The following is a 121,896-nucleotide window of genomic DNA, read 5'->3' as shown; positions in this document are numbered from 1 at the left end:
TGCCACTCCATGGACTGTAGCACGCCAGGCTTCCCCATCAATCACCAATTCCCGAGCTTGTTCAAACTCATATCCGTGGAGTTGGTGATGCTATCCAAACACCTCGCCTTCTGTCCGCTCCTCCTCCTGCCTTCAATCTTTCCCAGCATCAGGGTGTTTTCCAATGAGTCAGGTGGCTTTCTTTTAATTAACACCAAAAGGTTTCCCCCATTATGGTCCGAAATCCTAAGTACTTAAGAACTAAGCCATTACTTTCAGTAAAATCAGGAAAAAAACAAAAGGATGCATTCATAGTTCTGAGATAAGGAGATCCAAACAGACAGTCCTTAAGCCAATCAGGAGTCTCTGTGTATGCAAAACTGATTATCAATGCGGGCGGGGGAGGAAGGAGAGGAGACGTGGCTACCTAGCTACCTACAAATTGGCTTTAAGTTCACCTCTAAATCCTTAAGAGACCAATTTAAAGAGCTCTTAACTTGCAACTTGGAAGGTGTCCAAAACTTAGGGAAGCAATGAAACTTGGTGGAATATGTAGGTCGTCGTGATGGGCATGTTTTAACTTTCAAACTACCAAAACTGGGGACTTCAAGACCACCTGTAAAGACTCCCGGACTAAAAATTACTACCACTAATAATAGTCCGCCATTATTTAAAAAATAGCTTTTTAAAAAAGATGGTAGACGGCAACTTTGACTGACTTTATTAATAAATACCTTGGTGGCATGTTTCACTTATGGGTGTTTTGGTTCCTAGTATTTAAAATGCAGTCACAAATCTACTCTTGGGGGGGGGGGGGGGGGCGGGGCGGGAATGCAATAAACGGGGCGACAGCGAAAACGTATATGTATGAAGTATCAGTTAAAAGCATTTATTACCGTCAGTGTATTGGGTGGCGACGACCAAAGTGCAGCTGTGGTTAACGTAGGTCGCGGGACCCTGAGCGGTTGGAGTCTCACTACACCCAGACTCGTCAGTCAGATCACTGAGCGCCACACGCTCTCAAAATGGCGCCGGCTCTCAAAATCTCTCTATCAGGCTGAGCGCTCTACTCTCCGGAGGAACGTCGCGTCACCAGGGCAACGACGCTCTTGCGTAGAGGCGCGACGCGGGTGAAAGTTCAGGGCTAGAGCGCCGATCCGCTACCGCCGCTTCTGGGCCTTAGGTGAGGCCCGAGCCCACGCAAGTCCCACGGTCCCAGGTCATGCGAGCGTTGGCCCAGACCTGGAGCGATCCGAGCGCGCCTCTCCCCGCACTCGGCCTTGCCTGGTCAGGCTGAGGTCCAGACGTAACCTCAGGGCGAGGGGCGGGACGAGCCTAGCGCGCGGCCCGCCCCTGAGGTCGGTTCCGCGCCCTGGGGCGCCTGCTGGAGTTGACGTTAGCCATGGAAACGAGGTGCCGGTCGAGACGCCACCGCGGTGAGCTGGTTGCCGTGGCCGCCACAGTTCCTCTGCCTCGGCGTTCGGACCGCAGGCAGCCTTTCGGCGGGAGCGCGCACCCCGAGTATACCTGCAAAAGTGCCGTCACCGGGATGCTTTCGCTTCGCCTCTTCCCTCAGGTGACTCCAGGTACGTTAGATCCCTGATACCCACCTGGGCACTTCTTGGCCGCCTTAATTCCCAAGCCTGTGCAGAGTGATGATTGCATTTTTTAAGACATGCGATGAGCTCTGTCTCAATCTTAAGAGTTCATCAGTCTGGTGTGCTTTTAACTTTATTTCGTAAGGCTTCTTTAGACTGTTGAATTTTAGTTATTTTATTTCTAAGAGACACTTGCGAAAGGGAAAATGGCCCTTTCAGTCTTGGTTTAGGAATGGGCTTGTTATCCAAACAAAGGTTATGAACTATGGCGCTTAGTACTGTATCAGTTTTCTCCTTTCCTCCACTTTTGCTCTAAATCAGTCAAATCATGGACTCCTGAACAGGAACAACTCTTTCCCCACCGATCTGCACTGTCTCTCCACAATCCCGTGTTTATTAAGGACCAAGATTTACTTCAGTGAAGTCTACTTCACCAGAAGTTGCCTATCAGGCTTCTGAATTGCTTTTTTCTCTTATTCAGCTGTATAATCTTAGATGGATTTTTTTCTCATTCCCGCCATTAGGGCAGAGCCCATCCTTTATATTATTGGATGTCTACCATCACCCATGCCAAATCTCCACATCTTTATCATAGCATCCAAAGCCAGTTCAGATGTTGCCATTTTAGTCGTTTGTTTGGACACCTGACCATCACTTTATTTAATTTCCGAATTAAAGAACTGCCTACTAGTTATTAGCTGCCACAGAAAGTACCAGGTGGGGGACCTTTTCTGTTTCTTTTTCTTTTGTAAGAACTTTATTGAGATTAAAATTCACATTCCATACAATTCAAATTTAAAACATTTTCATCATGCCCCCAAAAGCTCTGTATCCTTTAGCAGCCATTCTCCCTGCCCGCCAATCTTCACTGTCCCCACCAGCCCTAGGCAAACCCTGATCTGTTTTCTCTCCTTATAGATTTGATCATCCTGGACGTTTCATATAAATGGAATTGTACAGTGTGTGGCCTTTTGTGATTGTCTTCTTCCACTTAGCATTCTGTTTTCAGGGTTCATTCATGTTGTATTAATAGCGTGCATCAGTATTTCACTGTTGTTTGTAGTCTATTCATATTCCAGTGTATGGATATATCTGGAGAAGGAAATGGCAACCCACTCCAGTGTTCTTGCCTGGAGAATCCCATGGGCAGAGGAGCCTGGCAGCCTGCAGTCCATGGGGTCTCAGGGAGTTGGACACGACTGAAGCGACTGGGCATGCAGCTATGGATATATCACGTTTTATTTCATCTGTTGATGGCCATTTATGTTGTTTCCATTTGGGGTAATTAATAATATTTCTTCTATGAATGTTCATGTACAAATACTTGTGTAGACTAATGTTTTCGTTTTTCATGGGTAAGTACCTAGGAATGAAACTGCTAGTTCATATGTTGTGTGTGGGTGTGTTAGTCACTCAGTTGTGTCCAACTCATTGAGACCTCATGGACTGTGACCTGCCAGGCTTCTCTGTCCATGGAATTCTCCAGGCAAGAATACTGGAGTGGAATATGATAACTCTATGTTTAGCCTTTTAAGGAACTACCAGACTGTTTCCAAAGCAGCTGCACCATTTTACATTATCACTTGAGGGTTCTGATTTCTCTATAACTTTGGCAGTACTTGTTATTGTCTGTCTTTTAGTTAGTCAGTCATGTGGATTTGAATGTTTAGCCTTTTAAGGAACTACCAGACTGTTTCCAAAGCAGCTGCACCATTTTACATTATCACTTGAGGGTTCTGATTTCTCTATAACTTTGGCAGTACTTGTTGTTGTCTGTCTTTTAGTTAGTCAGTCAAGTGGATTTGAAGATATCCCATTGTGGTTTTGGTTTGCACTTCCCCAATGAGTAATGTTGTTGAACATCATTTCATGTGCTTATGTTGGCCATTTGTATATTATCTTTGGAGAAATGTCTATTCAGATCTTTTGCCCAGTTTTAAATTATTTGTATTTTTATTAAGTTGTAAGACATTTTTCTATATTGTCATTACAAGTCCCATAACGAATATATAATTTGCAGAAATTTTCTCCCATTCTGTGAATGGTTTTTGCATTTTTTCCATTACCTTTTACTTTTTATTTTACTTTTTTCTTATAGGGTTATAGTTGGTTTATACTGCTGTGTCAATTTCTGCTGTATAGCAAAGTGCATCTTCCATACATATACATATGCCTCCTCTTTTTTGGATTTCCTTCCCATTTAGGTCACCACAGAGCACAGAGCAGAGTTCCCTGTGTCATACAGAGGGTTCTCATTTGTTACCTACTTTATATATAGTAGTGTATATATATATGCATCACAGTCTCCCAATTCATCCTACCCCTACCCCTGCCTTCTTTTCACTTTCTTGATGGTGAGAACCATTTCTTTTAGACACCTTCCCCTCTTGTGTGTGTTTGTCTTAGCAAGTAGTCCTACCTGCCATTGCCATGCTGGCTTAGGTAACAAAAGCTTCCTATTTTGACATTTGTTGACTTCTCTCAGGCCCACCCTTCTCTGAAAACCCCTTTTCCAAATTTATCCTTCTGTTTCTCAATTCACACACAAAAAAACCCAAAAACTTCCATTTCATATGTCAGTAGCTTGGTGTGATTTAAAAACTCGTAGATATAGGCCATTTTGTTTCTTTTCCTAACATGAAGTGTTTTGTTTTGTTTTGTTTTGCTTTTGAAGGATAATTGCTTTACAGAATTTTGTTGTTTTCTGTCAAACCTCAACATGAATCAGCCATGGGTATACATATATCCCCTCCCTTTTCAACTTCCCTCCCATCTCCCTCCCCATTAAATTCTAAGACATTTTTTTGTCTTACAACTCCCTCCCTCCCCTTCACCAGGTTGATACAGAGCCCCTGAGCCCCTGTTTGAGTTTCCTGAGCCATACAGCAAATTCCCGTTGGCTGTCTATTTTACATATGGTAAAGTAAGTTTCCATGTTACTCTTTCCATACATCTCACCCTCTCCCCATGGCCATAAGTCTATTCTCTATGTCTGTTTCTCCATTGTTGCCTTGTAAATAAATTCTTCAGAACCATTTTTCTAGATTCTGTATACGTGTGTTAGAATACAATATTTATCTTTCTCTTTCTGACTCACTTCACTCTGTATAATAGGTTCTAGGTTCATCCACCTCATCAGAATTGACTCAAATGCGTTCCTTTTTATGGCTGAGTAATATTGCGTTGTGTATATGTACCACAACTTCTTCATCCATTCATCTGTCAATAGGCATCTAGGTTGCTTCCATGTTCTAGCTGTTGTAAATAGTGCTGCAGTGAACAATGGGATACATGTGTCTTTTTCAATTTTGCTTTCCTCAGATTATATGCCAGAAGTGGGATTGCTGGGTCATAAGGTGATTTTATTCCTAGTTTTTAAGGAATCTCCATACTGTCTTCCGTAGTTGCTGTATCAGTTTACATTCCAACCAACAGTGCAAGAGCATTCCCTTTTCTCCACACCCTCTCTAGCATTTATTGTTTGTAGACTTTTTGATGATGGCCATTCTGACTGGTGTGAGATGATATCTCATTGTGGTTTTGATTTGCTTTTCTCTAATAATGAGCGATGCTGAGCATCTTTTCATGTGTCTATTAGCCATCTGTATGTCTTCTTTGGAGAAATGTCTGTTTAGGTCTTTTTCCCACTTATTGATTGGCTTGTTTGCTTTTCTGGTGTTGACTTATGTGAGCTGCTTGTATATTTTGGAAATTAATCCTTTGTCAGTTGTTTCATTTGCTATTATTTTATCCCATTCCAAGGGTTGTCTTTTCACCTTGCTTATAGTTTCCTTTGCTGTGCAAAAGCCTTTTATGTTTAATCAGGTCCCACTTGTTTACTTTTGTTTTTATTTCCATTACTTTAGGAGGTCGGTCATAGAGAATTTTGCTTTGATTTATGTCATCAAGTGTTCTGCTTATGTTTTCCTCTTAAGAGTTTTATAGTTTCTGGCCTTACATTTAGGTCATTAATCCATTTTGAGTTTATCTTTGTGTATGGTGTTAGGAAGTGTTCTAATTTCATTCTTTTACATGTAGCTGTCCAGTTTTTCCAGCACCATTTACTTTAAGAGGCTGTCTTCACCCCATTGTATGTTCTTGTCTCCTTTGTCAAAAACAAGGTACCCATGAGTGCATGTGTTTATTTCTGGGCTTTCTATCTTGTTCCATTGGTCTATATTTCTGTTTTTGTGCCAGTACCATACTGTCTTGATGACTGTAGCTTTGTAGTATAATCTGAAGTCAGGAAGGTGGATTCCTCCAGCTGCATTCTTCTTTCTCAAGACTTCTTTGGCTATTTGGGGTCTTTCATGTTTCCATATGAATTGTGATATTTTTTGTTCTAGTTCTGTGAAAAATACCATTGGTAATTTGATAGGGATCCCATTGACTCTGTAGATTGAGTTTGGTAGTATAGTCGTTTTCATAAAATTGATTTTTTGTACCCAGGAACATGAAATACCTCTCCATCTGCTTATGTTGTCTTTGATTTATTTCATTAGTGTCTTATAATTTTCTATGTACAGTTCTTCCTAACATGAAGTTTTTTGTTTTCCGAATTAGTAAAGGTGATTATGCTTAGAAAAGTAGAACTTCTGTATATTTCCTTTCATATTTTAAAAATAGTTTATTTATTTTGGCTGTGAGGGGTCTTTCTTGCTGCCCAGGATTTTCTCTAGTTGCAGAGAGCTCAGGCAGCTCTCAAGTTGTGCACAGGCTTCTCATTGCAGTGACTTCTCTTGTTGTGGAGCACAAGCACTAGGGTGCCCAGGTTTTAGTAATTGCCACATATGGGCTTAGTAGTTACGGCTTCTGGGCTCTGGAGCACAGACCGAATAGTTGAGGCATACAGGTTTAGTTGCTTCACGGCATATGGGATCTTTCCAGACCAGATTTGAACCTGTGTCTCCTTCATTGGCAGGTGGATTCTTCACCACTGAGTCACTAGGGAAGCCCCTCCTTTCAAATTTCAAAAAAAATACTTTTTTGGAATGTGGATGTGCACATTCTGTTCATTACTGACAAAGTTTGTGTTGGCATTTTTAAATATAGCAGGAATTTCTTCTTCTTGACAAATTTAACTTTGCTTAATAATTTTAACTTGTAAACTAACTTTCTGTTCCTTGCTTACTCTGTGTTCTTGATAATGAAAATTAAAATAATTCCAGAGTTGCTTTTAACAGTAACAATTATTTGGGAGGAAAATTATCTCTCTTCTACTTGGTTGTAAACTCCTTTGAGTCAGAGGCAGTCTTTCTGCCATCACCTAACACATTGTAGATCATCAAAAGTTATTCCAGTATTTACATTTGTGGAAAGTACTAATTTATCATTTAGCTGTTTCTCTGTGAAAGGAAGAATTTAGTCTGTTTTAACAACTATTAAAATGTAATGGTTAATCCTTACAGCATCTTCTAACAGTGCTTCAAGAGCAAGTTAACATAGTGGGGGGAAAGGGTTGTAACATAAGTCACAGTTGATATCCTTCATATATAAAAAGTTTTTTAAAATAAGAAAAGTGAATACTTCAGTAGAAAAGAGGCCAAGGACATGAGGCAATTACAAAAAGTAAATGACATTTATCTACACACACAGCACTTATACATATATGTAATGGGTATTCTCAAAGAGATAGAGCATATTCATAAAATAATGATAGGATTCTATAAAAAGCAACATTTAGGGATGAAAAAGTGCTTTTAGAAGTTAAAAATAGGAGAGCAAAGATTTACTGAAACTTGATGTTCCTCAAAGTACAGCAAAACTTTAGTAGAGGTACAGTGCACAAGTGCTCCTTGGATATCACCTCATACCTGTTAGGATAGCTGTTAAAAAAAAAAAAAAAAGATAGCAAGTGTTGGGGAGGATGTGCAGAAATTGGAACCTTCCCACTGTTAGTGGGAATACAAAATGGCACATTGCACAAAAGTAGTACAGTGCTACTGAAAACATTATGAAGAGTCCTCAAAAAATTAAAAATGGACCTGCCATGTGATTGAGCAATTCCATTTCTGGGTGTGTATCCAAATGAATTGAAAGCAGGGTCTTTCAATGTATTTGCACTTTCATGTTTACTGAAGTATTATTCATAATAGCCAAAAAGTGGAGGCAAACCAAGTGTCCATCATCTGATGAATGGATAAAGAGCATGTGGTATGTACATAAAATGGAGTATTAATAAGCCCTCAAAAAGAAATCCTGCCAGATGTGATAACATGGATGAGCCTTGAAGACACGATAAATTAAATAAGCAAGTCACAGAAAGGCAAATACTACATGATTCCACTTACATAAGGTATCTAAAATCATCAAAGTCCTAGAAACAGGGAGTAGAATGATGTGCCAGGCACTTGGGGGAGAAATAAATGGAAAGTTACTATTTAGCAAGTTTTAGTTACACAAGATGAGTAAGTTCTAGAGACTTACTGTACAGCATTATGTTGCTAGTTAGCAATGCTGCATTGTACACTTAAAAATCTGAGAGGGTAGATCTTATGTTAGTATCTTTTTCATTGAAAAAATTCTAATAGAAAATAAATGTGTGGATTCAGTGAATGAAACCAACAATAAAAACAGTATGCTAGATTTTTTTTTTTTTTAAGTAACCTTTGCTAACCAAAATCAGGCAATTGCTAAAACTTCTATTTCTAGGAGTTCTTTTTGCCAAATATAGAGAACTATAAATTCAAAATAATCCCCCCAAACTGCCACTTTTTGTTATCTCTTTCTTTGTTTTAAGGGATTTTCAGGCTGATATCTTGCATGATTATGGAAGTTAAGATTTTGGAAATTAAGTACTTCCATCTGTATCATTGCCAAATTGATATCTGTTTCCTATTGGATAACAGGTAAAAAATGCAACTCAGATTCCAAATAAAGCAACCTATTTATGGTTGTTTTGTCAGCCTGCTTTCAGAGTAGCATATGAAGAAAGCATACGGCTTAAATCATTGTTGTGGCAACCATCTTTATCCCTTAACTTCTCTTTTCACAGCTTTTACATTTTTTCCCAAAGCCTTAAGCCATTATTCATTTTAACATGTTGTAAGTAGCAGCCATATAAATACATCAGTCTGTCTTTAACAGTCTCTCAGAATGTGCCAGATTTTCATTCAGGGAGTTAGTTTTAATCTGATTTTATTTTTCATGCTAGTAATCCAGATTAGGATTTAGAAAATCTGTCTATATAAATGTAACTGTCGTTTCATACAAAGAAGATGTTTTTAAAGTATGCCAGGATCTGTAATAAAGTAAAAGCCAAACAGTACTAATTTATCATAATTTTTGCCTAAATGAATTTACAGCATTTGTCATGTAATCCTCTTTTTTCCTTACGGTATGAGAAAAAAAACAACCTGATGTACTTGCTGCCTATGAAATTTCTATTTATTTATTTTTTGTGTGTACCTTCATTCATGACATTCTTCTTTAAATGGTATATCTTTTTTAACTCCCCTAGGCTAAATATTTAAGGTTCCAACTGAAGCCCAGGCCAGTATTTATTTCTAAAAGCAATTTCCATAAAACACTGCACACATGATCCGTTATTAGATTTCGAGAGGAAAATAGGTTCCAAGGTCAAATAAGTTTGGAAAACTTAAATGATATATTTTAAGCAGATTTGAAATGGTGTTTTGTTTTGTTTTGTTTTTAACTTGAAGATGTCTCAGAATCTCTGGTCTGCTGATATCCATTGTGACTCTTCAAGATGACAGTCTGGTATATAGTTTCTCAAACTTCTTTAACCGTAGACATCTGTTTAAGAAACATTCTGTAGGGCAAATAGTCCTGTATCTTTCAGCCTTTCTTTTTATTTTTTTGTCTTTTTTTTTTTTTTTTAGTTGGAGGCTAATTACTTCACAACATTTCAGTGGGTTTTGTCATACATTGATATGAATCAGCCATAGATTTACTCGTATTCCCCATCCCGATCCCCCCTCCCACCTCCCTCTCCACCCGATTCCCCTGGGTCTTCCCAGTGCACCAGGTCGGAGCACTTGTCTCATGCATCCCACCTGGGCTGGTGATCTGTTTCACCATAGATAATATACATGCTGTTCTTTTGAAATATCCCACCCTCACATTCTCCCACAGAGTTCAAAAGTCTGTTCTGTATTTCTGTGTCTCTTTTTCTGTTTTGCATATAGGGTTATCGTTACCATCTTTTTAAATTCCATATATATGTGTTAGTATGCTGTAATGTTCTTTATCTTTCTGGCTTACTTCACTCTGTATAATGGGCTCCAGTTTCATCCATCTCATTAGGACTGGTTCAAATGAATTCTTTTTAACGGCTGAGTAATATTCCATGGTGTATATGTACCACAGCTTCCTTATCCATTCATCTGCTGATGGGCATCTAGGTTGCTTCCATGTCCTGGCTATTATAAACAGTGCTGTGATGAACATTGGGGTATACGTGTCTCTTTCAGATCTGGTTTCCTCAGTGTGTATGCCCAGAAGTGGGATTGCTGGGTCATATGGCAAAAAACTGGAAATAGAACTGCCATATGACCCAGCCTTTCTTTTTATATATCCCTTTAAAATAAATCACCATCCCAGTGTCCTCCCCCATGCTTCTAAGGCTTCTTGAGGGAACTTGTACTCTTCATACTTTTTGGTCTGTCCTCACTTCAACATCACTCCTGCCTTATTTTGTCTCTTGTGCCTGCTGTTCTTCCTCCATTTTTCTCTCTCAGTAAGAACTAACTCCTCTTTCCTGATAATGAAGGAGTTTAAGGTATGTTATTAGACATGTAGCGAATTAAAATTGAACTTCTCATATGTTAAAATTCTCTGGCCATTCCCTTCTCCATGGAAGAAACCCAGCCATATTTCTCCTTCAGGCTCATTCTGCTCCAGTATTACTGGGATACTATACTGCTCTAGGCAAGAGCTTCTCTGAGCTGGTAGTACTGTCATTAGATGCCATTCTTTAGTCCATAAGAGAAGTAAATGATGATACTTTGCAAACATTTAAAAACCGGAAATAAAGAGTTTATGGGTTTACTATTTTGAATGGGGCAGGATATGCTGGAAGAAGTTTTCAAAAACAATAAACAACATCCAACTTCCCTTTCAAACAGCACTATTTAATTTTCTTCAACTTTAATCATCTTAGTTAAGCTATGTCATTAATGTAGTACATGCCTTTCTGTGCCAGAGTATTTTACTAAATATTATAGAGAATCAGAAGTATCTCAAGATTTGGCCCTTACCCACAAATAATTTATTAGTAGAGAAAATAAAATTTGAAAAGATAACATGTAAAGAGGTGAATAATACAAGAAATGCCCCCAGTTTATACATGTTACAAGATGAGTATATTATAAATAAGCAATGTTTTGAGTATACAGAGAGGAGAGAGGCACAGTTTGGTCTAAGTGTTCTGCAGAATTTCCGAAAGGATTAGACAGAATCTTGAAAGTTGATTAAGATTACTATGAAAGGTAGGGGAAGATAACCTGCGCAAAGGAGAGGGTATGAGCATGGCCACTTAGAGGCCACAGGATGTGTTTGCAGATCATGGGTTGAGAGTCCTACAGGATATTTGCTAATTTGAAGAGGTGTCAAAATGTTATATGTGAAATACAAATGAAGCCTAGTGTTTGTATACTTACACATGTGGAATAACCCTGTATACCTGAAAGTATGCATACTTTTTTTTCTAATACAAACGGGATCATCAGTATGTTTATTTTACTTTGCAATATATTGTAGGTGTCTTTCCAAGTTTCCAAATCAACAGTATATCTTCTTTAGACTATTCCACTCTTTGGAATATAGTAACAGAATATTCAATCAAATGGGCAAGAACATTTAAACTAAATTTACAGAAGACTCAAAAGTACTAAAAGGTAATTGACTATGGGCAGTAACATGCAGCTAGATAATCTAGTTTATAAGGTATTTTCAATTTCTGGCTTCCTTCCCCAGCAAGTCATCTCACATTGTTCTTGACTTGCCTTAGTGGAGAAGGACGGGTCGGCTTTTAAATGCCCAAGCCAGTCACCCAGGCTCGTTTTCCTATCTGAGAGCATCATCCATAGGTAATTGAAATTAGAATCTTTACCCACCTACCCATGCTTCTACTGAGCAAGCATATCAGAACACAGTACACTGACATCAGTATATAGGAGATACGCTCATTCAGAGGGAAAGGAGGCAATCTTCATTTTCTGAGGTTAAACTATCAACCAGTAAGGTTCCATCTGGCCCTCCGGTTCTGTTATTTTGTGAGTACCTGCAGGGCTATGATGTGATTAAAAGCTATGACTTTCAGTGCAGAACTAAGACCAGTAGCTGGAAGATATAAGACGATAACTGTTTATAGGATAAAGAACTTACCAACTTCCCAAGATGTGCTGTAAGATAGTAATTCTCAATGGTGACCCAAAAGCTTTCTCCAGGGCTGATACTGGTCGGGTAGGAGTAACTTTCAGAAAGACTCTCTTTTAAACTGATGGGAAGAAAAGTTACTTTAAGATGGCTTTAAGTTTTTTGTGTGTGGTAAAATACATAGAACATAAAATTTACCATCTTTACCATTTCTAAGTGTACAGTTCAGTGGTACTCAGTACGTTCACATTGTTGTGCCATGAATTGGGTCATGAAGTGGTTTGCATGTGGTAACCTAGTTAATAATAAGCATATAATCTGACTCTTAGAGTCTTTGGTTTCCAGTTATTCTTCCTACTACATGTTGAGTTGCCAGTGGCTTTTTATTGAAATGCTACTATTTTAGCAGAATTTGAGTTTTTAAATTAACAGAAAACCTAAATTTACTGTAATTGTTAGGAGATGTGACTACTAACACTTAGTATCTCTCTTTTCCACCTCTATTTCCATTTCAGTTCAAGGGAATTACAGAGAATATCCTTATTTTGTAGAGCAGAGGTTGGCAAACTGTGGCCCATAGGCTCATCTGGCCCACAGCCTGTTTGGGTAAAGACTATAAAGTTATATTGAAACATGACTACTAATATCCACTTATGTATATATTATCTATGGTTGCTTTTCTGCAACAACAGCCGGGTTGAGTTGCTGAAACAGAGACCATATGGTCCACAAAGCCTAAAATCTTTACTATTTGACCCTTTATAGAAAAACTTTGCTCACCCTTGTAATAGAAAAGTTGAAAAGAACAAACAACAGAAACACTCAGGGAAATGATCAGTTAAACCACTAGCAGATTTGAGTTGAGAGTACTGGCTTTTTGAACTTTCCTTTGACCTTAGAATCTGAAAATGTGAGTTACTCAAGAAATTCTGAGTATCTAAGTTCTGTTTAAATTAATAGTGAACTTTTTTTTCATATTCACTTAAAAAGCAACTATTTGTTTTGTGCCAAGTATGTGTCAGGCAATGGAAAGGAGCTAAAGTGAAGATACAAATCCTGCCCTAAGGAACTAACTAATGGAAATGTGGATTTTTTTCCCTCATGTTTTAAGTATGACGTTTTCAAATAGTGATTTTTTTTTTCTTTTTCTTAGTGACTGCTGTGTTACAGAAAAGAAAGTGACTTTCAGAATAATCTGAGTGAGAAGGATGAGTCCAGATGTGCCCCTGCTGAATGATTACAAACAGGACTTCTTCCTGAAGCGCTTTCCACAGACTGTTCTCGGAGGCCCTCGACTCAAATTGGGCTATTGTGCCCCTCCTTACATATATGTTAATCAGATTGTCCTTTTTTTGGTGCCATGGGTTTTAGGTGGAATAGGAACACTTTTGTACCAATTAGGCATCTTGGAAGACTATTACACAGCAGCACTTTCAGGTGGACTAATGCTTTTCACCGCATTTGTCATCCAGTTCACAAGTTCATATGCCAGAAACAAATCGGTAACGGTGGAGAGAATGCTGACCACAGACATCTTAGCAGAGGAAGATGAGCATGAGTTTACAGATTGTGCTGGTGCTGAGACCATCAAATTTCTAATTCCTGGCAAAAAACATACAGCCAACATAGTTTTTCATTCTGTTACTGCTGGATTACTGTGTGGTCTTGGAACATGGTATTTGCTCCCGAATAGAATAACCCTGCTATATGGCAATGTAGGAGGCACTGTTGTACTCTTTGTCTTTGGATGGATGACGCTGTGTATAGGAGAATATTCATTAATTGTAAACACACCTACAGAGTCTGCAACTTTCCAAACCCAGGATACTTATGAAATCACTCCTCTTATGAGACCTGTTTATATTTTTTTCTTCATTTCTGTAGATCTTGCACACAGGTAATAAACTGTCAAATACTTTATAACGTTCTTTATTTTTAAGCAATCTCCTTAGTATTAAAAAAAAAAGAATATGAATTAAGTCACCAAACCATTGAGTGATTTTTTTGTTTTGTTTTGTTTTTTGATAAGTTGTTTTGATAATTAATCTCATAGGACTAATCTTTGTTAAACATTCATTCTAAAGCAGTAATTAAATCTTATTGAAGAGTAAGAAGAAAATCCTTTATAAGTAAAATTTCATTCCTGTGTTTTACTTTAAATAAGAAGCCATGAATCTGTAACATAGCCTGGCTAAAACCTGTGAAAAGAGACAGAACTTTCCTGTAAGGGGAAAACAGAAATTTAAAATTGATACTGATAAATATTATACATAGATTGAGTGGATTTAAGGTGGATAGAATAACTTAATTTTGTTGTAGTAACTATAGAAAATAATTGATTGTTTAAAATCAATTTACTGTAGAAGAAAAAGAGAAAATAGCAATTTTAAACACAATTATTTGACCTCTTTTGCTTGCCTTTTCTAAATCTGACATTTCTTTCTATAGTTTGCCGTTTTCTCTTTCACCAGTAGAAATGTAGAGGCACCACTTACGGCATCACTTAATGTTTGTGCCCCTCCATTCATATGTTGGAGAAGGACATGGCAACTGACTCCAGTATTCTTGTCTGGAAAATGCCATGGACAGAGGAGCCTTGTGGGCTACAGTTCATGGGGTCGCAAAGAGTCAGGCATAACTGAGTGACTGAGCACATTCCTGTGTTAAATCCCTAGCCCCCATTGTGGTGGTATTTGGAGATGGAGTCTTTGGGAGCTGATTAGGACAATAAGGGTGGGGGCCTAGTGGGATGGGACTAGTACCCTTATAGGAAGAGACACCAGAGTCTGATTTCTCCCTTTAACACATGAAGATAAAGGGAGAAGGCAGCTGCCTGCAAGCCAGAAAGAGTTTTCACCATACCTTGATCATGGTGGCACTCAGATCTCAGACTTTCAGATCTGTGAGAAATAAATTTCAGTTGTTTAAACCACTCAGACTATAGTATTTCTTAGGAGCTGGCTAAGATTTTGATACCAAGAAGCTGGGGTGAAAGTGAAAGTGTTAGTTGCTCAGTCATGTCCGACTCTTTGTGATCTCATGGACTGTAGCCTGACAGACTCCTCTGTCCGTGGAATTCTCCAGGCAAGAATACTGGAGTGAATTGTCATTTCCTTCTCCAGGGACCTTTCCTACCCAGGGATTGAACCCAGGTTCCCTGCAATGTGGGCAGATTCTTTACCATCTGAGCCACCAGGGATTCTTTTAGAAAATGGGGTACTCCCATAACAAATACCTAAAAGTATAGAAGCAGCTTTGGAACTGGATAATGGGTAGAGGCTAGAAGAGTTTTGAAGTGAGTGCTAGAAATATGGACATTAAAGGCAATTCTGGTGAGCTCTTAAGACAGAAGTGAGAACAGGTTATTGAAAAACTAGAGGAAAGGGCAATCCTTGTTAGAAAGTCGCGAAGAACTTATAAAGTGGTAAATAACTTAACCATTTTCTGAAGTTTTGTGGAAGGTAGAACTTGAGCGTAATAAATTAGGACATATAGCCGAGGAGATTTCTAAGCAAAGTGTTGAATGAACAGCTTGATTTCTTTTGACTGCTTATAGTAAAATATAAAGGAGAGAGATGAATTGAAGTAGGAGTTGCTCAGCAAAATGGAACCAGAGGTTGAAGATTTACGAAATCATCAGTCTATCCATATTGCAAAAAATGAGAAAGCATATTCTGAAGGGAACACCAAAGGTGTGGCCGGACTGTCATTCATTGAATTTAATGAGTTTCTGGGATTATATAAGTAGAAACACTTCTAGTTTGAAATAAAGATGTAATGAACGAAGGCTGTTCAGCTTCTTAAATTTTACAGGACAGGGATATTAGAGTTATTTGGCTGTGAACATGTGTTTTTCTTTAAGAAGAGAGAAAAGTGACCTCAAAAGTGATTCTGAGATTATCAGGCTTCAGCAGGCTAGAAGGTCTCTGCTGAAAGCGTTGGGTCTGGTACTGCTCTGTAGAGCTATGGTGTGTAGGACCCACGCCTAGGTCTCTTTGGGTCACATGCCACTCTGGGGACCTGGAGAGCAGAGTATGAAACCAAGGAGAATTATTCTCCAACCTTTAAATCTAATGAAATTTACCTTGCCAGATGTTGGACTTCTTTGGGACCTAACACCCCTTCTTTCTTTCCTGTTTCTCCCTTATGGAATGGGAATGTCCATCTTTTGCCTGTCCCACCACTCGGTTTTGGAAGCACATGACTTGTCTGGTTTCATAGGTTCACAGCTGGAGAGGATTTTGCCTCAGGATAAGTCATACCTCAAGTCTTACCTGGGTATGATTTAGATGATATTTAGATATAACTTTGGACTTTAGAGTTGATGCTGGAATGAGTTAAGAATTTTGTGGCTGTCGGGAAGGAATGAATGTATTTTTCAGATGAGAAGAACATGAATTTGGGAGTCTATGGTGGAATGTTATGGACTGAATGTATATGTCTCTTCAAAACTCAAATGTTGAAGCCCTAACCCCCCCCAGTGTAGTGATTTTTTTTGTGAGGGTCTTTGGGAGGTAATTAGGTCGTTGGGGTAGCCCTAGTCCCTAATGGAATTGGTGCCCCTGTGGAGACACTAGAGAGTTTCATCTCTCTCCACCATGTGAAGATGCAGTGAGAAATTGGCTTCCTGCAAGTCAGAAAGAGAGTTCCCATTAGTACTCAATCATAATGGCATTCTGATCTCAGACTGTGATAAATAAATTTCTATTGTTTGAGCTACCTTGTCTTAGGATACTTTGTTATGTACCAGAACTGTGAGAAATAAGTTTCTATTGTTTGAGCCATCTAGTCTATCCTACTTTGTTATGGTAGTCTAAAAGAAAACAAGGCATTTAAAAATGTGTAGCCCCTTTGTGTACGGAGACTGACTGATTCTTAGATGTCTGATGTTCCTTAGCTCTTAATCTTTCCTAATTGTGCTACATTTATGGGCCAGAGGACACTATAACACCTTTGTAGTTATTCAGCTAATTCAGATATGTAAAGAGAGAATCTATGGAAATTCTGTTATAATTGATTTCTTAGTACCACTAGAATTTCTAACTATAAACATATTATGTTAAATGCTTGATTTTGAGAAGTTAACAAAATCGAGTTTAAATGTATGTTTATACATTTGACCCTTTTTGAAAGATTTAAGTTTATAAGATTATTATTTTCAGAATGTAAATTATTGAGTTACTATCTCACTGTAGGTCAGATAACTGCAGATAAATATGAAATGTGTATTCAAATTTGGAGAGTTGTCAGATATGTCAAGTTGTATCTTAATATCCTTTCAGAGAATATTAAAGCTTGAGAGATAAGCCATACAGTGTAGTAAATTTCTCTTTCTTCATCCTTTATTCTACCTAGTATAGTTGTATATTAATAATTTTTAAATGATTTTTTGTGTACATTTTTATTAAAGACAAGTGTTAAACCTATAATTCTTAATTCATAGACTCAGGAAATGTATGAATGAATGATGCATATTTATATCATCTTATTTACTATGTATTAAGAACATCTTTTTCTAGGTATGTGGATTGTGAGTGAGTGTACAGAACTTGAAATATTTTTATGGTTGTTAGAAAAACAGGTTTTTTTCTTGCGGGCTTGGATTTCTTTCTTTCTTTTTTTTTACGTTATCAGAAACTTTAAGATTTAAACATTTTTCTGTATAAAAGAACCACAGTAATCATCTGTTTGACTATCCTGAATCATACACATAGGAAAGTAATCACAATGTTTGGTTACTTCAATTATGTGTTCTTATTTATTTGTGATATATTTATACTTTTCTGTACTATTGCTTGTTGTTTACTTTAAAGACAAAAACAGATTGGAGGAGCAGGAATAGAACTTAGGTAAATATTTCCTGAGTATACATTATTTTTACACAAATTACCCTTTCTTTGAATATGTTAGCAAGGGAACTGTTGTATTTTTAAAAAAAGAACAAAAATAGCTGTACAAATCTACACATTTTCCTTGACCTTCTACGGCATATTGTGTGTGGTTTGATTTTCTTTTTAGTTACTGGAGTGTTTTCTTCTCAGAATGAAATGAATTTTATTTTAAAACTACACTACAGCAAGTATTATCCTCTAATGTAGCATCACATTGTTAATTAATTGTGTTCATTAATTCTCTCTGCTTATGAAAATTTGAAGGACGTACATTATGAAGCAGAGTACATTAGCTTGCATCATCCTGCTATCTGTGTGAGGAAGCACATTTATACCATTATTATATTCGTAGTTGCTATGCATTTGCTTCTGGGCTGTTAATTTACACTAAAGTGGATAATTACTGAAGTTGCCTTTCTGCTTGACTTTGATTCCTAGCAGCTCAGATATTCAAGTATGATTACTGTGCTATAAGTTTTGAGATTTAGTTTTCTTTTCTGAAAATTGTCTTTGAAGCTCTGTAAGTACTACAGCATTGTTGGTTTCCAGGCAAGGTGTTTGGTTAACCTTATTCCAAAAACTTAGCAAAATATAGAAAATGTTTATTCTTCTGTGCTTTAAAGCTTTTATCAAATTATTTGAAACAATTTGATGATGTTTAACTGGTAAGTGCTGTACCAAAAACCAGTTTCTCCACTTGAGATAGAAGACTCCACTCATTAATGAGATTGTGCTGTACAAGTTTCTGTTCCCAAATCTGTACCACTGTTTATTCAAAATAGAAATAGTATATGCTGGTTAAGTTCCCAGGCTAAACCACAGAGATGTGTTCATAACCTCAGGTTGCCGACCTCTGATATTGAATGTACTGACTTGAAATTCTAGGACCTGGGAGCAATACAGTACAGGAGAGAGTAGGAGGAAAAAAAGAGCTTTCTCTCTTTGCTAGCTGCTAATTTATGAACCCTAGGAAGTCTTTGCCTTTTCTAGAGTTGCCTGCAATTTTAAATTTAAAAATTTTAAACTTTATAAAACTGGAATTAGTGGAATTGTAGCCAATGTAATTGGAGCCATGTTTAAACATTTAAGGGAGAGGTATTTTTGCCATGGGCTCAGTTTCGTTTTACAAATCCCTAAACTTAGTATTATTTAGATAATTACTTAGTCCTTCTTTTCACACTTGAATACATATATCTTCTAAGTACTACACTTGTATACAGTTGACTACTTGCTGGTATAGGAGAAGGACAGTGATCACAGTTTTGTGTTTTTGATCTTTTGCAGTTTGGGACTAGGACCTTTTTGTAAATGTATTTCTTGTTTCAGGGTGGAGGTGGGGTGTACAGGAAAATGTATATATTTTGTTTTTCCTGGAAAGATCTTCTATTTATTGTTTTGTATGATTTAAATACTTTCTTTTTATTGTAGGTTTATGGTAAATATACCAGCTCTAGAACAGATGAATCAGATTTTACACATCTTGTTTATATTTTTACCCTTTTTCTGGGCACTCGGGACCCTACCCCCACCTGATGCACTTTTCTTATGGGCAGTGGAGCAGGTTTTAGAGTTCGGCCTTGGAGGCTCATCTATGTCAACTCACCTACGGTAATTATTTTCAGTATTAAAGTGATAGTGTAATTTATTCTCAAGGAACATTTTTTTTCTTTTCAAGCAGATCTTTTTTTTTTTCCCCCCTCTGCAGGTTGTTAATAATGTTCATCATTTCTGCTGGAACAGCTGTAGCATCTTATTTCATTCCCAGCACTGTTGGTGTGGTTCTTTTCATGACTGGACTTGGGTTCTTACTGAGTCTTAACCTAAGTGAGATGGTTCTTGTCTTCAAACACAGTGTGACCAGACACAGAGTTGGAACCAAATCTAATGCTTTATCCAGTGGTTCAGAAATCCGGTTCACTTGGAGGGAATACCTTTTCTACAGCATTGTATTAGTCTTGGCCCTCTTAGAAACTGGTTTGTTGCATCACTTTGCTAGTTTCTCACAGATTTCCAAAAACAGTCCTCAGGCTGTTGTTGGCTATACTTTGATGATATTATTTATAATACTGTGGATACTTAAAGAAATTCAAAGTGTCTATATCTTTGGAATTTTCCGGAACCCTTTCTATCCAAAGGATGTGCAAACTGTGACTTTATTCCTAGAGAAGCAGACAAAGCTTATGAAGATTGGTGTTGTCAGACGGATTTTAATAAATCTAGGTAGGCAGATAAAACGTAATAAACTTGCATTATATCTAGGAAGTATACAAAAATATTACAAAATTCCTGTCATTTGTATAATGTTATATTGCTATAGATATTCTTTTATGTTTTGGTTTGTTTGCTTATTCTTTCTTAATTAATTGCTTGAATGTGCTCATAAAAATACAGGCCAAAATTAAATATGGTAAAAGATTATTTTGCCTTCATTAAATTTGTCTCTTTTTTGTCTTAGTGTCACCTTTTGCTATGATAGCATTTCTTTCATTGGACAGTTCCTTACAAAGGCTTCATTCTGTATCTGTCTCCATTGGATTCACAAGAGCTTTTAGAATGGTAATACTAATATGCACTTAATAGTATGTTCCTGTTCCCAAATTATGATTTTGTTTAGCAGCTTACTTAAATGATCAGATTCTGCCTAGTTATGGTTCATTTGTGCGCTGCAGGTGTGGCAGAATACAGAGACTGCTTTATTGGAGACAGTCATTGTAGCGGCAGTGCACTTGCTGAGCTCCAGTGCAGACATGTGGTGGAGCAGAAGCCTGGACACAGGGATCAAACTCTTACTGGTGAATATGTTTTTTAATATCTTGAATGAGATGTATTTCATATACCATAAAATCATTCACTTAAAGTCTGAAGTTCTGTGGTATATATTCAGAACTTTGCAGCCATCACCACAATCTAATTTTAGATCATTTTCAACATCCCAGAAAGAAACCTCATACACATTAATAGTCATTTCCATTCCACTCTCCATCCATTCTACTACTCCAGCCCCAGCAACTATTAATCTACTTTCTGTCTCCAAGGACTTTCCAGTTCTGGACATTTCACATGATCAAAATTATCTAGTATGTTGTCTTTTGCATTTGGCAAAAGACACAGTTGTCTTACTTTTTCAATATAGGATTTTCATGAATGTGAACTCTCTTTTTGTGATTTTAATAGTGCATTTCTCTGAATGCTAATGGTTCGTCTTTATGTATATTTATTGGCCATTTTTATATGTTTTTGAAGGAAATGTCTGCTCAAATTCTTTGCCCATTTTTACCCAGGTTATTTGCCTTTTTACTGTTAAGTTTTGGTTTTTTTTTTTTGTTAAGTTTAATAAGAGTTCTTCATATATTCTGCATAAGTTCCTTGACAGATATATGATCAGAAAAAATTTTCTCCCATCCTATAGGTTTTCTTAAGCTTACTTGATAATGTCCTTTGAAGCAAAAAAGTTAATTTTTATGAAGTTCTGTTTATTTCTTTTGTTGCTTGTATTCTCTGGTGTCATATCTAATAAACACTGCTTTCAAGATCACTTGAAGATTTACTGTGTCTTCTAGTTCTTAACACTTGATTCTGTGATCTACTTGGAATTAATTTTTGCATATGTTATGAGGTAAATTTCCAAATCCATTCTTTTGTATATGGATGTATGGTGGTTTCAGTATCATTTATTCAAAAAACTATTTTTCCCTTTTCTTGACACCTTGTCAAAAGTCAAGCAACAAATATAAGGGTTCATTTCTGGACACTCATTCTCTTTTCCATTCGTCTATATATCTGTCCTTATGCCAGTACAACACTGTCCTGATTACAATACTAGCTTTGTAGTAGTTTTAAAATTGGGAACTGTGAATCTTATGATTTTGTTGTTTTTTTTTCAAGATTGTTTGACTATATTAATAATTCTTAAATGTTTATAGTATTCATTATGTATCTTAATATATTTTGTTCTATGTAGTATTTTGTAGTATTGAAGCTATCAGCTTTTCTCTTTGGGAAGCTTTTAAATTACTAATTCAGTTTCTCTACTTGTTATATGTGAATTCAGATTTTCTGTGTCTTCTTGAATCAGTTTTGGTAATTCATGTCTTTTTCTTAGAAGTTGTCAGTTTCATCTAAGTGACCTAATTTGTTGGTGTACAGTTTTTCATAATATTCTTTTATAATTCTTTGTGTCTTTTTCTGTAAGGTTGCTGGTAATGTTATCTGTTTCATTCCTGATTTTAGTAATTTACATCTTCTATGTATTTTTCTTGGTTAGTCTGGCTAAAGGTTTGTCAGTTTTGTTGATCTCAAAAAAAAAAAAAAATCAGCTTTTGGTTTCATTGATTTTATCTATTATTTTTCTATCCTCTGTTTTATTAATTTCTACTCTAATCTTTATTATTTCTTTACCTCTGCTTACTTGAGATTTAGTTGCTCTTCTCTAGTTTCCTAAAATGGAAGATTAGGTTACTGGTTTAAGATACTTCTGTTCTTTTGCTATATACAGTTGTAACTATAAATTTCTCTCTGAGGATTGTTTTTGCTGTGTCACAAGTTTTGATTTGTGTTTCATTCATCTGAAAATGTTTTCTTATTTATCTTGTGATTTCTCCTTTGACCTGTTGGTTATTTAGGAATATGTCTTTTAATTTCCACATTTCATTCTGTTGTTGATTTAATTCACTTTTGATTGAAGAACATACTTTTCATGATTGTATAAATATATTTAGAATGATTTCAGTCAGTTGAGATTTATCTTATGGCATGATGTATAATTAAGATTAAGATTTCTTAATCTGTAAAGTATTCTCTAAAATAAGGATAAATTAAGTATAGTTGCTTAGCTGTTACTTCTAGTTCTTAACAAGCATGTAAGGCAGAGCTTTATCAACCATAAGATATAGCACTCTGTCATTTCTCTTTAGTACTGCTTGTTTTTAAGAGAGCCTAAACTTTTAAAAGTATAGTCTCATTTGCTAATTGTGGGAATCAAGAAAATTAGAGAATCTTACATAAGGGCAATTTCCTCAAAAATCTTGGGGCAATGATAAAATTACATTGTTTTTCTTTTTTGATCTTGAAAATTCATGAAAAGTATTTAAGAATAAAAAAGTCATTTTTATGTCTCTCCAGGTTGGTATCATGCGTGATCGTCTGATTCAGTTCATCGCTAAATTGAAGTTTGCCGTGACTGTGCTTGTGGCATCATGGACAGAGAAAAAACGTAGAAAATCAACCACCACTTTGGGTGTACTCAACATCGTCTTCTCTCCATTCGTGTTGGTCGTCATAGTTTTTTCTACACTACTCTCTTCTCCCTTACTCCCCCTCTTTACCCTTCCTTTGTTCTTGGTGGGGTTTCCTCGGCCTGTTCAGAGTTGGCCAGGAGTGGTGGGCACCACAGCCTGTGTGTGTGCGGATACAGTGTACTATTGCCAGATGGTCCCGGGTTTAATCACTGCGCTGCAGTCTGCAGTGGCAGCTGGGAGTTTAGGTAAGTGAATGGGTTGTGTTTACAACATCCTCACTAATATATTTGAAGTATAGGAAAATGAACACACAGAAAAACAGTGTTTTGATCCAGCTATTATACAGATTCTAATACTTTGATGTGCAGGCAGACAGACTAAATATGAAGAAGTATATCTTCTTGTTTTGAGGTAAATAAAGTCATAAAAATACTGAGTGAAAATTTCATTAACACCTTAATTTTGACAATTTTTAAGAAACATTTTCTTGACTCAAATTGGGTTATAGTCCCACCATGAAGCATGATAACACCTTATTTTCCAAAATTTTTATGAATTTATGATGAGTTCATGTCAGGTAGAAGTAACAGCTTAAGCCCATAGAGTGAAAACCAGTATTATATATCAAATTGAAGAACTTAAAGAAGTGTGCTTGTGTCTTACTAGTTATTATCTACCAACTTCAGCAATCTGACAAGGCTAGAGGCAAGGTAACATAAAAGCTTTGGCTGTGATCCATAGCCTTCCAAAATGAAGTGCTGTATGAATATTAGCAAGATTTTTTATGAGAATGGACTAATATTATAATCATAATTTCGTGATAGCTTTCTAATTTCATCATACACTATGTAAGTTCAACTGTTTTATATTTCTAAAGGTTGGCTTTAGAGAAGGCACAAACTGATGACAATAGTTCGTTGTCTTCTGCTGTATACTTTAGCCCCATATTTGGTTTAGATATGGCCAGTGACTTCCTAGCACACTGACTCCATTGGCAGAGAATAGCAATTGAAAATTGGAACTTTAATGTTTACTTGGATTGAGTTTTTTAAATTCTCTATTAAGTGAGATAACTTAGTAAAAACTTTTTGTAATGCAGATTTTTCATGAGTAATCATTTTCCTTTCTTATAGGAAATATTTTACACTTTTAATACTTTTATCCAGTTCCAATTAATTTTTATTATTTAGTGCAGTGCCACTTTTTAAAATACCTGTAAGGTTAAACTCACATCTGAAATAATAAATAACCTTATTATCAAATCAATTACATTCATCCGGTAAGTGTGTTTTAAGTATTTCCTGGAGAAAAAGCAAACAAACAACAGTGAGGTAACATTTCACACACATCTGATTGGCAAAATGTAAAAAAAAAAAAGTCTGATATTAACAAGTGTTAGCTAGGGAATGGAAATAGGAACTCTCAAACCTTGCTGGAAGGGACTGTGTAAATTCATACAGCTACCTTGAAGAGTAAATTTAATAGTCTGTAGTAATGACGTACATATCTCATGACCTAAGGATTCCAGTTTTAGATTTTATGGTCCAGTGATTCCAGTTGTAGAGAAACTCTTGCAAATGTGTTTTGGGGGTCCCAGGTTTGATGATCTTTTAGGACACATAGGACTCAGCATACAGTTGTGCTCATAGGTAAGATTTAATATAGCAAAAGGATGCTAAACAAATACAGCAAAGGAAAATCACATGGGGTGAAAAGACTTGGTGAAAGCTTCCAGGCATCCTCTCCCAGGGGGGTTACACAAAACGTGTTTAATTTCCCAGCAACTTCTTGTGACAGTATGTGTGGTATATTGACTACTGGGGAAGCTTATTTGAGACTCAGTGCCTAAACCTTATATTGAGGGCTGGTCATGTAGGCCCCTCTGTCTACCACATGCCAAAATTCCAGCCTCCCAAAAGGAAAGCAAGTGTTTAGTATAAACTGTATTCTTTGCACAAACAGTTTAGGCCCAAAGAGAGACTGTTTATCAGTTAGGGTAGTGAAATACAAGTTTCCAGCCAAGGGCCAACTTTGTAAGCAGACATTTTATAGCAGTACAAACAGATTTGTACAAAGTAATTTATGCAGCATTATTTATAATAATGAAAAATTGGGAAACGTGAAGTGTTTATTAACAGGAAAGTGAACATTTAAATTTAGCTACATTCATACAACCAGTCCATCCGAAAGGAGATCAGTCCTGGGTGTTCATTGGAAGGACTGATGCTGAAGCTGAAACTCCAGTACTTTTGCCACCTGATGCGAAGAGTTGACTCATTGGAAAAGACCCTAATGCTGGGAGGGATTGGGGGCAGGAGGAGAAGGGGACGACAGATGATGAGATGGTTGGATGGCATCACCGACTCGATGGACATGGGTTTGAGTAGACTCCGGGAGTTTGTGATGGACAGGGAGGCCTGTCATGCTGCGATTCATGGGGTCACAAAGAGTCGGACACGACTGAGTGAACTGAAGTGAACTGATATAATGAATTCTCAGTGCAGTTACAGTGAATGAGCTTTGTAGTCAATAAAATATCTCAGAGATATAATGTTAAGAGAAAAACTAAGTTTTAAGAGCATTTATATTATAGTCTGGTAGGTAGCATTTTATGTAAGTTTTTAACAGCACAAATCATTTTTATAGGCATGTATATAAAAATGTCCAAAATATATTTGTTTTCCTAATATATTTAGCATGTATTTAGAATTTTATGTAAGAGGTTCTCATTTGTTGTTTTTATGGAAAATATATTCTTAAATTCTTATTATCACCTATAGTTTTCTTTTCCAACTGTTCCTGTAAAAAGCTTAATTTCTCCTGATATGCAATGGATAGTCATTTGTATTTTTGACATAAAAAGAGGGTAGAAAGAGTTATGAATTAGTTCCAAGTGTTTTATTGATTTTTTTAAAATTCACATGGCAAAATAAAACAAGCTTGAACAATTACTTACTTTTTTTTCTAATTTGTTTTAGGTCTCCTCTTACCTGGGTCTCATTACTTGGGCCGTTTTCAGGATCGTTTAATATGGATAATGATTCTAGAATGTGGCTATACTTATTGCTGTGTTAACATTAAGGTCATTGTGCATTTGAAATCTCTCTTGTACAAGTTAAAATTTTGTTAAGCACACATCAGAGACTTAATAGCTCACTTTGAAAGAGTATCTTTTAATTGTGAAAACACCTAGGATTTTAAAAGTATATTTCAATATGCACATATTGATAGACTAGTGTTGACTATATGATAGAGCATAATAACAAAGTACACTTGCCCCCTTTTCATCTTTTTATCCTTATCTGGGTGAGCATCTCAAAAAGGTGACTGAGTAATATTTTCTTTACTCCTATATCATATAAGCATTCTCAACTTAATAAAAACCTTCTTTTGACCCCACTTCCCTTACCTGCTAACACTCTTTGTTTTTCTCCTTTCAGAGCAAAATGCTTTATTAGAATTGCTTATCATCATGTCTCCAATTTTCATTTCTCCCATTTTTTCTTCAACTTACCCTAGTTTTTGACCCTTTCTATTATGCTACTGAAAAACCTAATGTCAAGGTCTCCAGTGACTGACGATTGCTTAATCCAATGATCAGTTCTTACACCTGGTCTTATTTGACCTGTCAGAAGCATTTGACACAGTTGATCTCTTGACTTATTTCACGGATTAATCCTTGAGAGTCTCCTCGGATGGTTCCTTCTCTCTTCCTTAACCTCTTAATATCAGACTGGCCCAGGTCTTGCTGACAACTTCATCCTTCTGGTAGCTCAGCTCAAAAACATTTGGGCTTTAGTCTAGTGATATTTGATTCCTTGTTTACTTCTATACCCCACATCCAATCCAGTAAGAAATCTTATTGGCTCCACCATTGTCATCCTGTATCCCACCACTTCTCACCACCCTGCCCTCAGCCCCTTTCATCCTTTTTATGGGTAACTGCAATTGCTTCCTAATTGGTCTCTGCTTCTACTTCTGATCCCACAACTAGCCTATTACCACCCAGAATGATCTTTAAAATCTAAGTCAGATCATGCCACTTCTCTACTCAAAATTCTACAGAGGATTTCTTCTTTTGTTCAGAGTAAAAGCCAAGGCTGTAAATGGTCAAGCTCCCAGTTTTCTATTTTGTCTCATCTGCTGCTTTAACTGTCTCACTCCACTCCAGCATACTGGGTGTTCCTTCTGCTGGAACACCCTTCTTTTCAGGTAACCACACAGCTAACTCTCTCACCAGCTTTAAGGCTTTGCTCAGATGTCACCTCAGTAAGGTCTACTATGACTATTCTATTTAAAATTGCATACCCACTCCCATCCTGACTGCACTTCCAATCCTCCTGGCTTGCTTTACTTTTTCTCTGTTTTTATAGCTCTATACCTTCTAAAAAACTATGTAACTTACTTATTAATTTTATTGCTGATTACCTGTGTCCCCCCACTTTTCTAACATAAAAGTCACAAGAGCAAGGATCTTTGTTTTTATTTAGAGACTGTATCCTAAGCCCCTGGAACAGTGCCTGGCACATAGTAGGCCCTTAGTAAGTATTTGCTGAATGAATAGTGAATGAATGAATTTTTTTGTCTTAGCATAGATTGGATAAAATTTCTATGATTAGAAACTGTTCCTTTAGTCCAGTGGTTCTCAAAATCCAGTTCTTCAGATTAGTAATTTTAACATCTCCTGGGAACTTATTAGAAATGAAATTTTGAGGCCTCAACCCAGACCTACTGAATCAGAAACTCTGGGGCAAGTGCCCAGCAGTCGGTTTTAACAGGCCTCCCAGTGTTTCTGACTCACCTAAAGTTTGAGAACTAGTGTTCTAGTCTAACATGTACAAGTAGGAGAAGGCAAAAAATCATGCAAAATATGGAGGCTATTTTCATTGCTTAATTTAGTTCTATTTTTAAATGGTATGGTTTTAAAATACCTAATAATGCAGGTCCTTTTATAATCTTTTGTGCTCCATGTAACACTTTAAAAATTTGACAAATCACTTTCATTACTTACTTTAATCTTCACAGTCCTATATGCCAGGGCTATTTTTCTTTGAAAGAGAAGCAAAAGGAATCTCAGAGGGTTAGTGATGTACTCAGGATTGTGTACTAGCATCTGAGCAGAGCCATTATTTAAAAGCAGTTTCTAATGTCACATTCCATGTTCTTTCCCTGGATCACAGTACAACCTAACATCATTGCCTTTTATTAAAAACACTGGTAGTTTTGAGAAAATGTATAAATAAGTAAGCAATAATTACAATAATAATAATAGTAAACAGTGAGCTGATGTATCCTCTTCAGGTGATTCATTTTAGGGAAGTAATCAAAATGTGTTTAAAATTTATATAGGAATATATTGAAAGCATTCTTTCAGTATATATTTGTTGCATACCTACTGTGTGTCAGACACTGCTTTAGGCACTGAGGATATAGGAGTAACTGAAAGAGAGCTGATTGATGGAGTTTATATTGTAGTTGGAGGAGATAGAAAATAATCAAATACATAAACTTTTATTATTATTTTTATGTTATAATTTTTAAAAACTTGAACAGGATACTAGTTAAATAAATTATGACATATCTATACAGTAGAATAATGCTAGTATATAAAGTAGAATGGAAAGGATACAAAATTATGTGCATACTATATATTTCCAATTTTACTCCTTTCCAAATTTTTATAATTTAAAAAAGTTCTTAATAAGTGTGATTTAATCTTGACCTACAGTCTTAAAATTATGGTCATACTCATTAAAATTGTTTTGCCAATTTCTATTGGAATTTCTATAATGTCTTTAAAAATGCAGCATTATTTTTCATTTCCATATCCAACATAAAAATGTATCATTAAGTTTGAATTAAGATTTGCTCTCAGGTTAAATAATTTTTGTTTCATTTTACATATTTTTATTATGAGAATGCAATCCATGAACAGTTACAAAACTGGTTACTTTTCTTTTTGTAATAAGTGATCATAAGCTCAAGTACTTTTAATTTCCTCTTTAGGGGTTAGAATTGCAAGAGACATCCTGTCACACTGCTGAAGCTCGAAGAGTTGATGAAGTTTTTGAAAGTGCCTTTGAACAAGAAGAATATGTAAAATTATGTTCCATTAATGAACACTTTGGAAATGTTTTGACACCCTGTACTGTTTTGCCTGTGAAACTCTATTCTGATGCCAGGAATGTCCTGTCTGGCATAATTGATTCTCATGATAACTTAAAAGAATTTAAAGGTGACCTTGTTAAAGTACTTCTGTGGATACTTGTTCAGTACTGTTCTAGAAGGTCTAGCATGCTGGAGAATGCTCACAAAACTGAAAATAAAGGGAAAGCATCTCTAATAATCCTGCCTGCTTTGAATACTGAACCACAAACTGAATCCCCAGAAGACACAGATAGTTTAAATTCAGAAAATTTGGATGACTGGTCTGATGATGTTTTTGGTGAAGAGCCAACTATCAAAAAAGGAAAAGATGAAAAAGATCAGTTGAAAGTATTGCCAGGTATAAATTTGCCTATTCCCGGTTCAGTAGAATCACAGAACATTGGTAGTCATTCTATAAACACAGTTACTGAAGAGAGTCTTTACCAAGCAGTTGCACTTGGATACCCTGCCATTGACAAAGGAAAACAAGAAGCCATGGCATATATCCCTCTCATGGAGTTCAGTTGTTCTCATTCTCACTTATTAAGCTTACCTGAAGAGTGGATGTCTAACTGTTTACCTAATTCCAAAATGAAGGAGATGAGTTCATTATTTCCAGAAGACTGGTACCAGTTTATTTTAATGCAGTTGGAATGTTTTCCTTCAAAAGAAAATGCCTCAAATGTAGGGGAAGAAATTGCAAAGGACAGAGTTCTAAAAGACTTGTATGTTCGTACAGTAATGACTTGTTACTTTAGTTTGTTTGGGGTAGACAATATGATTCCTAGTCCTGGTCATATATTGAGAGTTTACAGTGGTGTTTTGCCTTGGTCTCTTGCCTTGGATTGGCTCACAGAAAAACCAGACCTGTTCCAACTAGCCCTAAAAGCTTTCAGGTAATTTATTTTTATTACATACAAGTTTTAATATTGGCGGGAAAATGTTGATTTAAAAAAAAAAAAAAACTTAGAAGGAGATGCTCTTCCATTTTTAATTTTAAAAAATGATCACTTTCCTACAGTTGAAAAAAAAAAATGCTTCGTATGTACTATGATTATATCCAGAATACACTTAAATTTGTACTTCTTTTTTTTATGTGGAGTATCTATTTTATATGGCTTTCTGGATTTTTTTTCTTTCAACTCTTATCATTTCTCTTTTTCTCTGAAATATGTATGATTTTAATTTAATGTCTTAAAAATATTGATCAAACTTAAAATTCATTGTTTCTCCATTTTTTAAGGTACACTCTGAAACTAATGATCGATAAAGCAAGTTTAGGTCCAGTAGAAGACTTTAAAGGGTTGATTAACTGCCTTGAAGAATATGAAAGTGACTGGTACATTGGTTTGGTATCTGATGAAAAGTGGAAGGAAGCAGTTTTACAAGAAAAACCATACTTGTTTTCTCTGGGATATGATCCTAATATGGTAAGGTTAAAAATGTGTTCCTAAACATTTTTTTATATAAACCTTAAAGAATAGAAATCAGTTATAAAGTATTTAACCTCAGTAATAGAGATAACATTCTAGGTATAAATATATCAATTATATTGGGACTTCCCTGGTGGTCCAGTGGTTAAACTTGCATGCTTCCAATGCAGGCAGCACAGGTTCGACTCTGGTTGGGGAACTAAAATCCCACATGCCACACAGTACAGCCAAAAATTTAAAAAGTAAATAATGAACAGCCTAGAAGAAAGGGCAGATTCTTAGAAAGGTACAGTCTCCCAAGACTGAACCAGAAATACAAACTGTGAGCTGAGATTGAAACTGTGATTTTAAAATGCCCAAGAAACAAAAGTCCAAGACCGGATAGCTTCACAGGTAAATTCTGTCAAACATGTAGAGAAGAGGTCACACCTCTGCATCTGAAACTCTTCCAGAAAATTGCAGAGGAAGGAGCACTGCTAAGCTCATTCTATGAAACCACCACCTGATACCAAAATCAGACAAAGATACCATAAAAGAAAACAGGCCAGAATAAAAACTCTAGATTCCTGGTTGGTGACCTCATCAATGCACTGGAAGGATAAGGCACCCTGACTCCATAGGGAGAGGGCTCAGAAGTTCTGCAGAACCTCCCAGACCTCACCCAGAGGTACAAGTGTCTTCAACAAGATTCTCCCTCTTCCAGTGATTAATGACTGGGACACCTTAACAGGGAGGAACCTCCACAATAAAGAGGAACCACAAACTTCCAGCATACAGAAAGGCCACCCCAAACACAGCAACCTAAAGATGAAAAGGCAGAGAAATATTCAGCAGGTAAAGGAACATGATAAAATCCCACCAAACCAAACAAAAGAGGCAGAGATAGGGAGTCTAACTGAAAAAAATTTTCAGGATAATGATAGTAAAAATGATCCAAAATTTTGAAAACCAAATGGAGTTACAGACAAATAGTCTGGAGACAAGGATTGAGAAAATGCAAGAAAAGTTTAACGAGAACCTAGAAGAAATAAAAAAATAGTTGATCAATAATGAATAATGCAATAACTGAGATCAAAAGCACTCTGGAGGGAACCAACAGTAGAATAACTGAGGCAGAAGATAGGATAAGTGAGGTGGAAGATAGAATGGTGGAAATAAATGAAGCAGAGAGGAAAAAAGAAATGAGGACAACCTCAAAGACCTCTGGGACAATGTTAAACACCCCAACATTCAAATCATAGGAATCCCAGAAGAAGAAGACAAAAAAGCCATGAGAAAATACTTGAGGAGAGAATAGTTGAAAACGTCCCTAAAATGGGGAAGGAAATAACCACCCAAGTCCAAGAAACCCAGAGAGTCCCAAACAGGATAAACCCAAGGCAGAACACCCCAAGACATATTAATCAAATTAATGAAGATCAAACACAACAAATATTAAAAGCAGCAAGGGAAAAACAACAACCCACAAGGGGACCACCATAAGGATAACAGCTGATCGTTCAATAGAAACTCTTCAAGCCTGAAGGGAATGGCAGGACATACCTAAAGTGATGAAAGAGAAAAACCTACAACCCAGATTACTGTACCCAGCAAGGATATCATTCAAATATGAAGGAGAAATCAAAAGCTTTACAGACAAGCAAAAACTCAGAGAATTCAGCACCACCAAACCAGCTCTTCAACAAATGCTAACAATCTTCTCTAGACAGGAAACACAGAAAAGGTTTATAAACTGGAACCCAAAACAACAAAGTAAATGACAACAGGATCATACTTATCAATAATTACCTCAAATGTAAATGAGTTGAATGCCCCAATTAAAAGACAAAGTCTGGCTGAATGGATACAAAAACAAGACCCCTATATATGCTGTCTACAAGAGACCCACCTCAAACCTAGGGACACATACAGACTGAAAGTGAAGGGCTGGAAAAAGATATTTCATGCAAATGGAGACCAAAAGAAAGCAGGAGTAGCAATACTCATATCAGATAAAATAGACTTTGAAATAAAGGCCATGAAAAGAGGCAAAGAAGGACACTACATAATGATCAAAAGATCAATCCCAGAAGAAGATATAACAATTATATATGCACCCAACATAGAGCACCGCAGTATGTAAGGCAAATGCTAACAAACATGAACGGGAAAATTAACAGTAACACAATAATAGTGGGAGACTTTAACACCCGACTCACACCTATGGATAGATCAACTAAACAGAAAATTAGCAAGGAAACACAAACTTTAAATGATACAATGGACCAGTTAGACCTAATTGATATCTATAGAACATTTCACCCTAAAACAATGAATTTCACCTTTCTTCCCAAGTGCACACAGAACATTCTCCATGATAGATAACATCCGGGCCGTAAATCTAGCCTTGGTAAATTCAAAAAAATTGAAATAATCTCATACATCTTTTCTGATCACAATGCGGTAAGATTAGATGTCAACTACAGGAAGAAAAACTATTAAAAATACAAACATAGAGGCTAAACAACACACTTCTGAATAACCAACAAATCACAGAAGAAATAAAAAAAGAAATCAAAATATGCATAGAAATGAATGAAAATGAAAACACAACAACCCCAAACCTATGGGATTCAGTAAAAGCAGTGCCAGGGGGAAAGTTCATAGCAATACAAGCCCACCTCAAGAAACAGGCAAGCAATCAAATAGATAACCTAACTCTACACCTAAAGCAACTAGAAAAGGAAGAAATGAAGAACCCCAGGTTAGTAGAAGGAAAGAAATCACAAAAATTAGGGCAGAAATAAATGCAAAAGAAACAAAAGAGACCATAGCAAAAATCAGCAAAGCTAAAAGCTGGTTCATCGAGAAGATAAATAGACAGGCCATTAGCCAGACTTGTCAAGAAACAAAGGGAGAAGAATCAAATCAACAAAATTAGAAATGAAAATAGAGAAATCACAACAGACAACACAGAAATACAAAGGATCATAAGAGACTACTATCAGCAACTATGTGCCAATAAAATGGACAACTTGGAAGAAACAGACAAATTCTTGGAAAAGTGTAACTTTCCAAAACTGAACCAGGAAGAAATAGAAAATCTTAACAGATCCATCACAAGCACAGAAATCGAAACAGTAATCAGAAATCTTCCAACAAACAAAAGCCCAGGACCAGATGACTTTACAGCTGAATTTTACCAAAAATTTAGAGAAGAGCTAACACCTACCTTACTCAAACTCTTCCAGAAAATTGCAGAAGAAGGTAAACTTCCAAACTCATTCTATGAGGCCACCATCACCCTAATACCAAAACCAGACAAAGATGCCACAAAGAAAAAACTACAGGCCAATATCACTGATGAACATAGATGCAAAAATCCTTAACAAAATTCTAGCAAACAGAATCCAACAGCATATTAAAAAGATCATACATCATGACCAAGTGGGCTTTATCCCAGGGATGCAAGGATTCTTCAATGTTCACAAATCAATCAATGTGATACACCACATTAACAAAAGGTAAAAACCATATGATTATCTCAATAGATGGAGAAAAAAGCCTTTGACAAAATTCAACATCCATTTATGATTTAAAAAAACCCTCCAGGAAGCAGGCATAGAAGGAACATACCTCAACATAATAAGAGCCATATATGATAAACCCACAGCAAACATTATCCTCAATGGTGAAAAATTGAAAGCATTTCCCCTAAAGTCAGGAGCAAGACAAGGATGCCCACTCTCACCACTGCTATTCAACATAGTTGTGGAAGTTTTGGCCACAGCAATCAGAGCAGAAAAAGAAAAGGAATCCAGATTGGAAAAGAAGAAGAAAGAAGTAAAACTGTCACTGTTTGCAGATGACATGATCCTCTACATAAAAAACCCTAAAGACTCCACCAGAAAATTAACTAGAGCTAATCAATGAATACAGTAAAGTTGCAGGATATAAAATTAACACACAGAAATCCCTTGCATTCCTATACACTAACAATGAGAAAACAGAGAAATTAAGGAAACAATTCCATTCACCATTGCAACAAAAAGAATAAAATACTTAGGAATTAATCTATCTAAAGAAACAAAAGACCTATATATAGAAAACTATAAAACACTGATGAAAGAAATCAAAGATGACACAAATAGATGGAGAAACATACCATGTTCATGAATCAAAAGAATCAATATAATGAAAATGAGTATACTACCCAAAGCAATCTATAGATTCAATGCAATCCCTATCAAGCTGCCAACGGGATTTTTCAGAGAATTAGAACAAATAATTTCACAATTTCTATGGAATTACAAAAAACCTGGAATAGCCAAAGCAATCTTGAGCACAAAGAATGGAACTGGAGGGATCAATCTGCCTGACTTCAGCTATTACTACAAAGCTGCAGTCATCAAGACAGTATGGTAATGGCACAAAGACAGAAACATAGATCAGTGGAACAAAATAGAAAGCCCAGAGATAAATCCATGCACCCATGGACACCTTATCTTTGACAAAGGAGACAAGAAATTACAATGGAGAAAAGACAATCTCTGTAACAAGTGGTGCTGGGAAAACTGGTCAACCACTTGTAAAAGAATGAAACTAGAACACTTTCTAACACCATACACAAAAATAAAATGGATTAAAGATCTAAACGTAAGACCAGAAACTATAAAACTCCTAGAGGAAAACATAGGCAAAACACTCTCTGACATAAATCGTAGCAGGATTCTATATGACCCACCTCCCAGAGTAATGGAAATAAAAGCAAAAATAAGCAAATGGAACCTAGTTAAACTTAAAAACTTTTGCACAACAAGGGAAACTATAAGCAAGGTGAAAAGACAGCCTTCAGAATGGAAGAAAATAATAGCAAATGAAGCAACTGACAAGGAATTAATCTCAAAAATATACAAGCGACTCCTGTGGCTCAATTCCAGAGAAATAAGCGACCCAATCAAAAAATGGGCTGAAGAACTAAACAGACATTTCTCCAAAGAAGACATACAGATGGCTAACAAACACATGAAAACATGCTAAACATCAATCATTATCGGAGAAATGCAAATCAAAACCACAATGAGGTACCATTTCACGCCAGACAAAATGGCTGCTGTCAAAAAGTCTACAAACAATAAATGCTGGAGAGGATGCGGAGAAAAAGAACCCTCTTACACTGTTGGTGGGAATGCAAACTAGTATAGCCACTATGAAGAACAGTGTGGAGATTCCTTTAAAAAATGGAAATAGAACTGCCGTATGACCCAGCAATCCCACTGCTGGGCACACACACCGAGGAAACCAGCATTGAAAGAGACACGTGTACCCCAATGTTCATCACAGCACTGTTTACAATAGCCAGGACATGGAAGCAACCTAGATGTCCATCAGCAGATGAATGGATAAGAAAGTTGTAGTACCAAAAAAGAAAGCTGTGGTACATATACACAATGGAATATTACTCAACTATTAAAAAGAATGCATTTGAATCAGTTCTAATGAGGTGGATGAAACTGGAGCCTATTAAACAGAACAAAGTCAGAAAGAAAAACACCAATACAGTATATTAATGCATATATGTGGAATTTAGAAAGATGGTAACAATGACCCTATATGCGAGATACAGATGTAAAGAACAGACTGTTGGACTCTGTGGGAGAAGGCGAGGGTGGGATGATTTGAGAGACTAGCATTGAAACATGTATATTATCATATGTGAGATAGATCGCCAGTCCAGCTTCGATGCATGAGGCAGGGTGCTCGGGGCTGGTGCATTGGGATGACCCTCAGAAATGGGATGGGGAAGGAGGTGTGAGGGAGGGTCAGGATGGGGAACACATGTACACCCATGGCTGATTCATGTGAATGTATGGCAAAAACCACCATAATATTGTAAAGTAATTAGCCTCCAAATAAATTAATTAAAAACAGGCCAGTATCAATGATGAATATAGATGTAAAATTTTTCATTGAAATATTAGCCCACTTATCCCAACAATACATTTAGAAGATCATATACCATAATCAAGTGGGATTTTTCTGAGGAATGCAAGGATTCTTTAATATCCACAAAAAATAAATGTGATACACCACATTAACAAATTAAAATATATGATCATCTCAATAAATGCAGAAAAGGCTTTTGACAAAATTCACCATCCATTTATGATAGATAAAATACTTTCCAGAAGGTAGGGGTATAGAGGGAACATACCTCAACATAATAAAGGCCACATATTGACACCCACAGCTAACATTATACTCATGGTATCAAGGAACATGAAAAATGTTCAGTATTGCCAGTTATTAGAGAAACACAAATCAAAACTGCAGTGAAATATCACCTCAAACCAGTCAAAATAGCTAATATTAAAAAAAATCCACAAACAATAAATGCTGGAGAGAGTGTGGAGAGTTCAAGGAACCCTCTTATACTGTTGGTGGGGAGGTAAATAGGTACAGCCACTATGGAGAGCAATACAAAAGTTCCCTAAAAAGCTAAAAATAGTTACCATATGATCCAACAATCCCACTCCTGCACATATATCTGAAAGAAGACAAAAACTCTAATCAAGAAGATCCATGCACCCTAGTGTTCATAACAGCACTGTTTACCAATAGCCAAGACATGGAAGCAACCTATATATCCACTGACAGCTGAATGGGTAAAGATGTACACACACACACACACACACACACACACACATGAATACTACTCAGCCATTAGTGGTTCCTTGTGACTGGGGGGATTAGGGATAGGACGGTGATAGCTAAAGAGTACAGAGTTCCTTTTTGAGGTGCTGAAAATACCCAAAAATTGTGGAGATAGTTATACATATCTGAATATACTAAAAAGCCATTAAATTATTTGGAATATGAAATATACCTCAATAATTGGATGATTGTTAATATTTATGACTTACGTTTTGCTGAGGCCAGATGGAGTGAGGGAATAGAGAAGAAAGAAAGAAAGAAGTGAGTACAATGTCAGGAAATTTTTTTATTTCACGCTTAGTCAGAGAGCAACCAAATAGAAGTGATTCTTGATTTTGAAGACAAGCAACTCATGTACATTTTGATATATTACTTTCTGTTTAAGTTTGCTTAACTACAGTGGAGTTTTTCTCTAAGTTTATAAATAAAGGCCTGAATATAATCTCTCTTCTTTTTCTTTCTCTTCAACCTCCTTTCTTCTTTACAGGGAGTTTACACTGGGAGAGTACTTACCCTTCAAGAATTATTGATCCATGTTGGGAAGTTAAATGCTGAAGCTGTTAGAGGTCAGTGGGCCAATCTTTCATGGGAATTGCTTTATGCCACAAATGATGATGAGGAACGTTATAGTATACAAGCTCATCCACTACTTTTAAGAAACCTTACAGTACAAGCAGCTGATCCTCCCCTGGGATATCCAATTTATTCTTCAAAACCTCTCCATATACATTTGGTGTAGACGCCATTTTGACTTGTAACTGTATTGTGAGCAAATGAGATGTGTTTATTTTTTCATTCTAGAAAAGTTAACATTGTGATTCCTTATAACTTCACTGGACTTACCTCTCTCCTCCTACAAGTCAGATGCCTGAGAAAAGCTAAGCTCTATAAAGTTGATTTTCTTAGATATCCTACTGGTATAAAACAACAACTTTATGTATAATATAAAAGTTAGAATTAGTTGGCCAGTATTTGTGCCCTATGGATTGTGGTAGGCTTTGATAAATATAAAACATTTGTATAAGATTATAAAATGAATTTTTTAATGCTTTCTTTAATGTGTGATAAGTGACTTGCCTTAGAGAAGTCAAAAACTATGTATATTTTACATGCTTAAAAGATATGCATATCAGTGTTTTTTAAGTAATAATAATGGATCCTACTGAAGGTTGCAAAATGTACATATATTTATTTGAAATATAATTAAATTTTATAGTATTTTCAAACTTTCTGCTGTTTATTTTAACATTTAACATGCTCTGAATGTTTTCATATAATCTATTCAGTTTCTTTTCATATACTTCAATTCAGAAAGCTTAAAAACTTTTAATAAAATCTCTTCCAAAATAAATTTTTATTTTTTTCCCAGATAGCCTTTTGATATATTTAAAAGGAAAAGGGTTCATCCCATTCATCATGTACTCAGCAGGATTAGCAACATTAAGGTAACCTGATTATGACTGTTAGAGGCCAGTCTGTAGATCTGGCTCATTGTGCATTTCTTTTCCACTGAATATACTGATTCTGAAGAATGACTTGCCCAATAGGACTACCAGTTACTATTGTCTTAAGTTGTTTGAACTCAAACCAAAAAAGATAGGAGACAAATTTTCATAATGTGATCAGGGTTTTATTTTCATTCTTTTGCTGCTTAGGAACTTTTTACAGGAACTTATAAGGAGGTTAAATAATGAATTGTCATCATTTGAGAGGAATTTTCTCTACACCTTACTTTGTTTTCATCTATGTTGTTGTTGTTCAGTCTCTCAGTTGTGTTCAACTCTTTGTGACCCCATGGACTGCAGCATACCAGGCTTCCCTGTCCTTTACAAACTCCCAGAGCTTGCTCAAACTCATGTCCATTGAGTTGGTGATGCCATCCAACCATCTCATTCTGTCATCCCCTCTCCTCCTGCCTTCAGTCTTTCCCAGCATCAGGGTCTTTTCTCATGAGTCGGCTCTTCACATCAGGTGGCCAAAGTATTGGAGCTTCAGCTTCAGCATCAGTCCTTCCAATGAATATTCAGGACTGATTTCCTTTAGAATGGACTGGTTGGATCTCCTTGCAGTCCAAGGGACTCTCAAGACTCTTCTCCAGGTGCTGCAGTGGTGCGACCTGGGCAACGGCCGGTCTAACGATGGCTGGCATGTCGGCTCTGAAGCGACTGTCGCCTTTCACTCACGTTGGAGGCCACCCCTTCAGAGGCCGCTGCACGCGGGCAGCTGGAGCCCATGGGCTGGCAGAGGTGCGCACATCGAGCCCCGGTACAGACAGTTCCCGCAGCTGACCAGATCCCAGGTGATCCAGGGCGAGTTCTTCAGTGCAACCATGTGGTTCTCGATTCTCTGGTGCTTCTGACACGACTCAGATGCTGTGCTGGGTCACTTTCCTTATCCCGACCCTTCCCAGTGGACAGATGAGGAATTGGGTATCCCTCCGGATGATGAAGACTGAAAACAGAGGCTCAGCTCTTGCCAAATGGGTGCACCCCATGTTTCTTGTTATGTTTAACATTTGTCTGTAAACATCTTTTGACTTTGCACATATGATGGTTCTGAAGAAACAGTGCATTTTATAATAGCATAAAGAATAAGTAACACATCAAAAAAAAAAAAAAAAAGAATCTTCTCCAACACCACAGTTCAAAAGCATCAATTCTTTGGCACTCAGCCTTCTTTATGGTCCAACTCTGAAAAAACAATAGCTTTCACTATATGGACCTTTGTTGACAAAGTAATGTCTCTGCTTTTTAATATGCTATCATGTTTTTAATATGATGGTCATAGCTTTTCTTCCAAGGAGCAAGTGTTTTTTAATTTCATGGCTGCAGTCACCATCTGCAGTGATTTTGGAGCCCACAGAAATAAAGTCTGTCACTGTTTCAGTTGTTTCCCCATCTATTTGCCATGAAGTGGTGGGACTGGATGCCATGATCTTAGTTTTCTGAATGTTGAGTTTTAAGCCAACTTTTTCCCTGTCATCTTTCACCTTCATCAAGGGGCTCTTTAGTTCCTTTTCACTTTCTGCCATAAGAGTGGTGTCATCTGTATATCTGAGATTATTGATATTTCTCCTGGCAATCTAGATTCCAGCTGTGCTTCATCCAGCCCAGCATTTTGCATGATGTACTTTGCATGTAAGTTGAATAAGCAGGGTGACAATATATAGTCTTGATGTATTCCTTTCCCAATTTGGAACCAGTCCATTGTTCCATGTCTGGTTCTAGCTCTTGCTTCTTGACCTGCATACAGATTTCTCAGGATGCAAGTAAGGCAGTCTGGTATTCCCATCTCTTTAAGAATTTTCCACAGTTTGTTGAGATCCATACAGTCAAAGGCTTTAGCATAATCAAAGATGCAAATGTTTTTCTGAAATTCTCTTGCTTTTTCTGTAATCCAACGGATGTGGCAGTTTGATCTCTGGTTCCTCTGCCATTTCTAAATCCAGCTTGAACATCAGGAAGTTCTTGGTTCATGTACTGTTGAAGCCTAGCTTGGAGAATTTTGAGCATTACTTTGCTAGTGTGTGAAATGAATGCAGTTGTACAGGAGTTTGAACATTCTTTAGCATTGCCTTTCTTTGAGATTGGAATGAAAACTGACCTTTTCCAGTCCTGTGGCCACTGCTGAGTTTTCCAAATTTGCTGGCACATTCAGTGCAGCACTTTCACAGTATCATCTTTTAGGATTTGAAATAGCTCAGCTGGAATTCCATCATCTCTACTAGCTTTGTAGTGATGCTTCCTAAGGCCCAGTTGACTTTGCATTCCAGAATGTCTGGCTGTAGGTGACTGATAACACTATTGTGGTTATCTGGGTCATTAAGATATCTTTTGCATAGTTCATCTGTGTATTCTTGCCACCTCTTCTTACTATCTTCTGCTTCTATTAGGTCCATACCATTTCTGTCCTTTATTGTGCCTTTATTCTACCTTTATTATTTTCATCTATAGTACCCTTTATTTAGTCTGTAGTAGCCTCCTGGGTTGGTAGTACAATAATACATTCTCTATAGTAATGACTGAAATTACTTGAAATGTACCAATTAGGTTTTTATTACTATTATTCCTTTATTATGTGGAACAGTTCAGTACAGCAATGTTAAAGGATACTTTTTTGGACTAATTTCAGTTAATGAATTCACGAGATTTGTGTGTTAGTCATTTTGGGGGAAACAATATAGTATAGTTATTAAAATGGGATTGGTGTTACATCTGAGTTTGGATCTCAGGCTTATGATTTATGTAATTGAGATGTATTAGCTGGAAATACATATATATATACACACATATAGACAGAGAAGTTTGGTGGGCTACTGTCCATGGAGTCGCAAGAGTTGAACATGACTTAGTAACTAAACAACAACAGTACATACATACATGCACACATATATATTATGTATATATCTTTTTTTGTCACTGACGGAAATTTTCTCATATCATTCAGTTCAGTTCAGTTCAGTCGCTCAGGTGTGTCCGACTCTGCACGCTAATTATCAGTTTTAGTGATTATATAACTTTAATAGATATAAATAACGGAGTATTAGACTATCCCTCAAATAATGGGCATTTTAAGTTGTTTAAAGATTTACACTATTATAATAGTGCCATGCCATGCTTTCTTTTTGCCATGGATTCTTCTCAAACTGCCTCAATGTCTTGCCATTCATTCATGGCCAAGTTTTCTCACCTTTATTCACTTGTCAAAGTGTTCCTGTTTGGATTCCATTTCTACTGTTACCCCAAAATAAAGTTTTTATTAAAGTCATTATTTACTTGCATATTATCAAACCAACTACAGTTGACCCTTGAACAACGTAGGTTTGAACTGTGCAGGTTCACTTGTACATGGATTTTTTTCATTAGTAAATGCTAAGCTACTACGTGGTCTGAAATTGTTTCCATGGAAACCTAGGGCCTACTATAGATTATATACAGATTAAAACCCCAGCACTGTTCAAGGGTCCACTACAGTGACTTTTATATTACTGTCTTATTTGGCAACCCACTTCAGTATTCTTGCCTGGAAAATCCCATGGACGGAGGATCCTGGTAGCCTACAGTCCATGGGGTCGCAAAGAATCAGACACGACTGAGCAACTTCACTTTCTTAAGCAGCACTTGATACTTTTGACAACTGCTTGAGTCACCTTTTTTTTCTTTTGGACTTCCCTGATACCACATGATCTTCATTTTCGTCTTGTCTCCCTGACTACTCCTCAATTGCCTTTACCACTTTTCCTTTTCTGCCTGACCTCTGAATTTTGAAATTTCTTAATCAGTGGTTCAGGCCACCTCTTCTTACTCTACATTTCATCATAGACAATTGCATTCACTCCCAAAACCTTACATATCATCAATAAATTAATGATGTTCAAATACATGTACTTAACCTCTCTTAGCACTGCACCTGTATATGTAACCATTTATCTCCATCTGATACAATCAAAATAGCTTGACCTTATTGAACTTGCCCTAAAACCAGCTTTTCTGACTTCCACTTTTAGTAGTGCACATGTAATTCACATCAAACATCTCACAGAGAACTAGGGAAACTGCAAAAGATTTTAAAATCTGTGTCAAAAGTATCAGTGAATCAAGAAGACAGTGAAGGATTATATCACCAAGACCCAAGGCAGAATGAAACTTCGAGACCTGAGCTCAGCATTTGGGCTGCTTTTCTTCTAGGAACATTGGTCGATTCAGGAGGAGGTGGCTGGGAAGACAACTAACACTTTTGGCAGACTTTCTACTAAGTTAAAGTGTTAAAGATTGAGTCTAGGGCTCTCCAAAGAAGGAGGGTAAAAAAAAATAGATCAATTTTGAATCTTTTCAATCTCTTCAAGGGGCTTCCCTGGTAACTCACCTGTTAAAGAATCTGCCTGCAATGCAGGAGACCCTGGTTCGATTCTGGATCAGGAAGATCTCCTAGAGAAGGAAATGGCAGCCCACTCCAGTATTCTCGCCTGGAAAATCCCAAGGACAGAGGAGCCTGGTGGGCTGCAGTCCATAGGGTCGCAAAGAGTCAGACACAACTGAACAACTAAGCCCAAATCTTTTCAAAACTGGATTAAGATGATCCTAGATTTGTAGTGTACCTAGCTGCTACCCTGAGCAAATATTAATCTTCTCTGGATTTTTAAATTATTTTTATAATTTTTCATATTTATGTTGGAAAATCTAAAACACCTGAGGAGATAAGACAACATGATCAAAATCCAGGAAAAACAAGAAAATAGGAACAAACCCACAGGGATTTATAATTAGAGGTTTGTACCTCTGAATCCCCTTCACCTATTTTGCCCCCACCCACCAATCTCCTGTTTCTTGTCCATGGCTATGTGTCTGTTTTTTTTTTGTTTTGTTTTTTAGATTACACATATAAGTGAGATTATGTGGTATTTTTCTTTGTCTGACACATTTCACTCAGCATAATACCCCTCTAGATCCATCCATGTTGTCTCAAGTGGCTAGATTTTTTTTTAATGGCTGAGTTATTGCATTGTATCAATATCTATATACCACATTTTCTTTATCCATCAATGGACACAGGTTGCTGCTGAAATTCTCCATCTTGTGTTTCAAAATCTTTAAATATACCAAACATAATTTCCCAGCCTGTGTCTAATCCCATTATCTGGGATCCCCTGTGGGCAAAATGAGCACTGTCTTCTATGTACATAAATTTAAGTGTATCCAAACAATTGTGTTATAGTTCATCATTTGCTTTCTTTACTCATCACTATGCTCTAGAATAGGTAGGGAAACAGTGGAAACAGTGTCAGACTTTATTTTTTGGGCTCCAAAATCACTGCAGATGGTGATTGCAGCCATGAAATTAAAAGACGCTTGCTCCTTGGAAGAAAAGCTATGACCAACCTAGTGGTGGTGGTGGTGAAGTTGCTAAGTCGTGTCCGACTCTTGCAAACCCACGGACTGTAGCCTGCCAGGCTTCTCTGTCCTTGGGATTCTCCAGGCAAGGATACTGAAGTGGGCTGCCATTTCCTTCTCCAGGGGATTTTCCCATCCCAGGGATTGGGTCTCCTGCATTGCAGGCAGATTCTTTACCAACCTAGACAGCATATTAAAAAGCAGAGACAATACTTTGCCAACAAAGGTCCAGCTAGTCAAGGCTGTGGTTTTTCCAGTAGTCATGTGTGGATGTGAGAGTTGGACCGTAAGAATTGATGTGCCGAAGAATTGATGCTTTTAAACTGTGGTGTTGGAGAAGATTCTTGAGAGTCCCTTGGACTGCAAGGCAATCCAACCAGCCCATCCTAAAGGAAATCAGTCCTGAGTATTCATTGGAAAGACTGATGGCTCCAATACTTTGGCCACCTGATGAGAAGAACTGACTCATTGGAAAAGACCCTGATGCTAGGAAAGATTGAAGGCAGGAGGAGAAGGCGTGACAGGATGAAATCATTGGATGGCATCACCAACTTGATGGACAGAGTTTGAACAAGCTCTGGTAATTAGTGATGGACAGGAAAGCCTGGCGTGCTGCAGTCTGTGGGGTCGCAAAGAGTCAGACATGACTGAGTGACTGAACTGAACTGAACCTTGTCTTTAACTAAAATGTGAACCACTTATCAATGAGAACCATGTTTTTCTTCCCCTGTTCTCCCTTGGATAGTAAATAGTCAAGGAACATTTGTTGGTTTTCTCTTGTAGCCTATGCATGTTTTCTACTGTAAGACACTAAAGGTTAAAGTAAAATTGACAATAATAACTAAAATAAGAAGTCACCAATGGAATCTTCCTGAGCTGAGTTTAACCCAGGCTTTACCCATTACTAGCTCTGTGACCTTGGGAAAGTAACATCTACTTGCTTTGGGCATTTCTTTCTTCATCTACAAAGGTGGATAATACCACCTACCTTAGAAGGCTGTTATGAGGAATAAGTTAATTAATTAATTACAAACCACCTCAGTACAGCAAATGACATATAACAGGTTTTTAAAAATAACGGCTGCTATGAGTCCTACCTATGGTGTCAAATTCCAGTCATATGTACCTGTGAACTCTTCCAAGAAAGTGTAAGCACCTTGGAGGCAGGACCTTTTCAGACACTTCTTTGTATCTGCCTGCTGTCCAGCACTCTGCTTCATGTAATAGCCCGTGCATTTATGGTAAATGGATTACTATAATTCTTTGGTTAGCATTCTGCTAACCTAAATTTTAAGCATATATACTAGAGTACATTACCCAGGAATGTAATATGTATTATTAACATATTTATGGCAAGACTCCTGTCATTCTTGTTATTTATTACATATTGAAAAGAAAGTTATATCTATTAAGAAATAAAATGACAAATTATTCTTCAATGTGTAAGAAGATCGCCATTTTTTGTGTTTTCCATTTCTCTTTCCAGTGGCTTGAGAAATGCAAGTACTCCTTCAGTCATGTTTTTTCTTCACGCTTCTAAAATAAGAGGAATCTGCATCCTATAACAAAATAACAGAAACATGAATCAGTTTCCTCTATCCCAGTTTTTGACAATTAATTCCTTCTGTTTTGAGAACCTATATCATCATGATTCACTGTTGAGAATCCTTATAAATCCCTGGAAAAATACTTAAATAGGAATAAAAATCAAAGCCAAAATTGTAGAGCTACAAAAAATATCTCTAAGGGGCTTAGCAACATTATTTCCCTGTCATTTGTTAACATATGAGTATGCCATTTCATAAATGCTGAAATTTCTATTACTCTTCTGATCAGCATGTCATACCTACACTGGCTTGCTTTAATACATACAAAGAGTCTTTAGAATTAAAATACTTGAAAGATAACTCCAAAATCATTTGTGAACTTTTAGTATATTGCTTAAAGAATAAAACAAGGCAATTCAGTAATTTCTAAGAAGTGACATTTCTTTGTTAATTTGATTAATATGTGTCTTGGGGTGTTTCGCCTTGGGTTTATCCTGTTTGGGACTCTCTGGGTTTCTTGGACTTGGGTGGCTATTTCCTTCCCCATTTTAGGGAAGTTTTCAGCTATTATCTCCTCGAGTATTTTCTCATGGCATTTCTTTTTGTCTTCTTCTTCTGGAACTCCTATGATTCGAATGTTGGGGCGTTTCACAGTGTCCCAGAGGTCCCTGAGGTTGTCCTCATTTCTTTTGATCCTTTTTTCTTTTTTCCTCTCTGCTTCATTTATTTCCACCATTTTATCTTCTACCTCACTTATCCTATCTTCTGCCTCCGTTATTCTACTCTTGGTTCCCTCCAAAGTGTTTTTGATCTCATTCATTGCATTATTCATTTTTAATTGACTCTTTTTTATTTCTTCTAGGTCTTTATTAAACATTTCTTGCATCTTTTCAATCTTTGTTTCCAGGCTATTTATCTGTAACTCCATTTTGTTTTCAAGATTTTGGATCATTTTTATTATCATTATTCTAAATTCTTTTTCAGGTAGATTCCCTATCTCCTCCTCTTTTGTTTGACTTGGTGGGCATTTTTCATGTTCCTTTACCTGTTGGGTATTTCTTTGCCTTTTCATCTTGTTTAGATTGCTGTATCTGGAGTGGGCTTTCTGTATTCTGGAGGTCTGTGGTTCCTTTTTATTGTGGAGGATTAACCCAGTGGGTGGGGTTAGACGATTGGCTTGTCAAGGTTTCCTGGTTAGGGAAGCTTGCGTCAGTGTTCTGGTGCGTGGAACTTGATTTCTTCTCTTTGGAGAGCAATGGAGTGCCCAGTAATGAGTTTTGAGATGGGTCTATGTGTTAGGTGTGACCTTGGGCAGCCTGTATGTTGATGTTCAGGGCTATGTTCCTGTGTTGCTGGAGAATTTGCGTGGTATGTCTTGCTCTAAAACTTATTGGCTCTTGGGTGGTGGTTGGTTTCAGTGTAGGTATGAAGGCTTTTGGACAGTCACTTATTACTTAAAGTTCCATGTAGTCAGGAGTTTTCTGGTGTTCTCAGATTTTGGGCTTAAGTCTCCTGCCTCTGGATTTCAGTTTTATTCTTCCTGTAGTCTCAGGACTTCTCCAACTATACAGCCCTGATAAGAAAACTTCTAGGTTAATGGCTAAAAGATTCTCCCCCGTTAGGGATACCCAGAGAGGTTCACAGAGTTACATGAAGAAGAGGAGAGGGAGGAGGGAGATAGAGATGAGCAGGAGGAGAAAAAGGGGGACTCAAGAGGAGAGAGACAGATCTACGCAGCTGTCTGTTCCCAGAGTGTTCTCCGTAGCCCAGTCACCTACAAAGATTCACAGAATTTGAATGGGAATAGAAGGGGAAAGGAGGAAATAGAGGTGTTCTGAGGTAGAAAACAGAGAGTCAAGATTGGGAGAGAATAATCTTCGGTTTAAAAATAGGGCTTCTCTTCTTTTTTTTTTTTTTGTAAGGTTATAGTATATTGAAAATGAAAATTAAGGAGTAGTAGAGGAGTACTAGAGGATTTTAAAAGAAATAAGAGAAAAAGAAAAATGGAAAATAGAAGAGAAAAAGGAAAGAAAAATAAAGAAGAAAAAAGAAAGAAAAAGAAAAAAAAAAAAGAAAAAAAAAATTTTTTTTTCCCTAATTAAAGAAATCGTAAAAATCTATGGAAATGAAAGTTAAGGAGTAATGGGGGAGTAATAGGGGATTTTAAAGGAAAATGAAAGAGAAAAAATAAAAAAGAAAAAAAAAAGAGAAAAAGAGAAAAAAGTAAAATTATATCTAGGAGTTTCTCTGGAGCTGTTGCGGTCAGTGTGGGTTCGGCTCAGTTTCAGATAGCTCCTCGTTCCAGCTTACGCTTCTCGATATCTACAGGCCCCTTCCCGTATATTCGGTGTTTTCTAGAGGGATTTTAATCTGTTGCACTAGTCCCTTCTGAAGCGGTTCCCTTTGTTTATTTGGCTTCTGTTTGCCGGTCTCTTCAGAGCCTCATTTCCGCCCTGACACAGGCGGGCGGAAGTGGACTCTTATTTAGGTAGCTAGTTCCGTCGCTCTGCGGGGAGGGGCTGGCGCTGTGGGGACGGGCTTGCGCCGCGGGGACGGACTGGCGCTGCCGGGAGGGGCCGACGCTGCCCTCTCCGTCTGCGCTGCTCAGGCTCCCGGCTGTTCTATATGGAGCGCGCCCCGCGCTGCGCGAAGTTCCAGCCCTCGGGTGTTCCACAAAAGCGCGGAACGAAAAGCTGCGCCTGCTCTCAGTGCCTTCCCCGTCAGAGCGGTCCAGGCAGCCAGGGGCTTGGTGGGCGCACTCTCCCCAGGTGTGGCGCGCCCCCTCCCTTCCACCGACCCAGTCTCAGTTTCCGCTGGCGCCAGTCGGGTGCCTGCGCCTTCTGCCCTCCGCGTCCCCAGCCCCAGTCCCCGCCCGCGCCGGTCGGGTGCCTGCGCCCTGTGTCTCGCCGCGACCTTCCCCTCCCCCCCGCCTCCTGCCTCCGGCGGGGCTGGGCCGGTCCGCAGCCTGCGAGCTCTTCTCTGGATTTTCTCGGTCTCTTTGTTCTGCGAATGGCCGGCAGTGTGTTCGGGCCGGTTAATTTACTCTCTCTCTTTTGGTCTCCCACAGTTCAAGTTGGCAACTCACAGAAGCTCCCTCCGATTGTCCTCAGGGCACTCAGGCCCGGACCCTACCCCAAGCAATGCCGCCTAAGACTTCCCGGGACGGATCTCCATCCTTAGCTCTTTTGTCTCACTTTTTATCTTTTATATTTTGTCCTACCTCCTTTCGAAGACAATGGGCTGCTTTTCTGGGCGCCTGATGACCTCAGCTAGCGATCAGAAGTTGTTTTGTGAAGTTTGCTCTGCGTTCAGTTATTCTTTTGATGAATTTGTAGGAGAGAAAGTGGTCTCCCCGTCCTACTCCTCCGCCATTTTGGCTCCTCCCTCCCAGAAGTGACATTTCATTTGGGGAGATACCCATTTACCACTTTCAAGAATTTACACTAAATAAGACAAAACCAAATTATAACATAAAATTCAATGATGTTATTGTTTTAGATGCCTACAATTAATAACAATACATCAAAACAAGGTTCCAGACATACTGTTCCTAGCCTAAAGAACAGAAACAAATTCTTGCCTAGAGAACCTCATGGACAGTATGAAAAGACAAAAAGACAGGACACCAGAAAATGGGCCCCCTAAGGTCAGAGGGTGTCTAATATGCTACTGAGGAAGAGCAAAGGGCAATTACTACTAGCTCCATAAAGAATTAAGTGGCTGGACTATGGAAAACAGTGTGGAGATTCCTTAAAAAACTGGAAATAGAACTGCCATATGACCCAGCAATCCCACTTATGGGCATACACACCGAGGAAACCAGAACTGAAAGAGACACGTGTACCCCAATGTTCATTGCAGCACTGTTTATAATAGCCAGGACATGGAAGCAACCTAGATGCCCATCAGCAGACAAATGGATAAGAAAGCTATGATACATATACACAGTGGAATATTGCTCAGCTACTAAAAAGAATACATTTGAATCAGTTCTAATGAGATGGATGAAACTGGAACCCATTATACAGATTGAAGTAAGCCAGAAAGATAAATACCAATACAGTATACTAACGCATATATATGGAATTTAGAAAGATGGTAACGATAACCCTATATATAAGACAGAAAAAGACACAAATGTATAGAACAGACTCTATGGGAGAAGGCAAGGGTGGGATGATCTGAGAGAATAGCATTGAAACATGTATTGAAACATGAAAACATCACAATTATCAATTGTGAAACAGATCGCCAGTCCAGATTGGATCCATGAGACAAGTGCTCAGGGTTGGTGCACTGGGATGACCCAGAGGGATGGGATGGGGAGGGAGGTGGGAGGGGGGTTCAGGATGGGGAACACATGTAAATCCATGGCTGATTCATGTCAATGTATGGCAAAAACCACTACAACATTGTAAAGTAATTAGCCTCCAACTAATAAAAGTAAAGGAAAAAAAAAAAAAAAAAGAATTAAGTGGCTGGGCCAAAGCGGAAACAACATTCAGTTGTGAATGTATCTGGTGGTGAAAGTAAAGTCTAATGCTGTAAAGAAGAATATTGCATAGGAACCTGGAATGTTAGATCCATGAACCAAGGTAAATTCAATGTGGTCAAGCAGGAGATGACAAGAAAATGACAGATGATCTTGGTTCATTTGGCGATGCCAAAAACTATTCAAACTACTGTACAACTGTGCTCATTTCATGTGCCAGCAAGGGTATGCTGAAAATCCGTCAAGCTAGGCTTCAGCAGTACACAAACCAAGAACTTCCAGATGTACAAGCTGGGTTTCAAAGAGGCAGAGGAACCAGAGATCAAATTGCCGACATTTGTTGGATCACTGAGAAAGCAAGGGAATTCCAGAAAAACATCTATTTCTGCTTCACTGACTACACTAAAGCCTTTGTGTGGATCATAGCAAACTGCAGAAAATTCTTTAAGAGACCACCTTACCTGTCTCCTAAGAAACCTGAATATGGGTCAAGAAGAAAGAGTTAGAACTAGATGTTGAACAATTGGTTCCAAATTGGGAAAGGAGTGCGACACAGCTGTATATTGTCACCCTGCTTATTTAACATCTATGCAAAGTACATCATGCAAAATGCTGGGCTGGATGAATCACCAGCTGAAATCAAGACTGCTGGGAGAAATATCAACAATCTCAGATATGCCGATCATACCACTCTAGTGGCAGAAAGTAAAAAGGAACTAAAGAGCCTCTTGGTAAAGGTGAAAGAGAAGAGTGAAGAAGCTGGCTTAAAACTCAACATTCAAAGAACTAAGATCATGGGATCTGGTCATCACTTCATGGCAAATAGAAGAGGAAAAAGTGGAAGCACTGACAGAGTTTCTTTTCTTGGGCTCCAAAATCACTGTGGATGGTGACTGCAAGTCATGCAATTAAAAGACTTGCTCCTTGGAAGGAAAGCTATGACGAACCTAAACAATGTATTAAAAAGCAGAGACATCACTTTGCCAACAAAGGTCCGTATAATGAAAGTCATAGTTTTTCCAGTAGTCATGTATGGATTTGAGAGGTGGATCATGAAGAAGGCTGAGCACCAAAGAATTGATGCTTTCAAATCGTGGTGCTGGAGAAGACTTTTGAGAGTCCTGTGGACTGCAAGGAGATCAATCCAATCAATCCTAAAGGAAAGCAACCCTTAATATTCATTGGGAGGACTGATGTTAAGGCTGCAGCTCCAATACTTTGGCCACCTGATGAGAAGAGCTGACTCACTGGGAAAGACCCTGATGCTGGGAAATATTGAAGGCAAAAGGAAAAGGGGGCAACAGAGGATGAGATAGTTAGATAGCACCACAACTCAATGAACATGGATATGAGCAAACTCCAGGAGATAGTGAAGGACAGAAGAGCCTGGGGTGCTATAATCCACGAGATCATAGAGTCAGACACAACTTAGTGACTGAATAACAACAACATTTAGTTTGGGAATAATAGTGGCATTCTCTTAACTGAGATTTTTACAAACAAATTTCAATAAGGAGATGAATATACACAATACAAAATAACAGTAGGGAGGAAAGAGCAATGAGGAGAGAAGTAAAAAAAAAATGAACAACTTCTTAAAGTTTCTAGGGTTTTGTGTAAAGAATAAGATATATCTCAAAATGATTTGGGGAAATGAAAGGATGCCTAGTTTATCATAAAGTGATAAAGCAGTCAGACCACCTAATAAGCAATAATTCAAATATGTTGGTAGGAAGAGAGAAGTCATGATTTTTAGCAAATGTTAGATGTAATGCAATGCCTATATTTACACTGCTGTTGTTTAGTTGCTAAGTTGTATCTGACATTTTTGCTACCCCATGGTGTATAGCACGTCAGGCCCCCCTGTCCCTGGGATTTCCCAGGCAAGAATACTGGAGTGGGTTGCCGTTCCCTTCTCCAGGGGATCTTCCTGACCCAGGTATCGAACTTGCATCTCCCGCATTGGCAGGTGGATTCTTTACTGAGGCACTAGGGAAGCCCAAGATTTACGTTAAGTATTCTGTTGGTATTCTGTATACAAAACAAACTAACCTTCTTATGAACAACTGCTACAATGGGACTGAAACTCTAGCCTCTAGTCCTTCTTTCTCCTCTGAAACAGTGATTTCTATAATGCATTCTCCCTCTGCCATATTATTTAATTCTTTAATCTTTACTGTCTGTTTGCTAAATATCCTCCTGCCATTAAAACAAAAGCAGTAACAGCTAATACTTAATGACTGTAACACACCATGGTAGATTTTAAGAGCTTTCCACATACTAACTCATTTAATCCCCATAACAATCCTATGACTAGGTGCTACTATCAACAGTAATCTTCATTTTGTAAATGGTTCAGTTCAGTTCAGTTCACTCAGTTGTGTCCAACTCTTCGCAACCCCATGGACTGCAGCACACCAGGCCTCCCTGTCCATCACCAATTCCCAGAGCTTGCTCAAACTCAGGTCTATCAAGTCGGTGATGCCATCCAACCATCTCATCCTCTGTCATCCCCTTCTCCTCCTGCCTTCAATCTTTCCCAGCATCAGGGTCTTTTCCAATGAGTCGGTTCTTCTTATCAGGTGGCCAAAGTATTGTAGATGGGGAGATTGAGATATAGAGAAATAACTTGCCTGGGATCGTAGGATGAGTATGGGGTATAGCTAGGATTTCAGCCTAGGTAGTCCAGCACCTTGTTCCATGCTTTTAACCAGAATGTTGGTTCACCTCTTTAGTAAGGTGGCCTTTCCCCCTCAACTCTTATCTATCGCTGGGCACAATGCCACTTTATCTGCTGTCCTCTAAATTTCAGACTCTGATGCAATATTTGATGAAGCTCTACCTTTAGAACCACCCCCACAGTACCAAGTTCCAACATTATGAAATCACTTATAAATGTTTTGACCCAAAACAAACTGGTTAGTATAAAATGAATAGCCCTCTTTGTGATTTTTCAAGTTCTAAACATGTTAGTGCATATTGAAAGTTTTAGAACCTTTAAGTCTCTTTAAGTATTTTGTTTGGGTGTTTGGTTTTTTGTTTCATTTTTCACCAGTTCATTTAACATTCCTCACTTTTCTGGAAAAATGAGTGCTGAAAGAATAAGTTATCAGCAAGTTTTCCTAAACACGGACATAGGCACATTTCAGATGTGCAAACCAACCTTCTAGAACAAAGTCAAAGGAACCAGTACTACAGGTGAGACTACATCTCTTAATAGTGTGGAAGTGCTTTGACAGAGGGCTGACGTGCATCTAGTCCTGGGGAGAAATGGGAGGGGAGGCCAGGTATCAACCCAAGGAGGTGACACTTACAGAATGTAGAGACTCGTAGGATGGGTTGGAGTCTGTGGGGACACATGGTGGAGAAAAAGCATTTTGGCACATACACTGGCCAAAGAGCAACATAGAAGAAAAAAATGGCAATCTTTGATTTGATTTTTACCTTGTAGAAAACTTTCTCCAAGACCAGTAGTAATTTACAGTAAACCTACAGATATGCATTGGGGATGGGAAACTTTTTATATCTTTTGTATTCATTAATATATCATGAGATTGGCAGACAGTTAGTAAGAAAAGTTTTTAAGCATTGGAAAATTTCATGCTTTCCTACAAGACTGATATGAATTCAGAAATGTATAAATTGGACTTACCACACCACTCTTGAAGTTCTCAATCCTTCTCTTTGCTGCTTTGTTGGTTAACCACCAGGCCAAGGTTGGCATATATTGCCACAAATAGAACATTAGCAAAAAAGGGTGATCAGCGATCCAAACTTCCTTCAAATCATTGGCCATGGTGACTAACATCAGCCGCACACAACGACTGGTTGCCATCTTGTAGGACTCATCTGCAGTGCTGCCTGTAGTCTAAGAAAATTTAGAAAAATTCATGAGTGATGACTATATTTCTAGGGTATCTCACAGAACTTTTAGTAGACATCCAGTTGAGTGATTCCTTTACTGTGGCCTCATGCCCCTCAGGAGTCCACATAGGCACTAAGGGGTGCCTGTAAGCTATTTGTGGGCTTCCCAGGAGGCACAGGGCTCTCCTGCCATTGAAAGAGATGCAAGAGATGTGGGTTCGATCCCTAGGTCTGGAAGATGCCCTGAAGGAGGAAATGACAACCCACTTCAGTAATCTTGCCTGGAAAATTCCATGAACAGAGGAGCCTAGTGAGCTGCAGTCCATGGGGTCGCAGAGTCAGACCTGACTAAACATGCACACATAAGCTATATATTTCAGAAAACCTAATAGAATTCATATACTTAACCAGATAAGTGTGCAGGCTAACTAAAAGATAACAGTTATTCACTTTTAGTTAGAATTGTACCATCTTAAAGTACTTAATGGTAAGTCTATGTAATTTTAATAATAATTTTAAACAAATTATTAATACATACATTTAGCAAATGAAGTTCTATAAAACATGGAGTCCATGAGGATGAAATAGAGAAAGAAGATAAAAGTGGTTTCTTGATATTGAAAAAATTTGGAACTGCTACTTTAGTTAACCCATTACCGTTTTACAAATAAACTGAAGCCCAGAAAGGCAGTAACTTTTATCTGTGCTCACACAGACCATTTGGTAGTAACCAGTTCTATATTCCAGGTCCCCTGATTCCTGTAACATTGTGCTTATTCTATTTTACTACAGTGCCACCATAGAAAATGCAAAATATAAATTGTATAGGTAAACATTTACATGGAAACATATAGATTTATATCTCAGTAGAAACATTAGGGGAGAAGAAGGAAAATTTCATGGTCTTTAGAGAGTTTTTTGTATTATGGAGTGATACTGGATTCTTCATGAGACATTTATTGTTCATTTGATAGATTAATTACGTGTAAACTATGAGCTGAGGGAAGCACAAGCCTAGGTGAGGTCAACCTAAAACTACTACATCTCAACAAGGGGGGTTTTGCTAAGTTCCTTCACCATAATCCCTTTTAAAATCCCAGTAAGATTTAATTTACTAAAATTCAGCCACACAGAACTTTCAACATTGCTATGATTTGTGAATTGATTAAAACTGGGTTTTTAAAATATTGATAGCCCACATAATAGTAGATCAGTTATAAGCAGTATCTTAGTAATTTCTTTAGCTGTTACTAAAGCTGGATGCCAAAGCACTATCAGCTAACCGTAACAGTTTTCCTAATGCTGAGTTAAGTTATGTAAATAATTCATAAGGGATTCTAACATGAAAACCCTGAGGCATAATGATGTAAGGCCAGGGTATGACTACTAAAGCATTCAAATTATTCACCAACTAGAAATTTTACCTTTGTGACTTCTTCAGTTAGGGCATTTTTCACAATATTTGATTGCACAGGTCCCGGGCAAATGTTAGAAATTGTTATACCTGGGTAGGTGGCAAGTTCAGTTCGGAGAGTATTAAAAAATCCCTAAAAGACAAAAACAAAAAACAAATAAATACAGACACATATATCATGTTTACTAATAGTACAAAATTACTTTTCTTCAACTTTTTATGAAGGACAATAGCAGCACATTATCAAAATGTGTTCTGAAAAATGCCCGAGTAAAGGACAGGGAATGTAATTACACAAGATGATAACACCGCAGGCAATCTAGAACATACTCTTTTCAGGTATGAGTGGTTCATCCCCCCGATGGCACTGGTTTAGCTTGTGCCATCAGTGATTTTGCACTGGATAAGTGAGAGACTACCCTGTAAGAATCTGATACCCAGTCGCCAGCTCCCCACTCCGAAAGGGTTGCATGTTCACTGAGCATCATTGAGGCTGGACTTCTTTCGATGATCCCTAAAAGTGGCCTAAAGTACAGATGATAGGGCAACAGGAAGCAAGTTGGAATTAGTACTTAAGGGAAACTATCATAGAGGAACAGTTCCATTTTTTCAATTACTATCTGAAGAGACTATTAGTTTCAGCAAAAATTTTTATTTTAGGTGTAGTAAGAGAGTACATGGCTAGTTAAAAATGTAATATGATTGCTTACTCAATGACTTTTGTAAAAACAAGGTAGACCCTCCAGACTTAAAAGATACTGCCCATTTCTAAACCAAATAGGAAGTAAACATCTACTTCTCCTCATCTCTTCACCTAAATCAGGAAATATTCCAAGACTACATTGTGATAAACTGAGTTAACTTTGAAAAGCCTAAGCAGCCAACATAGGTACATTCATTTATGATCCAATAACATTAAACAGTTACCAGCCTTTAATGCTGATGCCTAACAAACACAAGGCCTTTGAAGGTTTGTGCTGTCCAAGACTAATACAGTGCCTGACTCAAATGGACAGGAAAAAAGGCTTTGTAAATGAATGAATGAACTTTAACCTTCTGCCCCTCTATAGCAAAAGAGGGGAGAGGACACCATGAAAGCCAATACTCCAGACACTAAAACTCCTCCTTGCTTGAAATCACATCTAGTATAGTGTGTGAACTTTTCAACAAGTAAGTTCACTCTCTAGCTTGCTGAGTATCAGGGAAGGAAATGTGCCCTTCAAAAAGAGACTCCTGGTTTCAGTGTTCAGCTACTGGTATAACTAGATCTTAACTTGACACATGGTATCAGACAATCAAATCCAGTACAAAACAGTTTGGAGGGCAGGCTAGACAGCTTCTACTGTGTTTGATTGAAAGCATCCTGCATGTCTTCTGGGATACTGGGTACCAAACAGATGGGGTGGCCACCTTCCCTCGTGTGCCTGCCTGAGAGTTGCCCAACTGCCCTGCTGGAAGTAACTGACACCCTATTACCAAATATGAGGAAATCATCAGTGCAGTATTTCATTTCATCACTCTCTGCAATTGTCTGCTCTTCACAGCAGAAAGAGGATCCTATGGAACAAAAGCTTCAAATTTTCATGAAACATGACCATTTAGCTGTTGCATCTTACTGTTCCAACAGTGAAACATTCTACGTAAACTGACCTTCAACGGCATTAATTATATATCACATGTCTCTATTAATCATTTTCCTCCTATTGGCCTTACAATTTAATTTGCTCCATGTTATGGTGTATATAGTTACAGTTTATTCTTATCCATTCTTAAGCCAACATTAAAAATTTATTCATTTCTGGTACTCATATCTCATAAGTTACACAAGCCAAATTAAACTTTCTCCTAGACTCTGCCTCAACTAGATTTTCTTCTTCTAATGAAGTCATAGTAAACAGAGTCAAGGCTAGACACAGTAGGGATTTGACACTCAGGGCTAATCACCCAGTGGGTAGTTTCTATTTCTGACAGGCATGTACATTTAGAAATTCAGGTAAAATAAACACCAACAACAAAGGGGAAGGAAACAAAGTCACAGAAATGAGAAGGACAAGTAAATGCATGTAGAATCCTGAAATGTGTGTAGAAGAAACAGGGGTAGACCCCAAATTTGCCATGAAGATGTGGTAGAAATGAGGACAAGGTAAAGGGTGACGTGTCAACTAGACTATACAGTTTGTAAGGGCAGGGATCATATAATCTTTATATTCCCAGGATATGTTGCAGTGTATGACACAGTGTAGGTACTCATTGGATGTTTGCAGAATTAGAAAGAGGCATGTGAGGCTCAAGTCTTTTTAGCATCTTCTAGGTAAGTCTTCTACCCAAGATCTTCCTGGGTGTCTCTGTCTCCAAACATCACTACCTAGTCCCAGTGATCTCTTACAATAAATGTTCCATACACACGTTCAGGTCAGTTCTATCAGAGGTGAGTTTTAACAGCCTTACCCGAAGAGCATGTTTGCTGGCACAGTATCCAGTAGAAAGGGGTGCAGCTATAATTCCCACAATGCTATTCACAGTAACAATTTTTCCTTGCTTCCTCTCAATCATGTGAGGCAGAACACACTTTGTCAAGGATACCGTCCCTAAGTAGTTAAGCTCTATTAGCTCCTTGAAGACATCCAGGCTGGTGTCCACACACAAAGCACGCTGGGATACTCCACCATTGTTGACCAGAATGTCTATCTAAGTAAAGAAAATCAGAAAGGGGGTACTTTAGGGATGACTTAGATGGATTGTTGGAATTGCTAAGGATGGTTAGTTATATTGTTAACTTGATAAATCAATGGAACAGGACAGTATATTTCCAGAGGTCAGCAACAGAAAAGATAAAAGCAAAATTCACCTATGGAATTAAATTCCCACCTTAAGTGGCTTTTTATGGAAAATAATGTAACAGAAATAATCGGCACAGTGAATCTTTAGCTTCTTTTGTTCTACATGGAGGAGTTAATTTATTAAGGTAGGAAAAGTTCCAATTATTAATACATAAAGCCACAGATTCAGAGATTAAGAGACCCAGCTGGGCCCTTGAGCTGAAGTGAGATGCTTCATGAACCCATTAGCCTACAGCCCTTTGAATGATAGCACCACAGATAGGAATCTCTTTTGCAGCTACTTCAGAGCAAGATTCATGCACTCAAAATGCTACTTACTCTGCCAAACTCCTGGAGAACTGCTTTGGTAGCCATTTCATGGGAACTTCTGTTAGTCAGGTCAAGGGGCAAAATGAGTATATCTTTTTCTTTCAAATTACCATTCTCTAAATAAAGACACTTAAAATTAATATGGCAGTCATGTGCTAATCACATTACATTTAACATTCACCCTACAACCACATTTAGCAATGAACTCATTTCTGGGTGAAGCCCTGTGGATGAGGTTTTCTTTAAGGACCAAGAAGCGGATTGACAGGGATATGGGCAACATCTTATCGAACAAAAAGCTGGCTGGGTACACAGGAAACAAAATTCCTCTCTTCTACTTAAATATATACAGCCTAACATTGGACCAGGCTTCCCTGACAGCTAAGTTGGTATTTCTGTACATCTGTTATAGGATAGGTTCACTGCTTGATTTTTAAACACAATTTTAAAAAATTTATGCTGAAAATCAATGAGAATTTGGGTCTTCCAGTCACGTGACACAGAAAAGCTTCCTTTCAGAGGCTAAGGATTCCAGGAGGTGAATAAGGAAAAGGACACAATCCTGAAATTCCCAACCAAGAAACACGTTGGGCTGTAACGGCCCTCTCTATTTCTGTTATCAAAAGAACAGTTCAAACTAATTTCCTTGAATTCTAGCCCCGAAATACAACAAAGTTGTGTTCTGATAAGAAAAACAAGTAAGTAGAGAAGAGGTGAAATTGCTTTATGGGCACAGGATTAAATTATGAAATATTAACTTTTTAAAAAGCAATAGAAAAGTTTGCACCCATGATATGACAGATAAAAGGAAAATAATCTTACTCAAGCTAAGAAACACTGTTATGGTTCATTTCTTCCCATGCAAGTCTCAACAGCAGAGGAGCAACTGTCAAAAGAAGTGGCCCAGTGCAAAAACACAAGAGGCCTTTAAGAGCAATATCGTGAAAGAGGGCTTGTGGCCTTAGCAGCTAACTACATATCTGGGTGATTAGTTCCATCAGCAAAGTGAAAGAAAGATTTGTAAAGAATGACAAGTAGATGACAAAAAAAAAAAAAACACACAACAACGATCTTCTGGAAAATTCAAAATTATTTCAGTGTAGATATTAAATTTCCTATGAGAAATAATAACTGTATTACTTGAGACTGCTTTTACTGTGAACTACACCAAAACCCAAACAGATAAAGAAAAACACCATTGTCCTGTATATATGAAAAATATTATATCAAGTTGCACTTCTCAAACTTAATTCTACTCTGGGATTTCCCTGGTGGTCCAGGGGTTAAGACTCCACACTTCCACTGCAGAGGCATTGGTTCAATCCCTGGTCAGGGAACTAAGATCCCACATGCTGCACAGCACGGCCGGAAAAAAAATTTAATTCCACTCCTGTTTTTTTGTCCTTTACAACAAAAATCTTATATTATTTCATATGACTTTAAAATCAGACATTTTAACAAAATATCAATTAAATGTCTATGGTAATGTATATGTATGTCATTCATAAGAACCAAATTGTTCCTTGTCTAAGATAAAAATGTAAGACATTTATGTGGTCACTAAAAATCCAAACCAGCATTTGAGAGAACTGATGATCAATCCCTAATGCTAAGAATTAGTGCAAAAAAAAAAAAAAGAAGAAGGTAGAAAGGTGGCAGAAAAAGAAGAAAAAGGTCAGGCCAGCTAACTAAGAAGTGACAAAAGGAAAAGGAGTTGGATCAAAGCACTCAGCATTTGGAACCAGAGTCTACTGCCCATGAAAATCCCCCACTTCCCCCTAAAATTCCCACGTTTTGACTCTGGGCTCTGATTTACTTCTAGGAAGCACTGCTGCGATTTCAGATTTACTCACCAAGGCACTTTCTTTTCACCCTTTCCAACTCATGTACTCTTCTGGCTGACAGCACAAGAGAAACTCCTAGTTTGGACAGCTGGTAAGCCAGTTCCTCTCCAATCCCACTGGACGCTCCAGTCACCCACACCACCATATCAGTCAGCTCCCATTCTATTGAAAAGCGGGTAGGGATTGAGGGGAGAAAATAAGCTATGGGTTACATCCATAAATCAAAGATTGACCAAAGGAAAAAAATAGTTTTAAACAATATCATTGAATATGAAGACATAATGTGTGGAACTTAAAATTTTAAGTATCCTATGTTTACAGCCCTGATTGTGGTGATGATCTCACAGGTGTATACTTAGCCCAGACTCATCCAGTTGTGTACACTAAATATGGACAGTTTCTTATATGACAATCATACCTCAATAAAGTGGTTTAAAATTTTTTTAATTAAATACCTTAAGGAAACACTTCCTACCTAGTGTTAGAAATCATATTAGTAACAGTTTATTACTAACTGTATTATTTTGTGTACTCTAGACTCTTTGAGAGTTTTCCAGACTTTACTTCAAGGTAAGCCTTACAACTCCATGGTCTGACTCTAAGGCTCTATTTATCTGCATATTTGATCATGAAAAGTAAGGATAAGTAGATAGAAGGTACCTGGACTCATTTTCTCACCTTCCTTATTCATAAATGAGGGCTTCAGATAAGATGATCACTAATAGTTCCATCCAGTTTTCTATTCTATTATTCTAATTTCTCACATTGGTGGTATTGATGATAAATCTGAGTATACCAAGTTCTACTCTATGGTATGGTAGAATCACCCTGAATTTTTAAGGTCATGTTTGCCCCACTTGTCAATCATAATCTGATACCTAGCAACTAAAGGTCATTTCATAAAAGAGCTTTCCAAATGCCTGAGCCTTCATCTTAGAAGAATCTAGTAGTTCACCCAAGATGAAATACATATGAGAGCGAGATGAAATGTTATACTCTGCTTGCCAGGTATCACCTTGTTAAATATTGTAAAAATGTAAAATAAAGCACTGACAAGTGGTTTATTCTCCAACGAAAAACTTCCTTGTACTGCAGCACACAATAGCCACTGTCCATCTGAATCCATCAAGTCAGGGTAGTGCAATGCTCCTGTGTACCTTATTAAAATGTGTTATTTGTCAAAAATCAGGAACAAGGTATTATTTAAGATACACATTGCTGATTTTGGATCAGAAAAGTTAAAATCAGGAAGCCAGTTTACTATTTTAGTCAAACAACTCTGAAGTGTAAGTGTTGGTGAATCAGTATGTGCTCTGGTTGCACTTTAACTCCCAGGGTTCAAGTACCAGCTGTGTCACACACAGCTGTGAAATACTCCCACGTGGGAACTCAGTGCCTTCATTTCCCAAAAGTGGAAAATTGAATTAATAATAAAACCTCCTTCATAGAATTGTTGAGAGAGATGAGTTAAAACACGTAAAGCGCTCAGAACAGTGACTGACACATGTGTGGGCGTTGTGAACTAAGTCGCTTCAGTCACGTCCAACTCTGCCATCCATGGACTGTAGCCCGCCAGGCTCCTCTGTCTGTGGGATTTTCAAGATAAGAATACTGGAATGGGTTGCCATGCCCTCCTCCAGGGGACTCAGTGCTTAATAAAATGTCAACTCTAATTGTTGCAAAATTGTTTAACAAATGGATTTTGGCAGCAAAACACTGAATGTTCTAATTTCTCCAGCCAGGGGAAATGGGATTACTAACTTCAACGGCTTAACATTTTTCCATTGCTTCCTATGTGCTTAAACATATTACCTTATTAAAATCTTCACAAGAACTTTATGAAACAGGAATTACCTCAGTTTTACAAGAAAGGAAACTGAGGTTTACAGAGATTAATTTACACCACTAGACTGTAAATTTACTTGGGGCTGGGACCCTGTCTCCTTTATTCATCGCTATGTCCTCAGAGCCTGGCACAGAAACTCGCTTAGAAAAAGGACTCCACAAGTCACTGTTGAATAAACACCCAAGAATCCTGGCAGAGCTAGGATATTTGTCGAGGTATGTCCGACCTCGAGCCTAAGCTGCCACATTTTAATATGATCAATATTGTAGACCCAACTATCTTAGCCATTCGAGCAAATATCTTCAGAAAAGCGATTTCATGTAAATATCTAAACAAAGGACAGAAACATCCCAAGTACTATGCCTGGGTTACAGTGCTTTCCTATCATCTATTGCACTATGTTTTTTGGCTTCCGAGATTTCAGTTCCCTGACCAGAAATTGAACCCAGGTCATGGCAGTCAAAGCTCTGAGTCCTAACCACTAGACCACCAGGGAACTCCTAAATCTAATGCACTTTTATGGAAAGGCTCAACTGAGCAACCTTGCAAATTTTTTGGGAAATTGTTGTTCAGTAGCTAAGTTATCTCTAACTCTTTGCAAGTCCATGGACTGCAGCACACCAAGTGTCCCTGTCCTTCACTATCTCACTGAGTTTGCTCAAACTCATGTCCGTTGAGTCAGTGATTGCATCCAACCATCTCATCCTCTGTCACCCCCTTCTCCTCTTGCCATCAATCTTTCCCAGCATCAGGGTCTTTTTCAATGAGTTGGCTGTTTGCATCAGGTGGCCAAAATATTGGAGCTTCAACATCAGTCTTTCCAGTGACTATTCAGGGTTGATTTTCTTCAGGATTGACTTGTTTGATCTCCTACTCATTGTTCCAAAGTTCTGCAGTATACAAGACTCCAAGGTGAATATAATTTGTTTGTAACTGTTTACTAGCTAGCGTAGCAGTAACAAAGATTTCATTTTTGCATGCACACATACATGCTCAGTCACTTCAGTCATGTCTGACTCTTTGTGACTCTATGGACCATAGCCCACCAGGCTCCTCTGTCTATGGGATTCTCCAGGCAAGAATACTGGAGTGAGTTGCCATGCCCTCCTTCACAGAATCTTCCCGACCGAGGGACTGAACCTGAGTCTACCACACTGCAGGCAGACTCTTTATCCACTGAACCATCTGGGAAGCCCTCTTCATTTCTATACCAGTATGCAAATATTAATACAACAATGAAAACTATCAGGCTTACATTTACCTTAGTACATCTGCAGTTCTGATACCCTTCCTCCCACTCTGGAGAAGAAAACTTTTTAACTTAGCACCAATTATTTAACAATTCTACAGGGACTTCCCTGACAGTCCAGGGGTTCAGACTTCACCTTCCAATGCAGAGGGTGTGGATTTGATCCCTAGTCAGGAAGCAATGTTCCCACATGCCTCGGGGCCAGAAAAAAACAAAAAAATAAAACAAAGCAATATTTGCCACAAAATCGATAAAGACTTTAAAAAATAATAAAATAAATAAATAAAATGTCAAAAAAAAAAAACCAATTCGACAGAATCTGGTATACATAATGGCCTCCCCTAAAGAGTCTCTGAAAGCAGATTCTCAGAGTTGAAAGGAAACTTAGAGTTCAACCCCCAACCCAGGTTAAGAATTCTCCCCTGAAGCTGTTGACCATTTAATTCCCTCACAGGATGAGTAATCTAGTTACCTCTGAGGCACCAGCTCATTTGGGAGGGGGTAAGTCTAATCATTCAAGATGGGTTTCCCGGGTGGCTCAGGGTAAAGAATCCACCTGTGATGCAGAAGACACAGGAGAACCCAGAACACATAGAACCCAGGTTCTATCCCTGGGTTGGGAAGATCCCCTGGAGGAGGGTATGACCGCCCACTCCAGTATTCTTGCCTGGAAAATCCCATGGACAGAGGAGCCTGGCGGGCTACAGTCCATAGGGGCACAGAGTCAGGCATGACTAAAGCGACTGAGCGCTGAGCACAATCATTCAGGGCTTCAGGAATTTTCTCACACAGATAACTTTAACTTCTACAGACCAGCAGCAGCTGGCGGCAGGTCTGCCTTGTGGTGTCAGGAAGGATAAATCAGGCCTGTCTAGCACACGACAGTGTCTCATCTGTCTGAAGACGGCTGCTGTGTCCTCCCTAAGTCCTTTCGTCTCTTGCTTCTCTAAGGCTAAATAAACACACCCAATTTCTGCTACTTGCCCTCAGATGACATGGCATCTGGTTTCCTCACCCTTCTCCTCACACCCTCTGTACAAGCTCCAACTGGCCAATGTTCTATTGAAAGGAGCTGGCCACGGCAGGATACAGGATTCCCAGGGGTCTAAACAGCTCCAAGTAGCATGATTTGACTAAACCACTTCTCTTGTCTTTCAGACGGGACATGCCGTGAAGACCCAGACAGTGGCTGGCTCAGTCACTGCTGCGTCCCCAGTGCCCAGCACAGAGGCCAACACAAGCAGGTATTCAGAAAACATCTTTTGTTGTTTGCAGTCTGTTCCATAAGACATGAAACAGCTCCACAAGGTTGCCTAATCTTTGCTGGCACTGCACAGTTGACCCTCACTGAGGTCACTGTCAAATAAGAGCTGTTTTCCTCACATATGCTCTGCTGTTGAGACTTTTCCTACTCTGGACTGGTGCCATGGATTTTTCTGGATCTATGTGCAGTACCTAAAATTAGTCACTCTGAAATTTTACCATGTGAGATACATGCTTGGAGACACAGAAGGTATCTCTAGACGGATACATAAAATGCAGGAAATGGTGGTTGCCTCCAAAGAAGCACACTGGCAAGACAAGGGTGAGAGACAAGGGTGAGACAGAGCTTTACTTGTCACCATGTATCCTTTTGTATTTTTAAAAGTTGCCTTATGTGAGTATATTGTCAACTTTTTAAAGTGACACTTCATGGCAAATAGATGGGGAAAAAGTGGAAACAGTGACAGATTTTATTTTCTTGGGCACCGAAATCACTGTGGACGGTGACTACAGCCATGAAATTAAGATGTTTGCTCCTTGGAAGAAAAGCTATGACAAACCTAGACAGCATATTAAAAAGCAGAGACATTACTTTGCCAGTAGAGTCAAAGCTATGGTTTTCCCAGTAGTCATGCTTGGCTGTGAGAGTTGGACCATAAAGAAGGCTGAGTGTTAGAGAATTAATGCTTTCGAACTGTGGTGCTGGAGAAGACTCTTGAGAGTCCCTTGGACTGCAAAGAGATCAAACCAGTCAATCCTACAGGATATCAACCCTGAATACCCTGAATATACATTGGAAGAACTGATGCTGAAGCTGAAGCTCCAATACTTTGGCCACCTGATGCGAAGAGCTGATTCATTGGAAAAGACCCTGATGCTGGGAAAGATTGAGGGCAAGAGGAGAAGGGGGTGACAGAAGATGAGATGGAAGGATGGCATCACTGATTCAATGGACATGAATTTAAGCAAACCCAGGGAAATAGTGAAAGGCAGGGAAGACTAGCGTGCTGCAGTCCAGGGGTTATAGAGAGTTGGACATGACTTTGCAGCTGAACAACAACAACATAAAGATGAAAAAAAGGATAATTTTTTTTAAACCTTAATAGAGTCTGCCCATCTTTCCAGTTTGAACTGTTTTTGGAACTTGAATCTATCTTCATGTTCCTTTAAGTCTTTTTCACTATCGCCCTCACCTCCCTTCCAACTCTCTCACTCCCTAATCCTCCCCTGCCAAGTCTTTTTAGTCATTTTTCCTAATAACGTCCCTATTTCACAATTTCACAAATATACTGCATATCTGTTTATATATCTTCATATATCTTTGTGCCAAGTCGTTTCAGTCATGTCCAACTCTGCGACCCTATGGGCCGTAGCCTGCCAGGCTCCTTTGTCCATGGGATTCTCCAGGCAAGAATATTGGAGTGGGTTGCCATACCATCCTCCAACGGATCTTGCCCATCCAGGGATAGAACCTGCATCTCTTGTGTCTCTTGCATTGACAGGCAGGTTCTTTACCACTAGTGCCACCTGGGAAGCCCTTACATATATGTATCTATGCTTTAGATATAAAAGGAGTTCTATAAAGTTTATTCTTCAGTAAGTGCAGGTTTAAGCATGGTGAAATTGAAAAGTTAAAAGTTAAATTAAAATTTAAAAGCTATTAACATTTAACTTTACAACTGTAAATTTACAAAAGTTATTTTGCTGAATAACATGTATTTACATAAATTGCAATGTATCATATATTTGTAAATCAGCAAATTATATAACTACATGATGATAATAATAACAAAGTAATTAAATGTGTTTAAAAATCCTTCAAAACTGATATTTTTCCAGCAAAAGTAAAACACTGAAAAAACCAAATGAATTTCTTAAAAGTTATCTTTAGTCACCTTAACTTTTGCTTGATATGTGAAAATAACTTTTCATTTCACTAGCTGCTAAATATTGTCAACGTTTTTCCTCTTCAGCACTTGACATTATCAGTTGAGTAATTTGTAGAACAGTAAAATATAAAGTATTTTTATGTAATTCTCAAAGTCCAAGTTAACACTAAGCACAAATAGAATCAAACACTAAAGTCCACAAAGCAGCTCATGGGCACATGCATTCCATCTGCTGAGATGGGCCAATGACCAAGAGAAAGTCTGCCAATCACAGCCATCTATTTGCCATAGTTTTGTAACCCTGATCTTGCACATGTTTTACGTAGTTTCCGTGAACTCAATGTAAGTGCTACACATGCTATACCCACCCCCCTCCAAAAAAAGAAACAAGAAAAATGAAATACTAAGGAATAATACTTTGTCAGTTAGGGTTGAGCTTTGGAGGGGCATAAAACATTGTACCATCTAAGATTTTTTTTCAGTCCCCAAGAACCAATTTTCACCCCCATGTAAGTGATAGGGCTCCCCTTCTCTCTCTGGCTCCATTATCCAGGGCTTCTCTGGTGGCTCAGACAGTAAAGAATCTGCCTGCAGTGTAGATCAGGAGTTTGATCCCTGGGTTGGGAAGATACTCTGGAGAAGGGAAGGGCAACCCACTCCAGGATTCTTGCCTGGAGAATTCCATGGGCAGAGGAGCCTGACAGACTATAGTCCATGAGGTCCCAAAGAGTTGGAAGCGACTGAGCAACTAACAATTTCACTTTTTCACTGAATCACTTCCAAGTAAACCTCCTCACATGATTTAGATATTTTCATGCAGGAAACTAGGTCCAGGGAAACCCCACTTCCCGCTGGCCCTTGTAGACATAAAGCCTAGCTCTGGACAGCCCACTGAACTTCTCTGAGCATTATGAAAATAAGACTAATAATGCCTACTTTATAACAGTCATTGTAAAGGTGAACAGTCACAAATGAAAAGGGTCTGGTGCACTGCTTAGCACATAGAATGCGTTTAGTAAACGACCATCAAATATTAAGCTGGGCATAGAAAAAAGATGGGCAGAATGTCTTTTAGTATGCCAATAACGGTCTTCCTTCAGGCAAAACACCCAATCCAGTTCTCTACCTTTATCCCAATGGGTAGGCAGCTTTGTAGGTGGCTGTATTATCATCTCAAATTTTGTTTCATTGCTCTTAAGTAGAGTGAGAGATGGCATATAAACAACTTCAGGACGTAGCTCCAAAAGGACATGCCTTCACAAGCGCACTGTTTCTCCAAGTACTGTCCTCCCACGCTGCTTCAGAATCCCTGGGAGCCAGGCGGAGAACTCAGAGACCTGAAGCCGCCCCGCCGATTCCAAGGCTCTTTTACTTCAGCAAGTAAAAGGCAAAGTCCGTAGGTACCAGGGCAGAAGACAAAAGGCGCCGGCCCCTTCCACCCCGAACCAGAGCCCTTGAAAAAGGCGCAGCCTCGCCGCCCGGAAGCTCCACGCCACCCGGAGGGACGCTGGGGCAGCGGAAATCCGATCGCACCACGGAACCCGGGCTCCCAGTGCAGAGAGGCGGCAGCGCGTCCTCACCTGGGCGTCGCCCCTGCCACTCGGCCCACAGCAGGGTCAGGTCCGCGTCGGCCCGCACGAAGCGCAGCAGCTGCACGGCGAGCGCCAGCAGCGCGCACAGCGCCAGCAACCAGAGGAGCAGCCCCCAGCTCATGGCGCCCTGCTCCGCGGGAGGAAGATGGACTGACCGCCGCCACCTAAACTGCGCCTAGGCCGCCTGGCGGCTATCGCGCTTCCGCGCCGCCGCCCTTCCCCGCTGCCCCGGCCCGCCCAGAGAGCAGGCAGGAGGGAGGAGCCGCAGGGCGCGCCCCAACCCTCCCGCTGGGAGCCCGCCCCGGTTCTGCCCGCGGTGGGCGTGGGGCGCCCAGCCCGGAGATCGCTGCCCAGGTTTTGTCCGCCTGGGCGCCCAGTAAGTTGTTGCAGTGGGAACAAACGGCGTAGGTCACTTAAGCACTTGGAGATATTCCTATTCGTAAGGTAGTCACAGCATTTGTAATCTGAAGACCGATTCTTTTACAGTTGTTTTGAGATGCAAATAGTTTTCGAAGCTCAAGAATCGTACAAATATTCCAGCCTGTGAATTCGGCCTCCTCCTCTCCCTTCTTATCTTTCTTTAACTACATGGACCTAACAGCCCATCCGTTTTGGTTTTGTGTCCACCCGGCGCTAACGCCACGCCCTCACCAAATTAACCCAGTATATGAGTAGGATTGGCCCTGTGTCCACTTACATCTGGAAAGCACCTTGCAAGTGATTCTCGTGTGATTGTTGAATGGCAAAGTGCAGCTTGGGCAAACTTGCCCTTGAGCTTAGTGCCAGGAGCACTTTCTGAGGACTTCAGCCAACTCCAACTCGGCTGGAGTCCAGGTAGCTCAGCCCTCAGTGACCCTAATTTTTTTCCTTATCTGTAACCACGAAGAATATATAATTTAAATGAAAGAAAAAAAAAAAGCCTGTGAAGGGCACAGTGGCTCATACACAGTAATAATATTTGTTCTTTCTCTTGTAGCTGTTAGAATTAGTTTAGTTCATAAACAGACATTTCTCCAAAGAAGACATACAGATGGCTAACAAACACATGAAAAGATGGTCAACATCACTCATTATTAGAGAAATGCAAATTAAAACCACAATGAGGTACCATTTCACGCCAGTCAGAATGGCTGCTATCCAAAAGTCTACAAGCAATAAATGCTGGAGAGGGTGTAGAGAAAAGGGAACCCTCTTACACTGCTGGTGGGAATGCAAACTAGTACAGCTGCTATGGAGAACAGTGTGGAGATTCCTTAAAAAACTGGAACTAGAACTGCCATATGACCCAGCAATCCCACTCTTGGGCATACACACCGAGGAAACCAGATCTGAAAGAGACACGTGCACCCCAATGTTCATCGCAGCACTGTTTATAATAGCCAGGACATGGAAGCAACCTAGATGCCCATCAGCAGATGAATGGATAAGAAAGCTGTGGTACATATACACAATGGAATATTACCCAGCTATTAAAAAGAATATATTTGAATCAGTTCTAATGAGGTGGATGAAACTGGAGCCCATTACACAGAGTGAAGTGAGCCAGAAAGAAAAACACCAGCACAGTATACTAACCCATATATATGGAATTTAGAAGGATGGTAATGATAACCCTATATGCAAGACAGAAAAAGAGTCACAGATGTACAGAACAGACTTTTGGACTCAGTGGGAGAAGGCGAGGGTGGGATGATCTGAGAGAATAGCATTGAAATATGTATACTATCAATTGTGAAACAGATCGCCAGTCCAGGTTTGACGCATGAGACAAGTGCTCAGGGCTGGTGCACTGGGATGACCCAGAGGGATGGGATGGGGAGGGAGGTGGGAGGGGGGTTCAGGATGGGGAACACATGTAAATCCATGGCTGATTCATGTCAATGTATGGCAAAAACCACTACAATATTGTAAAGTAATTAGCCTCCAACTAATATAAATAAATGAAAAAAAATTAAAATTAAAATTAAAAGTCGCTCAGTTGTGTCTGACTCTTTGCAGCCCTGTGAACTGCTGCATGCCAGGCCTCCCTGTCCATCTCCAACTCCCAGAGTCTACCCAAACCTGCCGGCCAGCCGGAAGATTTCAGCGAGCAACACGACGCGTTCCTTTAGGCTAAGAAATAAAGACACAGAACAGATGGGGTCGAGAGGATCGCTGCAGTCAGCGATGATTCTTTATTTCTCAGGGTTACATTTACACTAAACCAAGAAGAGAATCTTAGGAAGAGAAAATATTTTTCCATAAACATCACTTTGAGATAACAATCACCAGAACTCTCTGATAACATCAAGGGATAAGAAGGGCATCCCGTTTATCTTAAGGGTGGTCGTGAAAGGCTTATCCATCTGCGTCATGTGTGCATTCAAGGCTTGCTAATGTTCTGTTAAGATTTAACTTGGATAATAAATTCCAGAGAGGGGTGGCGGGACAGAGAGCTATGTCTGCGAACAGACCCTTGAGGATCAAGGCAGCTCCCAGAGCCAGCCTTTTGGTTCAGGCCGCTCCCCGCACAAACCCATGTCCATTGAGATGGTGATGCCATTCAACCATCTTATCCTCTGCCATCCCCTTCTCCTCCTGCCCTCAATCTTTCCCAGCATCCGGGTCTTTTCCAGGACGTCAGCTCTTTGCATCAGGTGGCCGAAGTATTGGAGTTTCAGCTTCAACATCAGTCCTTCCAATGAACACCCAGGACTGATTTCCTATAGGATGGACTGGTTGGATCTCTTTGCAGTCCACGAGACTCTCAAGAGTCTTCTCCAACACCACAGTTCAAAAGCATCAATTCTTCGGCACTCAGCTTTCTTTATAGTCCAACTCTCACATCCATACATGACTACTGGAAAAACCATAGCCTTGACTAGACACACCTTTGTTGACAAAGTAATGTCTCTGCTTTTTAATATGCTGTCTAGGTTGGTCATAACTTACCTTCCAAAGAGTAAGCGTCTTTTAATTTCATGGCTGCAATCACCATCTGAAGTGATTTTAGAGCCCAGAAAAATAAAGTCAGCCACTGTTTCCACTGTTTCCTATTTATTACTTCTATTATAAATATCATTTTGAGACAGTCAATTCTTAGGTAGGTTGATAAGAAGTCCAGGGCTCCAAGGAGGAGAGAGGGGTTTGGGGCTCTTGACGAGGAGAAAAGGACAAATATTTTTTCTACATTGCTTTCTTTTAGTCACATAAAACATTTTTTTCCCCTTTAAGCCCAGAGCTAATGATTACACAACAAAACAACTCATTTTAAACTCTGTTCAATTCAGTTCAGTTGCTCAGTTGTCTGACTCTTTGCGACCCCATGCACTGCAGCACACCAGGCTTCCCTGTCCATCACCAACTCCCAGAGCCTGCTCAAGCTCATGTCCATCAAGTTGGTGATGCCATCCAATCATCTCATCCTCTGTCATACCCTACTTCTCCTGCCTTCAATCCTCCTCAGAATCAGGGTCTTTTCCAATGAGTCAGATCTTTGCAATAAGAGGCCAAAGTATTGGAGTTTCAGCTTCAGCATCAGTCCTTCCAATGTACCTTCAGGACTGATCTCCTTTAGGATGGACTGGTTGGATCTCCTGCAGTCCAAGGGACTCTCAAGAATCTTCTCCAACACCACAGTTCAAAAACATCAATTCTTTGGCTCTCAGCTTTCTTTATGGTCCAGCTCTCACATCCATACATGACTACTGGAAAAACCATAGCTTTAACTAGACTGACATTTGTCAGCAAAGTAATGTCTCTGCTTTTTAATACGCTGTCTAGGTTGGTCATAGGTTTTCTTCCAAGGAGCAAGCATCTTTTAATTTCATGGCTGCAGTCACCATCTACAGTGATTTTGGAGCCCCAAAAAATAAAGTCTCATTGTTTCCATTGTTTCCCTATCTATTTGTCATGAACTGATGGGACCAGATGCTATGATCTTAGTTTTTTGTATGTTGAGCTTAAGCCAACTTTTTCACTCTCCTCTTTTACTTTCATCAGGAGGCTTTTTAATTCTTCTTTGCTTTCTGCCATAAGTGTGGTGTCATCTGCATATCTAAGGTTATTGATATTTCTCCTGGCAATCTTGATTCCAGCTTGTGTTTCATCCAGCCTGGTATTTCGCATGATATACTCTGCATATAAGTTAAATAAGCAGGGTGACAATATACAGCCTTGATGTACTCCTTTCCTGATTTGGAATCAGTCTGTTGTTCCATGTCCAGTTCTAACTGTTGCTTCTTGACCTGCATACAGATTTCTCAGGAGGCAGGTCAGGTGGTCTGGTATTCCCATCCCACAGTTTGTTGTGATCCACACAATCAAAGCCTTTAGCATAGTCAATAAAGCAGAACTAAACATTTTTCTGGAACTCTTTTGCTTTTTCTGTGATCCAATGGATGATCCAATGGATCTCCTGATTGACCACTTCCAATTTACCTTGATTTATGGACCTAACATTCCAGGTTCCTATGCAACACTGTTCTTTACAGCATCTTACTTTGCTTCCATCACCAGGCATATCCACAACTGGATGTTGTTTTCACTTTGGCTCAGCCTCTTCATTCTTTCCTGAGCTATTGTTTTCACTTTGGCTCAGCCTCTTCATTCTTTCCTGAGCTATTTCTCTGCTCTTCTCCAGTAGCATATAGGGCACCTAATGACCTGGGGAGTTCATCTTTCAGTGTCATATCTTTTTGCCTTTTCATACTATTCATGGGCTTCTTAAAGCAAGAATACTGAAGTGATTTGCCATTCCCTTCTCCACTGTAAACTCTGTACTAAGGTTTATATAACAACAAAGTATCCTGCTTGAGAACTTGTTTCTCCTTCTTAAGAACCTTCTGACTAATCTGTTATCTTAAAATGTATATTATGGGAGAGGGTGTAGTAAGATCTTTCTATTGTTAGTTCTAATCCTATTATCTTAAAGTGTAAATTGTGGGAGTGGTTCTGGTAAGACCTTTACAACCTTGAGACATTCTTTTGATTTACTGTAATAACCAATTGAAAAACTAAGACTAGCAAGTTGGGCCCTCTCCGTCCCCCTTCTGATGTCTATGTCAGAAGCTTTTTCTGTCCGTTTTCACTGTAATAAAACTTCTGCTACACAAGAGACCTGAGCCTGGTCCCTGATCCTGAAGCTAAATCTTCTTCTTTAGAGATTACGAATCATTCAGTGTAAGCTATCAATTTCTTAGACTCCAAATGAAAGGCAGGGGCTTTGTTTATAAACTCTATATCCTGCACCTATAGAGTTACACCCTTACACCTGAAAGCCATAAAAATGTTACACTGTGTGAATCAGAAATTGTGATATTGTTCTGTGTTCCTGGAGGAAGCTCTGCCCTACTTAGCTAAACCGTGACCCTAACTGATAGTTTATCCCAATCACAACTTGGAATAATGTTGCTCAAGGGTTACCCTTATTGCCTTGTCACCTTTGCAATATAGGTGTTCTTTTCCTTATGATAAATGTAAATGACTTTTCAAATAAGGTGCTTAAAAATACTATTGCCAGGTGGAGCTGGAACCAAACTCAGGTTCAACTGCTCTTGCTCAATGTTGGTGGAAATAGATGCTTTATTCAGGAAGCCAGCAACCTGGGGATATGGTAGACTAGCACCCCCAAACCATCTCCCAGTTGTCAGTTAAAGGGAAAGAGTTTTAAAGGGAAAAGGGGGAAGTTTCAGCAGTGTGCGCGGAACAGCCGTCAACTCCAACAATTCTCTTGAAACTGGTCATGTGATAGTCTGGTCAGTGTCATTTTGATTGTTGTAAGTGCAGTTAATCTTCAGTTCCAGAGTTGGTTTGTCCCCTTTTCCTTGAAGTCAGTTCTTGGAATTGTGCAAGATGGATAAGCTTATGTCACAGCTATAGTCCAGTCATTATGCAGTTAGCTTTTTCTATGTGGTGGTGGTTTTAGTATCCTGCAAAAAACAACTCAGGAATGGACATCAGGCACTATTATCTATGTCCTTCAGAGAGGAACTAAAGATTCTGTGACACTATCGCTCTAACCACAAACTACTTGAGCTTGCTTTTTTGTGACTCAATGAGGCTGGGGAGACTACAGCTTTTGCACAAGTAAGAAACAGGGAACATGGAGGCTTTATTGTACCTAGGAGGGCCCCACAGAGTCCTGTTCTGTTTCAGTACTACACTGAGTCTCACTACTGTGAACAAATTCTATTCAAGTTTCCTCTGTGACTTTTCCCCTTCTGTAAAATGAAAGGCTTGAGTTAGACTTAGTGTCCCCAGCTAGATCATCCCATGGATGGGTACACTCTATTCTCCATCCCAAACTCCAGCTGTGGGGGTGGTTATGAAAGGGGATAGATCTGCAAATGGCAATTGGATTGGGAGCTGGGACAGCAGGCCCAGGATTGGAAAAACTGGCCCAAAGAACATAATCTCTGCCCATTCCTGGAGAATAAGAAGTCTACATGAGCTCTGAACATCTAAGTCTCAAAAAATGTGTCTTTGTCTTTTTCAGGGAAGAGCATTTTTTAAATATAACAGTGTGTGCATGTTAATCCCAAACTTCCAATCTATCCCTATGTATTTGTTTTTAATTTGATGATTTGGTCTAATGTGAATATCTTTTTCATTCCAGGGTATGTACTTGTAAACTTATGTACATTTATTATCTGACAAGATATAATGGTTAACTTTATGTGTTGACTTGGCTAGGCCATGGTGCCCAGTTTCTGGTTAAGCATTCAGCTAGATGTTGCTATGAAGGGATTTTTTTGTTGGTACATTTTATATAAAGCAGACTAGCCTCCATAACATGGCTGGGTCTCATCCAATAAGTTAAAAACCTTAAGTGAAAAAAGACAGAGGTCCGGAGAAGAGAGAGTTCTAACTCCAGACTGCCTTTGAACTTGGGTTGCAATGTCAGCTCTTCCCTGAGTCTCCAGCCTGCCAGTCTGCCCTGCAAATTTCATACTTGCTAGTCCCCCAAATTATAAGTTATTTCCTTAAAATAAATCTCTCTCTGTCTGTCTCTCTGCATATGCATAGGTATATGTATATGTACTAGGTTGGCCAAAAAGTTCATTTAGGTTTTTCCATAACCATTTACCAAAAAAAAAGCAAACAAAATTTTTGGCCAAACCAATGTGTGTGTGTGTATCTCCTATTGGTTCTGTTTCTATGGAGAACTCTAACTAACACACAGGTATAATAAAACCACATAGTCATGTCATCTCACCAGCAGTTCTTGCATTGGAAAATGAAAACAACAAATTAATGTAAAAATTTCCATATCAGAAATTTTATTTTACCTAAACAGAAGTATTTTTTGAATTCAAGTATATGTATAAAGATTCAGTTAACCATCATCAGAAAAAAATAACTATTATAACTAACATCTTTGCAGTATAAAATGTCTTCATCTGTTCTATTCTCCAGTGAGAAAAATCCACTTTTAGAATCTCCTGCCTAAGTACAGATACTCAGCAAGTTCTTCTTATAAATAATATCCATTCCAGTTGCCTCTTCCCATTGCACAGCATTTACCTTAAAACTTGGAGCCAAAGCATTCAAAGCAAATGAAAGACAGAGGAACAAATGAAGGCATTCTTCTGAGGCCAGTGGGGGATAGAGTCAGAGCTGTGGAAATCTGGCCTCTCCTGAAGCAGCCCATCCATGAGCTGACCAAATTTCAACCATTGAAATATAACATTCCAATAGTGTTTTTAAAAAATCTTATTTAAATATATGCTGATGAAACACAAGCTGGAATCAAGATTGCCGGGAGAAATATCAATAACCTCAGATACACAGATGACACCACCCTTCTGGCAGAAAGTGAAGAAATAAAGACCCTCTTGATGAAAGTAAAAGAGGAGAGTGAAAAAGTTGGCTTAAAACTCAACATTCAGAAACTAAGATCATGGCATCTGGTCCCATCACTTCATGGCAAATAGATGGGGAAACAGTGACTGACTTTATTTTTCTGGGCTCCAAAATCACTGCATATGGTGACTGCAGCCATGAAATTAAAAGATGCTTACTCCTTGGAAGAAAAGCTATGACCAAACTAGAAGCATATTAAAAAGCAGAGACATTACTTTGCTGACAAAGGTCCGTCTAGTCAAATCTATGGTTTTTCCAATATTTGTGTACGGATGTGAGAGTTGGATTATAAAGAAAGCTAAGCAGTGAAGAATTGATGCTTTTGAACTGTGGTGTTGGAGAAGACTCTTGAGAGTCCCTTGGACTGCAAGGAGATCCAACCAGTCCATGCTAAAGGAGATCAGTCCTGGGTGTTCATTGGAAGGACTGATGCTGAAGCTGAAACTCCAATAATTTGACCACCTGATGTGAAGAACTGTCTCATTGAAAAAACCCTGCTGCTGGGAAAGATTGAAGGTTGGAAGAGAAGGGGACGACAGAGGATGAGATGGTTGGATGGCATCACCAACTCAATGGACTTGAATTTGAGCAAGCTCTGGGAGTTGGTGATGGACAGGGAAGCCTGCTGTGTTGCAGTGCATGGGGTCACAAAGAGTCAGACACGACTGAGCAACTGAACTGGAACCTAAACTGCATTATTTCCTCTATGAACAGAGCACCTTAAACAATTGTCAAGAGACAAAGATAGTATTACTGTCACTTCAGACCCCTTTCCATCCCCCTTTGGGAAGAGCAGTGGCTGCTCCTTTTCTCAAGTCTCAGTATAGGCTTAGGAGGCCAGGACAGTGCTGCTGAGTGTGAAGCACAAGCCAAGGCAATGGTCCCTCAAGTAGGTCAGGGGCCTTTCATGATTAAAGAAAAAAAGAGTGAAGCCATATACTATATTTCAGCACTTTATAACATGATTCTGCAAACACTAACTTGCTCTCAGCCAAAGTATGTGTTTCAGCAAATAAATCCTATTTGGTACTAAATCATCCCCTACTTCAGCCATGATTCACGTCCTAGAGTACACAGTGTGGTGAGAACAGAAAATAATCAAAATACCACTGTCTAATTCACAAAGCATTAAAACACTGTTCTTGATTAATTTGTACTAGGAGTATGCTTCAAAGCATTTAATTGTTTCTTCCTAAACACCTACATAGGGCTTCCCAGGTGGCTCAAGTGGTAAAGAATCTATCTGTCAATGCAGGAGATGCAAGAGACTTGGGTTTGATCCCTGGGTTGGGAAAATCCCCTGGAGGAGGAAGTGGCAACCCACTCCAGTATTCTTGCCTGGGAAATCCCATGGATTGAGGAGCCTGGTGGGCTTCAGTCCGTGGGGTTCCAAAGAGTTGGACAGGACTCAGCATGCAAGCATGCACACACCCAGATACCTACAAGTGTTAGACAAGCAACAGCAGCAACTTTCTTATTCTTATGCATTTAAAAGCAAAAGAGTTTTCAATTGACAAGCCTCATGAAGACCCAGTTCTAGTGCACAGAAACAAGGTTATAGGTGATGATAATAGTCAAATGGAGAATATTCTAGGCATGGATACAATAGAACTTCCATTCTCTCTAACTTCTGCAATGCATTGCATTCTCTGACATCAAAGGCTGTTCTTTGGTAGGAGCCAAATATAACTTTAAAAGAACCACAAAAACGAGATTGTGGCTTCACTCCTCAAGGTTTCATTTTCCAATTACAAAACTTCCTTTTCTTTTCTCTTGAAATATTTTTAAGAATGTTGCTTGTAATAATTAAATTTCCTTAAACAGCTCTTTCTTCTCACTTTCCAGTCCCATCGCAAACCTCCTGCACCAACCCCTCCCACTTCAGTCTTCCTCTTGAAAGTTTTTTCTGGTTATCTGGAGCCACATCACCTCCTCCCTAGTCTTAGTTCTTTTTACAATTACTTCTGATGGGGACTATGTCTGATAGCTCAAGTTATTTGGAGGGTTAATATACTATTGCCTCAACAAAACTTTAAGTTCCTTGAGATAAAGTAACAAAGCCAATGTTTCTTTTGAAGGATCTATGATATTTACCTTAGTGTAAATATAACAGATGATAAACCCAAATTGAATTAAAATTTCCTTTCTTTGAAAGTTAAATCTCCATGAAATTCTCAGCTCAGGTCCCTGAGTGTCATTAAAATGCTTTGAATAAAGGTTGAAACCAGGCCTTTCGTATAATCTGTAACCTTAGTTTTTACTCCAGCTGTGGTAGAATGATACACAACCTTCCCTCCTTTTAGTATTCACTTTTGATGGTATGTGGTCAGGACCAATCAACATAGATCAGCCAAGAAGGAAGCAGTGGCATATAAGAAAATTGTCTCCTTTCATAATAAAAGCATATGTTAACAACAACTTAGAAAATCCAGTTCATCCAAGATTGGCAGTCTCTGGGGGAACAGAAAAGAAAGGTAGACAGTATGAGTGAAAACAGAGACTGAGGAAGTCTAGGGAGAGAATATTCTTCCTCAAGAACAAGAAGGGATTTGTGGCTTTTGATTAACAACATGATTACAATCCTCTGGATACTTTGGGAAATTTGCTTGATATGCTTTGCTTTCATATTGCCTGGTGGCCACCGGTCAGGTGGCAGCATGTAAAGGCAAACCTACTAAAGAATTGTCTGGACCCAAATGCCCACAGTGCCTGTCCAGAAATACTACAGTCTGACTGTGGTGGAGAGAGGTTTCATGGTCTATTCCCTGCTTAAGGGAAGGATTCCTCCACACTCTCCACATCTGCGGGGACATATTGCATGTACAGTTCAGTTCAGTTCAATCACTCAGTCATGTCTGACTCTTTGTGACCCCATGAACTGCAGCACACCAGGCTTCCCTGTCCATCACCAACTTCCAGAGCTCACTCAAACTCATGTCCATTGAGTCAGTGATGCCAGCCAACCATCTCATCCTCTGTCATCCCCTTCTCCTCCTGCCTTCAATCTTTTCCAGCATCAGAGTCTCTTCCAATGAGACAGTTCTTCCCATCAGGTGGCCAAAGTATTGGAGTTTCAGCTTCAGCGTCAGTCCTTCCAATGATTATTCAGGACTGATTTCCTTTAGGATGGACTGGTTGGATCTCCTGCAGTCTAAGGGACTCTCAAGAGTCTTCTCCAACACCACAGTTCAAAAGCATCAATTCTTTGGCACTCAGATTTCTTTATAGTCCAACACTCACATCCATACATGACTACTGGGAAAACCATAGCTTTGACTAGACAGACCTTTGTTGGCAAAGTGATGTCTCTGCTTTTTAACATGCTGTCTAGGTTGCTCATAACTTTTCTTCCAAGGAGCAAGCGTCTTTTAATTTCATGGCTACAGTCACCATCTGCAATGATTCCGAAGCCCCCAGAAATAAAGTCTCTCACTGTTGCCACTGTTTCCCCATCTATTTGCCATGAAGTGATGGGACCAGATGCCATGATCTTAGTTTTCTGAATGTTGAGTTTTAAACCAACTGGTTCACTCTCCTCTTTCACTTTCATTAAGAGGCTCTTTAGTTCTTCTTTGCTTTCTGCCATAGTGTGGTATCATCTGCATATCTAAGGTTATTGATATTTCTCCCGGCAATCTTGGTTCCAGCTTGTGCTTCATCCAGCCTGGCATTTCGCATGATGTACTCTGCATATAAGTTAAATAAGCAGGGTGACAACATACAGCCTTGATGTACTCCTTGTCCTATTTGGAACCAGTCTGTTGTTCCATGTCCAGTTCTAACTGTTGCTTCTTGACCTGAATACAGATTTCTCAGGAGGCAGGTCAGGTGGTCTGGTATTCCCATCTCTTTCAGAATTTTCCACAGTTTGTTGTGATCCACACAGTCAAAAGCTTTGGTGCAGTCAACAAAGCAGAAGTAGATGTTTTTCTGGAACTCTCTTGCTTTTTTGATGATCCAGTGGATGTTGGCAATTTGATCTCTGGTTACTCTGCCTTTTCTAAATCCAGCTTGAACATCTAGAAGTTCATGGTTCACATTCTGTTGAAGCCTGGTTTGGAGAATTTTGAGCATTACTTTGGTAGCATGTGAGATGAGTGCAATTGTGTGGTAGTTTGAGCATTCTTTGGTATTGCCTTTCTTAGGCATTGAAATGAAAACTGACCTTTTCCAGTCCTATGGCTGCTGCTGATTTTTCCAAATTTGCTGTCATATTGAGGGCAGCACTTTCACAGCATCATCTTTTAGGATTTGATGTAGCTCAACTGGAATTCCATCACCTCCACTAGCTTTGTTCATAGTGATGCTTCCTAAGGCCCACTTGACTTTGCATTCCAGGATGATGGGCTCTAGGTGAGTGATCATACTGTTATGATTATCTGGGTCATTAAGATCCTTTTTGTACAGTTCTGTGTATTCTTACCACCTCTTCTTAATGTCTTCTGCTTCTGTTAGGTCCATACCATTTCTGTCCTTTATTCTGCCCATCTTTGCATGAAATGTTCCCCTGGTTTCTCTAATTTTCTTGAAGATACCCCATGTCCAAGGGCAAAGAAGAAGCCCCAGCAAGATGGTAGGAGGGACAAAATTGGTTTTAGATTCAAATCCCATACCTGCCAGAGACACTCAGAGGGCTCAAACAAACCTGTGCACACCAGGACCCAGAGACCCCACAGAGAGTTAGACAGAATTATGTTTGAGTGTCTCCTGTGGAGGTATGGGTCAGCAGTGGACTGCTGCAGGGGCAGGGGCTCTGGGTGCAGTAAACCTGGGTATGGCATAAGCCCTTTTGGAGGAGGTTGCCATTAATATCACAACGGAGATGTGAAAGCTTACACAGACCTGGGGAAACAGACTCTTGGAGGGCACAAATAAAACCTTGTGCACACCAGGATCCAGGAGAAAGGAGCAGTTACCCCACAAGAGACTGACCCAGACTTCCCTGTGAGTGTCCAGGAGTCTCTGGTGGAGGTGTGGGTTGGTGGTTGCCTGCTGCAGGATTGGGGGCACTGAGTGCAGCAGTGTGTGCATGGGACCTTTTGAAGGGAGTTGCCATTATCTTCATTATCTCCACCATAGTTTGGCCTCAGGTCAAATAACAGGGAGGGAAAACAGCCCCTCCCATCAACAGAAAATTGGATTAAAGATTGCATGTACAAGCATTGGGTACTGTTCAGGATCCTTATATTCTACAGGCAGACAACATCTTACCTGAAGAGTCTTGCATCTCTTATATAAGTTGCCTCCTTCTCTTTAATAATCTCATGGGATTCCTCAATAAGGACTTCTCACTGCATTGCTGGCCATGTGTTGTTCTGCATATCAGTGCATAACTGTTTCTTTAGTTAGCTGATTTCAACATTATCTTGAGTCTCTGAAACATGAAAAGTTCACCATATGGTTGGTTCCCTCTCTCTCTGTTTCTCTTTCTCTTTCACTCTCTCTCTCTCTCATTGAATGCCTCATTTCAAACTTCTTTTTACATATCTCAGTAAATGATTTAGTCAGTGGTGCTGGTTACTCAAATATACACATGTAGTAAAATTGTATAGAACTACATATGCATGCCTGAACACACATACACACTTGCATATATGTTAAGCTGGTGAAATCTGAATAAGGTCCCTGGATTGTACAAATATCAGTTTGCTGGCTCAGTTATTGTTCTGAAATTACGTAAAATGTTACCAGTAGGGAAAAATGGGTTGATGAAGGGTTATATACAGAACCTGTCTGTTTCATTTTTTTCAACTTCCTATGAATCTATAATCATTTTAAAGCAAAGTAGGAATATTTTGTAGTTATAAGGTGTTTGCCCTACAGTACAGTGTTATTTGAAAGTAGACTTGGATTGATTATAAATGTGTATTGCAAATTCTAGGGCAACTACTTTTTTTTTAAGTCATATAATTGACAAGCTAATAAAGGAGAGGGAATTAGGCAGTTCTCCAGAGAAACAGCCAATGAGATGTGTGTGTGTAACAGAAAATTTATTATGAGAATTGGCTCATGCAAATGGAAACCAAGAATTCCCATGATCTGCCAGCTGCAAACTGGAGAACCATGAAAGCCAGTGGTATAATTCAGTCTTCGCCAGAGGCCTGAAAACCAGAGGAGCAGATGGTGTAAGTCCGCATCCAAGTCCAAATGCCCAAGAGCACTGAGAACAGGAGAAGATGGATGTCTCAGCTCAAGTAGAGAGCAAAGTCACCCTTCCTCTACTTTTTTGTTCTGTTAGGCCTTCAATGGATTGGATGATGCCTACTCATATAGGAGAGAGTGATCCTTACTAAGTCTACTTATTCAAATGCAATCTCTTCCAGAAACACCCTTACAGACACGCCTAGAAATAATGTTTTATGAGCTATGTAGACATGCCCTTTAGCCCAGTAAAGTTGATACATAAAATTAACTGTCACAGAGGGAAAAAAGACTCATATAAAATGCTTAGTTAAAAAAGGCAGAAATGGTGTGGAAGACAAAATTTAGGGGGAAAGTACAAGTTTTTGTTACTAACAGTAAGACAATAAACAGGAACAGATATGGTGGATATTAATCCAATTATATCAGTAAGCACTTTCAGTGATCTAAAAACAAAAATTAAAAGTCACAGATTGAGGATATTTGCATCTTGTTTGTTAATGATACTGCTCTGTAATTCTCGTTCTTTATGGCATCTATATCTGCTTCTGGTATACACTTCCATGTGTAAAATAGATAGCTAGGGGGAATTTGCTGTATGATGCAGGGAGCTCAAATCAGGTGCCCTGTGACTACTTAGAGGGGTAGGATGGTGTGGAAGATGGGAGGGAGGCTTACAGGGAGGGACATATGTATGCCTATGGCTGATTCATGTTGATGCATGGCAGAAACCAACACAATATTATAAAGCAATTATCCTCCAATTAAAAATAAATTTTTTAAAAGTCACAGATTGTCAGAGGAGATCAAAAAACAAGAATCAGTTAAATGTTATCTATAAGAAACTCACTAAATTTAAAGATACAGTAGATTAAAAGTAAAAGGATGGATTTGACAATTTTTTTTTAGATATGACACCAAAAGTACAGGAAACAAAAGCAAATATAGACAAATGAGATGGCATCAAACTAAAAGGCTATATGGCAAAGGAAACCATTGAAAAAATAAAAAGTCAACCTATGGAATGGGAGAAAATATTTACAAACCCCATCTCTGATAAGAGGTTAAAATATACAAAACAAATCCAAACCAGTTAAGAATTTGTATATCAAAAATGTACAAAATAAACCCAAAACAATTAAGAAAATGACAATAGGACCATGCATAATGATAGTTACCTTAAGTGTAAATGGATTAAATTCTCCAACCAAACAACATAGACTATCTGAATGGATACAAAAGCAAGACCTGTATATATACTGTCTACAGAAGACCCACTTCAAACCTAGGGACACATACAAACTGAAAGTGGGGGGATGGAAAAGGGTATTCCATGGAACTAGAGATGAAAAGAAAGTGGATCTTTTTCAATCTGTCTCCCAGAGTAATGGAAATAAAAGCAAAGGTAAACAAATGGGACCTAATTAAATTCAAAAACTTTTGCACAGCCAAGAAAACCATAAACACAACAAAAAGACAGTCCATAGAATGGGAGAAAATATTTGCAAACAATGTGACTGACAAAAGATTAGTTAGTCTCCAAAATTTACAAAAAGATCTTGTGGCTTAATATCATCAAAACAAGCAACCCAATCCAAAAAATGGACAGAAGACCTAAATGGATATTTCTCCAAAGAAAACATGCAGATGGCCAAGAGTCACAGGAAAAAATGTTCAACATCACTAATTATTAGAGGACTGCAAATCAAAACTATAATATCACCTCCTACCAGTCAGAATAGCTATCATCAAACAATTCATAAACAATAAGTTCTGGAGAAGAGTCAGAGAAAAGGGAACCTTCACACACAGTTCACGGGAATGTAAATTGATACAGCCACTGTGGAGAACAGTTTGGATATTCCTAAAAAGAAACTAAAAATAAAGTTGCCATAAGATCCAGCATATCCACTCCTGGACATATACCCAGACAAAACTATAATTAAAAAGGTACATGCACCCCTATGTTCACTGCAGCACTACTTGCAATAGCCAAGACAAGGAAACAACCTGAATGTCCATCTACAGATGAATGAATAAAGAATATGGTGGCATATATATATATATATATATATATATATATATATATGCCACATCTTTATTCAATGAAACATTACTCAGCCATTAAAAAGAATGGAAGCAACAACATGAATGGACCTAGAGATAATCAAACTCAGTGAAGTAAATCAGAAAGAGAAAGAAAAATACCATATGATATCACTTATATGTGGACTCTAAACTACAAAACAAATGAACATATCTATGAAACAGAAACAGATTCACAGACACAGAGAGCAGGTTTGTGGTTGCCAAGGACAGGGCAGGCAAAGTGTGGGAGTTTGGGATTAGCAGATGCAAACTATTATATACAGCAGCAGTCCTGTTCCACCAGTTTCCCTGGAGCACAGACTGCCTCACTCTCCACCCCAAATTCCCCTCAGTGGCTGAAGGTCAGCAGCTGCAGCAAGACAGGATTAAATCTCTGAGAAGGCAGATGGCAAATGCCCTTGTTGTTGTTTAGCTGGCAATGCTCTTGGCAAGTGAAATTTGTAGTTGAATATATATATATATCAGAGAAGGCAATGGCAGCCCACTCCAGTACTCTTGCCTGGAGAATCCCATGGACAGAGGAGCCTGGTAGGCTGCAGTCCATGGGGTTGCGAAGAGTCAGACACGACTGAGTGACTTCACTTTCACTTTTCACTTTCATGCATTGGAGAAGGAAATGGCAACCCACTCCAGTGTTCTTGCCTGGGAAATCCCAGGGACAGCAGAGACTGGTGGGCTGCTGTCTATGGGGTCGCACAGAGTCAGACACGACTGAAGTGACTTAGCAGCAGCAGTATATATATATGTGTGTGTGTGTGTGTGTGTGTGTATATATATATATATATATATATAAAAGATGGAATGCAATTGAACATTATTCAGCCATACAAAAGAAGGAAATCCTGCCATTTGCAATAATATGGATGGAAATTAAGGGTGTTATGATAAGTGAAACCAATCAGATAAAGAAAGACAAATACTCTATGATCTCACTTATACGTGGAATCTAAAATAAAAAGAAAACAAAAAGCAAACTCAGATACAGAGAGCTGACTGGTAGTCACCAGAAGCAGGCAGTAAATAGTCAAAAATAGAAACTTCCACTTATAAAATAAATAAGTCATGAAGATGGAGTATACTGTATGGAGACTATAGTTAGTAATACTGTTATATTTGTATATTTATAAGTTGCTAAGACCATTGATCTTTAAAGCTCTTGTCATAAGAAGAAAAATTGTAATTGTGTGGTGATGGATGTATGTAGATTTATTGTGGTGATCATTTTGCAATATATACAAATATTAACTTATAGAAGTGGATCATAAATAAGGCTGAGTGCTGAAGAATTGATGCTTTTGAATTGCAGTCCTGGAGAAGACCTTGAGAGTCCATTGGACAGCAAGGAGATCAAACCAGTCAATCCTAAAGGAAACCAACCCTGAATATTTATTGGAAGGACTGATGATGAAGCTGAAGCTCCAGCTCCAATACTTTGGCCACTTGATGCAAACATCCGACTCATTGGAAAAGACCGTGATGCAGGAAAGACTGAAAGCAAAAGAAGAGGGGGGCAGAGTATGAGATGGTTAGATAGCATCACTGACTCAATAGACATGAATTTGAGCAAACTCCATCCTGCAGTCCATGGGGTCACAAAGAGTTGCACACGACTTAGCGTCTGAACAACAACATCTGAAACTAATATAATTATATCTCAACTTGTTAAAAATATGATGACACACTAATCCCCCAAAAGAAGGTATCTCTCACCTAAAGTTGGGTGTCCCAAAGAAAGAGATTCACATGGACCCACAAAGCAGAGTGTCAGCACAACCACCACTAATCTGCCCTAATCTTTTACCTCTATTCCCACTTGTCCTTAAATGATGCTTGCAGGATGAATTGTAGAAACCTCAGTGCTTCCACTCACCATTACAAGAACATCAAGTTTGGTATCCAGGCTTCTGTTTCCAAGGTTTCTATCTGTAGGTTGCAAGACTGTCCCTGGTTTCCTGAAGAAGGAAGGAAAACATTTCCTCCCTCCCCCATGCCTTATGTACTGTTCTCTGTGCTCAGTCTCACAAAGCTAGCCTTTAAGTCTGCCAGATCCTATCAGCCTCAAATCCTTCTCTCCAGAGAAACTGGAATCTAGCCTGAGGACCAGTTAAAGACATCAGGTACCATTGCTTCCCTGAAACATCTTGCCCAGCACAGGTCCCCAGCCAAAGTCTATGAAGGGACACTATTGGGGGCTGGGACTAGGGTGGGGTCAGGGATGGGGAAACATGGTGTCTACACCACATTAGTCTAGGCTCAACAGTCAAAATGTACCTTTTCATTAGTACCTGGGCTGAGTCCAGCTGTGTCCAGCTCTTTGTGACCCCGTAGACTGCAGCATGCCAGGCTTCCCTGTTCATACTCAAACTCATGTCCATCGAGTCAGTGATGCCAGCCAACCATCTCATCCTCTGTCATCCCCTTCTCCTCCTGCTCCCAATCCCTCCCAGCATCAGGGTCTTTTCCAATGAGTCAGTTTTTCGCATCAGATGGCTAAAGTATTGGAGTTTCAGCTTCAGCATCAGTCCTTCCAATGAACACCCAGGACTGATCTCCTTTAGGATGGACTGGTTGGATCTCCTTGCAGTCTAAGGGACTCTCAAGAGTTTTCTTCAACACCACAGTTCAAAAGCATCTGTTCTTCGGTGCTTAGCTTTCTTTATAGTCCAACTCTCACATCCATACATGACCTACTGGAAAAGCCATAGCTTTGACTAGATGGACTTTGTTGGCAAAGTAATGTCTCTGTTTTTTAATACGCTGACTAGGTTGGTCATAGCTTTTTTTCCCAAGGAGCAAGCATCTTTTAATTTCATGGCTGCAATCACCATCTGCAGTGATTTTGGAAGTCTCTCACTGTTTCCATTGTTTCCCCATCTATTTGCCATGAAGTGATGGGACCAGATGCCATGATCTTAGTTTTCTGAATGTTGAGTTTTAAACCAACTGGTTCACTCTCCTCTTTCACTTTCATTAAGAGGCTCTTTAGTTCTTTGCTTTCTGCCATAAGTGTGGTGTCATCTGCATATCTAAGGTTATTGATATTTCTCCCGGCAATCTTGATTCCAGCTTGTGCTTCATCCAGCCTGGCATTTCGCATGATGTACTCTGCATATAAGTTAAATAAGCAGGGTGACAACATACAGCCTTGATGTACTCCTTGTCCTATTTGGAACCAGTCTGTTGTTCCATGTCCAGTTCTAACTGTTGCTTCTTGACCTGAATACAGATTTCTCAGGAGGCAGGTCAGGTGGTCTGGTATTCCCATCTCTTTCAGAATTTTCCACAGTTTGTTGTGATCCACACAGTCGAAAGCTTTGGTGTAGTCAACAAAGCAGAAGTAGATGTTTTTCTGGAACTCTCTTGCTTTTTTGATGATCCAGTGGATGTTGGCAATTTGATCTCTGGTTACTCTGCCTTTTCTAAATCCAGCTTGAACATCTAGAAGTTCATGGTTCACATAATGTTGAAGGCTGGCTTGGAGAATTTTGAGCATTACTTTGGTAGCATGTGAGATGAGTGCAATTGTGTGGTAGTTTGAACATTCTTTGGTATTGCCTTTCTTAGGCATTGAAATGAAAACTGACTTTTTCCAGTCCAATGGCTGCTGCTGATTTTTCCAAATTTGCTGTCATATTGAGGGCAGCACTTTCACAGCATCATCTTTCAGGATTTGAAATTCAGGAAACTGGAATTCCATCACCTCCACTAGCTTTGTTTGTAGTGATGCTTCCTAAGGCCCACTTGACTTTGCATTCCAGGATGTCTGGCTCTAGGTGAGTGATCACACCATGATGGTTATCTGGGTCGTGAAGATACTTTTTGTATAGTTCTTCTGTGTATTCTTGCCACCTTTTCTTAATATCTTCTGCTTCTGTTAAGTTCATACCATTTCTGTCCTTTATTGTGCCCATCTTAGTGTGAAATGTTCCCTTGGTATCTTAAATTTTCTTGAAGAGATCTCTAGTCTTTCCCATTCTATTGTTTTCCTCTATTTCTTTGCATTAATCACTGAGAAAGGCTTTCTTATCTCTCCTTGCTATTCTTTGGAACTCTGCATTCAGATGAATATATCTTTCCTTTTCTCCTTTGCCTTTAGCTTCTCTTCTTTTCACAGCTATTTGTAAGGCCTCCTCAGACAACCATTTTGCCCTTTTGCATTTCCTTTTCTTGGGGATGTTCTTGATCACTGCCTCCTGTACAGTGTCATGAACCTTCGTCCATAGTTCTTCAAGCACTCTGTCTATCAGGTCTAATCCCTTGAATCTACTTGTCACTTCCACTGTATAATCATCAGGGATTTGATTTAGGTCATACCTGAATGGTCTAGCGGTTTTCCCTACTTTCTTCAATTTAAGTCTGAATTTGGCAATAAGGAGTTCATGAACCGAGCCACACTCAGCTCCCAGTCTTGTTTTTGCTGACTGTATAGAGCTTCTCCATCTTTGGCTGCAAAGAGTATGATCAGTCTGATTTCAGTATTGACCACCTGGTCATGTCCGTGTGCAGAGTCTTCTCTTGTGTTGTTGAAAGAGGGTGTTCACGGGCAGGCGCGATCCTCCATGCTAGGGTATTGGCAAGCCATCCTGTGTCCGTATATATTAGGCATGATTCTTAAAACACAATGTGGCTGGAATTTTTTAAAGAGTCATTTACAAATGTATGTAAATATACACTGGATGAGGATGGTGGTATAGAAGGACGTGTGCTCATCTTCTCCTGTGAGAACTCCAAAATTACAACTCGCTGCTGAACAACCATAACAGGAGAATGTTGGATCCCACCAAATAAAGATACCCCACATCCAAGGGCAAAGAAGAAGCCCCAGCAAGATGGTAGGAGGGGTGAAATCACGTTTAGAATCAAAACCTGTACCCGCCAGAGGCACTTGGAGGGCTCAAGGAAGCCTTGTGCACACTAGGATCCAGAGACCCCACAGAGACTAAGCCAGAACTGTATCTGAGTATCTCCAGTGGAGGTGCAGGTCAGCAGCGGTCTGCCGCAGGAGCAGGGGCTCTGGGTGCAGTAGACCTGGATGTGACATAAGCCCTTTTGGAGGTTACCATTAACCCCACAATAGAACTGCCAGAACTTACACAGGACTGGGGAAACACACTCTTGGAGGGCACAAACAAAACCTTGTGCACACCAAGACCCAGGAGAAAGGAGCAGTGACCCCACAAGAGACTGACCCAGACTTGCCCCTGAGTGTCCAGGAGTCTCCAGCAGAGGCATGGGTCAGCAGTGGCCTCCTGCAGGGTCGGGGGCACTCAGTGCAGTAGTGCATGGGATCTTCTGAAGGAGGTTGCCATTATCTTCATTACTATCACCATAATTTGGCCTTGGGTCAAACAACAGGGAAGGAGCACAGCCCCACCCATCAACAGAAAATTGGATTAAAGATTTGCTGAGCATGGCCCAGCCCATCAGAATAAGACCCAGTTTCCCCCTCAGGAAGTCTCTCCCATCAGGAAGCTTCCATAAGCTTCTTATCCTTCTCCATGGAGGGCCAACAGAATGAAACCACAGTCATAGAAAACTAATCAAACTGATCACATGGATGACAGCCTTGCCTAACTCAATGAAACTATGAGCCGTGCCATGTAGGGCCACCCGAGACAGATGAGTCATGGTGGAGAGTTCTGACAAAATGCCGTCCACTGAAGAAGGGAATGGCAAACCACTTCAGTATTCTTGCCTTGAGAACCCCATGAAAAGGCAAACAGATTAGACACTGAAAGATGAACTCCCCAGGTTGGTAGGTGCCCAATATGCTACTGGAGATCAGTGGAGGAATAACTCCAGAAAGAATAAAGAGACAGATCCACAGCAAAAACAATACCCAGTTGTGGATGTGACTGGTGATGGTAGTAAAGCCCAATGCTGTGAAGAACAGTATTGCATAGGAACCTGGATGTTAGGTCCATGAATCAAGGCAAATTGGAAGTGGTCAAACAGGAGATGGCAAGAGTGAACATCGACATTTTAGGAATCAGGGAACTATAATGAACTGGAATGGGTGAATTTAACTCAGATGACCATTATATCTACTACTGTGGGCAAAAATCCCTTAGAAGAAATGGAGTAGCCATCATAGTCAACAAAAGAGTCTAACATGCAGTACTTGGATGCAGTCTCAAAAACAACAGAATGATCTCTGTTCGTTTCCAAAGCAAACCATTCAATATCACAGTAATCCAAGTCTATGCCCCAACCAGTAATACTGCAGAAGCTGAATTTCAACAGTTCTGTGAAGACCTACAAGACCTTCTAGAACTAACACCAAAAAAAGATATCCTTTTCTTTAGAGGGGACTGGAATGCAAAAGTAGGAGGTCAAGAGTATACCTGGAGTAACAGGCAAATTTGGCCTTGGACTACAAAACGAAGTAGGTCAAAGGCTAACAGAGTTTTGCCAAGAGAATGCACTGGTCATAGCAAACCTGGGCTGAGGTAGCCCAGAAACCAGGGTATTCAGAGGGTAAAGCTGATGACCACACTTTTTCTTTCCAACAGAAGCATTTTTGCTGAATTCAGTGCATTGAGAGAGTCATTTCCTAGGCAGGTTGATAAGAAATCCAGGGGTGCCCAAGGAGAGAGGGGTCTGGAATACTCAAGGAGGAAGGAAGGACAAACTTTATTTTTCTTTCCTCTACATTCCTTAGGATTATATAACAATAATGTATCCTGCCTGAGCACAGTCTCTGGATTAAACCTTCTGGCTAATCCTGTTATGTTAAAATGTAAATTATGGGAGTAGGTCTGGTGAGGTCTTTACAACCTCCAGACATTCTTTGCATTCATTGGAGAGTATATAACTTCATTGCTAACACTAGCAAGAGGGTACTCTTTCTTTTTTTTTGGGGGGGGGGGTACTCTTTCTACCCTCTTCTGATGTCTATGTCAGAAGCTTTCTCTATCTCCTTTATATTTTAATAAGACTTTATTACACAAAAACTCTGAGAGATCAAGCCTCATCTCTGGCCCCAGATTGAATTCTTCTTCTCCGGAGGCCAAGAATCCCGGCGTCTTTGTGTGATCCAGCAGCAACCTTTCAGCATCTGAGGTAAAATTACCTATAGTCTATCAGGGAATTCCTTTAAAAAAAAAAAAAAAAAAAGGCTTTCATTATTACATTTAGTGTCTTCTGTTGAAGGTATCCATGAATAAGTCGGCACCGCCCTCTACTGGATAATCTGTGTTTACTACTCAACTGTATCCTCTGCTTACTTGCTCAGTCGTGTCTGACTCTGAGACCCCATGGACTGGAGCTCACCAGGCTCTTCTGTCCATGGAGATTCTTCATGCAAGAACACTGGAGTGGGTTGCCATGCCCTCCTCCAGGGGATATTCCCAATCCAGGGATGGAACCCAGATCTCCCGCATTGCAGGTGGATTAGTTTAAATAGAATCTTTTGATTTCTTTCTCCCGCCCAGCCTCCCTCCCCCACCACTGAATTTCAGAGAAAGATGCAGGGAAACCAAGATGTTCAGGCTGTCTGGATATTCCTCCATGCTTATTAATATGGTCAGATAATATGTTTCTCAAAAGGGGGGCTTCCTTTTCTAATTTTGAGAATTGAAAGTTTAAAAAATGAATTCCAATGCATTAACATCAAAGAGAAAGAGTCAGACAGAAAGACAGAGGTAGAGATGAGGGAGAGAAACAGAGAGAGACAGGGAGACAGAGACAGATAGAGTGCCAGAGGATGAGAGCCAGTTCTCGTCAGAGTAAATGAGTACTGGTTTCCTACTTTCAGTTCAGTTCAGTTCAGTCGCTCAGTCATGTCCGACTCTTTGCGACCCCATGAATTGCAGCACGCCAAGCCTCCCTGTCTATCACCAACTCCCGGAGTTGACTCAAACTCATGCCCATCGAGTCGGTGATGCCATCCAGCCATCTCATCCTCTGTCGTCCCCTCCTCCTCCTGCCCCCAATCCCTCCCATCATCAGGGTCTTTTCCAATGAGTCAACTCTTCGCATGAGGTGGCCAAAGTACTGGAGTTTCAGCTTCAGCATCAGTCCTTCCAATGAACATCCAGGACTGATCTCCTTTAGGATGGACTGGTTGGATCTCCTTGCAGTCCAAGGGACTCTCAAGAGTCTTCTCTAACACCACAGTTCAAAAGCATCAATTTTTCGGCACTCAGCCTTCTTCACAGTCCAATTCTCACATCCATACATGATTACTGGAAAAATCATAGCCTTGACTAGATGGACCTTTGTTGGCAAAGTAATGTCTCTGCTTTTTAATATGCCGTCTAGGTTGGTCATAACTTTCCTTCCAAGGAGTAAGCGTCTTTTAATTTCATGGCTGCAATCACCATCTGCAGTGATTTTGGAGCCCAAAAAAATAAAGTCTGACACTGTTTCCACTGTATCCCCATCTATTTCTCAAAAATAAACTCAAGTAAATGCTTTCTTTGTGACATCACCAGCTGCAGTTCTTATAATGTGTACACTAATTCTAGCTCATGAGATTAACTTTGTATCTTCTTGAGACAAAATTTAAGTTGTGAGCTTGGTCAACTATAATGATCAGTTTTCCTGCTGTGAAAATGTTACACTTCTACCAAAACAGGTTAAATTATGGTTGATTGGGAGTCAGCCAGTAAACTGCTGTATCCAACATAGTAACAGCATGAAAAACAACTGATACCGAGTCCAAATTCAGACTTATAAAAAAAATAGTAATTAAAAGAGGCTACCACATGAATAGTTCTTACAAGGGGGAAAAAAGGAAAAAGAAAAGAATACCTAATGTAAATTACAATATATGCCTAAATTATCCCAACAAGAACATCTGGATACAGCCTTAATAAGACAAATGGAAACCAGAATAAGCTATCATTTCTGGGTTCAAGATCCCAAACGAGACCCTACAACCCTGACCCCCATCATCTCTCCCAGAAGCAGTCTCAAATCCTGGAAGGATCATCGCTTTAGCCTAAAAAACCTGGATTCAAATTCCAGCTCTGCCATTATGTGGCTTTGAGAAAGACCTTGTTTTCCTTATCTGCAAGGTGGAGATAATAAGACATAAATCATAGAGTGTGAGGAAATTTAAATGAAATAAAGCATGTAAATCACTTAGTATCTGGCATATATTTGGTTTTCAATAAAACTATGGTTTTCCCTTGTCCCTCTTCCTCCAAATTCTTTTAGTAACCAGGTTACTAGACAACTCTGGGTGACACACAGGTCATCACTTCAAAGCAAAATGTCTAAAATTCTTCTCCCTCTATGTCTTCTTCCCTAATTACTGCTACTGCTATTCACCTAGTTGTCCAAATCAAACACTGGAATATCACCCTAGGTGCTATATTCTTTCTCACTTCCACGTGTATATTATAAAACTCCTCTGTCAGTTTCTCTGGAGGCTCAGTGGTAAAGAATCTGCCTGCCAATGCAGGAGACACAAATTCCATCCCTGGTCCAGGAATATTCCACATGCCACTGAACAGCTAGGCCCACATGCTACAAGCATTGAGCCTGTGCTCTAGACCCCGGAAGCCATGTGCCGCAACTACTGAAGCCCACGTGTCCTAGAGCCCACCGCAGTGAGAGAAGCTGCCGCAATGAGAAGCCAGAGCACCACAATTAGAGTATCCCAGGCTCTCTGCAACTAGAGACAAGCCCATGCAACAACGAAGACTCTGCACAGCCAAAAATACACAAATAAATATACATTAAAAAAATATCCTCTGCCTTCAAGACTCAGTAGATGTTACCTCTCCTGGGAAAAAGCCTGGATTTCTCTGATCCTCTCAAGCTAAGTTAAGTTCTTGATCTGGTCCCATGTTCCCATAGATATGTCTATTAGAGAATAGATTTTAATATGTTGTGACTTGTTTCTCTTTTCCACTGGGCTGTGAGTACTCTTAGAGATTGTGTCATTCAAAGTTTTACTCCCAGGTACTAACATTGTACTTGCCACGTGAATATGCCAAAAAACTTTTGTGGAATAAATGAATAGAGGTAAGGATTAATAAATATGTTCTTGGAGCTGTCAGAATGGTACCTCTTTCCCTTATGGAGCAACAGAGTTAGGATTCAGATGGAGAATGTCACGGGAACCCACAAGCCAGGATCAGGCTTCCTATTCCTCCCCCAAGTTTAGATTTCTAGACTCTGGAAGTCAGACAAGAGAAGACATCATCCCACAGGGGAAGTGGTCATCTGCCTCATGTCTATCATGTGCAGAGTAGAGGGAGTCTGCTTCCAGAATCTTGTCCATCGGCCTTGACCCAGGTGCTTTCCCATAGAATCCAGGGCAGAGGGAAATGTATGCTTTTTGCAGGGAGGCCAGTTCTAAAACTGAGAATGCATGTATTAGTACAAGTTGTTGGTGCCAGCTGAGGAAGGCAGTGATGCTGAAATCCATCTCACATTCTGCTAGCTAAGCTGGGCATGCTAGCTTGAATCTGTGTTGAATAAAGATGCCATCTGCTTGGTGAGCCCTTTGTTTAGATGGCTGTGTCCATCCAGAGTGGGACCTTGGTCTCATTTGCACAAAAGCTCCACGTGGACTCATGGGACCCTATTATATATCCTTTCCTCAAATCTCACCAATCAGATGTATCTTTTCCCCTCCCTTGGAGAAGATGATAACAGATGGAAGAAAGGCTGGAAACTCCCTTCTCAGTGCTTCCAAAAGCATGGATGTCTCATTTTTTTATGAGTGAGGAGAGGAAGGGAAGAGTTCTCCCTAAGAAAAATAGGTGGGGAGAAGAGAATTAGCATTAAATGAACATCTGCTATGTGCCAGATATTGGAGCGCATGATTTGGATAAATCATTTCATATTCAAGCAAGTCTGTAAAGGACTTCCCTCGTGGTCCAGTGGCTAAGACTCCATCTTCCCGATGCAGGGGGCCCAGGTTCCATCCCTGGTTAGGAAACTAGATCCCCCATGCCTCAAGTAAGAGTTCATATGCCACAACTAAGACCCAGTGCAGCCAAATAAACAATAAAGAGGAAAAACAAAAAAGCAGGTCTGTAAAAATTGGTACCTTCAGATGAGTATCCTGAGGATTAGAGCCAGGAAGACCACATATCCAAAAGTGATGACACTGGTTCCAAAGTCCATCATCTTACCCCATCCCATGATTCTTCACCTTCAGAGATCTTACTAGCAGAGACTCATTCCTAGTAGTTCCAGGAGCTAAAGCACATAAAGTTAAACAATGCAAACACTTCTATTTTCCCAACAACCTGAACCAAGGAATGCCATCGAGGCAGCACCCAGTTTTCAAACAGGTACCTTCTAAAAGTTCATTTCAAGACTAGGACTTAACAAATACTTTTTCTAAGTTATAAATGGTTAGATTCTTGGACTAGCTTACAGAACTGTTTTTAATCTTATTTGGAACCTGAAGCCCTGAAATAGACCTTCTCTGATCCTCTGAACACAGAGGTCTGTGGGCACCCTTATGAGCTAATAAGCTCCAAGATGGACTGACTGTCTATGTATAAAGGAGGTTTGTAAGGCAAGCAGCATAGAATGGAGGGCTTATGTAAAAAGTCCTACAAATAATGTTTTGAACATCTTTATTGCAGGATTTCTTCATCCCTGCACGATTAACATTTGGGTCCCTATAATTCTTTTTGTAGGGGAGCTTCTCACGGCATTCCTCAGCTGTTCAGGGAACTGTTCATATTTAGCAGCATCTCTGGCCTTAGCCCACTAGATGCCGGAAACAGCATTCGAGCACCAGTTTTCCGTTTACAGCCACGGAAATGTCCCCTCAGGGACCAAAACCACTCTTCACTGAGGCTTTGGAATTCAACTGTCTCTGAATGATGGCTGACAACCACTTCAGCCCTCTGCAGCTCTCAAATGCTAGAAACCCAGGCTTCTGTGGATAAACTACTAATATGCAAAAACACATAACATTATTAAAGGAAAACACAATTTTGAGGGTAGTGGAGGATTGTTTGCAATATCTTTAAAGCTTGAATACCTTTAAAGATCTAGGTATTTTAATACCCTGGAAAGATTTAACACCATTTTCTTAAATAAGGGATGATTGAAAATGGCTTTTCAGTTTCAAATAAAATATACTGCTCCACAGAAGAGTCTAAGAGGTTTTAGGCGAATTATGATACATTTGTTTTCAGGTGCTGATTTGGCATCAACAATGGGCCTTTTCTTTGGCTGTAAACAGAAAAACGTGGGTGTGGGCATAATGAAGCAATTGTACTGTTGGAAATAGTGAATAACCCACATCCTTCATAGAGAGAGGATCATGCTACCTTTACAGCACAGGCCAAGAAAATTCCCATGATACCCAGTCCCAGAGAAGAGTTTCAGATTCCACAAAATACTCTGAGTCCCGTATTCCACTATTCTCTGCTTTCAAAGGAATGAAAAGTGAAGTTTCCTTCACAGGTCCTCATGCTAATGCCCACCTGCCCCCTGGGGAGGGTTCACCCTCTCTTTTATATTAAAATTAAAATTCTTATCCAATCAAAGTCAAAATCTCCATTCACAGATGAATACAGAGGCAGAGAGTTGCTCTCAAAACGTTACACAAAGCAGAGGAAGGGATCAAATTCCAGGACTTGGATCTCCTGTATCCTCTGTAGACATTATTATATAGTCTCCACCTGGACATTATTGTATTTCCTCCACCTGGGAGCAGAGTTCTGGGAGTTAGCTGTCACCATTAACCTGACCTCTCTCCTCATCTGCATCCCTTACCAAGTTGAAACCATTCATAGTTTGTATACAAGCAGAGTGGAACAGTCAAGAGCAGGGATGCTGGAGCCAGATCTGGACCTGGATCCAGAAGCTCAGTTCTGCCACTTCCTGGCTCTGGAAGACCCTTGTACCCTCACCTCAGCCTATGTGTGTCTGTTTCCTCATCTCTCCAACTGAGATCATAAAAATGCCTATTTCCTAAAGTGGTTATGAGAAATAAATGAGCAAATATTTGTAAAGTGCATAGTGTAAAGAATAGTGTCTTACATCTGCAAGTGCTATGAAAATATTTGTTAGAAAAAATTATAAAATAAACATTATTAATTATAAAATTATAAAAATAAATTATAAAATAAAATTATAAAAGGCAACATGAGGCTTTGGTTCCATTATTACAATCAGGCAATACCCTACAGGAAAAATTCAGAAATAGGCGTTTTGTCTCTCCTACTGCACTTCCTTCTTTCAATCCCTTCTTCCTTTTTCTATGTTCATCTTGAGCCCCCTTTCCAGCTTCCTACCAGGGTGTTAGCAGATGACAACTGGTAATGTTTGAAGGTGCCAGTCTAAGCTTCTTCTCAGAGAGATCTTTGAATTCTACAGAGACTATGAGAGGCTAAGAAGTTATCAGAGCTTAAAGAAATGAAGCTCCAACACTGACATATCAGTGAGGAGTTGTATTTTCAGTACAGGAGATACTTCCTGTATCTGGTCTGTGCACTCCTGAGGCTGGCCCTGGGGCAAATGGTAATGTAAGTTAATAGTTCTGTGCTTAAAAATTAAATTTAAAAAATAAGCAGCCTCGCTCTTTCCCATCTTGCAAGATGGCGGGTGAAAAGGCTGAGAAGCCAGATACTAAGGAGAAAAAACCTGAAGCCAAGAAGGCTGATGCTGTCAACAAGGCTAAAAAGGTGAAAGTGGTGAAGAAAGTTAAGAAGGGGAAGCCCCACTGCAGCCGAAACCCTGTCCTGGTCAGAGGAATTGGCAGATATTCCCGATCAGCCATGTACTCCAGAAAGGCCCTGTACAAGAGAAAGTATTCAGCAGCTAAATCCAAGGTCGAAAAGAAAAAGAAGGTTCGGGTTCTTGCTACTGTCACAAAACCAGTTGGTGGCGACAAGAATGGTGGTACCCGGGTGGTCAAACTCCGCAAAATGCCTAGGTATTACCCTACTGAAGATGTGCCTCGGAAACTGTTGAGTCACGGCAAGAAACCGTTCAGTAAGTAGGAGGAAGCTGCACGCCAGCATCACTCCTGGGACCGTTCTCATCATCCTCACGGGGCGCCACAGAGGCAAGAGGGTCATTTTCCTGAAGCAGCTGGGCAGTGGCTTGCTACTTGTGACTGGGCCTCTATCCCTCAATCGAGTTCCTCTGTGTAGAACACACCAGAAATTTGTCATTGCCACCTCCACCAAAATCGATATCAGTGGTGTGAAAATCCCAGAACATCTCACTGACACTTACTTCAAGAAGAAGAAGCTGCGTAAGCCGAGACACCAAGAGGGTGAGATCTTCGACACAGAGAGAGAGAAATACGAGATCACAGAGCAGCGCAAGGTTGATCAGAAAGCTGTGGACTCACAAATTCTGCGAAGAATCAAAGCTGTCCCTCAGCTCCAGGGCTACCTCCGCTCTGTGTTTGCTCTCACAAATGGAATTTACCCTCACAAAGTAGTATTCTGAACTTCTTGCAAAGAACCTAATTAAATAACTTGTCCATTAAAAAAAAAAAAAAAAAATAAGCAGCCTCAAATTTCTGTATTCCAGCATATGGCAATTGTGGTACTGTCTGAAATGAGTCATCCTAAACCCAAGTTAGAAGCAAACATAAGTTTCCAGATGTTGAAAATGTTTTTATTTTTTACTAAATAAAAAGCAAGATAAGTGTGTTTTTCATACTGCTTATTTTTACTAGCAGTTAATGTTTACTCACTTCTGATTTTCCTAAGCTGATCCTCTTGTAAGCTGTGGCCTAAATGCATTTAAATTGCCTTTAAATATTCTAAGCAACCCTCACTACCATGGAAACAGAACCAAGGATGTGCAAGATGTCACCTTTGCAATGGAATTTGGTGCTTTAGATATTTGTGGTTGGTTGCTCGTCCCTCTACCACCCTTCTCTGAAATGCAGTCCCGTCGGCTGGATTTACTTTTACTATCCATGGGAGCACACAGTTCACCACATAGTGGAAAATGCCATTCATCCGACAAAGTCCTTCCAGAGACATTCCCAATCATGGGCAGCACTAGTAGGGCCAAGTCCACATGTGTCAGAAAACATGGGCAGGTCTAATCCAGAAAGATTTAGGCATTTGTCCAGTGGTCTATGAGGTAACCTGCACCTTTTGTACTTTTATTGGTAGAGGAGAAAAGATAATGTTCCAGGGCCCCAAAGAATGCTGTGTAATGCCCTGGCTTTTGAGGATGTGATGTGGCTGTTGTATAATTCTGTATAAAGGTCATATGAGATAGTAATAGTAAGGGATCAAAATTGAGAAAGAGACAATTTCTGCCTCTGTTGATAAAGTGTTTATAAGCTTAATAAAATGATTTAGCTGTTCCTCCCATATGTAAAATGATTACTTATAGAGTGTAGAATCTTGGGTTCAACTTGAGGTCAATGTTTGTAAACTAATGATCCTTTGGATGAAAGATGAGACATAAAGAACAAATATAAATATAATTTTCTTTGTTTCATCAATCCGTGATGAAGATGGGAGAAAAATGTCAAGGTAAAGTCTGTTTTGTTCAAAAAATACCACCTGGGATATGATTAGAATCCATCTCAGTTACTTAAACGCACAGTGTTCTCATCCCTCCTAGAATAACTAGATCCATGAAATGTGCAAAGGCTTAAAACAAATACTTGTGATTTTTTTATTCATTTTTTCTTCTCTTTCTAGAGTTACTTGGAATTCTCTGGACATGTATCAAGAGACTAGCTGTTTATTAGACTAAATATCATGGCAATAAAAAGGCACAGAGACCAAATAAGCTGAGTCTACCTGCCCTTCGCCCTGCATAGAAGTGATTGAGATATTTAGATGTTGAAAGATGAAAACACTGACAAGAAGGATTAATCACTATTGCCTATAAAAGTTCCTACACATCCATGACAAATATATTAATAAATATATTCACAGGTTCTAAAAGATGAAGGTGCATAGATAGTTTATGTGAATGGATATAAAATTGGTATATAGAAACTTGAAAGGAAATTTAATAAGTAATCCAATAAATGAAAAAAGAACTATTTTATAACTGATTACCAAAAGCAATTTAATTATCTAATGCTGGTAGTTATGGAAGGTGAGACATATTTTGTCTGTGGCCACCAGCATCTTTTGAACTATCTTTGTACATTAGAGGAAGTTGTCAAGTTCTAAGTCTTACCTCTTAAGGAAAAATACAGAACTCATTTCCCCAAGCTCCTTTGCAGCAACAAGGATATAGACATGTAACTTACAAATACATCCAATCAAGAATTTGATATAGAAGAGCAAATGTGTATTCATATATTCATCAATCCATGATGGAGATGGGAGAAAAATGTCAAGGTAAAGTCTGTCTCGTTCAAAAAACACCACCTGAGACATGATTCATTTTCACAGAACTCACTTTCTGATGGAGATGACAGCAGAGTTTCTATCATCAACCAGTACTCCGACTCAGCAGGTAGGCCTCAGCGGTGTCTCCTGATGATGACAGAACCTTCTCTGGAACTGATGAATAATGTGGTGTAGGCATCCTTTATGGCTGTGGAGCCTCCAAGACATATTCACTGAACCTCTGGAAGGGCGAGTAAGTTCTTTAGTTTGCAACTATAGACCTTGGTTAACATAGCGTTCACATTCACACATCCTTCATGCAAATGTAAATTGCAATGCCCCTTTTGTAAAGTGCTGTAGTATTGAATATCAGGTATCAAGATCCATTAAAAACATTCATCTCTGACTCATTAACCCTCTTCTAAGACTTATGGTAAGGAAATAGCCCAAAGGAAGGAAAATGGCCCTGTGAATGGACATGTTTTAAAATTTCAAAGGATTAGAAACAATCTGAATGCTCAGCAACAGGGGACAATTGAGTTACAGCATACCCTTGGTAGTCAGTAGAATCGCAGCATTGCTGCATTGGAAGGGCTTGTGATACGCAATTTTGTTGGCGGGAGGTCAGAGGACTCAAAGCTGCATTTAGATAGAGTGTGCACTCTTTTTCCTTTGACTGAATATTTATTTGAGGCTTTCTGTGGGAAATGAAGAATGAGATTGTGCTTTTTGTGCTCAGTTGCTCAGTCATGTTCGACTCTGCAACCTCATGGACTGTAGCCTGCCAGGCTCCTCTGTCCATAGGGATTCTCCAGGCAAGAATACTGGAGTGAGTAGCACTAAAACCTACCTCAATTATCTCCTCCAGAGCTGCAGATATTGCAGCTATTGGCAGATATTGCACAGTGAATAAAATAATTGTTAGGAAGCTTATGTAGCAAGGTATGAAAAAATGCTCATGGTATCTCGTTAAGGGAATAAAGCAAATCACAAAATTATATCTATGTTGTGACTACACTTATGTAAAAAAATGATAATAGTAAATTGAGCCAGGTGTGGGAGGAAGCACAGAAATACAGTATGATTCATTGAGTGATAGAATTGTCAATAAATATTTTGTTCTTATTTTCTGTGAAGGCCATTTAATGCAACAAATATTTTTATGCTTTACAAAATTATCTTCTAAGTGTTAAAATAATATCTTTTCTTTGATCATGTGTCCTTGATATTGTGGCAGCACCATCACCTGCTCAGTGAGGATGACTTTTTGACACCTATTGTCTTTTGGCATAGTTAGATTCAACCTGGCTACATTTGATGTTCATGGATCCATAGGAGCAAAGAAAAAAGACATCACTCTAGAAAATCACTAGCCACATAGGCTTTTCTATCAGAGCTCTAAAAATATAACTACTCACATAAAATTATGGGGACTGCTGGTGAGAGAGGAAACTGGGCAAACCTCTTTGGCATTATCTACTCAAGTCGGAGCTATCCTTACACTGTGACCCAGAAATTTTGCTCCTAGGTATTTACCTTGGAGGAACTATTGGCACATTTGCAGCAGTAAATGTGTACAATAATCTTTATAGTTTATATTCCTATTCACTAAAACTGAAAAAAATGCCAGTGTTCATCAATGGTAGAATGGGTAAAAAATGAGTAAACGCATGGTGTCATCACATGATACTATATAGCAATGAATGTATACAAACTACATTTAGACTCAACAAAATGAATGAAGCTCATAAACAAACAAGATGTGGTATGACTGTTCATAAAAAGTTTAAAAGTAGGCAAAATTACACTGTGCTATTTAGGGATGCTTATAAAATTGGTAAAACTCTAAAGTAAAGTAAGGAAATGATTGACTCAAATGTCAAGATAGTGGTTCCCTCTGGGGAGGGCAAGGAGTTGTGTTTGGAAAGAGGCATAGTGGGACTTCTGGCCTAGCAGTGTTCTTCCTTGATTAGCGGTGTTTGGCAGATTTTTCACTCCTTAATTTCACATTAAACAGTGGTACATTTGTGTTTTGCACTCCTTTCTTTGTGTACAGGATAGTTTATGTTTTGAAAAAAGAAAGGAGACACTCATGTGTCAGTAAGGCGGTTAAGAAGACATTTCTTCTAGAAACAGAAACCACTTTCAGTTCTTCTAAGTCGAAGTTGGAGGGTGGAGGAGTTTGTTGAGACCTTGATTAATGAAATGGAGCCACCCCCAGGATCTGTTTATCTAGGAGTATGGTTCAGAAACACTACTTAATGAATAAATGTAAGTTTTTGAATTCCCCAAAGCAGAGTATTAGATGGACCCCCAGGAACTGTGCCTTTGAAAAGCTCCAGGCAGTGGAAATGAGAGCCCTCTGCAGGTCCTAGAGGCTGGTGCCCCAGGAGAAGGACACCTCTTTTAGTTCCGGCCATGGCCTTCTCTGGACAACAGAGAAGTTGATGTTGCAGCCTCTGGATCCGAGTTAGGGTTGGGTTGTCCATCACTGTCATGGATGCAGGCATGTGTGTTAACTGAACAATCCCTGTAGGGCTTGGTGGCCCATGAAATTAATCTGAGATGAAGGAAAAAGAGGTCTCAGGGACTGCTAGCCTGAAGGCAGGACACCAACAATTTTAAATGGAACCTAGAATGACAGAATAGTGAGGAGAAGAGAGTTGTCACTACATCTTGCCATGACCAATGAGAACACCTGACTCACTGCCCTGCTTATAAATTTATGCCCTGGAAAATTTAAGGGAAGTCTATTGAATCCTCCTCAAACTGACTTGGGAAGCAAATGCTTAGCAATTTGCTCGTTGATAGGTCAACATCAAGTGGATGGTCTGCCCCAAACTAAACAATCTACCAAGAACCCTAAGTTTGTATTGGTTACCTGTGTATTTGAAATCTATTGTCTAGGTTACCTACAAAACTGTAGGAGTGGAGGTGAATTTATACATTCTTATCTGGTGGAGATGCAAATAAGTTCCATCTGGTGGAAAAGATAATCCCAAAGGTTATGGTATGGCCTTTTGGACATTAACTAGTTTTGTATATAACCTAGCAATTTTACACTAGCATTGTCAAAAAATACCTAGTTTCTTAAATGCTTTTTTTGCTCAGTTGCTCAGTCATGTCCGACTCTTTGCAACCCCATGGACTGTAGCCTGCCAGGCTCCTCTGTCCATGGAATTTTCCAGGCAAGAATACTGGAATGGGTTGCCATTTCCTCCTCCAGGGGATCTTCCCAACCTGGGGATTGAACCTGTGTCACTTGTGTCTCCTGCATTGGCAGGCTGATTCTTTAACTGCCCCACCTGGAAAGTCTCAAATGCTCTTGGGACAAGTTTTAAAATAAATCGGAAGTGAAAGTGAAAGTCACTCAGTCGTGTCCCACTCTGCGACTCCCTGATCTATACTGTCCATGGGATTCTCCAGACCATAATCCTAGACTGAGTAGCCCTTCCCTTCTCCAAGGGATCTTCCCAACCCAGGGATCGAACCCAGGTCTCTCGCACTGCAGGTGGATTCTTTACCAGCTGAGCCAGGAGAGAAGTCCAAGAATACTGGAGTGGGTAGCCTATCCCTTCTCCAGCAGATCTTCCTGACCCAGGAATCGAACCGGGGTCTCCTGTATTGCAGGCAGATTCATTACCAACTGAGCTATCAAATTCCTATGGAAAAATAAAAGGAAGCTTCATGACAGACCATGTGAATTGGTTAAACAAGCTACAAATTGAGAGAGAATTTTAGCAAACCACATATCCAGCAAAGATTCATATCTTAAATACATATAAAAATAAAAATTCAACACAAAAAGAGTCCCCCAAATAATCCAACTAGAAAATAGGTCAAAGTCATAAACATATATTTCACTGAAGATGGTAAATAAGGACATCAAAAGATGTTCAGCATCATTAGCTACTGGAGAAATTAAAATAAATCACAATAAGATACTACTATACACCCATCAGAATGGTGAAAATAAAAATTAGTGACAACACTAAATACTGGTGAGGAATGCAAAGAAGCTGAGTTACTCTTACATTGGTGATGAGAAAGTAAAATGGCACAGCCCTCTGGAAAACAGGTTAGTAGATTTTCAGAAAACTAAACACATAAATATCATAAGATCTAGCAATTCTATTCTTGGGCATTTACCCCAGAGAAATGAAAACTTTTGTCTAAATGAAAACCCATACACAAATGTTCACAGGGGTTCATAGCATTTGTGTACCCATAACATTTGAGTTCATAATAGCCCCAAACTGGAAACAGTCCAGAGGTCCTTCAGCAGCTGATAATTCAACAAACTGACACAGCCTTACCATGAAATACTACTCAGCCAAAAAGAAAGAGAAAGCTACTGATACATGTGACAATTTGGATTAATCTCTAGGGAATTATGCTGAGTGGGAAAGAAAAAAGCAAGTCCTAATGATTACATACAGTATGATTCTATTTATTTAACATTTAAATGTTAGCATTTAACATGTTGATATTTAATATATATATTTTAACATTATGAACTTTTAACATTCTATTTATTTAACCTTCCATGTTTTACATTCTTTAACAAACCTAAACATTTATTTAACTTATTTAATATAACATTTTAGGAATAGAGAACAGATGAGTGATTTTCGGGGTTAGAGATCAGGAGGATGGGTGGTAACACTCAGCAACTAGAGAGGAGCCCCCCCTTACTGTAACTAGAGAAAAGCCAGAGCAGCAAAGAAGACCCAGCAGAGACAAAAATAAAAACAAACAAACAAAAAAGATAGGAGGGATATTTCTTACAGTAAAGAAAGTGTTCTGTATTTTGCTTGTGATGGTGGATGCATGAAATTACAAATGTGATAAATTATATAGAACTAAACATAACATGGAGGAGGATATGGCAATCCACTCTTGTCTGGAGAATCCCATTGACAGAGGAGCCTGGCAGGCTGCAGTCCATAGAGTTGCAAAGAGTCAGATATGACTTAGCACAAAACACATACATGCAAATGAGTACAACAGAATAAGAATTCCTGGTGGTCCAGTGGCTAGGACTTGGTGCTTTCACCACCAGAGCCTAGATTTGCTCACTGGTTCGGAAACCAAGATGCTGCAAGAATACAATTATCTCAACTAACATTTCAGCCAAAATAACACCACTGAAGTGACTTAGCACACATGCATGTCCTTTAATCATTTTTTTGTTTGTTTCATTGTACATTGACTATGCCAAAGCCTTTGACTGTATGGATCACAATAAACTGTGGAAAATTCTGAAAGAGATGGGAATACCAGACCACCTGACCTGCTTCTTGAGAAACCTGTACACAGGTCAGGAAGCAACAGTTAGAACTGGACATGGAACAATAGACTGGGTCCAAATAGGAAAAGGAGTACATCAAGGCTGTATATTGTCACCCTGCTTATTTAACTTATATGCAGAGTACATCATGAGAAATGCTGGGCTGGAGGAAGCACAAGCTGGAATCAAGATTGCCAGGAGAAATATCAATAACCTCAGATATGCAGATGACACCACCCGTATGGCAGAAAGTGAAGAGGAACTAAAAAGCCTCTTGATGAAAGTGAAAGAGGAGAGTGAAAAAGTTGGCTTAAAGCTCAACAATTGGAAAACTAAGATCATGGCATCTGGTCCCATCACTTCATGGCAAATAGATGGGGAAACAGTGGAAACAGTGTCAGACTTTATTTTTTGGGGTTCCAAAATCACTGCAGATGGTGATTGCAGCCATGAAATTAAAAGACACTTACTCCTTGGAAGGAAAGTTAGGACCAACCTAGATAGCATATTAAAAAGCAGGGACATTACTTTGTCAACAAAAGCCCATCCAGTCAAGGTTATGGTTTTTCCAGTGGTCATGTAAGGATGTGAGAGTTGAACTGTGAAGAAAGCTGAGCACCGAAGAATTGATGTTTTTGAAGTGTGGTGTTGGAGAAGACTCTTGAGAGTCCCTTGGACTGCAAGGCGATCCAACCAGTCCATCCTAAAGGAGATCAGTCCTGGGTGTTCGTTGGAAGGACTGATGTTGAAGCTGAAACTTCAATACCTTGGCCACCTCATGTGAAGAGTTGACTCATTGGAAAAGACCCTTATGTGGGAGGGATTGGGGGCAGGAGAAGAAGGGGACAACAGAGGATGAGATGGCTGGATGGCATCACCAACTCGATGGACATGAGTTTGTGTATACTCTGGGACTTGGTGATGGACAGGGAGGCCTGGCGTGCTGCGATTCATGGGGTTGCAAAGAGTCAGACACGACTGAGCGACAGAACTGAACTGTGCACAGTCTTTTCCTATTGATTTGTAAATGAGCTTTATGTATTAAGGCTCTTAATACCATATGCAACATTTTTTCCAAATCTTTATTTTTTTAATTTTAAGTTAAAATATTTTGTGAAAGATCTTTATTTTTTTTATACAACTGTGAAAATTATATATTATACATTGCATGCCTGCTCAGTCCATGGGATTTCCCAGGCAAGAATACTGGAATGAGTTGCCATTTCCTACTTCAGGGCAAATCTTTATTTTAATTAAAAAATTTAAATGTATAAATACATCTTTGTGTATTCAAATTAAACTATTTTTTGTAGCTTCTTCCTTTTGTTTCAAGGTTATTAAGTCCTTTCTCATCCCAATGGCTGAATAATAGTTTAACTTTGTCATTCATATTTGTTTTTCATAATTTTATACTTTCATTTTTTTACATTTAGCTCTCTAATCCATCTGGATTTGGTGTAAATTGTAAAGAATAGATCTGACAACTTTTCTTATTGTTTACTCTTTGTCTCACCACTATTTTTGGGGAAGCTAAGTGTTTCTTACCAAACTTTAAATGTTGATTTTCTCAGACACTATATTCTTGTGTGTTTGGGGGTTGCTTTCAAAGATCTCTATTCTGTTCCATTGTTCTGTTTACTGTTGCAGTGGTCTCACTTTCATTGATTGTATTGATGAATTTATTTATATATTATAATATTTAATTATATATAGTATATCCTACATTGCCTGGAAATTCAATCCTTCTTTTGTTTTACAGTTCATTTAAAAGTTCTCCTGACTATTTTTGCCATTTATATATTGAATATATTTGCCAATATATTTCACAGATTTTTTTTTTTTTTTTTGCTGACTCAAGCATCCAACTAAATGCATATGTAGATATAATCTATGCTTCAATTTCTTTCAGTTCAGTTCAGTCGCTCAGTCATGTCTGACTCTTTGCAACCCCATGAACTGCTGCATGCCAGGCCTCCCTGTCCATCACCAACTCCAGGAGTTTACCCAAACTCATGTCCATCAAGTCGGTGTTCCATCCAACCATCTCATCTTCTGTCGTCGCCTACTCCTCCTGCCTTCAATCTTTCTCAGCATCAGGGTCTTTTCAAATGAGTCAGCTGTTTGCATCAGGTGGTCAAAATATTGGAGTTTCAGCTTCAGCATCAGTCCTTCCAACGAACACCCAGGACTGATCTCCTTTAGGATGGACTGGTTGGATCGCCTTGCAGTCCAAGGGACTCTCAAGAGTCTTCTCTAACACCACAGTTCAAAAGCATCAATTCTTCAGTGCTCAGCTTTCTTTATAGTCTAACTCTCACATCCATACATGACTACTGGAAAAATCATAGCCTTGACTAGATGGACCTTTGTTGACAGTGTAATGTCTCTGCTTTTTAATATGCTGTCTAGGTTGGTCCTAACTTTCCTTCCAAGGAGTAAGTGTCTTTTAATTTCATGGCTGCAATCACCATCTGCAGTGATTTTGGAACCCCAAAAAATAAAGTCTGACACTGTTTCCACTGTTTCCCCATCTATTTGCCATGAAGTGATGGGACCAGATGCCATGATCTTAGTTTTCCAATTGTTGAGCTTTAAGCCAACTTTTTCACTCTCCTCTTTCACTTTCATCAAGAGGCTTTTTAGTTCCTCTTCACTTTCTGCCATACGGGTGGTGTCATCTGCATATCTGAGGTTATTGATATTTCTCCTGGCAATCTTGATTCCAGCTTGTGCTTCCTCCAGCCCAGCATTTCTCATGATGTACTCTGCATATAAGTTAAATAAGCAGGGTGACAATATACAGCCTTGATGTACTCCTTTTCCTATTTGGACCCAGTCTATTGTTCCATGTCCAGTTCTAACTGTTGCTTCCTGACCTGTGTACAGGTTTCTCAAGAAGCAGGTCAGGTGGTCTGGTATTCCCATCTCTTTCAGAATTTTCCACAGTTTATTGTGATCCATACAGTCAAAGGCTTTGGCATAGCCAATAAAGCAGAAATAGATATTTTTCTGGAATTCTCTTGCTTTTTTGATGATCCTGCGAATGTTGGCAATTTGATCCCTGGTTCCTCTGCCTTTTCTAAAACCAGCTTGAACATCTGGAAGTTCACAGTACACGTATTGCTGAAGCCTGGCTTGGAGAATTTTGAGCGTTACTTTACTAGCGTGTGAGATGAGTGCAGCTGTGCAGTAGTTCGAGCACTATTTCTTCAGCTGCTGATTATATAGGGAATATCTACTGAGTGCTTTGTGCCAGGCACCGTTCTAAGTGTTTTTATTGCACCAGATCATTCCGTGCTTAGCAGTGACCCTGGTACTCTTACTGTCTGTGTTTTATGGAAGAGGAAATAGAAGCATAGAGTGGTGAAGTAAACTTGCCCAAGGTCACAAAGCTGGCCTGTGGCTCAGCTAGCTGTCACTCAACCAAATCTAGGCATTTTGGCTTCAGAGCTCACTATCTGTCACTTTAGCAGGGATTAACATTATCTAGAATTTTTTTGCTTTAAATTGGAAATACTAGTATAATGTGATGAAACTTTGAGACACCACGATGACTAAAAACGCTATTCAAATCAGCTTTGTATGCATATTCTATGACAATATACTGTCTCCCTTTAAAGTGATGAAAGATGCAATTTTCTTTAAATTATAAAATAGTGCTAAGAGTGCTGAATCTTAACAAATGAGAAAACAAGAAGCAGTGAACTATTACTGGGAGGGGAGTCTTGGATTGGGCAACAGGGAAACAAGGCTTCTAATCCTTGTTTTGTTGCTAACTAGCACCCCCCCCCCCGCCTTAAAAAATATATATATCTTTTCAATTAGTCTGTAACTCTGGTTCAAATTTCACCATTAGAGATTGATTACTCCAGGTTAACTCTCTAATCGAAACTAAACCTAGTGACATAATACTTGCCAGGGTATTGATTATCTACACTAGTGTGACTTCAGTTCTTCCTAACCAGGAAACTGGCCCTGAGATAATAGGAGGTGCTTTTGTCCCACAGGGAGATAGGAATAGAAGGCACTGCTACTTTGGAGCCTGGAGAGAAGGTGAGGCTCTTAGAGGAAGGTACGTGGGGTGGGAGACCACAGATGGCAAAAACAGGCAATTTGACCATAGCCTTAGGTGACAGAGGGTGGTGAGAGAGGAGATTGGGAGGAGGAAGAGGGTCTGTGGAGAGGATGTGGGGAGGGCCTCGTCTACTCCAGCTTTTCCCAGGACTAATGCTGAGTGTAGCTGAGTATTCTAAAAGGAGGACCTCCTCTGGGATCAGGGAGGGAGGGAGGGAATGTGAAAAGAGTCCACACCCTTGACTTCACCCAGAGGCTTTGAGGTTCACTGGAAAACATGCATGAGAACCTATGTCTAAGGGCATGAAACATACACACATAGCACCATAAAAGGCGACAGCATTTTAGACTTTCCTTAGAATCTCAGGCGTGTGAATTTCTTAAACAAATTTCTCGGAACATCATTTCTTTACCAAGCCTTCCCCCATTTGTCACTGCCACAGTGGTACAGACCTTGGATTCCAATATCAGGGATAAAAGGCATAACTCACTTTTCATGTAAATGCTTACTAACTCACACAGACCCTTTTTATTTCTTTTATGTTATGGGGGTTGTGAGTGGAAAAATTTAAGTGGTTCTGCTGACTGTCAAAGCAATGAATGATTATTGTAAAAAAATCTATGACATAGAAAAGAAGAAAGTGAAGTTCTCTTCTTATCCTCCCACATTGTAGTGGGTCTCTTCTAGATTTTTCAAAACTGTATCACACTGTTCTTTCATCAGCATTTTTACTTAACATAATACTGTGAAGGGGGAAGAGCCAAGATGGTGGAGGAGTAGGACGGGGAGACCACTTTCTTTCCTACAAATTCATCAAAAGAATATCTGAACGCAGAGCAAACTTCACAAAACAACTTCTGATCGCTAGCTGAGGTCATCAGGTGCCCAGAAAAGCAGCCCATTGTCTTCGAAAGGAGGTAGGACAAAATATAAAAGATAAAAAGTGAGACAAAAGAGCTAAGGACGGAGATCCGTCCAGGGAAGGGAGTCTTTAGAGGACCTTTCCAGACACCGGGAAACCCTCGCACTGGCGGGCCTGGGGGAAGTGTTTGAATCTAGGAGGGCAACCTGACTGGGAGGGAAACAATAAATAAAACCCACAGATTACGTGCCTAAAAGCAACTCTCAGCAGAAAAGTACCCCAGACACCCGCATCCGCCACCAGCAAGTGGGGGCGGCACGGAGAGGAGCAGGCGGCATTGCTTGGGGTAGGGTCAGGGCCTGAGTGCCCTGAGGACAATCGGAGGGAGCTTTTGTGAGTTGCCAACTTGAACTGTGGGAGAGCAAAAGAGAGAGAGAAAATTAACCGGCCCGAACAGGCTGCGGGCCGTTCGCAGAACAAAGGGACGGAGAAAGTCCAGAGAAGAGCTCGCAGACTGCCGACCGGCCCAGACCCACCGGAGGCGGGAGCAGGTGGCAGCGAGACACAGCGCGCAGGCACCCAACCGGCGCGGGCGGGGACTGGGGCTGGGGACGCGGAGGGCAGAAAGCACACGCACCCGACTGGCGCCAGCGGAAACCGAGATTGGGACCGTGGAAGGGAACGGGTGCGCCGCACCTGGAGAGAGTGCGCCTGTCAAGCTCCTGGCTGCCTGGACCGCTCTGACGGGGAAGGCACAAGAGCGGATGCAGCCTTTTGTTCCGCGCTTTTGTGAAACACCCCAGGGCTGGAGCTGCGCGAAGCGCGGGGCGCGCTGCGTATGGAGCAGCCGGGAGCCTGAGCAGCGCAGACCGAGAAAGCAGCGCCAGCCCCTCCCGGCAGCGCCAGCCCCTCCCCACAGCGCCAGCCCCGCCCCGCAGCGCGACAGAACTAGCTACCTGAATAAGAGTCCACCTCCGCCCGCCTGTGTCAGGACGGAAATGAGGCTCTGAAGAAACCGGCAAACAGAAGCCAAATAAACAAAGGGAACCGCTTCAGAAGGGACCAGTGCAACAGATTAAAATCCCTGTAGAAAACACCGATTACACCGGAAGGGGCCTGTAGATATCGAGAAGCGTAAGCTGGAACGAGGAGATATCTGAAACTGAGCCGAACCCACACTGACCGCAACAGCTCCAGAGAAATTCCTAGATATATTTTTACTTTTTTTTTTTTTAAGTAAGAAAAAAATTTTTTTTTTTATTTTTTATTTTTTCTCTTTTATTTTCCTTTACAATTTCCTATTACTCCATTACTCCTTAACTTTCATTTTCATAGATTTTTATGATTTTTTTAATTAGGGAAAATTCTTTTTTTTTTTTCCTCCTTTTTCTCTTCTATTTTCTATTTTTCTTTTTCTCTTATTTCTTTTAAAGTCCTCTAGTACTCCTCTACTACTCCTTAATTTTCATTTTCAATACACTATAACCTTACCAAAAAAAAAAGAGAGAAGCCCTATTTTTAAACTGAACTTCATATATATTTAAAAAAAATTTTTGTGTGTGTTTTGGTTTTTGTTTTTAATATAGTATTTTTAAGAGTCTAACCTCTACTCTAGATTTTTAATTTTTGTTTTTTCAGTATATGATATAAATTGTGAACATTTAAGAATCCAATATTCAGTTCCCATTTTTATTCAGGAGTGTGTTGATTATTCTCTCCCAATCTTGACTCTCTGTTTTCTACCTCAGAACACCTCTATTTCCTCCTTTCCCCTTCTCTTCCCAATCCAATTCTGTGAATCTTTGTGGGTATCTGGGCTATGGAGAACACTCTAGGAACAGACAACTGCGTAAATCTGTCTCTCTCCTCTTGAGTCCCCCTTTTTCTCCTCCTGCTCATCACTATCTCCCTCCTCCCTCTCCTCTTCTTCATGTAACTCTGTGAACCTCTCTGGGTATCCCTAACGGGGGAGAATCTTTTCGCCATTAACCTAGAAGTTTTACTATCAGTGCTGTATAGTTGGAGAAGTCCTGAGACTACAGGAAGAATAAAACTAAAATCCAGAGGCAGGAGACTTAAGCCCCAAACCGGAGAACACCAGAAAACTCCTGACTACATGGAACTTTAAGTAATAAGTGACCATTCAAAAGCCTCCATACCTACACTGAAACCAACCACCACCCAAGAGCCAATAAGTTTTAGAGCAAGACATACCATGCAAATTCTCCAGCAACGCAGGAACATAGCCCTGAACATCAACATACAGGCTGCCCAAGGTGACACCTAACACATAGACCCATCTCAAAACTCATTACTGAGCACTCCTTTGCTCTCCAGAGAGAAGAAATCAAGTTCCATGCACCAGAACACCGACGCAAACTTCCCTAACCAGGAAACCTTGACAAGCCAATCGTCTAACCCCACCCACTGGGTAAAACCTCCACAATAAAAAGGAATCACAGACCTCCAGAATACAGAAAGCCCACTCCAGACACAGCAATCTAAACAAGATGAAAAGGCAGAGAAATACCCAACAGGTAAAGGAACATGAAAAATGCCCACCAAGTCAAACAAAAGAGGAGGAGATAGGGAATCTACCTGAAAAAGAATTTAGAATAATGATAATAAAAATGATCCAAAATCTTGAAAACAAAATGGAGTTACAGATAAATAGCCTGGAGACAAAGATTGAAAAGATGCAAGAAATGTTTAATAAAGACCTAGAAGAAATAAAAAAGAGTCAATTAAAAATGAATAATGCAATGAATGAGATCAAAAACACTCTGGAGGGAACCAAGAGTAGAATAACAGAGACAGAAGATAGGATAAGTGAGGTAGAAGATAATATGGTGGAAATAAATGAAGCAGAGAGGAAAAAAGAAAAAAGGATCAAAAGAAATGAGGACAACCTCAGGGACCTCTGGGACAATGTGAAACGCCCCAACATTCGAATCATAGGAGTCCCAGAAGAAGAAGACAAAAAGAAATGCCATGAGAAAATACTCGAGGAGATAATAGCTGAAAGCTTCCCTAAAATGGGGAAGGAAATAGCCACCCAAGTCCAAGAAACCCAGAGAGTCCCAAACAGGATAAACCCAAGGCGAAACACCCCAAGACACATATTAATCAAATTAACAAAGATCAAACACAAAGAACAAATCTTAAAAGCAGCAAGGGAGAAACAACAAATAACACACAAAGGGATTCCCATAAGGATAACAGCTGATCTATCAATAGAAACCCTCCAGGCCAGAAGGGAATGGCAGGACATACTGAAAGTAATGAAAGAAAATAACCTACAACCTAGATTACTGTACCCAGCAAGGATCTCATTCAGATATGAAGGAGAATTCAAAAGCTTTACAGACAAGCAAAAGCTGAGAGAATTCAGCACCACCAAACCAGCTCTTCAACAAATGCTAAAGGATCTTCTCTAGACAGGAAACACAGAAAGGTTGTATAAACGTGAACCCAAAACAACAAAGTAAATGGCAACGGGACCACACCTATCAATAATTACCTTAAATGTAAATGGGTTGAATGCCCCAACCAAAAGACAAAGATTGGCTGAATGGATACAAAAACAAGACCCCTATATATGCTGTCTACAAGAGACCCACCTCAAAGCAAGAGACACATACAGACTAAAAGTGAAGGGCTGGAAAAAAATAGTTCACGCAAACGGAGACCAAAAGAAAGCAGGAGTCGCAATACTCATATCAGATAAAATAGACTTTCAAATAAAGGATGTGAAAAGAGACAAAGAAGGACACTACATAATGATCAAAGGATTAATCCAAGAAGAAGATATAACAATTATAAATATATATGCACCCAACATAGGAGCACCGCAATATGTACGGCAAACGCTAACGAGTATGAAAGAGGAAATTAATAGTAACACAATAATAGTGGGAGACTTTAATACCCCACTCACAACTATGGATAGATCAACTAAACAGAAAATTAACAAGGAAACACAAACCTTAAATGACACAATGGACCAGCTAGACCTAATTGATATCTATAGGACATTTCACCCCAAAACAATCAACTTCACCTTTTTCTCAAGTGCACACGGAACCTTCTCCAGAATAGATCACATCCTGGGCCATAAATCTGGTCTTGGAAAATTCAAAAAAATTGAAATCATTCCAGTCATCTTTTCTGACCACAGTGCAGTCAGATTAGATCTCAATTACAGGGAAAAAATTGTTAAAAATTCAAACATATGGAGGCTAAATAACACGCTTCTGAATAACCAACAAATCATAGAAGAAATCAAAAAAGAAATCAAAATATGTATAGAAATGAATGAAAATGAAAACACAACAACCCAAAACCTATGGGACACTGTAAAAGCAGTGCTAAGGGGAAGGTTCATAGCATTACAGGCTTACATAAAGAAACAAGAAAAAAGCCAAATAAATAACCTAACTCTACACCTAAAGCAATTAGAGAAGGAAGAAATGAAGAACCCCAGAGTTAGCAGAAGGAAAGAAATCTTAAAAATCAGGGCAGAAATAAATGCAAAAGAAACAAAAGAGACCATAGCAAAAATCAACAAAGCTAAAAGCTGGTTTTTTGAAAAAATAAACAAAATTGACAAACCATTAGCAAGACTCATTAAGAAACAAAGAGAGAAGAACCAAATTAACAAAATTAGAAATGAAAATGGAGAGATCACAACAGACAACACTGAAATACAAAGGATCATAAGAGACTACTACCAGCAGCTCTATGCCAATAAAATGGACAACTTGGACGAAATGGACAAATTCTTAGAAAAGTATAACCTTCCAAAACTGAACCAGGAAGAAATAGAAGATCTTAACAGACATCACAAGCAAGGAAATCGAAACTGTAATCAAAAATCTTCCAGCAAACAAAAGCCCAGGACCAGATGGCTTCACAGCTGAATTCCACCAAAAATTTAGAGAAGAGCTAACACCTATCTTACTCAAACTCTTCCAGAAAATTGCAGAGGAAGGTAAACTTCCAAACTCATTCTATGAGGCCACCATCACCCTAATTCCAAAACCAGACAAAGATGCCACAAAAAAAGAAAACTACAGGCCAATATCACTGATGAACATAGATGCAAAAATCCTTAACAAAATTCTAGCAAACAGAATCCAACAACATATTAAAAAAATCATACACCACGACCAAGTGGGCTTTATCCCAGGAATGCAAGGATTCTTTAATATCCGCAAATCAATCAATGTAATACACCACATTAACAAATTGAAAGATAAAAACCATATGATTATCTCAATAGATGCAGAGAAAGCCTTTGACAAAATTCAACACCCATTTATGACTAAAACTCTCCAGAAAGCAGGAATAGAAAGAACATACCTCAACATAATAAAAGCTATATATGACAAACCCACAGCAAGCATCACCCTCAATGGTGAAAAATTGAAAGCATTTCCCCTGAAATCAGGAACAAGACAAGGGTGCCCACTCTCACCACTACTATTCAACATAGTGTTGGAAGTTTTGGCCACAGCAATCAGAGCAGAAAAAGAAATAAAAGGAATCCAGATAGGAAAAGAAGAAGTGAAACTCTCGCTGTTTGCAGATGACATGATCCTCTACATAGAAAACCCTAAAGACTCTTCCAGAAAATTACTAGAGCTAATCAATGAATATAGTAAAGTTGCAGGATATAAAATTAACACACAAAAATCCCTTGCATTCCTATATACTAACAATGAAAAAACAGAAAGAGAAATTAAGGAAACAATACCATTCACCACTGTAACAAAAAGAATAAGATACTTAGGAGTATATCTACCTAAAGAAACAAAAGACCTATACATAGAAAACTATAAAACACTGATGAAAGAAATCAAAGAGAACACAAACAGATGGAGAAACATACCATGCTCATGGATTGGAAGAATCAATATTGTCAAAATGGCTATTCTACCCAAAGCAATCTATAAATTCAATGCAATCCTTATCAAGCTACCAACGGTATTTTTCACAGAACTAGACCAAATAATTTCACAATTTGTATGGAAATACAAAAAAACTCGAATAGCCAAAGTAATCTTGAGAAAGGAGAATGGAACTGAAGGAATCAACCTGCCTGACTTCAGACTCTACTACAAATCCACAGTCATCAAGACAGTATGCTACTGGCACAAAGACAGAAATATAGATCAATGGAACAGAATAGAAAGCCCAGAGATAAATCCACGAACTTATGGACACCTTATCTTTGACAAAGGAGGCAAGGATATACAATGGAAAAAAGACAACCTCTTTAACAAGTGGTGCTGGGAAAGCTGGTCAACCACTTGTAAAAGAATGAAACTAGAACACTTTCTAACACCATACACAAAAATAAACTCAAAATGGATTAAAGATCTAAATGTAAGACCAGAAACTATAAAACTCCTAGAGGAGAACATAGGCAAAACACTCTCCGACATAAACCACAGCAAGATCCTCTATGACCCACCTCCCAGAATATTGGAAATAAAAGCAAAACTAAACAAATGGGACCTAATGAAACTTAAAAGCTTTTGCACAACAAAGGAAACTATAAGTAAGGTGAAAAGACAGCCCTCAGATTGGGAGAAAATAATAGCAAATGAAGAAACAGACAAAGGATTAATCTCAAAAATATACAAGCAACTCTTGAAGCTCAATTCCAGAAAAATAAATGACCCAATCAAAAAATGGGCCAAAGAACTAAACAGACATTTCTCCAAAGAAGACATACAGATGGCTAACAAACACATGAAAAGATGCTCGACATCACTCATTATCAGAGAAATGCAAATTAAAACCACAATGAGGTACCATTACACGCCAGTCGGGATGGCTGCTATCCAAAAGTCTACAAGCAATAAATGCTGGAGAGGGTGTGGAGAAAAGGGAACCCTCTTACACTGTTGGTGGGAATGCAAACTAGTACAGCCGCTATGGAAAACAGTGTGGAGATTTCTTAAAAAACTGGCAATAGAACTGCCATATGACCCAGCAATCCCACTTCTGGGCATACACACTGAGGAAACCAGATCTGAAAGAGACACGTGCACCCCAATGTTCATCGCAGCACTGTTTATAATAGCCAGGACATGGAAGCAACCTAGATGCCCATCAGCAGATGAATGGATAAGGAAGCTGTGGTACATATACACCATGGAATATTACTCAGCCATTAAAAAGAATTCGTTTGAACCAGTTCTAATGAGATGGATGAAACTGGAGCTCATTATACAGAGTGAAGTAAGCCAGAAAGATAAAGAACATTACAACATACTAACACATATATATATGGAATTTAGAAAGATGGTAACGACAACCCTATATGCAAAACAGAAAAAGAGACACAGAAGTACAGAACAGACTTTTGAACTCTGTGGGAGAAGGTGAGGGTGGGATATTTCAAAAGAACAGCATGTATATTATCTATGGTGAAACAGATCACCAGCCCAGGTGGGATGCATGAGACAAGTGCTCGGGCCTGGTGCACTGGGAAGACCCAGAGGAATCGGGTGGAGAGGGAGGTGGGAGGGGGGATCGGGATGGGGAATACGTGTAAATCTATGGCTGATTCATATCAATGTATGACAAAACCCACTGAAAAAATAAATAAATAAATAAATAAAGGAAAAAAAAAAAAAAAACCAAACATAATACTGTGGACACCTCTTTGTCTCAATAAATGTAGCACTCATCATCTTTATTAGTGGTTCCATAGTATTCCACTATATTTTCTGTACCATAATTTATTCAACAAACCCAGTTGATGGATATTTAGGTCATTACAATTTCTTTCTATTATACATTATTCTTGAACTGATTGCTCCCAAAACATTAATTTCCTACACTTGATCTTAGCCAAAAGGCTGAGAAGCGATTATTAATTTCCTTAGAAAATACTTGCTAAGCCAAATCATACACATATTAAATTTTACTATATGTTTTTATATCTCCCATTCTTATTTATATCTTTTGCCATGACTTTTGGTGGTATTCAGCTTTTATCAGGAAGCATTTTAAACTTCTCCTATTGTTCTTGATTGCATCACTCAATGTGTGGAACATTTGTTAATAGGGAACTCAAGAGATTTTCAAATTTTCTTTATGTCTTAAGGAAGTCTTTCTAGGAGATCAGATAACAAGTTTTGGCACATGAGAAGTATACATGAAAGGACTACCACAACAAAGGAGTGAAGCTCTAGGTGTTTGGAGTTTGTTGTCTTATAATTAAATCTTTCTCAAGAATGTTTCCAGTAGTCATGTATGGATGTCAGAGTTGGACCATAAAGTAAGCAGAGAGCCAAAGAATTGATGTTTTTGAACTGTGGTGTTGGAGAAGACTCTTGAGAGTTCCTTGGATGCAAGGAGATCAAACCAGTCAATCCTAAAGGAAATCAGTCCTGAATATTCATTGGAAGGACTGATGCTGAAGCTGAAACTCCAATACTTTGGCCACCTAATGCGAAGAACTGACTCCTTGGAAAAGACCCTGAAGCTGGGAAAGATTGAAGGCAGGAGGAGAAGGGGACGACAGAAGATGAGATGGTTGACTCACATCACCAACTCAATGGACTTGAGTTTCAGCAAGCTCTGGGAGTTGATGATGGTCAGGGAGGCCTGGCGTGCTGCAGTCCATGGGGTCGCAAAGAGTCAGATATGACTGAGTGACTGAACTGAACTGAACTAAGACTGTTTGGTGAAAATGAGTTAGGAGAAAAGTATCCCTCTTCTGGCTTGATTATTTTGAAACACATAATTGAATCTGGTTCAGAGCTTCTGAGACCCTTTGTGCTGCACCCAAAGCCTTGAGTGTAATCTTTTCCCAGACTACTTAGGTGAATTTTCTTCCTCAGTTCCTATCATACCTTTAAACCCCACTAAACTTAATAAATGAAAGCTGGAGACTAGGAGAAGCTCAACCAAGATCATATGGGTGGCACCTGGCGAGATCTTCTGACCCAACTCAAAGAGTAGCAGCATAAGGTCAGAGCAAATCAGAACTCGTTATGCTCAGTTCATGGACTGCCCATTGAGCTGGCCTACACTGAGAATCAGGCCATGGTACTTATTGTAAAATCAATAGGAGAAGGGGAAAAAAAGGACTTAAAAATGTGCTGAGTCAGGGGAGGAGAATCTTCAAAATCCCAACCAAAAGCTTGATCATACTTGACAGTGTTGAGGTGTGGCTGCTGAGGAAATTCACAAATTCAGCTGGTGGGAATCCAACAAATATGTGCTTAACATCAACTGCATCTTCTTTCCTCCCAAGCAGACTTCGTAAGTCTATGCATCTTTGTTTCTTACAGCCCTCTTTCTTTCTCTTCTTGTTCTTCCTCCCTCCCTCATTCTTCCTGTTCAGTATGTGTGCTTAGCTGCTCAGTCATGTCGTGAACTGTAGCCTGCCAGGTTCCTTTGTCCATGGGATCGCCCAGGCAAGAATATTGGAGTGGGTTGCCATTTCCTACTCCAGAGGATCTTTCTGACCCAAGGATTGAACCCATGTCTCTTGCATCTCCTGCATTGGCAGGCAGATTCTTTACCACTAGTGCCACCTGGGAAGCCCTCTTCCTATTCTAAGTGCTGCAAATCCAGGGGCAAATGAGACCTGCATCACTTCTTTCTCTCTGTAAATACATTCTCCCTTGCGTACAAACTGTCTCAGGCTTTCACCATTCTAAAGAATTTCTTCTTTCCACTTTGTCCTCCCTTTGGGGGGAGAGTTTATGCCAAGGCAAAGAATTCCTTAGTATGCATTCACTCTTTAACCAGACTTTGTCACTAGAGCCTTTTCCAAAATCATAGTTTCAAATGTCCCAAGTGATATGATGGCCATTCCAGGATATTCAGCACAGAAACAGCTTCATGTGTGAGAACTCTCCCATTCATGTGGATTGGTGGGTGTGGATGTGGACTCCTTTGGCCTTTTATGAAAGTTGAAGAGGACTACACTTTTCTTTCTCCCTGTTAGAGTGTAAGTACATGATCTAGGTTTGGCCAATAGGATTGGCCAAAAAATGCAAAAGGAACTTTGCTTTTGGAGAGCAGGAGGCAAGAACACAAGCTCAATTAGAGATTAGTCATAGCAGCAGGGGCGCCATGAAGTTTCTGGTGAATGCAGTGACTCCCCCAGAGTGGGGAACCAGTGGTGATATCTTCACCAGACAATTTCTTGGGCAAGACCTTAACCATGTTCCATGATTCCAAGTTTCTTCGGTTCCTACCAGGTTCTCAGCCTAGTTCTCCACTCTTCCTGTCTTGAGTTATTCAATATTCTTCCAATACACCTTTTTCTGCTGAAATTAGCCAACATTGGCTAACACTGTTTGCCATTAAGAGAACCCTGCCCTCATCACTGGGCAAGGAGCCTTCTCTGTGGTACCCTCCCTTAGCTCTTTGCCAGAGTTTAACTGTGGTATTGGAGAAGACTCTTGAGAGTCTCTTGGACTGCAAGGAGATCCAACCAGTCCATCCTGAAGAAGATAAGTCCTGGGTGTTCATTGGAAGGACTGATGTTGAAGCTGAAACTCCAATGCTTTGGCCACCTCATGAGAAGAGTTGACTCATTGGAAAAGACCCTGATGCTTGGAGGGAATGGGGGCAGGAGGAGAAGGGGACGACAGAGGATGAGATGGCTGGATGGCATCACCAACTCTATGGGCATGAGTTTGAGTGAACTCTGGGAGTTTATGATGGACAGGGAGCCCTGGCTTGCTGCAATTCATGGGGTCGCAAAGAGTCGGACACAACTGAGTCACTGAACTGAACTGAACTGAAAGTAAATCCTCTCCCTCCTGAAATGTCTCTTATATTGCCTTTAGTGACCACACACTTTCTGAATATTCTCTTTTCTCTCTCACTGCTCCTTCTCTATCATTCTCCATCATTCTGCCTTGGCTCTTCATTTCTCTGTTTAAGGTGTCCCAAAAGATATCACCTCTCCCCTGACTTCAGTGAACCTTTAAACTTA

General features: G+C 39.4%; 2 protein-coding genes and 1 pseudogene across 6 annotated transcripts; 2 read left to right on the top strand and 1 right to left on the bottom strand.

The window, feature by feature from the left end:
- Positions 1 to 975: 975 nt before the first annotated feature.
- PCNX4 (pecanex 4) lies at positions 976 to 100,114 on the top strand. 5 transcript variants are annotated; one of them, XM_061156942.1, is made up of 13 exons: positions 978 to 1,565; positions 13,069 to 13,812; positions 19,235 to 19,414; positions 19,512 to 20,026; positions 20,262 to 20,362; positions 20,476 to 20,598; positions 22,928 to 23,288; positions 26,022 to 26,125; positions 29,050 to 30,086; positions 30,434 to 30,620; positions 37,804 to 37,882; positions 64,770 to 64,855; positions 100,053 to 100,114. In XM_061156942.1, exons 2-13 carry the CDS (start codon positions 13,124 to 13,126, stop codon positions 100,089 to 100,091), a joined length of 3,501 nt encoding a protein of 1,166 aa, XP_061012925.1. In that variant the 5' UTR covers positions 978 to 1,565; positions 13,069 to 13,123; the 3' UTR covers positions 100,092 to 100,114. The 5 variants fall into 5 exon arrangements, with proteins under 5 accessions (XP_061012923.1, XP_061012927.1, XP_061012925.1 ...); XM_061156940.1 differs by lacking the exon at positions 100,053 to 100,114 and having other exon boundaries at positions 976 to 1,565; positions 64,770 to 68,332; XM_061156943.1 differs by lacking the exons at positions 64,770 to 64,855; positions 100,053 to 100,114 and adding an exon at positions 60,495 to 60,589.
- Positions 45,571 to 68,590, bottom strand: DHRS7 (dehydrogenase/reductase 7). Its single transcript, XM_061156945.1, has 7 exons — positions 68,344 to 68,590; positions 60,526 to 60,678; positions 58,682 to 58,788; positions 57,972 to 58,211; positions 55,534 to 55,656; positions 53,898 to 54,113; positions 45,571 to 45,765 (listed from the first exon to the last, which is right to left on the bottom strand). The coding sequence occupies exons 1-7, from the start codon at positions 68,474 to 68,476 to the stop codon at positions 45,718 to 45,720; spliced, it is 1,020 nt and encodes a 339-aa protein (XP_061012928.1). The 5' UTR covers positions 68,477 to 68,590; the 3' UTR covers positions 45,571 to 45,717.
- LOC133066156 (large ribosomal subunit protein eL6-like) lies at positions 97,941 to 98,860 on the top strand (annotated as a pseudogene).
- Positions 100,115 to 121,896: the final 21,782 nt, after the last annotated feature.

The sequence above is a fragment of the Dama dama genome, chromosome 12 (genome assembly GCF_033118175.1).
Source record: "Dama dama isolate Ldn47 chromosome 12, ASM3311817v1, whole genome shotgun sequence".
NCBI classification, from domain to species: Eukaryota; Metazoa; Chordata; class Mammalia; order Artiodactyla; family Cervidae; genus Dama; species Dama dama.
The sequence above is the reverse complement of the archived record's forward strand: the minus strand, read 5'-3'. Positions and strand labels throughout refer to the sequence as shown.

Excerpts from the sequence above, each read along its gene's own strand:
- DHRS7 (XM_061156945.1), bottom strand. The coding sequence starts at position 68,476 with ATGAGCTGGGGGCTGCTCCTCTGGTTGCTGGCGCTGTGCGCGCTGCTG. Across the intron at positions 58,212-58,681 it reads TTCTCCAGGAGTTTGGCAGA|ATAGACATTCTGGTCAACAA; the intron begins GTAAGTAGCATT and ends TTCTTTACTTAG. Across the intron at positions 54,114-55,533 it reads TAACTGAAGAAGTCACAAAG|ACTACAGGCAGCACTGCAGA; the intron begins GTAAAATTTCTA and ends AAATTTTCTTAG.
- PCNX4 (XM_061156940.1), top strand. The coding sequence starts at position 13,124 with ATGAGTCCAGATGTGCCCCTGCTGAATGATTACAAACAGGACTTCTTC. Across the intron at positions 13,813-19,234 it reads TCTGTAGATCTTGCACACAG|GTTTATGGTAAATATACCAG; the intron begins GTAATAAACTGT and ends TTTTTATTGTAG. Across the intron at positions 30,621-37,803 it reads TGGGATATGATCCTAATATG|GGAGTTTACACTGGGAGAGT; the intron begins GTAAGGTTAAAA and ends TCTTCTTTACAG.